This window comes from Mobula birostris, chromosome 5 (genome assembly GCF_030028105.1).
Source record: "Mobula birostris isolate sMobBir1 chromosome 5, sMobBir1.hap1, whole genome shotgun sequence".
NCBI classification, from domain to species: Eukaryota; Metazoa; Chordata; class Chondrichthyes; order Myliobatiformes; family Myliobatidae; genus Mobula; species Mobula birostris.
In genome coordinates, this window is record NC_092374.1 from 202083890 (window position 1) to 202228068 (window position 144179).

General features: G+C 45.1%; 2 protein-coding genes and 1 long non-coding RNA gene across 5 annotated transcripts in view; all 3 read left to right on the forward strand.

The window, feature by feature from the left end:
* LOC140198280 (V-type proton ATPase subunit G 2-like) overlaps nucleotides 1–8344 on the forward strand; it is an 18420-nt gene extending 10076 nt beyond the window's left edge. Inside the window, exon 3 of the mRNA XM_072259338.1 lies at nucleotides 7601–8344. Coding sequence (XP_072115439.1) covers nucleotides 7601–7774 — 174 coding nt within the window. The 3' untranslated portion in view covers nucleotides 7775–8344. The remainder of the gene's footprint in view (nucleotides 1–7600) is intronic.
* Nucleotides 8345–11905: 3561 nt separating this feature from the next.
* Nucleotides 11906–93890, forward strand: tmem268 (transmembrane protein 268). Of its 3 annotated transcripts, XM_072259341.1 has the most exons (11): nucleotides 11906–12017; nucleotides 16723–16908; nucleotides 25368–25526; nucleotides 31334–31411; nucleotides 46553–46662; nucleotides 54404–54511; nucleotides 72523–72684; nucleotides 80746–80856; nucleotides 83124–83213; nucleotides 90782–90982; nucleotides 91747–93890. In XM_072259341.1, the coding sequence occupies exons 3-11, from the start codon at nucleotides 25427–25429 to the stop codon at nucleotides 91915–91917; spliced, it is 1131 nt and encodes a 376-aa protein (XP_072115442.1). In that variant the 5' UTR covers nucleotides 11906–12017; nucleotides 16723–16908; nucleotides 25368–25426; the 3' UTR covers nucleotides 91918–93890. The 3 variants fall into 3 exon arrangements, with proteins under 3 accessions (XP_072115442.1, XP_072115440.1, XP_072115441.1); XM_072259339.1 differs by lacking the exon at nucleotides 16723–16908; XM_072259340.1 differs by lacking the exons at nucleotides 11906–12017; nucleotides 16723–16908 and adding an exon at nucleotides 21213–21395.
* Nucleotides 93891–100185: 6295 nt separating this feature from the next.
* On the forward strand, nucleotides 100186–108243 carry LOC140197445 (uncharacterized). The gene is made up of 3 exons (XR_011885955.1): nucleotides 100186–100340; nucleotides 104889–104969; nucleotides 107955–108243. It is a non-coding gene; the product is annotated as an uncharacterized lncRNA (long non-coding RNA).
* Nucleotides 108244–144179: the final 35936 nt, after the last annotated feature.

The following is a 144179-nucleotide window of genomic DNA, read 5'->3' on the forward strand; positions in this document are numbered from 1 at the left end:
TGACGGCAGTGTACGTTGGAGATGACATGTTAGAACATGGAACAGAACAGCACAAGGACAGGTCATTCATCCCACAACGTTGTGCTGGACCAAATAAATTAGTAATCAAATGGCCAACTAAACTAATCCCTTCTGCCTACACAATGTTAATATCCGTCCATCTTACTGACATTCCTGTGCCGACCTAAGTGTCTCTTAGAAGTTTCCGGTGTACCTGCCTCTACCCCATCCCAGGCAGTGCATTCCACCACTCTCCGTGTTAAACAAATGCCCCTCACATGGCTTTCGAACTGAACTCCTTTCACCTTAATTGTCCTTACAGGAAGGAATTGATGTGGTAAGGAGCAGTTGGAAGTTATCCAACAAGGCAACACACCTTTCAGGAATAAAGTTATGAAACACTCAAGAGGTTCCATTGGTAGAATTTATAATTTATTTTTACTACAAAAAGATAACTTCTCACTAAAGATTAAACAAGATTGGGAGAGAGAACTTAATATGACCTTTGTTAATGAAGATTGGTTGCAAGTTTTGAAAATGATTAATTCTTCTTCGATATGTGCCAATGGCTGTTTAATTCAATTTAAAATTGTTCACTGTTATTATTTAACAAAGGAGCGATTATCTAAAATATTTCCTAACATAGACAATTATTATGATAGGTGTAAAACTGAAGTAGCCACTTCGTCACATGTGTTCTAGTCATGTTCTTCATTAAAATCTTTTTGGAAATCTTTATTTTCTACAATTTCTAAAGCCCTGAAAATTAATTTACAACCTAATACATTGACTGCCTTATTTGGAATAGTTCCGCATAACATTCAGGGTATTTCATCTTCAGACCAACATGTAACTGCATTTGTCACATTGTTGGCAAGAAGGGCTATTTTATTGAAATGGAAAAATAACTCTATCCCTACATTAATTCAATGGTTTTCTCAAGTAATGTCATGTCTTAGCTTGGAAAAAATTAGAAGTAGAACTTTTGGTCCTCGATTTGATTTTGAGAGAAGATGGGGCTCTTTTGCCAAATATTATCATTTAATTTGAATTAATTTATATGGTTTCCCTCCAATCTTATTTTATATAAATATGAATTGGTGGTTGATGATTTTTCTTCTTTATTTATATAGATGATTGTAAGTCGTGTTGCTCCGAGAGTTGGTTCTTAATGGGTTTTTTCTTTCTCTCTTTTTTTCCTATTCTTTCTCTTGTAGTTACTGGGTTTTTTTCTCTCTTTTAGTAGTTGGGGTTCTCTTTCTCCTTCTTTATAAAAAATATTTTTTTCATTATCATGTTATTCTTTTAGATAAGTTGTTTTCAGCTTTATTAACTGTATATATATTAATTTGCTGTAATCTTGTACCATTTTAAAGCTGTAGAAGATTATATATCAATAAAAAGATTTTAAAAATGAAAAAAAAACACTCAATACACAAAAGGTGGCAGAAATTTGGAACTATGTGGCCGAATGAAGGACAGAATGTAAAAGCAGGGATATGACGCTGGTGTTTTATTAGGCACTTGGAGTATTGTGAACGGTTGTCGGCCACCGCAAAGAAAAGGTGAGCAGACATGGGGGGGGGGGGGTTGCGGATCCGGAGGAGAATGATCAGAATCAGGTTTAATATCACTGGCGTAAGTTGTGAGATTTGTTGCTTAGTGGTAGCTGTACACTGCAATACATAATACTAAAAGCTCTCAATTACAAAAAGAGATATTATATAAATTAAAATAAATAAGTAGAGCAAAAAGGAAGCAAGGCAAGTGAGGTAGTGGTTAACACAGGAGAAACGTTTGATGGCTCTGGGCCTGTACTTGATGAAGTTTAAAAGAATAATGGGGGATTCTCAATGAAACCTATCAAATATTGAAAGGACTGGAATGAGTGGTTGTGGAGAGGACATTTCTGGGGAGTCCAGGCCCAGAGGGCACAACCTCAGAATAAGACCATAAGACATAGGAGCAGAATTAGGCCATTCAGCCCATCGAGTCTGCTCCGCCATTCCATCATCGCTGATCCCCAATCCCACTCAATCCCAGACACCTGCCTGCTTGCCATATCCTTTGATGCCCTGACAGATCAGGAAACTATCAACTTCTGCCTTAAATATACTCACAGACCTGGCCTCCATCACAGTCTGTGGCAGAGCATTCCACAGATTCAATATTCTCTGGCTAAAAAAATTCCTTCTTACCTCTGTTCTAAAAGTTCGCCCCTCAATTTTGAGGCTGTACCTTCTAGTTCTGGATTTGGAATTGAATTGAATTGACTTTATTTCTTACATCCTTCACATACATGAGGAGTAAAAATCTTTACATTATGTCTCCATCTAAATGTGCGATGTGCAATCATAGTAATTTATAATAAATAGAACAGTCAATGTAACACAGTGTACACTGAAGTCAGCGTGAGTTCATCAGTCTGATGGCCTGGTGGAAGAAGCTGTCCCGGAGCCTGTTGGTCCTGCTGCGGTACCGCTTCCCGGATGGTAGCAGCTGGAATAGATTGTGGTTGGGATGGCTTGGGTCCCCAATGATCCTACGGGCCCTTTTTACACACCTGTCCTTGTAAATGTCCTGAATCATGGGAAGTTCACAACTACAGATGCGCTGAGCTGTCCACACCATAGGAAACATCCTCTCCACAACCACCCTATCTGGTCATTTCAACATTCAGTAGGTTTCAATTAGATCCCCATGGACTCTTCTAAATTCCAATGAGTACAGGCCTAAAGCTGCCAAATGCTCCTCATATGTTACCCCCTTCATTCCTGGAATCATCCTTGTGAATCTCCTCTGGACTCTCTCCAAAGGCAGCACATCCTTTCTGAGATATGGGGTCCAAAACTGTTGACAATATTCCAAGTGTGGCCTGACTAGTGTCTTATAAAGGCTCAACATTATCTCCTTGCTTTTATATTCTATTGCTCTTGAAATAAATGCCAACATTGCATTTGCCTTCTTTACCACAGACTCAATCTGTAAATTAACCTTCTGGGAGTCTTGTATGAGGACTCCCAAATCCCTCTGCACATCTTCTCCCCATTCAGATAATAGTCTGCACTATTGTTCCTTTTACCAAAATGTATTATCGTACATTTAGTACATTTCGCAACACTGTATTCCACTTGCTACTCTTTTGCTCATTCTTCTAATTTGTCTAAGTTCTGCTGCAATTGCATTGCTTTCTCAGCACTACCTACCCCTTCACCTATATTTGTATCATCCACAAACTTTGCCACAAAGTCATCAATTCCATTATCTAAATCATAGACAATGTGAAAAGTAGTGGTCCCAATACTGACCCCTGATGAACACCATGAGTCACTGGCAGCCAATCAGAAAAGGTTTTATTCCTTCTCCCTGCCTTCTGCCTGACAGCCAATCTTCTATCAATGCCAGTATCTTTCCTGTTATGCCATAGGATTTTATCTTGCTAAGCAGCCACGTGTGTGGCACCTTATCAAATGCCTTCTGCAAATCCAAGTAAATGACATCCACTGTCTCTCCTTTGTCCACCCTGCTTGTTATTTACCTTGACAGAAACCATGCTGACTTTGACTTATTTTATCATTAGTCTCCTTAATCTCATCCTTAATAATAGACTCCAACACTTTCCCAACCCATGAGGTTTAGCTAACTGACCTATAATTTCCGCAAACAACAGGAATTCTGCAGATGCTGGAAATTCAAGCAACACACCCTCGGCCTGAAATGTCGACTGTACCTCTTCCTAGAAATGCTGCCTGGCCTGCTGCATTCACCAGCAACTTTGATGTGTGTGACCTATAATTTCCTTTTTTTTTTAACCTTGCTCCCTTCCACTCCTCTGGGACCATGCCAGAATCAAGTGATTCTTGAAAGATCATGAGCAATGCATCCATTATTTCTTCAGCAACCTCTGTCAAGACTCTGGGATGTAGTCCATCTGGTCCAGGTGACTTATCCACCTTAAGACCTCTGAGGTTCCCTAGCACTTTTTCCATTGTAATAGTAATGGCTCCCTGACAGTCGCAGACCTCTGGCACAACAGAGGAAAGTCCACTTAAAAAACAGAGATGAGGAGGAATTTCTTTCAGCAGAGGGTGGTGAATCTGTAGAATTCAGTACCACAGATGGTTGTGGGTATATTGGTCACACAGGAGTATTTGTTTGGCACGGGCTCATTGGGCCAGAGGGCCTGTTACTGCACTATATCTCTAAATAAATAAACAAACAAACAAACACATCGAAAGTTTGAAACTGGAAGAGGGGACCGAAGCGTATCTAAGTTTGCTAATGACAATAAATTGAGTGGAAAAGCAAATTGTGCAGAGGATACGGAGAGTCTGCAGAGAGATATAGATAGGTTATATGAGTGGGCAAGGGTCTGGGAGATGGAGTACAATGTTGGTAAATGCGAGATCATCCACTTTGGAAGGGAAAATGGAAGATCAGATTATTATTTAACTGGTGAAAGATTGCAGCGTGCTGCTGTGCAGAAGGACTTGGGAGTGCTTGTGCATGAATCACAAAAGGCTGGTTTCTGGGCGCAGCAGACTGTCAAGAAAGCAAATGGAGTGTTGGCCTTCATTGCTGGAGGGATTGAATCTAAGAGCAGGGAGATTATGCTGCAACTGTAAAGGGAACTGGTGAGGCCGCACCTGGAGTACTGTGTGCAGTTCTGGTCTCTGTACATGAGGAAGGATATACTGGCTTTGGAGGTGGTGCAGAGGAGGTTCACCAAGGCAGGTAGGTGGAGATGAGCCCATGGTCAGATCAGCCATGATCTTATTGAATGGCAGAGCAGGTTTGATATACCAGGCGGCCTTCTCCTGCTCCTGTTTCTTAGTTCTTATATTCTTATGAATCACTCAGGTTTTACACATAGTTATGTCAAAGTCAGAGTAAACTTATTATCAAGGAACATATACAATACTATACATCAGCTTGAGATTCATTTTCTTGCAGGCATTCACAGGAAAATAAATTTATATAAAAACTATAATGCGATAATGTGCACAAGAAGTAAAAATGTTCAAATAAAATAAGTAATTCTGAGCACGTGAGCTGCAGAGGCCTTGTCAGTAAGTCTGCTGGTGATGGAATCAGTTTAGAGTTGTGGTGAGGGAAGTTATCCATCCTGGTTCAAGAGCCTGATGGTTATAAGATTATAACTGTTCCAGAACGTGGTGGTGTGACACCTGAGGCTTCTGCAGACTGATGATTGTAGAGAAAGAACAATCCAACCTAATCCAATCTATGTTATTCTTCTGGACAAGAACAAATAATCCTGTTTGCTGTTTTCTGATCACAGTCCCGTGGTTTGTGAAGGTTAGTGAAGAAATATCTGATGTAAATACGATTGCTGCAAACACCAGACTTGTCTGCCTCTGAGGAAACATGTTCCCGATTTTTGGGGAGTCCAGAACCAGAGGCCACAGTTTAAGAATAAGGGATAGGCCATTTAGACCGGAGTTGAGGAAAAGGTTTTTCACCCAGAGAGTTGTGGATCTGTGGAATGCTCTGCCTCAGAAGGCAGTGGAGGCCAATCCTTTGGATGTTTTCAAGAAAGAGTTAGATAGAGCTCTTAAAGATAGCGGAGTCAAGGGATATGGGGAGAAGGCAGGGACGGGGCACTGATTGTGGATGCTCAGCCATGATCACAATGAATGGTGGTGCTGGCTCAAAGGGCCGAATAGCCTATTCCTGCATCTATTGTTTATTGAGGAAAGGGCAGTCGTGATATGCCATTCAGTTATTTGAGGGTGAAAAGCACTTGACAGTTCTGGTCAAAGGTCATGCTGAGATTGCCTGCCGGACTTGGCCTCAGGTTACAAACATTGAATAACAGGTATTCAGACATGATATCTCAGGGCAACATCCCAAGGCAAATGCAGTGCAAATGAAAAATTCCAAAAAAGTTGTGTCGCGAGCTATTTGTGGAGTTGACACTGTAGTATAGTGGCTAGCACAACGTTTCAAAGCACCAGTGATCGGGGTTCAGTTTGTCCTGCTCTTCGTGACCATGTGGATTTCCTCCAGGTACTCTGGTTTCCTCCCACAATCCAAAAGCATACAGGTTAGGGTTAGTAAGATGTGGGCATACCATGTTGGTGCTGGAAGCCTGGCAACATGCCCCAAACATATACTCGGACTTCGTTGGTCGTTGAGATAAATAACAGCGTATGGCAAACCAGGAAAGGATTGCATTTTCGCTGTAGCTTTCAATGTTTCAGAGTACAACTGTCAAATAAAGCTTGAACGGAAGAGATTCTGCAGATACTGGAAATCCGGAGTAACATTCACACATATCGTTGGAGGAACACAACAGGTCAGGGAGCATCTGTGGATGAGGACTCCTGATGTGGATCTCGTGTGTCTTGGCCCAAATCATTGGCTGCTTATTCCTCTCCATTGATACCGCCTGATCTGCTGGTTAGAATATAGAACAGCATAGCACAGCCCTTCAGCTCAGGATGTTATGCTGATTTTTTTAGTCAACTTGCAGATCAATGTAACCCTTCCCTCCCACATGGCCTTCCATTTTTCTATCACCCATGTGTTCGTCTAAGACTTTCCTAAACGTCTCTAATATATCTGCCTCTACCACCAACCCTGGCAGGGCATTCCACACACCCACCACACTATATAAAAAACAAAATACCTCCAATATCTCCCCTTTCCACCAATCACCTTAAAATCCTGGCCCATTCGCATTAGCCATTTCTGCCCTGGGATAACAAGTCCACGGCTGTCCATTCATCTCATACATCTCTCGTCCTTCTCACTCCAAAGAGAAAAGTCTTAGCTGACTCAAGTTCCCTAATTAGAATTAGAAATGTTCACTAGCATCCTGGTAGATCTCCTCTGCACCCTCTCTAAAGCCTCCACATCCTTCCTATAGCAAGGCGATCAGAACGGAACACAATCCTGCACTCCAAGTGTGGTCTAACCAGGGCTTTACAGAGCTGGGAGGTACGGTAGCATAATGTTCTACAGCGGCAGTGACCCGACTTTCATTTCCCACGACTGCCTGTAACCAATTTGTATGTTCTCGCCATGACTGCATGGGCTTCCCCTGGGTACTGCAGTTGCCTCCCACGTCCTACAGGCGTACTGGTTAGGGTTATTAGGTTAATTGGACGCATGGGGTTATTTGTCAACACGAGCACGTTGGGCTGGAAATACCTGTTAATGCATTGTATCTCCAAATAAATGTAAAATAATTTTAACATAACACTTCTTGATACGCCTTCTTAACTACCCTATCAACTTGCACAGCAAATGGGTAAGTGGGCCAAGGAACGGCAAATGGAGTTTAATTCGGATAGAGTGAGATGTTGTATTTTGGGAGGGCAAATCAGATTAGGACTTTCACAATCAATGGTAGTGTCGTAGTACAGGGAGTAAATGTACATGGTTCCTTGAAAGTAATGTCGCAAGTAGATAGGGCCGTGAAGAAGGCTTTTTGCAAGAGGGATCTATGGATTTTGAAAAGGTTTGAATGTTGAAACAAAAGTCAAGGAGAACATAGTTTTACGTGATGAGAGTTTACACTTTCTGATCCCCTCTGCTGTCCTGAATCTGATCTTTGCCTCTGCTCTTTCCGGACAAGGTCATGGGGTCGCAGGGTAACCTGGCAGCTGAGGTCGAGCAGCTGACATGCCAGAAGATCCAGGCGATGCAGGCCAGTCACCACCGCAACAAGGAGAAGGTCCTGCGCCGACTGCTGACGCTGGTGTGTGACATCAAGCCCGAAATCCATCACAATTACCGCATCAACATGTAGGCGGGCTTCACGTGTGGCCCCTCATCACCAGGGCCAGAATGGAATCAGCCTCTCTGTGGACTATATTGTGATCAACTCAAATATTTATTCTTTGGCTTGTTCTTGTGCAGTGTACATTACAGTTTGTTGTAAAAATTATGTGGTAAAAATTATAGAAAGTATGCTTTGTGCGGACAGCCAGTATTGAAGTAAATAGAATATTTCACCACTGTTCATTCCAGCATTTAGATTATAGAACAATGCAGGCCCTTTAGCCTACAATATTGTGCTGACCTCATAACCTACTCTGAGATCAATCGAACCCTTCCCTCTCACGTAGCCGTCCATTTTTCTATCATCCATGTGTCTATCTAAGAGGCTCTTAAAAATGTCTGTGATATATCTGTGATTACCATCACCCTCGGCAGTGCCTTCCACGCACCACCATTCTTAATATTTGTTCATCTATTTGTGGTAACATTACCCTTGTGTTGTGTGTGAGTTATACGTACTGTGCTGTGCAACTTGGTCCAGAGGAACATTGTTTCGTTTGGAAGTATATATGTATAAGGTTGTATGACAATAAATTTGAACTTGAAAACTTACATCTGACATCCTTTCTGAAATCCCTACTCACTTCTGACTCCCAACAACCAGCGGACTGCCTAACTGACAGATTCTTGCTAAATTACAGACACTTTATTTGTATTTTGCACAGGAATATAGAATTTGTCAAGGTTAATTTGTATTTAAATTGTTTTTAATTATGTTCTTCTCTGTTCACAAAACCTAAATATCTTCATTTGATGCTTGCCACTGTCCATACCCATTCTTACTAACATATGTCCATGTTTTTTTCCCTTTCCTCTCTGGGTTAGCATGGCCAGTCTTCCCCTATATTCCACAGTCCTTTCTCCCTACAACATGGTTTAGATTAACAGCTCAACATGTTAAATATCCAGATGTGGAATTATATTATCTGAACAATCCTGTTCAACAGGATTTCAAGGATCAACTTTATTTCCCATATACATTTACATGTAGTCAGAATTTGCTGTGGTGTGTTGGTCATTGTGACATGCAAGAGGAAACAGCAACGTAGGGAATAATGAATTGTTGAAAGTTAGAGCTGAAAGGACGGATATGGAATAAAATGTGCATAAGTACCTAAAAAACACGTACTTGCAATAAGCCAGTTCTCACTGGGGGATCAGAGTCGGAGAGGGTCAGCAGCTTTAAATTCCTCGGTGTTATCATTTCAGAAGGTCTGTCTTGGGTGCAAATAAGAAGAGAGCACAGCAGCACCTCTACTTCCTCAGAAGTTTCTGAAGATTCAGCATGACATCTAAAGCTTCGTCAAACTTCTATAGAATTGTGGTGGAGGATATATTCACTATTTGCATCACGGCCTGGTATGGAAACACCAATGCCCTTGAATGGAAAATCTTACCGTCCATCATCTGTAAAACGCTTTCCATCATTGAGCACATCCATGCAGAGTGCTGCCACAGAAAGGTAGCATCGCACGTCAAGAACCCCCACCATCCAGGTCATGTTTTCTTCTCACTGCTGCCATCAGAAAGAAAGTACAGAGGCCTCAGGACTCACACCGCCAGGTTCAGGAACAGTTATTACCCCTCAACCATCAGGCTCTTGAACCAGAGGGGATAATTTCACTCGCCCCGTGACTGAACTGTTAACACAACCTATGGACTCTTCAGCTCACGTTCTTGATATATATTGCTTATTTGCTTATTATTATTTCTTTTTTTCTTTTGTGTTTGCACAGTTTGTTGTCTTTTGCATGTTGGTTGTTTGCTGTCCTGTTGGATGTGGTCTTTCATTGATTCTATCATGTTTCTTTAATTTACTATGAATGCCTGCAAGAAAACAAATCTGAGGGTTCTATACTTTGATAACAAATTTACATTGTACTGTGTACTTTTGTACATCAATTTTGTCTGCCGGCCTGAACTCAAGTCACAATGGTGCAAATAACTTAGCTATGTTGCCTGGGTTGATGCAAGCCAATTAACACAACCCCATTGTCTTAACGTTTGGTGGTTGCATATGCAACCTCATCATCTGTGAGCCAGTTTAATTTTGATTCATTGATTCCAATTTATAATAAGAACTGAAAGCTAATTGCAAGCTTTCTGAACTTAATTACATTTACATTACAACTGAGGAGTGGATCGTGTTTGAATTAGTATCCGATATTGTGTATCCACATAACTCCAGCGTATTCTCTAACACATCACAGAACTTTCTTATTTGGAATTGGTCTCTGATTAGCAAATTACTTGCAGAGCCTTCATTATGCCCACTTTTACCTTTCATTCAGAAAACGATGCCCTCCATGTTTTCCACCACCTGGCCAGAACTAACACATTTGTTTTGCCTTCTATTCCACAGTCCTCTGTTCCATAGATTTCTAATTGCTTCAGGCCAAAAATAAAACTCTCTGCCATGATTCTGTGGCCGCACTCTTTCCTCTGAATCAAAAGAGTGGTGATTTTGAGTCCCACTCTGGAACTCAAGGAAGCATCTAAGCTTGGCTGTCTGCCAGAGAGCTGAGAGGGGGACTGACAATCGAGCGGCCATCATTCCTACCAAATATTCAACTAAGATCTGGGTCTGCACGAAAAGTCCCATGGCCATCGTTTTGTAGGTATTTATTTGGAGGTCTGTGCAAAGCTGGAAGTTGAGGCCCGATGGTCAGACCCTTGATTGGCATCCTAAGGTGGAGTCCAAAGCTGAAGGCCAACGTCTGAGAGTCAAGGATAAGGTCTGGAGGATCGAAGGTAGTCGGGTGGGGGGGGGGCGGTGGTGAAGTAAAGATCTGGGGAGTTCATTGGCGAAAGAGATACGGGGCTGGAGAAGGGCGTCCGATAGGAGAGAACAGAAGACCATGGAAGAAAGAAAAGGGGGGAGGAAAACCAGAGGGAGGTGATGGGCAGGGAAGGAGATAAGGTGAGAGAGGGAAAAGGGGACAGGGAATGGTGGGGGGGGACATTACTAAAACTCTGAGAAATAGATGTTCATGCCATCAGGTTGGAGGCTACCCAAACGGAATATAAGGTGTTGTGCCTCCAATCTGAGCGTGGCCTCATTGCGACAGTAGAGAAGGCCATGGACTGACATGTTGGAATGGGAAGTGGAATTAAAATGGGTGGCCACTGGGAGAGCCCGTTTCTTCTGGCAGACGGAGCATAGGTGCTCGGCGAAGCAGTCTCCCAGTCAACGTCAGGTCCCACCAATGTGCAGGAGGCCACACTGAGAGCATCGGACACAGCATGTATAACCTCAACAGACTCACAGTTGAAGGACTGTCTCACCTGGGAGGACTGGTAGTGAGGGAGGAGATGCAGGAACACCTGTTCGGCTTGCCAAAGAGGTTACAACAGATTAAGTGGCTACTGATGCAAAATACCCGAAACGTCGACTGTATTTATTTCTACAGTGTCCACCTGACCTGAGTTCCTCCAGCATTTTGTGTGTATTTCCAGCATCTGCAGAACTGCTTGTGTTTAACTGGCAACACACATCAAAGTTGCTAGTGAACGCAACAGGCCAGGCAGCATCTCTAGGAAGAGGTACAGTCGACGTTTCAGGCCGAGACCCCTCGTCAGTACCTCTTCCTAGAGATGCTGCCTGGCCTGCTGCGTTCATCAGCAACTTCGATGTGTGTTGCTTGAATTTCCAGCATCTGCAGAATTCCTGTTGTTTGTGTTTAACTGGCCTCTGATTCTGGGAACATATTTCTGCTTGCAAAAATGACTTCACACCCTTTGAAATATATCCTGTTTGGAAACCGCATAGACCGTCCCAAATCAACTCATTCCTAAATATTGCACGAGAACAATACAACATGTACTCACACAGAGACCTGTCGCCACGCATTCGACTGACACCATGTTCAGCCAATCAAATGGCAAAATGCCCTGCTGATCCCCCTGCCCGCGAGGCTAACAACCAATAAACGCAGAAGAATTGGCGGCCTCTCCACCTCCCCGTTAGTCTGCCCATTCACCCTGGCTTCAACCAAGCTTGGCGTCCTGTGAATTGACATGCAATTGAGCCAATCGAGAGCCGTTTCTGCATGTCAATCCATGGAGGCTCCGCCTTGACAACCCAGTAGCGTGAAGGACGTGCGGGAAGGGAGGCGGGTTCATTGGGCATGATGAAGTTCGGCTGCGCCGCGCCGCTTCTTCAATGTCCGAGGGAAGTAATCTGTACGAAGTGACGATCAGCCGCGATGGGGGTGAGTGGTCTTGTAATCTATGGAGTTCAGGAGGGGATGAAGCATAGCCAATGATGACCATTAACTGCTCTCTCTAAATGGCCGTGAGTTTGCACCTTATAGTGGTTGTTACACAGCTGCCGGGATTTCCCCAGTAAAGCAGTGAACCGCTTGCAGGATGTAACTATCATCATGTCGTAAAGACTCTCGTAGGCCTATTAAGTGAAATTTCTAGGGTCTTCCTTAACCCCTAGTTGGCTGGCAGAGTGCAAATCGTGTCATACTTTTTAAATGAACATGGTTGAGAGCTTAGCTTGTGGTATCTTCGCGTTAATTTTTTGTAGTTGTATACAAAGGACGTGATTAAATCTTGTGCCAAGATCAATTACTACGTCCTGACGAAGGGTCTCGGCCTGAAACGTCGACTGCACCTCTTCCTAGAGATGCTGCCTGGCCTGCTGCGTTCACCAGCAACTTTGATGTGTGTTGCTCCAAGGTCAATTACCTGTTACTGAACACCAATCTCTCTCCATTTCAAATAAAAAATCACCTTTCTACTATTTTTTCTGGAAAAATAAATACCTTACGTGTTATCTGGCATGCTCTTGCCCATTCATTTCATCTACTTTATATTTCTTGGCTTTCTTGGAAATCGCCGGCACTCAACTTAGAATCGACAGAAAAATTGGGTATAATACAGTTGATCCCTTCATGAATTTCAAAATTCTGCTTTCTACCCTCAACGTGGTACGATAACCATGCATAATAACACTCTCTGCAGATGTTGGAGATCAAAGCAACGCACAAAATGCTGGAGGAAGTCAGCAGGCCAGGCAGCATCTATGGAAAAGAGTACAGTCGGCATTTTGGGGAAGACCCTTCACCAGGACTGGGCGGGGGGAAGGGAGGAAAAACGATGAGGAGCCAGAGTAAGAAAGTGGGGAGAGGGAAGGAAGAAGACAAGGTGATAGGTGAAACCGGGAGGGTGGAGGGGTGAAGTAAAGAGCTGGGAAGTTGATTTGTGAAAGAGATACAGGGCTGGAGAAGGGGGAAATCTGATAGGAGAGGACAGAGGGCCATGGAAGAAAGAAAAACGGGGGAGAACCACCAGAGGGAGGTGATAGGCAGGCAAGGAGATAAGGTGAGAGAGGGAAAAGGAGACAGGGAATGGTGAGGGGGGGGCATTACTAGAACTTTGAGAATTCGATGTTCATGCCATCACGTTGGAGGCTACCCTCATCGTGACAGTGGAGGAGGCTGTGGATTGACATATCAGAATGGGAAGTGGAATTAAAATGGGTGGCCACTGGGGAGATCCTGCTTTTTCTGGAGTTTGAGTGTAGGTGCTCAGTGAAGCAGTCTCTCATTCTACTCTGGGTCTCACCGATATACAGGGGGCCCCACTGGGAGCACCAAGTGCAGTATATGACCCCAACAGACTCACAGGTGAATTGTCGCCTCACCTGGAAGGACTTTTTGGGGCCCTGAATGGTCGTGAGGGAGGAGGTGTATGGGACAGGTGTAGCACTTGTTCTGCTTGCAAGGATAAATGTTAGTAAAATGTTAATAGCACCTTAACTATCATTGAATTTATTGCATATTACACATGAAAACTAGTAGGCATATGAGACCATTTCACTGAACACCTACGCTCTGTCTGCCAGAGAAAGCAGGATCTCCCAGTGGCCACACATTTTAATTCCACATCCCATTCCCATTCTGACATGTCTATCCACGGCCTCCTCTACTGTCAAGATGAAGCCACACTCACGTTGGAGGAACAGCACCTTATATTCCGTCTGGGTAGCCTCCAACCTGATGGCATGAACATTGACTTCTCAAACTTCCGATAATGCCTCACCTCCCCCTCATACCCCATCCGTTATTTATTTATATACACACATTCTTTTTCTCTCTCTCCTTTTTCTCCCTCTGTCCCTCTGACTATACCCCTTGCCCATCCTCTAGGCTTCCCCCCTCCCCCTTTCTTTTTCCCCGGGCCTCCTGTCCCATGATCCTCTCATATCCCCTTTGCCAATCACCTGCCCAGCTCTTGGCTCCATCCCTCCCCCTCCTGTCTTCTCCTATCATTTTGGATCTCCCCCTCCCCCTCCCACTTCCAAATCTCTTACTATCTCTTCTTTCAGTTAGTCCTGACGAAGGGTCTCGGCCCGAAACGTCGACTGTACCTCTTCCTAGAGATGATGCTGCCCGGCCTGCTGCGTTCACCAGCAATTTTTATGTGTTAGGCACGTTGGAAAATAGAAAAGGGGGAAATGTAATTCTCCGGGCATTCTCTTGGGGTGTGGATCAGAATCAAGTTTATTTTCACTATATATGTCATGACGTTTGTTTTGCAGCAATAGTACAATGCGATACATCATTAATTACAATAACAAATATATTAAAAACTAAATTAAATAAGTAGGGAAAAAAAAGAGCAAAAATAGTGAGGTAATGTGTAAGAGTTCATAGTCCATTTGGAAATGTACTGGCAACACGTAAGAAGCTGTTCCTGAAACGTTGAGTGTGAGTCTCCTCTCTGATGGTAATAATGAGAAGAGAGCATGTCCTGGGTGATGGGGGTCCTTAATGGTAGATGCTACCTTTTTGAGGCTTTGCCTTTTGAAGATGTGCTCGATGATGCGGAGGCTAGTGGCCATCATGGAGCTGGCTGAATTCACAACTCTCTGTAGGTTTTTCCAGTTCTGTGCAGTGACTGCTCCATACCAGATGGTGATATAGTTCCTGTTCATCTTTTCCTTTTTGCACACCTACAGTTTAACAAGATTTTTGCAAGCTGTTTTCATGTTACCTTTCCCAGGTCAGATTACTGGTCCTCCTTTCTGCTTCTGTGTGGCGTGTGGCTAAGTGATTAAGGCATTGGACTAGCGATCTGAAGGTTGTGAGTTCGAGCCCCAGCTGAGGCAGTATGTTGTGTCCTTGAGCAAGGCACTTAACCACACACTGCTCCAGTCCACCCAGCTGAAAATGAGTACTGGTGAAATGCTGGGGGTTAACTTCATGATAGACTGTCCTCCTATCCAGGGAGGAGTCTTGTACTCTCAGTCACTTCACACCACGGAAACTGGCATAAGCAATGGTCTGATGAGCCTATAAGGCTCGGGACAGACTTTAACTTTAACTTTCTGCTTATGGACTCTCATTCCTGATCCACTGGCTTCCTGCTCTGTTTAACAAAACAGCAATGGCAGCTCACCACAGCAGAACCACTTTTCCTTCCAGGTTTCGTGTGTTAGTTGTAAACTGATATATGCCCATGTTCAAGGGTTGGTTCATTGCCATCTATGAAAAGGTGCCATTTCATTGACTTGGACAGTTACTCATATGGCTGATTTGTCATGCACGATAACGTCGATGTAAACTACACCATGGTACTTGGTGTACTGTGACTGGGTACCTCGCAGAAGTGTTATCAAATTGTTGGTTATCCATCTACCCAACAATGACCCAACAGTGCAGGAGAGTTTTTCAAGTGGAAAAGCTGTTGCACTAAGACAGTTCCACTCTCTCAACCTTGGAAGTCCGGCTCCAGTGGGTCGAGTATTTGTCGCAAACGGGAGTCTTCCTTGGTTCCAGTGGATGATCATGACTTCTTTCATGCCTTCTCAAGCCCTTCGCTGTCCACGGAGCATTGCAGAACTACCTTCAAAGTTCAAAGTACAAAGTTCAAATTAAAATTTATTATCCAAGTACACGTATGTCACTACACACAACCCTGAGATTCTTTTTCGTGTGGGCATACTCACTCAGCAAATTGATAGAACAGTAACTAGAAACAGGATCAATGAAAGATCAAGTCGAGCATAAAAGACAACAAATTGTGTAAATGCAAATATCAATAAATAGAAAGAAATAATGAGAGCATGAAATATAAGATAAAGAGTCCTTAAAATGAGATCATTGGTTGTGGGAACATCTCTATTGATGAGTGTAGTGATCCTCTCTTGTCCAACAGCCTGAATCTTGAGGGGCAGTAACTGCTCTTGATCCTGGTGGTGTGGGTCCTGAGGCTTTTGTTCCTTCTACCTGATGGCAGCACAAGAAAAGGGCATGACCTGGGTGGTGAGGATATTTGATGATGGATGCTGCTTTCCTAGGAGAGCGTTTCATGTGGAAGTGTTCAATGGTTGGGAGGGTCTTACCTGTGACGTATTGGGCCGAACCCACTACCCTTTGTAGGACTTTCTGTTCGAAGACATTAGTGTTCATGGCCATTGGATCTCACCGTTGATCTCATTCACCGTGTTGGCCAGAGTTGATTTCACGTGCTAGGGCAAGCATGTTGCTCTCTCACTGGGGTATGAGACCCTCAGTTGGTTTAGCCTGGCTGTTGAAGTTTTACACCAGGGTGTAGCCGCTGTCACATGCAAACAACTACTTGGAGCCACAGTTGAGAGCAGAGTGTCTAGTGAGGTCCCAAAGGTGAGCGAGCTGCCCCAGAATGGACAGAGCAAGCCCTTTACCAGAGGTGCTACCCTTCAATGGACACCCCACACACTCCATTGTCAAAATTACTTGATGGGGAAATACATGAAAATACCAGGGCAAGAGACTCTCAGTTGGGTATTATAATGAAGCTGGAAATAAGTGGTCTAGATGAAGGGTGAAGATTGTCAGTTTGATGGCAAGATTGTAAACGCTCAAAGAAGCGTAAGAAATGTCCTGACTTCAGTAACACCAAGTATTTGATTGTGGACTTTAGGAAGGGAAATTCCAGGAAACAAGAAGTATTTGATTGTGGACTTCAGGAAGGAGAATTCCAGGAAACACACATCAGCCATCATCAAGGAATCAGCAGGAGAAAGAGTGAGCAGTTTTCAAGTTCCTGGGTGTCAACATCTCTGAACCTCTACCCTAAGACCAATCTATTCATGCAAGTACAAAGAAGGTACAACTGTTGGCTGTATTTCGTTGGGAATTGGGGAAACTTGGTACTGCACCGCATTTCTACAGATGTACTGTGGAGAGCATTCTAACTGGATACACCACTGTCTGGTATGGAGGGGCCACTGCACAGGATCAGACTCAGCCACTTCCATCATGGGCACAGACCTCCCAACCATTGAGGACATTTCCAAAAGCTGATGCCTCAGCGAGGTGATATTCATCATTAAGGACCACCATCACACACAAAATGCTGGAGGAACTCTGCAGGCCAGGCAGCATCTATGGAAAAGAAGTCGACGTTTCGGGCTGAAGCCCTTCGGCAGGACTGGAGAAAAAACGCTGAGGAGTCGACTTAAAAGGTGGGGGGAGGGGAGAGAAAAGCACAAGGTGATAGACGAAACCTAGAGGGGGAGGGAGGAAGAAAGGAGCTGGGAGATTGATTGGTGAAGGAGACAGAAGGTCATGAAGAAAGAAAAGGGGGCGGGGGGAGGTAGGAGCACCAGAGGGAGGCTTCTAAGCTTCCCAATCAATTTCCCAGTTTCTTGCTTCATCCCTTCCCCTCCAGGTTTCACCTATCACCTGGTGATTCTCTCTCCAGGGCCTGCTGAGTTCCTTCAGCATTTTGCGTGTGCTGCTCGGATTTCCAGTACCTGCGGATTTTCTCTTCTTTGTGGTCACCCAGGACGTGCCCTTTTCTTACTGCTGCCATTAGGGCCTGAAGACACACGCTCTCATGTTTTAGGAACAGCTTCTTCCCCTCTGCCTTCAGACTTCTGAACGGACAATGAACTAAACTATGAACACTGCCTCACTCTTTTTGATCTCTTCCACTACTTCATTAATTTTTAAAAATGTATTTCTTCTTGTAATTAATAGTGTTTTATGTACTGCCTCCACAAAACAACAAACTTCATGATATTTGAGAGTGATGTTAAACCTGATTCTGATTCTGCTGATTTCCTCCAGCTCCCTTGTGTGTTGTTTCAGATTTCCATCAGCTGCAGTCTCTTGCAGCTCAGGATTGTAAACAGACTTTGTTGGTTTTGGTTAAGTGATGATGCCCTTAGCTGGAGACTGGAGTTTTGCCTTGAAACTTCCCAGGATTTAATTGGCAAAATGCTTTGGGATATCAGGTGGCAGATACTATCATCATCAGTACGTACGTTTGTACATTGACAATTGATGTAGATAGTCTTCCAACTTTCTTTAATCTGAGAAACTCTAATAAGCTCTTCAAAACTTTTGCCTGTCCTTCCCTTTATGTAACTCATGAATACCGTATGCTGTCGACTGCGACTTTTCCTTCCATTAATTTTTCCCGTCACTGCAAGGTGCTCTTCCTCCTTCATTACATATACCAGAAGTTCCAGCTTTTCACAACTTTTTTATCATTACTTAATTATTTTAGCTATTTTTGTTCATATACTGTAATTCACATTTTCCCCTATATTATCTTGTATTGCATTGTACTGTTGCCACAAAGTTAGCAAATTTCACGACATATGCCAGTGATATTAAATCTGATTCAGATTCTGATTCACTTCCTCATTTGTTACTCTGTCCTTCTACAATATTTTCATCATTCTTTTCAAAAACCTCATTCCAGCAGCTTCAAGCCTTCCCTCGTTGTGCTTTGATATTGCCCAACATTCACTTCCGTGTGTGAGTGTGGAATGAACGTAGCCCCACAGCACTCTGAGTTCTGTACCCAGAGAAATTATTATTCTTTAGTACCTTGCTCAAATGTGCATTTCCTAATCCCAATCCTTTTTCTAATTTCATCCTCAGCCCTGCCATCGGATGTTATCATGCTCGAAAGCGACCCCTACCACTGTTCTGTCGAGGGTGAGGGGTGACATGTAGGAAATGGAGGAGGTAGGGTTGAGAGTTACGTTAATAGCAGGGGAAAGCCCGTTTTCTGGGAAAGGAGGACATCTCAGATGTCCTGGAATGGAAAGCCTCATCATGAGAATGGTTGAGGCAGCAATGCAGGAACTAAGAGAAGAGAGTAGCATCCTTGTGATGATAGGGTAAGAAGAGGCATAGTCAAGTTAAATATGAGAATCAGTGGCTACATAAAAGATAGATAATCTGACTCTTAACATCTGGTAAGCACCATTCTCTGTTTCTTCCCCCAACACTCCAATGTTTTCCCTATCTCTGTGGTTCCTCTTTTCTTTCCCCTCACCTGCCCATCATCTTCACCGTTCTTCCTCCAGTTCCTCATCTTCTTCCCATTCTTCCATGGTCTACTGCACCGATCACTTGTACAATGAGAGAAACTCCCAGCTTCACATTCTACAGTACAGTGCAAAAGTCTGAGGCATATGCAAAAGAATTCCGCAAAGCAAAGATGCTTTCAAAATAAGGAAATGAGTTTCTGTAATCAAGAACAATGACTATAAAGAGCATTAAACACTAACAAAAATCAATATTTGGTGTGTGAAACTGCAACAATTCTCTGAAGTACACTGTCGTGTAGTTAGATAAGAAAATCAGCTGATACGTTGTTCCAAGCATCTTGAAGAACTTGTCACAGTTCTTCAGCAGACCTTGGCTGTCTTGCTTGCTTCTGTCTCTCCAGGTAACCTCAGGTAGCCTTGAAGATGCTGAGTTCAGGGCCCTGTGGAGGCCACACCATCTGAAACCATATAAAATAGCCAAGCTGCCTAAGACTTCTGCACCTCATTATAAATTAGCACCTTAGCGTTTACCTGCACCGCTCATCGTCAGTATCTTTTACACTTTATTCTGTGTAGTATTACCTCATTCTACCTCAACTTGTTGTGCAATGACTTGATTCGTATGACCATTTTGGAAGGCTGGGTGAGTCTTTGTGCAAAATGTCAACTGTTTATTCCTCTACATAGGTGCTACCTGGCCTGCTGATTTCCTCTCGTGTTTTGTGCGTGTTAACCATATAACAATTACTGCACGGAAACAGGCCATCTCAGCCCTTCTAGTCCGTGCCAAACTCCTACTCTCACCTAGTCCCACCGACCTGCACTCGGTCCATAACCCTCCATTCCCTTCCTGTCCATATATCTATCCAATTTAACTTTAAACATCAACATCGAACCTGCCTCAACCACTTCAGCTACCACTCTCTGAGTAAAAAAGTTCCCCCTCATGTTACCCCTAAACTTTTGCCCTTTAACACTCAACTCATGTCCTCTTGTTTGAATCTCCCCCACTCTCAATGGAAAAAGCCTATCCACGTCAACTCTATCAATCCCCCTCATAATTTTAAACACCTCTATCAAGTCCCATCTCAACCTTCTATGCTCCAAAGAATAAAGACGTAACTTGTTCAACCTTTCTCTAACTTAGGAGATGAAACCCAGGCAACATTTTAGTAAACCTCCTCTGTACTCTCTCAATTTTATTGACATCGTTCCTGTAATTCGGTGACCAGAACTGCACACAATACTCCAAATTTGGCCTTACCAATGCCTTATACAATTTCAACATTACATCCCAACTCCTATACTCAATGCTCCGATTAATAAAGGCCAGCAATCACCCTATCCACATGAGATTTCACCTTCAGCGAACTATGCACCATTATTCCTAGATCTCTCTGTTCTACAGCATTCCTCAATGCCCTACCATTTACCATGTATGTCCTATTTTGATTAGTCCCACCAAAATGTAGCACCTCACATTTTTCAGCATTAAACTCTATCTGCCATCTTCAACCCACTCTTCTAACTGGCCTAAATCTCTCTGCAAGCTTTGAAAACCTACAAACGTACTTTATTGTCCCATTGTCCAGAACGCCACCTATCTTAGTATCATCTGCATACTTACTAAACCAATTTACCACCCCATCATCTGGATCATTTGCTCTAGTGTTGCTCTAGATTCCCAGCCTTTATAGAACCTCTTGTGTTTATAGGTTCAGCAGTTAGTGTAATGCTTTACAATGCAAGTGATTTCGGCTCAGTTCCTGTAAGGAGTCTGTACATTCCCTGCGTCACCGCATAGCTTCCTCCAAATTCCCCTATTTCCTCTCGCATCCCAAAGACACACGGGTTAGGATTAGTGAGTTGTGGGCATGCCACACTGAAGCTGGAAGCATGGTGAGACTTGTGGATGCCCAGCACATTCTCAATGCAAAAGAAGCATTTCACTGTCAGTTTGGATGTAACTGTAACAAATAAAGCTAATCCTTAACATGCCCAGTTGCAATTCCTGATTGGTTGGCTGTTCTAGAAAGAGAGTGGTATGAGAGGTTAACTCAGTAGTGAAAGGAATTGGGAAAGAGCTGAGATTCAAATGCAAGGGCTGTCAACCGGAAAAGTTTCCTGTCAGTCACAATTTTAGCTGATGCATGCATTGGCCCCTGAGGAAGTGAATTCGAAGAAGCAGAGAGTACGGTGAAGCTTTGGCCTCCTGGTCTGTAGGGAGCTGAGCGGTCGATCACTAACTCCAGTTCTCAGGAGCGAGTGGACAAAACTCATAAAAGAGCAACCAAGGTGTCAACAGGTGACTGAAAGCATGAAATGCCACGCCATCCATTTTAATTTTCCTGCTCATTTTTTGCTTGAGTTTCTGCTTAGAAATGCCAGTTTTAATAAGATGTTGAAGGTTACAAAGCTTTACTGCAGTTGGGGTGCTGTGATTGTTTTCCTGCTTCATCAGTATAGTATATGATTTGTGGATGGTTGGAGGCGGATGGCTGAGAGTCTGGGGCCAGCAGCTGGAGGCCTGGTGGTGGCCTGCCTGTGTGTGAGAGAGGCTGGGCAAGTGGTAGCGAACTAAAGGGACTAGTTTTGCTGTTGTTGTCTTCTTTCATGGAACATAGAACATTGAATAGTACAGCACAGTACAGGCCCTTCGGCCCACAATGTTGTGCCGACCCTCGAACCCTACCTCCCAGATAACCCCCAACCTTAAATTCCTCCATATACCTGTCTAGTAGTCTCTTAAATTTCACTGGTGAATCTTCCTCCACCACTGACTCAGGCAGTGCATTCCACACACCAAACACTCTCTGAGTAAAAAACCTTCCTCTAATATCCCCCTTGAACTTCCCACCCCTTACCTTAAAGCCATGTCCTCTTGTATTGAGCAGTGGTGCCCTGGGAAAGAGGCACTGGCTATCCACTCTATCTATTCCTCTTATTATCTTGTACACCTCTATCATGTCTCCTCTCATCCTCCTTCTCTCCAAAGAGTAAAGCCCTAGCTCCCTTAATCTCTAATAATCATGCATACTCTCTAAACCAGGCAGCATCCTGGTAAATCTCCTCTGTACCCTTTCCAATGCTTCCACATCCTTCCTATAGTGAGGTGACCAGAACTGGACACAATACTCCAAGTGTGGCCTAACCAGAGTTTTACAGAGCTGCATCATTACATCGTGACTCTTAAACTCTATCCCTCGACTTATGAAGGCTAACACCCCATAAGCTTTCTTAACTACTTGTATTTCAGAATATATAACAGAACATAGAGCATTATAGCTCAATACTGGTCCTTCAGTCCATGATGTTGTGCTGACCTTTTAATATCATAAGATGTAGGATCAGAATGGGGCCATTTGGCCTATTGAGTCGTCTCCGCACTCTAACCTCATCTAAGATCAATCTAACCCTTCTCTCCCACATTGCCTTCCATTTTTCTATTATCCAAGACTTATTTAAGTGGCCCTGATGTATTTGCCTGTGTCAGCAATTCCTGTGAATAATCTTGACAGACAGGCAACTCAAGACTGATGAATTTCACACAATTAATGCTTCACTTTGTGTTGTTAATACACAGTTATCTTGTGACCAGCCTAAAGGCTGTTGAAAGTTGGTGATTAGAGATCTGTATTAAGCAGTGCACTTCCTTTGCTGTTTGCTTCTCTGTAAGTCGGGGTATGATTTCATAAAGAGGAAGTCTCTTTGCATACTTGAAATATTTGTTCTATCTTTATCAGTTTCATGTTTAAACAAGAAGTGCTGTTTAAGAAGAAAACTGTGGCTGAGAAATTTCCCCATATGGCGTGACAATTTATGCACAGCTCGTGATTTTTCGCTCAAACTTGAACGCATCCTGAAACTCAGTCTGCTGTATCGGTGCTCATGATGAGAGTGGAGAAGCAGACTTTTGTGAATTAGACACTGATTCACTGGAGCAATATGATGTAATTTTTAACCCTGCTTATGTGATTCATGAGAATACTTTAAAGGCCATGAGCATACTGCTGAACCTCTCATCACAGCGCTAAGCAGTATTGCATCCGTATTGTACTGTCTCAGTACTTTTATATCTGTGCGCTGTAGCACTTTTTTTATTCGCAGTTATTTTGTAAATAACACTGTTCTTTGCATGTCTGGTCAGATGCTAGATGCATTTCGTTGGCTTTGTATCTGTACTCGGCACAATGACTTTAAAGTTGAATCTAATCTAATCTAATCTAATATTCCAAAGATGTTCCATTCCACATTCCAAGAGCCTCTGTAAATGAATTGGATTTGGGAATCTAAAGATAAAGATTAAAGTTTAACTTTATTTAAATATACTGTGAAATTCGTTGTTTGTCTCAACAACCAACACGGTCTGAGGATGTGCTGGGGGCAGTCGGCAAGTGACACTATGGGACCAATGTAGCATGCCAACAGCTTATAACATGTTCATCTTTGGACTGGTTTGACCGACTCCAATATTATCTTTGTGTCAAAGACATCAATAGTGTTGCAACACCAGGTAGTAACCCGTCCACAGATCCAGATGCCTCGTGGTCCAAGAAGATAACGAGGTACAAAGAATCAGCTGGACAAGCTCAGTGGCAAAGCAGCATCTTGAGGGGAATGGACTGGATGAAGGGTCTTGGCCCAAAACGTTAACTGTTTATTCCCCTCTATAGAAGTTGCTGGACCTGCTGAGGTCCTCCAGCATTTTCCGTGTTACTCTGGGTTTCCAGTATCTGCAGCATCTCTTAATGTTTCTATTATCTGTATGGTTTAAGTCCTAAGTTCGGGTAGATGGAGCTCGTCGGCCTGGGAAGGCAGTCCATCTAAGAGAGGGAAAACTCTGCTTTCAAACCTCCTCTGCCTTGAGGCCATACCCACTTACGGGAAAGGCTTTGGGAGTAAACCCTGAGGACAAATCCAGAGCTGGAGTCCCTAAGGCAGTCCGACGTTACCTTCAACCTCGCTCTGGCAACTCCTGTGATGACACTGGTGCCAAGCTGTATTGAAACCTTGCCCTTCCCTTGGACAACATCGGTGTCATGGAGAGGGGAGACTTGCTGCTTGGGCAACTGCCGGTCTTCCATACAACCTTGCCCAGGCCTGCGCCCTGGAGAGACTGAAGCAAGACTTTCCAGGTGCAGATCCATGGTCTCGCGAGGTTAATGGATGCCATCCAAGTCCTTAAGCAAGTTTCATAACTTCTCACTGCTGCCTTCAGGAAGAGAAGGTACAGGAGCCTCAGGACGCACACCACCAGGTTTAGGAACAGTTATTACCACTCAACCATCAGGCTCATGAATCAAAGGGGATAACATCACTCAAATTCACATGCCCTCTCATTGAAATGTTCCTGCCAACCTATGGACGGGTATTCAAGGACCCTTCATCTCATGTTCTCAGTATTTTTTGCTTAGTTGCATATTATTATGATTTCTCTGTTTGCACTTGCGCAGTTTGTTTCTTCTGCTCTCTGGTTGAACGCCCAAGTTCAGCAGTCTTCCATTGATTCAAAGGTTATGGGGAGAAGGCAGGAACGGGGTACTGATTGTGGATGATCAGCCATGATCACAGTGAATGGCGGTGCTGGCTCGAAGGGCTGAATGGCCTACTCCTGCACCTATTGTATTGTCTATTGTCTATTGATTCTGTTGTAGTTATTATTCTATAGACATATTGAGTATGCTCACAGGAAATGAATCTCAGGGTTGTATGTGGTGACATATATGTACATTGTAATAAATTTGCTTTGAACTTTAAAATAAGATGAAACTACCGAACCAGAATGACCTTCCGTGTGTTGAAAATGCCTCCTGCCCATGTCACGGGTGCCCCCAGCCCATCCAAAGGTTGTGTTAGTCATTGATGCAAACGACACATTTCACAGGATGTCTTGATGTACATGTGATAAATTAATGAATCTGAATTGGCCCGGTGATCCAACTTCACTAGGTGCATTTCAGTTTTAAAGAAAAATTGAAGATTTGTTTTATTTGTCACGGAAACATGCAGTGAAATGTGTTGCTTGAATGAAATCAAATCAGTGATGTTTGTGCCAGGCAGACTACAAGTGCCACCACGTTTCCTTTACCAGCATAGCATTCCCACAGCTCACTCACCCTAACTTGTACAACTTTGGACTGTGGGAGGAAACTGGAGCACCCGGAGGAAACTCACGCGGTCACAGGCAGGAAGTACAAACTCCCTACAGACCGCGTCGGGAATCGAACCGTGGTGGGTTTGCCATGTTATGATCTAATTGTGATTTATTTTACTGTAGCTCAGCCTTGATCATGCCCGAGGTATACCCCTGATGAAACATTGACAGAGAACTGTGTAATGGCACATAATGATGACGGGGATAGGATATCGCCGGTTCCAACCTCCTTGACATCGTTCGAAGCAGTGGAAGAAGCAGACATTATTCACTGGATAAATGGTAGGGAGCAAAGATCTTGAATTGACTTTATTACTTACATCCTTCACATACACAGGGAGTAAAAATCTTTACGCTACATCTCCATCTAAATGTGCACGTGCAAGTTATAGTAATTTATAGTAAATATTATGTACAACAGTCAATATAACAGAAATATAGATGCGTCAGCATGAATTAACCAGTCTGATGGTCTGGTGGAAGAAGCTGTCCCGGAGCCTGTTGGTCCTGGCTTTTATGCTGTGGTACCATTTCTCGGATGGTAGCAGCTGGAACAGTTTGTTGTTGGGGTGACTCGGGTCCCCAATGATCCTTTGGGCCCTTTTTACACGCCTGCCTTTGTAAATATCCTGAATAGTGGGAAGTTCACATCTACAGATGCGCTGGGCTGTCCACACCACTCTCTGCAGAGTCCTGCGATTGAGGGAATTACAGTTCCCGTACCAGGCAGTGATGCAGCCAGTCAGGATGCTCTCAATTGTGCCCCTGTAGAAAGTTCTTAGGATCTGGGGGCCCATACCAAACTTCTTCAACTGTCTGAGGTGAAGGAGGCACTGTTGTGCCTTTTTCACACACAGCTGGTACATACAGACCACATGAGATCCTCAGTGATGTGTATACTGAGGAACTTGAAGCTGTTTACCCTCGCAACCCCAAATCCATTGATGTCAAATGGGGTTAGCCTGTCTCCATTCCTCCTGTAATCCACAACCAGCTCCTTTGTTTTTGCAACATTGAGGAAGAGGTGGTTTTCTTGACACCACTGTGTCAGGGTGATGACTTCTACTCTGTAGGCTGCCTCATTATTATTTGAGATTAGGCCAATCAGTGTTGTGTCATTGGCAAATTTAATTAGCAGATTGGAGCTGTGGTTGGTGACACAGTCATGGGTATAAAAAGAGTAAAGGAGGGGGCTTAGAACACAGCCCTGAGGGACTCCCGTGTTGAGGGGCAGAGGTGAGGGAGCCCACTCTTACCACCTGCTGGTGATCTGACAAGAAGTCCAGGATCCAGCTGCACAAGGCAGGGTGAAGGCTGATGTCTCTGAGCTTCTTGTCGAGCCTGGACGGAAATATGGTGTTGAATGCTGAACTGTAGTCCAAGAACAGCATTCTCACATAAGCATCCCTCCTCTCCAGACCGGGTGAGGACGGTGTGTAAGGCAGTGGCTATTGCGTTGTCTGTCGATCGGTTGTGTCAGTAGGCGAATTGTAGGGGGTCCAGTGTGGTGGTAGTATGCTGCAGATGTAATCCTTGACCAGCCTCTCAAAGCAATCGAAGTAAGACAGTGTTTGCATTCATCCACGCACACAAACACAATTGATCCTGTGGGGGAGGATCCTTGAGTTTTCATAGATCTAGCAGAACATCATGGGCCACTACTGTGCTGTATTCAAAGCTGTGGGAATGGCTTCATCCCCCCAACAATCAGATTTCGCACCCCACCCGCCCACCAACTCCGCCACTCCACTGTCACGTACCCCGTGACAGGGTAAAGAACCATCAGAAATAGAAAACACTTTGGAGTCTTGTATTGCTATAAACTACTAATATTTATTAGTAACTACACAATACAGTAATATCAAAATAAATAAATCACACAGGTTAGCAATGAGTATATATAAAAGTAAGTGTGGAATATAGATGTATGAAAAAAACAAGCTTTTTAAAGTCTAGGGGTAAAAAGATACAGTCTTACGATGTTGAGTAAAGTACAGTTCAGTTCAGTTCGTGGTATTTAGTTGAGTAGTGATGGAGAGAGAGAGAGAGAGAGAGAGAGAGAGAGAGAGAGTGAGTTGAGTCTTCAGGTGAGCTGATTCCGTCGATCTTCTCGTCGTCCTCCGAAATCCTTTACAAGTCACCGACTGCGACTTTAACCAGGGGGACCGGTTTTCCTGTGGTGAAGCTATCACCCAGGCGAGGGTGGACACAGAGACAACTCCCCACCAGTCAACCCCTTCTTCACCACTGGAAAAGCAATTTGGATCGATCCGCCTGATCGATCCTCCAAAACCCACTTTCTCTGCGGGCACAACAATGCTCATTCAGTATCCAGATCATGTGTCTGATGTCTGTATCATCTGACCTCCCATTTATTTCTCTGTGCTGAGCATCACCTGTCATTCAAAGAGTCCCTCCCTCCTTTGTCGATAAAGGAGTGCAAGCAGGCAACAACAACCAGCCTTTGGTCACCATAGTAACCTTCGAGCTGCTCGGTGCTGTCTCCACCTCCAAACTCAGTAGAAATCCAAAGTTACTTCCAGTGCCTTAAAGTGACAGTCCAACCGTTAATCTTGGTCTCTCTCTCTCTTTTCAAAAGCAACATATCGGTGGTAAATAACTCTGTCTCTCTGTCCTTTACAAACAACCCATCAATGATGAATGTCTCTCTCTATCTCTCTTCAATCAGTTAATAGGGGCACTCCTGGATCCCCTCACACCACACACACACACACACACACACACACACACACACACACACACATACACCCCATCTCCACAACCCCCACCCTTCCCCTCTCCACGTACACACACCCTCTTACCCACTCTCGTCACTCTCCCCCAGTTACCTACAATATACACTGTATGTATTGACCAACGTACAGCACGGGCCTTTGAGTTGCACTACCCAATAACACCCCCCCAGTAACCCAATAACAACCCCCCCCCCATTTTAATCTCAGCCCAGTCACTGGACAATTTAGATTGACCGTACATCTTTGGACTGTGAGAGGAAACCAGGGCATTCGGAGGAAACCCATGGGGTCAACGTGCAGCACTGGACATTGAACCGGGTCCTCGGTACTGTAAAGCATTTTGCTAACCACTACGCTACCTTGCCGTCTCCTATTTATGTACAGTAGATTCTAGTTAATTAGCCCATTAGTTAATTGTGGCTGCCACTTTCTTGGGAGAACTCTTAAAGAATGCAAAAGTGATTGATAAAATTTGCAGGATTCTATTTGTTTCTTTGGGAGTCTATGCCACTTTGTGTGGGGTAGGGGACTTGCCAAACAGGCACGTATGTGGCAGTTTGACACTACACTGTGCTTAGAGAGGACAGTTTTTAAATAGCGTCAGTTGTGTGTGTTTGTGTTCAAAGAACAGTGGTTATTGTCAATGATTTTTGGTGAGAAATATGCAGTAAGGCTATTTCAAATCTGCGGTTTCAAGCACTCAGACTTGGACGTGCCAGAAACAGCTGGGAACGAAAATGAAAAGATTTCACTACTTCAACAAGTTGGGAACTGTGAAGAATTTCAAGGTCTCGTCATCTTGAAAGTGAAAACTTGGAGGATGCAGTTATCAATAGCACTGTATAGTATCAATCACCCATAGCATTGTCTGAAGGCAGTCCGTTTCCTACACGAGGTCTCTGCGCTGATTTTACTTATTGCGTACACTGGGTTGATTCTACTGTTGATAACTATTTGGAACTAATACAGAGTTTGATAGTACTGTAGTGTTCTAATCTGTTCTGTATTTCATTTAAATACATAATTTGTCACTCAGTTTGTCTTTGTTTCACCTTTTGAACTGTTTCCATGAAATTACAGCTAATTGGGGCAGCCACTTAATTGGGCCAAAATGTACTGGTCCCAATGTGTCCAATTAACTGAAATCCACTGCGTATTCTCGTAGATGTACATACACTACAAATACCGATGGATTAATCAGTTAACTGTTTAACTGAGTTAACTGATCATCGGAAATGGTCTGGCAAATGTGGAATGGGACAGGCTGTTTTCTGTCAAAGGTGTACTTGGTAAGTGGGAGGCCTTCAAAAGTGAAATTTTGGGAGTACAAAGTTTGTATGTGCCTGTCAGAATAAAAGGTAATGATGACAGGTGTAGAGAACCTTGGTTTTTAAGAGATATTGAGCCCCTGGTTAAATAATAAAAGGAGGTGCATAGAAGGTACAGGCAGGCAGGTGCAATTGAGGTGCTTATAGAGTATAAGAAATGCAAGAGAACACTTAAAAAAGAGATCATGAGGGCTAAAAGAAGGCATGAGGTTGCCCTAGCAGACAAGGCAAAGGAGAATGTTTTGATATGTTATGAGCAAAAGGATTGAGATTGGTCCTCTGGAAGATCAGATTGGTAATCTATGTGTAGACCCAAAAGAGACTGCAGAGATCTTAAATGAATTTTTTGCATCTGTATTTACTCAGGAAGTGGGCACAGAGACTATAGAAGTGAGGCAAAGCAGCATCAACTTCACGGACTCTGTACACATTACAGAGGAGGATTGCTGTCTTTAGGCAAGTCAGTGTGGGTAATTTCCCAGGACCTGACAAGGTGCTCTCTTGGACCCTCTGGGAGGCAAGTGCAGAAATTGCCGGGGCCCTAGCAGAGATATTTTAATCATCTGTAGCAACAGGAGAGGTACCAGAGGATTGGAGGATAGTCTATGTTGTTCTGCTGCTTAAGGAAGGCTGTAAATAGAACCAGAAAGCTATAGGTGAGTGAGTCTGACATCAGTAATGGGAAAGTTATTGGAAGGTATTCTGAGGGACCAGATATATAAGTATTTGGATAGAGATGGACTTATTAGGGATTGTCAGCATGGCTTCGTGCATGTTAGGGCATGTCTAACCAAACTTATAGAGTTTTCTGAAGATGTTACCAGCAAAGTGCATGAAGGCAAGGCAGTGGATGTTGTCTACAGGGATTTCAGCAAGGCATTCGTCAAGGTCCTGGATGGAAGGTTGGTCAAAAAGGTTCAGTTACTCAGCATTCAAGATGAGATAGTAAATTTGACAAAAATTGAAGCCAGAGAGTGGTAGTAGATGGTTGCCTCTCTGACTGGAGCCCGTGACTAGTGGTGTGCCGCAGGGATTGGTGCTGGGCCCTTTGTTGTTTGTCACCTGTATCATTGATCTGGATAATAATTGACTAACCGGATCATCAGATTTGTGGATGACACCAAGACTGGAGGTATTGTGGAAGGCTACCATGGCTTGCAGAGGGATCTGGAAAAATGGGCTGAAAATGGCAGATGGAATTTAACACAGACAAGTGTGAGATGTTCACCTTCAGTAGGACCAACCAGAGTAGGTCTTACATAGTGAACTGTAGGGTATTGAGTAGTGCAGTAGAACAAAGGAATCTGGAAATACAGGTCCATAATTCATTGAAAGTGCTGTCACAGCTATGTAAGGTCGTAAAGAAAGCCTTTGACAATTGGCTTTCATATATCAATGTATTGAGTACAGGAGATGGGATGGTATGTTGAAGTTGTATAAGATGTTGGTGAGGCCTAATTTGGAGGATTGTGTACAGTTTTGGTCACCTACCAACAGGGAAGGTGTAAATAAGGTTGAAAGAGTACCGAGAAAATTTACAAGTGTGTTGCCGGGTCTGGAAGACCTGAGTGAGAAGGAAAGATTGAATAGGTTAGGACTTTCTTCCTTAAACGTGGAAGATTAAGAGATTTGATAAAGGTATACAAAGTTAATGCCGGCAGGCTTTTTCAACTAAGGTTTGGGAGGACCACAACCAGAGGTCATGGGTTAAGGATAATAGGTCAAAAGTTTAAGGGGAGCATGTGGGGAAACCTCTTCACTCAGAGGGTCGTGAGAGCATGGAATAAGCTGCCAGTACAAGCAGTACATGCGAGTTCGATTTCAAAGCTTAAAGAGAAGTTTGGATAGGAGTATGGAGATCCGTGGTCCTGGTGCAGGTTGATGCTTTGGGTTTGCAGCTCCTGCTGATTTTCTCGCGTTTCAGATTTCACAGCATAAATCATTGATAATGTACCTGATCCTGATCCTGTCCTATATTCTGTGTCCCTGATTTCTCTCCTCCCAGAACCAAATGGACTAGGCCACCTCAGTCGCAGCAGCAGCACCAACGACCCAGAGCTGTGTTCTGTGTCCGAGACCCCAGGTGAGTTCTCACATCCATCGAGGGAGAATTGTGGAGGTAACTGCCGCGTTGACGAAGTCAGCGTGTGCTAAGTCCGTGCCAGGCAACTGGTGAACTTAAGGGCATGAAATTGGGCCCTGCAGCCCTGGGGAAGGATGGTGGATGAAAATCAGCCAGTTTATGTTCTCCACAAATTTGCTATAATGGGGAATGGTCCATCCAGATCAGGTTCTCCCCGTGACCATGTGGGTGTCTTTCCGCATTCCAAAGGTGCACGGGTTAGGTCTAGTGAGGTTTTGGCACGCTATATTGATGTCAGAAGCCTGTGTTCATCATTGAAGCAAATTACACATTTCACTGTGTGTTTTAATGTATGTGTGACACATAAAGGTAATCTTTTTTTTAAAAAAAAATCTCTAACCCTTTGAGCTGATAATCAGCAAAAAAGTATCAAAAGTCTCATGAAGAAAGAGGAAACAATGAAGTGAAGAGAACCAGATTGTTTGTGAACACGGCACGGTAGTGAGGCCTTAGTGCTATTACAGTGCCGGTAATGCAGGTTCAATTCCCGCGGCTGTCTCTAAGGAATTCATACGTTCTCCTTGTGACTGCATGGGCTTCCTTTGGATGCTCCAGTTTCTTCCCACATTCTAAAAACATATGGGTTAGACCATTAGATATAGGAGCAGAATAAGGCCATTTGGCCCATTGAGTCTGCTCCGCCATTTCATCATGGCTGATCCAATTTTCCCCTCAGCCCCAATCCCTTGCTGCCTCCCCGTATCCCTTCATGCCCTGACCAGTCATGAACCTCCACCTTCAATATACATAAAGACTTGGCCTCCACAGCTGCCTGTGGCAAGATTCACCAGCCTCTGGCTGAAGAAATTCCTCCTCTTCTCCATTCTAAAATGACGCCTGTATTCTGAGGCTCTGTCATCTGTTCTTAGACTCTCCCACCACAGGAAACATCCTCTCCACATCCACTCTATCATGGTCTTTCACCATTTGATAGATTTCAATTAGGTCACCTATCGTTCTTCTAAATTCCAGTAAATACAGGCCCAGAGCCATCTAATGCTCTTCATCTGACAGGCCATTTAATCCTGGAATCATTTTCTCGAACCTCCTTTGAACCCTCTCCAGTTTCAGCACATCCTTTCTGAGATACGGGGCCCAAAACTGCTCACAATACTCCACGTGAGGCCCCACCAGTGATAAATAAATTCTCAATGTTACATCCTTGCTTTTATATTCTAGTCCGCTTGCAATGAATGCCAACGTTGCACTCCACTTTTCAAGAAGGGAGAAAGACAAAAGAAAGGAAACGATAGACCATAAGACCATAAGGTATAGGAGCAGAAGTAGGCCATTCAGCCCATCGAGTCTGCTCCGCCATTCAATCATGGGCTGATCCAATTCTTCCAGTTATTCCCACTCCCCTACCCTCACCGCATACCCTTTGATGCCCTGGCTAATCAAGAACCTATCGATCGCTGCCTTAAATGCACCCAATGACTTGGCTTCCACAGCTGCTCATGGCAGCAATTTCCAAGATTTACCACCATCTCACTAAAGTAATTTCTCCGCATCTCAGTTCTAAATGGACGTCCTTCAATCCTGAAGTCATGCCCTCTTGTCCTAGAATCCCCTACCATGGGAAATAACTTTGCCATATCTAATCTGTTCAGGCCTTTTAATATTTGGAATGTTTCTATGAGATCCCCCCTCATTCTCCTGAACTCCAGGGAATACAGCCCAAGTGCTGCCAGACATTCTTCATACGGGAACCCTTTCATTCCTGGAAACATTCTCATGAATCTTCTCTGAACTCTTTCCAATGTCAGTACATCCTTTCTAAAATAAGGAACCCAAAACTGCACACAGTACTCCAAGTGTGGTCTCACAAGTGCTTTATGGAGCCTCAACATCACATCCCTGCTCTTATATTCTATACCTCTAGTATAGCTCAGTTAGTCTGACCTCAGTGGTTGAGAAGATGTTGGAGTCAATTATTAAGGATGAGGCCGCAGGGATCTTGGAGGCACATAATAAAATAGGCCGTAGTCAGCATGGTTTCCTCAAGGGAAAATCTTGGCTGACAAATCTGTAGGAATTCTTTGAAGATATAACAAGCAGGATAGACAAAGGAGAACTGATTGATGTTGCGTTCTTAGAACTTCAGAAGACATTTGACAAGGTGCCACACGTGAGACTGCTTAACACGCTACGAGCCCGTGGTATTACAGGGAAGATTCTAGCATGGATAAAGCAGTGTCTGACTGGCAGGAGGCAAAGAGTGGGAATAAAGGGAGCCTTTCCTGGCCGGCTGATGGTGACTAGTGGTGTTCCACAGGGGTCTTGAAAAGTGGTTAGTAGGTTAATTGGTCACATGAAAGCAATTAGGAAGCATGGACTCATTGGGCCAGAAGGGCCTGTTAACCTGCTATATCTCTAAATAAAATAAAAACATTTCTGGCCCAATGTTAACCGAAAAGTACCTGAAGCTGATGGGATGGGGCACAAGCTGGTTTGACCCACTGCTGAATATTTATTCTCTACTAAAGAGAACGGACTGACAAGCTGTGCATTGTGGGAAAACTGGTCCTGTGAATTGGATTCATCAGATCTTTCTTTCAAGAGAGAGGATTTTTTGGAGAATTCAGAATCAGGTTTCGTATCACTGGCATATAAGAGCATATGATATAGAAGCAGAATTAGGCCATTTGGCCCATCAAGTCTGCTCCACCAGTTTACCATGACTGTTCTATATTTCCTCTCTGCTCCAATCTCCTGCCTCTTCCCCCTGCCCCCGCTTTGTGCCGACCAATCAAAAATCTATCAGCCTCTGCCTTAAATATAAAGACAGTCTCTATAGCTGCCTGTGGCAAAGAATTCCACAGATTCACCATTCTCTGTCTAAAGAATTTCCTCCTCATCTCTGTTCTAAAAGGATGCCCCTCTATTTTGAGGCTGTACCATTTCTTCTTACACCCTCCCACCATAGGAAACATCCTCTCCATGAAGGTCCTTTACCATTCAATAGGTTTCAGTTAGGCCACCGCTTGTTCTTTGCCTTCCTCACCATGGGCTCACCTTGCAAGTTAACCTCTAGGGAATCCTGCACAAGGACTCCCAAATCCCTTTGTGCCTCAGATTTTTGTAATTTTCTCCTCATTTAGAAAATAGTCAGCCCTTTCATTTCTTCTACCAAAGTGCATGACCGTACACTTCCTGACACTGTATTCCATCTGCCACTTCTTTGCCCATTTTCCTAATCTGTCTAACTCCTTCTGTAGCCTCCCCATTTCCTCAAAACTGCCTGCGTGTCCACCTATCCTCAGATTGTCCGTAAACTTGGCAACAAAGCGATCAATTCTATCATCAAAATCATTGACATAGAACGTAAGAAGAATGGGTACCAACACTGACTTCTGTGAAACACCGCTAGTCACTGGTAGCCAGCGAGAAAAGGTTCCACTGATTCCCACTCTTTGCATCCTGCCAGTCAGACACTGCTCTATCCACGCTAGAATCTTCCCTGTAGTACCTCAGATAAGCAACCTTGTGTGGCACCTTGTTAAAGGCCTTCGGAAAATCTCCTTTGTGTATCCTGCTTACTATTTCTCCAAAGAATTCCAACAGATTCATCAGGCACAATTTTCCCTTGAGAAAACCATGTTGATTTTGACTTCCAAGTACCCCAGAACCACGTCCTTAATAATTGACTGCAACATCTTCCCAACCACTGAGGTCAGACTAACTGGCCTACAACTTCCTTTCTTCTGCTTCGCTCCCTTCTTGAAGGGTGGAGTGGCATTTGCAATTTTCTAACCTTTTGAACCATTCCAGAATCTAGCAGTTCCTGAAAGGTCATTAATAATGCCTCCACAATCTCTTCAGACACCTCTTTCAGAACCCTGTGGTGTACACCATCTGGTCCAGGTGACTTATCTAACTTCAGATCTTTCAGTTTCACACATATCATGATCCTGACAGCTGGAACATTCACCATGCTGCTAGAGTCTTCCACAGTGAAGACTGATGCAACATACTTATTCAGTTCATCTGCTACTTCCTTGTCCTCCCCTTTACTACCTCTCCAAGCAACACACATCAAAGTTGCTGGTGAACGCAGCAGGCCAGGTAGCATCTCTAGGAAGAGGTACAGTTGACGTTTTGGGCCGAGACCCTTCGTCAGGACCTCTTCCTAGAGATGCTGCCTGGCCTGCTGCGTTCACCAGCAACTTGGATGTGTGTGGCTTGAATTTCCAGCATCTACAGAATTCCTCGTGTTTGCGTTTTTAAATTCATTACCTCTCCAACTTTGTTTCCCTGCAGTCCGATATCAACTCTTACCTCTCTTTTACACTTTATATATCTGAAGAAACTTTTGGTATCCTCTTCAACATTATTGGCTAGCTTACTGTTGTGTTCCATCTTTACCTTCTTAATGACTTTTAGTTGCCTTCTGTTGGTATTTAAAAGCTTACTTATCCTCTTAACTTCCCATTAATTTTTGCTCTGTTATTTGCCCTCTCTTTGGCTTTTATGTTGGCTTTGACTTCCCTTGTTACCATGGTTGTATCATCTCGCTTTTAGATTACTTCTTCCTCCTTGGGATGTATATAACCTGTGCCTTCTGAGTTGCTTCCAGAAATTCCAGCCATTGCTGCTCTGTCATCATTCCTGCCAATTTTCTTTTCCAATCAATTCTGGCCAACTCCTCTCATGCCTCCTGTAACTTCACCGTAATACTGATATATCTGACTTTAGCTTCTCTTTCTCAAATTTCAGGGTGGATTCGATCACCTGCCCCTAAGAGCTCTTTTCTCTTAAGCTCTCTAGTCAACTGCCAGTCCAGGAAAGCTGATCCTCTAGTGGGATCAACCATGAGCTGCTCTAAAATGCCACCTTGTAGACATTCTATAAATTCCCCCCCTCCTGCTCCAACCTGATTTTCCCACTCTACCTGCATATTGAAATCCCCCATGACTATTGTAACATTGCCCTTTTGGCATGCATTTTCTAGCTCCCATTGTAACTTGTAGACAACATCCTTGCTATTGTCTGTATATAACACCCACCATGGTCTTTTTATCCTTGCAGTTCCTTACCTGTATGATGATTCAACACCTTCTGACCCTGTTTCACCTCTTTCTAATGATTTAATTTCATTTTTTACCTACAAAGCCATGCCACCCCCTCTGCCTTCCTTTCAATATATGTGTATTCTTGGACATTAAGCTCTAAGCTATAATCTTTTAACCATGATTCAGTGATGCCTGCAACATCCTGCTTACCAATCTGTACTATGCTGTAAGTTAAACAACCTTATCCCATGTACTGTGCAATTCAAATATAACACCTCCAGTCCTCTATTCACCCTTTTCAATTTTGTCCACATTTTTACGTTGCAACTCATCCTGTTGACCGATCGTCAGCCTCTCCGTACTAGAAGTCTCAGTACAGATTGTGTCTGTTTGTCAACCAACTACCTTATCTTTAGCACTATTACTCTGGTTCCCATCCCCCTGCCAAATTAGTTTAAACCGCCTGAACATCTCTAGACAGCCAGCCAGCCTGCCTGCAAGGATATTGTACCCCGTTGGGTTCAGGTGTAACCTCTCCTTTGGTACAGGTTATACCTTCCCCAATAATCCATAAATCTGAACTCCTGCCCCCTGCACCAGTTGCTCAGCCACGCATTCACCTGCCAGATCACCCTATTCTTACCTTCACTGGCATATGGCACCGGCAGCAATCCAGAGATTTTTTTCCTTCCCTGGGGGTCTTGTTTCTCAGCTTTTCACCTGGCTGCGTAAAACCTCTCTTCAGACCTCCTCACTTTGTCCACCTATATCACTGGTGCCAGTGTGCCTTGGGAATGCCATGGACCCGATGCGAGACATCCCTGATTCTGGCGCCAGGGGGACAACAGGGTCTCTCTATCACGCCCACCGAATCTTGTCTCTGTTCTTCAGACTACAGAACCTATCAACACTGTAGTCATCTTCACCTCTCTTCTCTTCTGAGCCACGTCAGTAGGCCCAGTGCCAGAGATCCGGTCACTGTGGCTCCCCTCTGGTAGTTTGTCCCCCTCAATATTATCTAAAGTTGTATACATATTATTGAGGGGAAACGGCTACAACTGTACTCCGCACTGGCTGTGCATTTCCCCTCTTTCTCCTGACAGCCACCCAGTAACTACCTCCCTGCAGCTCCTGTCTATCATCTCCTCATTCTCCCCTATGAGTCGAAGGTCATCGAGCTGTAGCTCCAGTTCCTTAATCTGTTCTCTCGGAAGCAGCAGGTCAGTGCACCTGGTACAGGTGTGGTTATCTGGGATACTGGAGGTGTCCCAGACTTCTGACATCCCACACAAAGCACAGAACACTGGAACCATTCTCACTTATAAAATGTCGTTAAATTTGTTGTTTTGTGGCAGTAGTACATTGCAATACATAATAATATTAAAAACTCAGAATATGAAATATTATTTAAAAATTAAATTAAATAAATAGTTAAAAATGAGAAAAAAAGAAAAAAAAATTGAGGTGGTGTACAGCCCTTTCAGAAATCTGATAATGGTGAAGAAGCTGTTCATGAAACATTGACTGTGTGTCTTCAGGCTCCTGTACCATGTCTTTGATGGTAGCAATGAGAAAAGGGCACATCCTGGGTGACAGGGGACCTTGATGATGGATGTGCCTTTCTGACGTATCCTTGAAGATGTGCTCAACGCTGGTGGGTCTAGTGCCTTTGATGGAGCTGGGCTGAGCTGGCAAGTTCCTGCAGCATTTCCTGACCCTGTGTAGATGCCCCTCCATACGACACAGTGACGCAACCAGTTAGGATGCTGTCCAGGATGCGTCTGTAAAAATCTACCAGAGTCTTTGGTGTCATCCCACGTCTGAAATGTAGCCGCTGTCGTGCCTTCTCTGTAATTACGTCAGCACGTTGGACCCAGAACAGATCTTCAGTGATGTTGACAATTACGAGCTCGAAACTGCTCACCAATTCCCACTTTTGATCCCCTGGGCAGATCTGTGGACAGATGAAGTCGATAACGTGACCAAGGCATCTTAGCGGGTGAGCCAGGAGCCGTTGTCTATGGATGATGGGGGTCCTTGATAATGGATGCTGCTGTTGTGTTGCAATGTTTACACACAGCGGATGCTTGCAGTGTGGATAAATGAAGATGTGTTTATTTTTCAGTGTTTCCAACTGTTTATGATCATCCAAACACAGCTGCCTGATACAGAACCGGCCTTTCAGCTCATGATGTTGTGCAAACTAATTAAACTATAAGTAAACTATTAACACGGTGAGCAGTTTGGGGCCCCTTATCTGAGAAAGGATTTATCGGCACTGGAGAGGATCCAGAGGAATTTCACAAGAATGACCCCGGGAGTGAAGGGTTAAAGTATGAGAAGTGTTTGATGGCTCTGGGCCTGTCCTCACTGGAGTTTAGAAGAATGAGGGGGTTCTCATTGAAACTGATTGAATATTGAAAGGCCTAGATACGGTGGACGTGGAAAGGATGTTTCCTGTAGTGAGAGAGTCTTGGACCAGAGGACACAGCCTCAGAGTACAAGAACTTCCCTTTAGAACAAAGATTAGGAGGAATTCACCCAGAGGGTGGTGAATGTGTGGAATTAATTGTCACAGATGGCTGTGGAAGCAAGGCACTGGGTACATTTAAAGGGAAGGTTGATCGTTTCTTGGTTAGTAAGGATGTCAAAGGTTATGGGGAGAAGGTAGGAGAATGTGATTGAGAGGGATAATAAATTAGCCAAGATGGAATGGTGGAGCAGACTCGATGGGCCAAATGGCCTAATTCTGCTCCTATGTCTTATGGTGTTAATTTGACAATTAGATGGCTCCCTTCTGCCCATATCCCTTCATTTCTCTGCACTTACATGGGCCTTTTGAGGATCCTCCTAAATGCCCCTCTCATATTAAAGATTAATGGTTAGCTTTTTTGTCACATGTACGCTGAAACATACAGTGAAGTGCGTTGTTGGCACCAATAGCCAACACATCTAGGTGTGCTGGTGCAGCCCACAAGAGTTGCTGTGTTTCTGTCGCATGTTTGCCTCCACCAGCATTCCTGGCAGTGCAGTCCAGGCTTTGTGTGTGTATAAAAACAAAAATAACTTGTCCTGCACATCTCCTTTAAACTTTCTCCCTATCACGTTAAATGTGTGCCCTCTGGAATCAGACATTTCAACAGTGGGGAGAGAGGACAGCTGTCTATCTGTGCCTTGCTTGGGAGCCTCTATCCGAGGGCTTCTCAGCCTTTCTTATGCCATGGACCCCTACCGTTAACTGAGGGGGCTGTGGACCCCAGGTTGGGAGCCCCTGCTCTATCAGGTCTCCACCTTAGCTCCAGAGAAAGCAACCCAAGTTTGTCCAATTCCTCCTCCTCGCACATCCCCTCCAATCCGGGCAGCGTCCTGGTAAGCCTCGTTTAGACCCCCTTCAAAACACCCCCCCACACATCCTTCCTAAAAAGGGGCTGTTGTCCACCGATGAACTGGACTCTGAAAACTCACCCTCGTTCCTCAGTCATACTTTACAAAAATGGTGGACGCAGCCCGACCCATCGCAGGTAAAGCCTTCCCCACCACTGAGCACGTATGCAAGGAATGCTGGCGTGGGAAAGCAGCATCCAGGCCACGCTCTCTTCTCACTGTTGCCAGCGGGAAGGAAGTACAGAGGCCTGAAGTCCCACGCCAGCATCATTATCACCCCTCAACCATCAGGCTCTTGAACCAGAGGGTATAACTTTACTCACACCAATACTGAACTGATTCCGCAGCCTATGGATTTACTTTTAAGGAATCAACAACTGATGTTCTTGATATTTATTGCTATTTATCATTATTATTCTTTCCTTTTCTTTTTCTGTTGCACAGTTTACACATTGTTTGTTTGTCTGGCTGTTGTGTGCAGTTTTTCATTGATATTTACTGTGAATGCCCGCAAGAAAACGAATCTCAGGGTTGTATATGGTGACAAATGTACTTTGATGATAAATCTGCTTTGAATTTTATTTACTTGTGGACAAGGAGAACGGACAAGGACAAGGGTGTCATTGAACAGTTCTGAGGTTTGAACAACGAAATGTTGTTTTTATGCAGAAATTGGCTGGATGGGTACTGATATCGACCAATTGGTAACCTGGTGTATGTTCAGAATTCTTATTCGTATAATCAATTACCAATCACACTACAGTATTACTGGTATTAATAGCCAGTGGAATTTGCACGTTAATGCTTCAGAGTATTACACTTCAGAGTATTAATACTTCAGAGTATTACTTCAGAAGTATTACACCAGTAATACTTCAGAATTTGTAGAGTAACTGACCGATAGTAAATGTCACCCGAGAATCCTTCATTTGCATCTTCCTGCGTATGCCAGGTGGCTCTGGTCCCCTGCTGTGCTGTGGTTGAGTGTGAATTATCCTGACCTGGGCATCATCAAAACCATATTGCTCTACAGAATGTAATAGAAGACTACTTAACGCATTGTCTCTGAGTGTAAGAATGAAATGGTATAGCACGGTTTATTCTTGTACATGAAAAATAAAATGATCAAAAATCACCTCTTTTTCAGTTGGTGACCATCGGCCCGATTGGATAACATAACACAAGCAGACACAACTGACACTATTTAAAAACTGTGCTGACCAAGCACAGCGCAAAAGCCACACAAGTACACATGAGTGACACGAGTTAGAATCTGTTCAGCAACAGTCTCCTGTCCAATTAAGCGACATACTGTCATAACTAAATGTAGGGTTTTAGTTATGCTGCTGTTTTTGCAATCAGTTTTTGTTCTTTAAGAATTGACCCCACATAAAGCAACTGCTCTGATTAATCAATGGCCAAATTCAAAGTTTAAAGTAAGTTTACTTGCAATGTAAATATATTTCACCATATACAACCCTGAGATTCGTTTTCTTGGGCATACTCAATAAATCCATAACAGAGTGATAACCATAATAGAATCAATGAGAGACTGAACCAACTTGGGCATTCAACCAGTTGGCAAAAGACAAAAAAAATGCAAATACAAAAATAAAGAAATAGCAATAATAAATAACTAAACAATAAATATTGAGAACATGAGATGAAAAGTCCTTGAAAGTGAGTCCATATGTTGTGGGATTATTTCAAAGATTGGGCAACTGAAGTTAAGTGAAGCTGTCCCCTTTGATTCAAGAGCCTGATGGTTGAGGGGTAATATTCCCTTGTAACAGAATCCATTGTAATTTTTAATAATAATGTTTATTCTGCTATTTTAAAAAAATTATCTTAACTCTTGCTGTGCTGTAACTTGCACAGGGCAACCAGAGTTAGAGTCAGAGCTATAAAAACTACAGCACAGAAACAGGCCTTTTGGCCCATCTAATATGTGCTGAACCATTTAAGCCACCTAGTCCCATCACCCTGCCGCAGGACCATAGCCCTCCATGCCCCTCTCATCCACCCACGTACCTACCCAAGCTTCACTGAGGCATCGGAATTGAGCTTGCATGCATTACTGGTGCTGGCAGCTCCTTTCACACTCTCACCACCCATGAAGAGGGAAGAAGTTTCCCCGCATGTTCCCCTTCAACATTTCACCTTTCACCCATGACCTCTAAGTTGTTGTCCCACCAAATTCAGTGGATGCCTACACCGAAGAAGTTTAGATCCCCTCTTCGACGGGAGTTCAGTGAAACCATCTCTCACTGCTCCCCATCTGTAATTTCTTCGGCTCTTCAACTTTTCGACCACACTTTGACTCAGACTCGCTATCACAGCCATATATCCTTTCTTGGAACGTGCCTCCGTCGCCAACTTACTCCAGTTGGCTTTAGGATTCGTTTCCAAGCCTCTCAATTTGGACCTTCTGAGGATCCCAGGTACTCACATTTTATTGACTCTGCCTCTCGCCGCTTCTCCCGTCAAGCTCTGAAGGCGACTCTCTCCGCCATGAGGAGGTACTTGGTGTCCCTATCCCAGACCCTTCCACACCTTCGGGACACTTTCTTCGCCGTCTGTAATGGTCCTACCCGTTATTTCATCCTCCGTCGGATTCACGCCTGCAATCGCCGTTTCTTTGACTTTGTCATGTTAGGCAAAGATCGCAAGATCCTACATCCTACGGACCCCAGAGCCTGCCGGCCCCGACGCTAGCAGGCATGAACTTCAGATTGCCTCTGCCATTGATCTCGGCGGCTCCAACACCTCAGGGCATATTCAAAACCCGGACTCCAGCAACGGCCATGGACACCTTCACAGCGATTGCGCAATCACCAACTGCGACGCCAGCCTTGAACTCCAGGCCAGGTCTTTATGTGCTGCTATTGTGACTCCCATCTCCCCTTCCCCCACCAATACCCTGCAATCCTGTCTCCCTCAGATCCCATCGTCAGCTCCTGGGCCCTCAGAGGCTCCATCTTCCTCTCACCCCAACCATCCCCTCTCCATTGACACCCCCAGCCTCCCCCCTCCCCCCTCTGATCCCAGCTCTCATCCGTGCCGGGTCTTTACCATCCCCTCCGACCTTCAACTGTCGGAGGCAGAACGCTCGGTCCTCAGTAAGGGCCTCACCTTTGTCCCCCTTCGCCCACACCTCAGCGAGTTCCGTGTTCGCCACGATGCGGAACTTTTCTTCCACCGTCTCCGTCTCCGAGCCTACTTCTTCGGCAAGGACTCTTCCACCCCCACCGATGACCCCTTCTCCCGTCTTCAACCCTCCTCTTCTTCATGGACACCCCGCTCTGGTCTTCTGCCTGCTCTGGATCTCTTTATCGCTAATTGCCGATGCGACATCAACCATCTCGACTTCACCGCACCTTGTCCCCATTCCAACCTCACTCCTTCCGAACGCTCAGCTCCCCACTCCCTCCGCACTAATCCTAACCTTATTATTAAACCTGCCGATAAGGGGGGTGCTGTTGTAGTCTGGCGTACTGACCTCTACCTTGCCGAGGCACAGCGACAACTCGCGGATACCTCCTCTTATTTACCCCTCGATCGTGACCCCACTAAGGAGCACCAGGCCATTGTCTCCCACACCATCACCAACTTTATCCGCTCAGGGGCTCTCCCATCCACTGCTACCAACCTTATAGTTCCCACACCCCGCACTTCCCGTTTCTACCTCCTACCCAAGATCCACAAACCTGCCTGTCCTGGCCGACCTATTGTCTCAGTTTGCTCCTGCCCCACCGAACTCATTTCTGCATACCTCGACACTGTTTTATCACCCCTTGTTCAATCCCTTCCGACCTATGTTCGTGACACTTATCACGCTCTTAAACTTTTCGATGATTTTAAGTTCCCTGGCCCTCACTGCTTTATTTTCACCATGGATATCCAGTCCTTATATACTTCCATCCCCCATCAGGAAGGTCTCAAAGCTCTACGCTTTTTGGATTCCAGACCTAATCAGTTCCCCTCTACCACCACTCTGCTCCGTCTAGCGGAATTAGTCCTTACTCTTAATAATTTCTCCTTTGGCTCCTCCCACTTCCTCCAAACTAAAGGTGTAGCTATGGGCACCCGTATGGGTCCTAGCTATGCCTGCCTTTTTGTTGGGTTTGTGGAACAATCTATGTTCCGTGCCTATTCTGGTATCTGTCCCTCACTTTTCCTTCGCTACATCGACGACTGCATTGGCGCTGCTTCCTGCACGCATGCAGAACTCGTTGACTTTATTAACTTTGCCTCCAACTTTTACCCTGCCCTCAAGTTTACCTGGTCCATTTCCGACATCTCCCTCCCCTTTCTAGATCTTTCCGTCTCTGTCTCTGGAGACAGCTTATCCACTGATGTCTACTATAAGCCTACTGACTCTCACAGCTATCTGGACTATTCCTCTTCTCACCCTGTCTCTTGCAAAAATGCCATCCCCTTCTCGCAATTCCTCCGTCTCCGCCACATCTGCTCTCAGGATGAGGCTTTTCATTCTAGGACGAGGGAGATGTCTTCATTTTTTAAAGAAAGGGGCTTCCCTTCCTCCACTATCAACTCTGCTCTTAAACACATCTCCCCCATTTCACGTACATCTGCTCTCACTCCATCCTCCCGCCACCCCACTAGGAATAGGGTTCCCCTGGTCCTCACCTACCACCCCACCAACCTCCGGGTCCAACATATTATTCTCCGTAACTTCCGCCACCTCCAACGGGATCCCACCACTAAGCACATCTTCCCTCCCCCCCTCTCTCTGCATTCCGCAGGGATCACTCCCTACACAACTCCCTTGTCCATTCGTCCCCCCCATCCCTCCCCACTGATCTCCCTCCTGGCACTTACCCGTGTAAGCGGAACAAGTGCTACACATGCCCTTACACTTCCTCCCTTACCACCATTCAGGGCCCCAAACAGTCCTTCCAGGTGAAGCAACACTTCACCTGTGAGTCGACTGGGGCGATATACTGCATCCGGTGCTCCCGATGTGGCCTTTTATATATTGGCGAGACCCGACGCAGACTGGGAGACCGCTTTGCTGAACATCTACGCTCTGTCCACCAGAGAAAGCAGGATCTCCCAGTGGCCACACATTTTAATTCCACATCCCATTCCCATTCTGACATGTCTATCCACAGCCTCCTCTACTGTAAAGATGAAGCCACACTCAGGTTGGAGGAACAACACCTTATATTCCGTCTGGGTAGCCTCCAACCTGATGGCATGAACATCGACTTCTCTAACTTCCGCTAATGCCCCACCTCCCCCTCGTACCCCATCTGTTACTTATTTTTATGCACACATTCTTTCTCTCACTCTCCTTTTTCTCCCTCTGTCCCTCTGAATATACCTCTTGCCCATCCTCTGGGTCCCTCCCCCTTGTCTTTCTTCCCGGACCTCCTGTCCCATGATCCTCTCGTATCCCCTTTTGCCAATCACCTGTCCAGCTCTTGGCTCCATCCCTCCCCCTCCTGTCTTCTCCTATCATTTTGGACCTCCCCCTCCCCCTCCAACTTCCAAATCCCTTACTCACTCTTCCTTCAGTTAGTCCTGACGAAGGGTCTCGGCCTGAAACGTCGACTGTACCTCTTCCTACAGATGCTGCCTGGCCTGCTGCGTTCACCAGCAACTTTGATGTGTGTTGCTTGAATTTCCAGCATCTGCAGAATTCCTGTTGTTTCAGTGGAAAAAGCCTGCTTGCATTTACCTATCCATAATTTTGTACACTTCCATCAATCTCCCCTCAATTTTCTACGTTCCAAGGAATAAACTCAGACCCTCCAGTCCTGGCAACATCCTGGTAATTTTTCTGTACTTTTTCAACCTTATTTACATCCTTCCTTTAGATAGGTGACCAAAACTGCACACAGTGTTCCAAATTAGGTTTCACCAATCTCTTATAAAACTTCAACATAACATCCCATCTCCTGCATTCAATACTTTGATTTATAAAGGCCAACATGCCAAAAAGCTTCCTTTACAACTCTATCTACCTGTGCCACCACTTTCAATGAATTATGGACACGTATTTGTAGATCCTTGGTTCTACGGCACTCCTCAGTGCCCTGTTGTTCCCCTCTGCCACCTGATTCCTGAATGGACTTTGAAGCTTTGGACACTTCCTCACTTTTTTAATATATAGTATTTCTGTTTTTGCACATTTTTAAATAATCTATTCAATATGTGTAATTTACTTGTTTACTTATTATTGTGTTTTATTTTATATTACTTTTTTTTCCGTCTCTACTAGATTATGTATTGCATTGAACTGCTGCTGCTAAGTTAACAAGTTTCATGTCACATGCTGGTGATTCTGATGATTGGTTCTACTGAAGATAAGCATCTGACATTTGTCTGTTTTAAATTCCATCTGCCATTTTTCAGCCTATTTTTCCAGCTGGTCCAAATCCCTTTGCAAATTGAATGCAATGCTGCAGGTGTGGGCTAATCAGAGTTTTACAAAGCTGCAACGTAACTTCCTCATTTTTGATTTCAACTGTTATTGCAGACAAAACATTGAATATATTGTGGCGAAAACCTCAAAGGCAGTTCAAATGTTTACTGTAGTGTATTTTTAAGGCAACATTGTTTCTCATCAACAAACCACTGCAGAGTGACAGGAGCTTTCTTGGACTTTCCGTGCTAACTTCCTTCATGACAACCAATGCTTTCACAATTTGTGTTACAGAATTGTATAATGGCCGCACTTTATCAGTCCTCACTTCCAGTGCCAATTGGTGGTCTCGGGGATTCGATCTCGACTCATGTGAGGATAATCTTGCCCGATTTGGAATCCAGGTATCACTAAACGTGTGTTGAGAGATGGTTCCTCCTTTATAGGTTCGCCAAGTTGAGTGCCTGGGTTTCTGGTTCTATTATAGACCTAGCCCTCCTGTTAAGCATTGTTCTGTGGCAGGCAGAATTTTGCGGTGAGGTAGTTTCTTGGCAGCCATGGTGAGTCTGCGAGCAGACTTCCTAGGACCACCATTAAAACTCCAGCTTGGGGCTTGGGTCCTTATTCAGGGTCTCCATTCATCATCATTGGCAACTCTAGGGGTTGATGCCGAGGATCGTAGACTGAAGGTCGATTGATATTCTAAAGGTTAAGGCCCCGTGGTCGAAGGCCTGGCTCTGAGAGTCCAGTGGGGAAATTGAAGGCCTGATGTCTGTGTTCACGTCTACTGGAGGCCCAGAGATGATTTGTCCTGGGGGTGGGAGGTGGGGACCTTCTGTGTGTGTGTGTGTGTGTGTGTGTGTGGATGTGTGGCTGAGAGACTCAGAGACACCCTGTCCTGCGGGGTCACAGGTCTATCTGTATGTGTGTGTAGCGCGGAAGTCCCGAGATGACTGTGCGGGGGCGGGGGATGGGTGTTACAGGACTGTCTGTGTGTTTGCGTGGGTGGATGGCTGGGGGCGGTTAGAGGACCATCAGTGTGTGGCTGGGAGACCCCGAGATGACCTGTCCTGGGGGTGTGTGTGAGGACCATCGATGTGTGACTGGGGTTCCCCGAGATGACCTGTCCTGGGGGGAGGGGTTATAGGACCATCGGTGTGTGGCTGGGAGACCCCGAGATGACCTGTCCTGGGGTGGGGGGTTATAGGACCATCAGTGTGTGACTGGAAGACCCCTGAGATGACCTGTCCTGCGGGGAGGGGTTATAGGACCATCGGTGTGTGGCTGGGGGTCTCCGAGATGACCTGTCCTGGGGGTGGGGGGGGGGCAGGTTAGAGGACCGTCAGTGTTTGGCTGGGAGGACGGCAAGCAGCTTGTTTTGCTGTTGTTCATGTTTTGCTGACACAACAGGGGTGCTCTGTTGCTGCTGGAATATGTGGAGACATTTGTGGGCTGCCGTCAGCACAGTTATTTATGAATTCAGAGATGCCCTTTGAGCATCCCGGACTTAATCCTAGCCTCATCAAGGGACAATTTACAATGACCAATTAGCCTGCTAGCCGGTACATCTTTAGACTGTGGGAGAAAATTGAAACCCATGCATTCCGCAGGAAGGTCGTACAAACTCCTTACAAATGACCCCAGAATACAGCTCTAAACTCTGGTGTCCAGCACATCCTTGGGGTGTGTTGGTTGTTAATGCAAATGCTGCTTTTCACCGAATGTTTCGATGTTCACGTGATAAATACAGGAGCCTGAGTGTTCTCAGTACCTGTAATAACGCATGTTCTCAGTATTATTTCTACAATGTGTCTTTTTACATGTTGGTTGTTTGTCAGTCTTCATTTATGTATGAATTTTTGTAGATTCTATTGTATTCCATTATTTTCCTTTAAATGCCTGCAAACACTGAATCTCAAGGACATATATGGTGATGTATATGTAATTGGATGATAAATTTTACTTTGACCCTGTTCTCTCGAGACAAGTGAAGTGACAGTTAACTTGTTTACTCCTGCACGAATCTCAGATGAATTTGCTACAGCCAGCTGGTAAATATTTTTCAGGCATGCAGTGTAGCGGTCGGATGTCAAATGTCGTAATATACAGAGTCATGGCACAGTGCAGCCTTCCTGCTGAGGCCTTAAGTGAGTCAGTCACCAGGCGTTACGGTAACATGCTGGATTTCCCACTGAAATCTTCCATTCATTTAACCATAACGAATACAGCCAAATGAGACCAATATATTCTATATATAGTCCAGACCCTGGCCCACCAATCTATTCTATATATAGACCAGACCCTGGCCCATCAATATATTCTATATATAGTCCAGACCCCAGACCACCAATATATTCTATATATAGTCCAGACCCCAGACAACCAATATATTCTATATATAGTCCAGACCCCAGACCACCAATATATTCTATATATAGTCCTGACCCCAGACCACCAATATATTCTGTATATAATCCAGACCCCAGCCCACCAATATATTCTATATATAGTCCAGACCCTGGCCCACCAATATATTCTATATATAGACCAGACCCCAGACCACCAATATATTCTGTATATAATCCAGACCCCAGCCCACCAATATATTCTGTATATAGTCCAGACCCCAGACCACCAATATATTCTATATATAGTCCAGACCCCAGACCACCAATATATTCTATATATAGTCCAGACCCCCAGACCACCAATATATTCTATATATAGTCCAGACCCTGGCCCACCAATATATTCTATATATAGACCAGACCCTGGCCCATCAATATATTCTATATATAGTCCAGACCCCAGACCACCAATATATTCTATATATATTCCAGACCCCAGACCACCAATATATTCTGTATATAGTCCAGACCCCAGCCCACCAATATATTCTATATATAGTCTGGACCCCCAGACCACCAATATATTCTATATATAGTCCAGACCCCAGACCACCAATATATTCTATATATAGTCCAGACCCCCAGACCACCAATATATTCTATATATAGTCCAGACCCTGGCCCACCAATATATTCTATATATAGTCCAGACCCCAGACCACCAATATATTCTGTATATAGTCCAGACCCCAGCCCACCAATATATTCTATATATAGTCCAGACCCCCAGACCACCAATATATTCTATATATAGTTCAGACCCCAGACCACCAATACATTCTATATATAGTCCAGACCCCCAGCCCACCAATATATTCTATATATTGTAAAGACTCCCAGACCACCAATATACACCAATACATTCTATATATTGTCCTGACCCCCAGACCACCAATATATTCTATATATAGTCCAGACCCCTAGACCCTCAATATATTTTGTATTGGGCATTCTGGACACCGGCCCACTCCGTTCTGGACACCAGACCACTCCGTTCTGGACACCGGCCCACTCCATTCCAGACACCGGCCCACTCCGTTCCGGACACCGGCCCACTCCGTTCTGGACACCAGACCACTCCGTTCTGGACACCAGACCACTCCGTTCTGGACACTGGCCCACTCACTCCATTCTGGACACCGGCCCACTCCGTTCTGGACACCGGCCCACTCCGTTCTGGACACCGGCCCACTCCGTTCTGGACACCGGCCCACTCCGTTCTGGACACTGTTCGATATTGGGCATCTCCGACTCTGTTCTGGACACCAGGCCACTCCATTCTGGACACCGGGCCACTCTGTTCTGGGCACTGGGCCACTCCGACCCCGGTGAAGCACAACAGCCTCGTCCCCTCACTCTGGGCAGCTGCAAACAGGAAACACCATGGCTTCAGGCCTGGTTCCCGCTACGACCAAGGACTCGCCCCCCTCCAGCCGCCCCTGCTCGCATCCAATACATCAGTGAATCGAACTTGCAGCATCACAGATTAATAACGTCCAAAGGGGGTCTTGCGATCACAAGAAAAGCAACCACGACGGCCACTCGCTACGTGACCGTAAGCCTGCATCGACTCGGGCACCAGCACGTTGCGCAGCTCCTGCGTTGTCTCCCCCACCGAGCAACTCGCTGACAGCGGAGACCTGCAGTGCTTTAAGCTGTTGATGTACAGCAGGATCTTGTGAACATTAGACGTGTGTTTAAGTAGAATGGTGGCACCTCCTTTGTCCCCGTAGGAGCCGCTGCGAACAGTTGCTCTGCCTTCGTCCCGGAATTTCTTTTCAGAGATGGTTTGATAAATTCTGCCGTGAGATGAGAACAAAAATTAGACATAAAGTAAGAAGTGACAAGGAAACCTAATCCACTATATTTTTACTGTACTGTCAGTGTGTAATCAGAATCGCTGAAATACGTCGTGAAATCTGTAGTTTTGCGGCAGCAGTACAGGGCAATAAATAAAAATTACTACCAGTTACAATAAGAAATATTGTAACTTGTAACATTGTTGCAGATGTGTGTGTGTGTGTATATATATATATATATATATATATATATTATATAGGCATCCGTTAGTCTCATGAGACCATGGATTTGGGCCTTGGAAGGTTTCCAGGGCGCAGGCCTGGGCAAGGTTGTATGGAAGACCGGCAGTTGCCCATGCTGCAAGTCTTCCCTCTCCAAGCCACCGATGTTGTCCAAGGGAAGGGCATTAGGACCCATACAGCTTGGCACCGGTGTCGTAGCAGAGCAATGGGTGGATAAGTGCCTTGCTCAAGGACACAACACGCTACCTCAGCCAAGGCTCGAACTAGCGACCTTCAAATCACTAGACGAAAGCCTTAACCACTTGGCACACACACACACACAATTAAATGATACAAATAGTGCAAAATGAGAGCAAAAATAGTGAGATAATGTTCATGGGTTGATAGCTATTGAAAAATATTTGACTTAAAATAATAACCTTGAATATTTCCCTCTTGATACAAAGCACCAGAACAAGCATCAAACTCAGGTTTATTTTCAGTAACATATGTTGTGAAATTTCATGTTTTATGGCAGCAGTACATTAAATCTCAGTTAAAATGAACATGCATAAAGAGATAAACACGAGGAATTCTGCAGATGCTGGAAATTCAAGCAACACACATCAAAGTTGCTGGTGAACGCAGCAGGCCAGGCAGCATCTCTAGGAAGAGGTACAGTCGACATTATAAAGAGAGTAAGCAGTGAGGGAGTGTTCATGGTTCAGTCAGCAATCTGATGGCAGAGGGGACGAAGCTAATCCTGAATCATTGCGTGTGTGTCTTCAGGCTCCTGGACTTCCTGCCTGACAGTAACAATGAGAAGAGGGCATGTCTTGGATGGTGAAGGGTCATGATGATGGATTACTTAATGCCCATTACGCTGCTGGCGTTTAGGGCAACAGTAAAAGTCCTCCAACTTTGTCTGTACAGAAGGATTCTTCATTGCTGTTTCCATAATAGTTTTGTTTTACCAGTCAGGACTGTCGGCCCTGAGCTGAATCTCCAAACTTGGTGAACCATTCATAGTCTGACCTCTACCCTTTGACCTGTTTGGCATGACTGCAAGGGGCAAAGCACAAGGCCTTGACTCCAGCCGACATAGCTCTCCAGGTCACTGAGGCATGCAAGTCTCCAAACTCTACGACAGGGTTGTGGTCCCCTTGGAGGATAATGATTTCTTAAGCTTAGAACATCCCAAACTGATTTGTAATGCCATCTGAAACGTTTTTTCCCAAAGTCAGTTAATCTGATCAAGCATCCTAGTTAGCCCCTCCCACCGCCTCTATCTATTGTCCCCAAAACTGTACTGTAAACTGTTTATAATGCTGTTTACAGTGTAAATACGTGCTGGTATTTATGTAATTATGCACATTTATTCATATTTGTACTTTAACCACTAATTTTATCGTCTATATAATTCTTTATTCTTTATATTTGTTGAAAGTTGTTTTTTTTTGTCCCATGTCACGCCAGCACGCCATGGCAACTTCCTAATACCCGTATATGAATATGGCCAATAAATAATACAGCTGAACTCGAACTGGGATGCATGTGGATATGGTGGTGGTGAGGACAGAGGAATGATATGTAATGAAACTCTGCAAGGAGCTTTCACCAGAGGCCAGGCTCCTTTTCAGCTGTGACTCTCCAAACCTTGTTATCATGACAATGCTAAATATAACCCGATCCTCGCCTGTCTGCCTGCACAGGGGATCAGTGAAATGTTGCGTGACAATATGTTTCTGAGTTTAGCTTCTGCCGCGTGATCTGTATCTAATTTCCTTTCTCCTTATCAATTGATCTCGCAGTCTCTAGTGTAAGGTGGCATTCATCTGTAACGTGGTAAAGCATGATCGATCACGAGTGGTGCGGTAACACAGCGACTGACGTAACTCTTTACAGTGATCAGAGTTAAATTCCCGCTGCTGCTTGTAAGGAGTTTGCACACTTTGTCAGTGACCACACGATTTTTCTCCGAGTTCTCCAGTTATCCCCCACATTCCAAAGTAGCTCTGTTGGCACTGGAAACACGGCGAGTTTTGCATGCTGTCCACCAGCACGTTCTCCTCGGACTGCGTCAGTCGTTGCTACAGATGACACACTTCACTCTATGTGCGTACTACAAATAAACTATTTTTTTAATACTTAACCCAAGAACTATTACGGGGGCTTCATGAAGCTTAATTTAATATCAGCATGTAAGGTAACCATTAGAACAGATACTGAATTATTTGGACAGCATTTAAGGTCTTGAGATCAGTGGATGTGGTGAGAGAGAAAGAAGTGGATTTAGAAATGGATTTGCGCGACATGTGGCACAAGAGGTTCAAAATTCAAAGTAAATTTATTATGAAAATGTGTACGTACGCTCATTGGCCACTTTATTAGGTACACCTGTACACCTGCTCATTAATGCAAATATCTAATCAGCCAATCATGTGCCAGCAACTCAATGCAAAACAGCATGTAGACATGGTCAAGGGGTTCAGTTGTTGTTCAGACCAAACATCAGAATGGGGAAGAAATGTGATCTCAGTGACTTTGACTATGGAATGATTGTTGGTGCCAGATGAGGTGGTTTGAGTATCTCAGAAACTGCTGATCTCCTGGAATTTCACACACAACAATCCAGAGTTGACAGAGAATGGTGTGAAAAATGAAAAAACATCCAGTGAGTGTCAGTTCTGTGGGCAAAATAAACCTTGTTAATGGCAGAGGTTGGAGGAGAATGGGTAGGCTGGTTCAAGCTGACAGGAAAGTGACAGTAACTCAAATAATCATACTTTATAACAGTGGTGTACAGAAGAGCATCTCTGAACACACAACACGTTGAACCTTGAAGAGAATGGGCAAGAGCAGAGGAAGACCATGATCGTAGACTCGGTGGCCACTTTATTAGGGACTGGATGTACCTAATAAAGTGGCCACTGAGTGTGTGTACTGACATTCATTTTCTTGCAGGCATTTGCAGGAAAATAAAGAATTACAATGGAGTTTTTGAGCATCTATCAGTAGACAAAGACTGACAAGCAACTACTGTGGAAAAGACAACTGGTGCAAATTTAAAAAAAATTAAAAAAAGGCTGAGAATGAGTTGTAAAGACACCTTGAAAAGGGGTCAGACAGAATCGATGGAGGTGGGGCTGGACCCTTCATAGTGCAGGGCTGCAGTGTGGTCATTGCTGGAGTGGACTTTGGGCCGGAATACAATGGTGGGACCTGGGTACAGGAGTGGAAACCGAACCAATCTTTAGCCAATTTAAGCGCCAAGCCAGATTGAAAAAGGTTGAAGTATCGAGCCTGAGGGCGAAGGACGAACAGTGAGCTGGCGTGCAACTCACTCGCCTCAGCGCGGGAGAGACACCGTTCTCGGACTCTGCAGCCGTCGGGCTTCGGGACTGGCTCCGTGGCTGAGGACTCACTTTTTGGGCATGTTCTGCGTGGCATTTGGTCACTTTTTATTGTTTGCACAATTTTTCATGCAGTGGATGTTTGACAGTCTTTGTTCTGTGTTTTTACTGTGGATTCTATTGTGTTTCTTTGCGGCTGCCTGCAAGAAGATGAATCTCAAAGTTGTATATGTATTGTGTATGTACTTTGATAATAAATGTGCTTTGAACCTTTGGTGGATGAACAAGAGATTGCATATTTAGGGAAACTCATGGTCAAGTGGAAAGCTTGATTCACATTACTGTTATTTTCACACTGCACAGATACCACCGGAAGATTACAAGCTGCCCATTGAAGCATCCCTGATGACCTCTGAAGTCAGAAGATACATGTACTTCAGTTCCAGTGGCTTCCTGATGCTCTTCACCCCCGTAAGTAATTTCATTTCCGGTCCGTTGTGGACGTTGCCACAAGGTAAGGGTTAAAGATAATGCCCAGGAGAGGATAGCCACTCGCAACGTGTGGACGACCCAGTGAGACCTCTGAAGAAAGGATCTTAAAAAGCATAGCTTCCTTAGTTCCTCATTTCCTTAATGAACTAAGTACTTCATTTTTTCTGCCTATCGATCATTGCAAACAATAGATTGCAACTTCCCTGTCGGAGTTGAGCTCCTGAACCACAGGTATGACCTGGCAAGTTTTGGTGTGGGAGCTGAACTCTCGAAGATGCAGGTTAGCTGCGGCGTGGTGAGTACGGGTTGAATCGAGGAGGTGGGGTCCGGGCCGGAGAGCGGGCAACAAGCCACTGTTTGGCTGTTCCTGGAGTGAACTCGGAAGCAATTCAGTTCAGCAGAACCGAGGCGAGGTGAGTGGAGGCGACGCAGGGTCGAGGCAGCGAGGCCCAGACTGGGTTTGATTGCTATAAACGCCGAGTCTAGTTGGAAAAATTGGGTATGAGCGAATTGAGGTGGTGGAGCACTGGCCCAAGAGTGTATTTGCGGCTGAGTCTGGGTCCAGGAGCAAGGTCTGGACGATTTAAGCGCCGGGCAAGATTGAAAAGGACAGGGTGTCGGGGCCAGAGGCAAGGCACCGGCCGATCCAACTCGCTGGTCCCCGATTTTTACTCGTCTCCATGCTTAACTTCAACTCATTACTCCGCAAGGTTTACTCGTCTGTGCTCTGAACTGTGGCTGTGGCCTGCAGCTATCACAGTGAGACTCACTTTTGTGAACTTCTGTTCTGAATGCTACTTTCTCACTTCTATTGTTTGCATGTATTCTTCTTTTATTCTCTGCATGTTGGGTCTTCTTTTAGTGGGCTCTTTTGGGTTTCTTTGTTTTGTAGCTGCCTGTATGAAGACAGATCTCAAGGTTGTATCAAGTATACATACTTAGATAATAAATGTACTTTGACTTTTACACATGAAGGGAGCCGGAGGCATTTTGCTTACTGGAGAGGAGATAAGAATGTAACAGAAGAATACAAGGCACACACGCCAACTAAGGGACAATTACTTTACTAACTTCAAAGTATCATCCATTGTTAGCTTGTAGTCTGTACAAGAGTGGCCAAGTGGTTAAGGCGTCGGTCTAGTGATCTGAAGGTTGCTAGTTCGAGCCTCAGCTGAGGCAGCGTGTTGTGTCCTTGAGCAAGGCACTTAACCACACATTGCTCTGTGACGGCACTGGTTCCAAGCTGTATGGGTCCTAATGCCCGTCCCTTGGACAACATCGGTGGCGTGGAGACGGGAGACTTGCAGCATGGGCAGCTGCCGGTCTTCCATACAACCTTGCCCAGGCCTGCGCCCTGGAAACCTTCCAAGGCGCAAATCCATGGTCTCATGAGACTAATGGATGCCTAAAAGTTTCTATTGACTTTTAACACCTGCTTTGGGAATGACGACTGATCTTGCAAGTAATGAATTGAAACATACACAATTCACCAAATGGTCGATATCCCAGAACAGCTAGTGCAGCAGTCCCCAACCACCGGGCCGCAAAGCATATGCTACCGGGCCGCGAGGAAATGATATGATTTGGTGATATGAGTCAGCTGCACCTTTCCTCATTCCCGGTCACGCACTGTTGAGCCATTACGCATGCGAGGTCATTACCCGCGCATCATGCGTGTCAGCGTGGGAAGGAGATCAACTCCTCGAGCTTGCCGCGGGCTGAAAAGTATGTTCCACATAACATCTCTGCCGGCATTCTGGATCAAAGTCAAGGCTGAATATCCTGAGATAGCCACGAAAGCACTGAAAACGTTGCTTCCATTTCCAACATATCTCTGCAAAGAATGCAACGAAAACTAAATTGCGGAATAGACTGGAGATAAGGAACCCCCTTCGAGTATCGCTGCCTCCCATCACCCCTCGATGGGACCGTCTTGTTGCAGGAAAACAAGCCCAGGGCTCCCACCGATTCAGCGATATTGGTGTGTTGCAATGATTATATATGTTCATACGGGGAAAATATGTGCTGTGTGTTTAATATCCAAACATTACTTAAAATGTTATGATGCTATTGACTTAATTATATAACCATATAACCATTACAGCACGGGAACAGGCTATCCCTGCCTTTCTAGTCCGTGCCGAACTCTTACTCTCACCTAGTCCCACCGACCTGCACTCAGCCCATAACCCTCCATTCCTTTCCTGTCCATATACCTATCCAACTTTTCTTTAAATGATAATATCGAACCTGCTTCTGCCACTTCTGCTGGAAGTTCGTTCAACACTTACTCCAAGCTCCCCTGTCCTCCCCTGATAATTGACTTATCACTATATTCATGCAAGGGAAATATGCGCTGTGTGTTTAATATTAAATTCGTTAGATAAACCCTTTTAGAAACGAAATTGAGTGTATTAGCCATTTATCACCTATATTCCGGTCGTGATTAACAACCCACCCCCACCCCCACCCCCGAACAGAATCGCCAAAAAGGATTTGCCAGGAAAAAAACAATCGGCAGGTCACGATGCACATGCGCACTGATGCCCGCGCAAGGCTTCATGGTCATCGTAGTCTTTCTCTGGGTAAACACAACGTACTTATGCTACTCTTGTCCGTTGGCAATCCTACTGCCCACCCACCCCCCTCACCGGATTGGCCGGTCCGCAAGAATATTGTCAATATTAAACCGATCCGCAGTGCAAAAAAGGTTGGGGACCCCTGAGCTAGTGTATATAATGGCATTTTTCTGTTTAGTCTTCAGAAGAGTGTTGCACCAGGGGCCGGGCTGTTCCCCTTGGGCACAACTTAATAAAGTGTGTTTGAGGAATGAGTCCGAGTTTTCAGGGTTCAATCAGTCAGCACTATGAGTTTAAATCATTCCAGAACAGGATAATTTCTACATTACCAAAACCAGGTGGAGCATTTCAACAAGCTGAGGGGCAGGACCAGTTACATTCCTAGGGTGTGACCAACACTGCACTGAATCATAAGAAGAATGTTTTTCACTAACCTCATTGAGGTTCTTCTTGTGGGTAGACAGGGAGGGGGACTTAGGGGCGCTCTCTCAGAATCAAATTACTGCCACCAGAGGGCTCAGCACAGTCAACGCTACTGTGCTGGATTTGGGTTCGATAGCAACACTTTACAGAACATGAATGAGAAGGGTTTGGTGCATTATGCTCCACAGGGGAACTAGGCAGAAAAACAGGTAGGCATGGACTGGAAGGGCCTGTGATACCACCATCCCTATTAATGTCTGCTGGTGAGCAGATTAATCAAAACTAAATCAATCCTTTCTGCATACACACTGTCCATATTCACGTGCATATCCAAGAGTCTCTTGAACACTTCTGTTGCTACTGTAATGCCCTCTGCTCAATCAGCTTCTGCTAGTGAGTCTAGAATAATCAGAATGTTTGCTGAGATACAGCCTGGATTAGAGAGCATCTGCTGCAAAGACAGGTTGGACAGTTTTCTCTAGAGCGAAAAGGCTGAGGGGAGATCTGCCCTCAGATTGTAAAACTATTCTATAATCTTGTTAAAAGATGTTATAAGAGGTATATAATATATTATAAGATTATTGTAAGAGATTTATATGATTATAATATAAGATTAAAGATTCTGGTTGGCGGCCAGTGACTAGTGGTTCTATGCAGTGGTTGGTATTGGGATCGTTTCTCTTCACATTACTGTCAACGATTTGACAAAGCTGATGGCTTTGTGGCCAAATTTGCCGACAATGTGAAAATGAGTAAAGGGGCAGGCAATGTTCAGGAAACAGAGAATCTGCGGAAGGATTTAGACAGTCTGGAAGAATGGCCAAGGAAGTGTCAGATGGAATACTGTGTAGGGAAGTGTATGGTTATGCATTTTGGTAAAAAGAATAAAGGCAGAGACTATTTTTCAAAATTGGGAAAATATTCAAAAAGCAAAGGTGCAAAGGAACTTGGGGAGTCCTTGTGCAGGATTCTCTAAAGGCAAATGCAATGTTAGCACTCATTTTGAGAGGACTAGAATACGGAAGCAAAGATGTAATGCTGAGGTTTTGTAAGACATTGGTCAGATCGTATTTGAAGTATAGGGAGCAGTTTTGGGCCTCTTATCAAAGAAAAGATGTGTTGGCATATTGAAACATATTGAATATTGGAAGGTCAAGATAGAGTACGTGTGGAGAGGATGTTTCCATTAGTAGGGAAGTCTAGGAAGCCACAGCCTCAGAACAGAGGACCACCCATATAGAACAGAGATAAGGAAAACATTCTTCAGCCAGAGGGTGATAAATCTGTGGAGTGCGGCCAACACCGCACTGAATCATAAGAAGAATGTTTTTCACTAACCTCATTGAGGTTCTTCTTCTTGTGGGTAGACGGGGAGGGAGATTTAGGGGCGGATTCTCAAAATCAAATTACCACAGACAACATCTTCTGTAAGCTCTGCCTATATTTAAGGCGGAGGTTGATAGGTACTTGATTAGTGAGGGTGTCAAAGATTACAGGGAGAAGTCATAAGGACGGGCTTGACAGGGAAAATACATCGGCCATGATGGAATAGCAGTGCAGACACAGTGGGCTGATTCTGCTCCAGTCGCTTATAGAAAGAAAAAGCATAGAAAGCCTACAGCACAATACAGACCCTTCGGCCCACAATACTGTGTGGAACATGTACGTCCTTCAGAAATTACCTAGGGATTTCCAGAGCCCTCTATTTTTCTAAGCTCCATGAACCTATCCAGGAGTCTTTTACAGTGGTCCCCAACCTCCAGGCCACAGGCCGATACCGGGCCGCGAAACATGCAGAGGTGCAGCGGTAGCCGGAGCGCACCCAGCACATCTTTAAGAAAAAAGCCGAAATAAACAAGCTAATTAATTAGGTGCCGCCCAGAAGCCAGTCTCCATTAGAGGAACTGAGATGGAGAGGGTCAATAACTTTAAATTCTTCGGCATTAAGGATCGACGTTTCTCTCTCTGAAAAGTGTCAGAGGATCTGCCCTGGGACCAGCACGTAACTGTCATTACAAAGAAAGCAGTGCCTGTACTTTATTAGAAGTTTGTGCAGATTCAACATGTCATCTCAATCCTGACAGCCCTGTCTTTTCAGCCTGTCTGGCCTGGCGTTTAAATTGACCAAACAATGGAACAGCTAAAGGCTCCAGCGCCCTGGAAAGAGGAGTGAACATCGCGTAGAGCAAGTGAAATCGACAATCGCCTCTGATCTAGGCGGACATTCACATGCCGCTGCACCCCTGCATGCTTCGCGGCCCGGAGGTTGGGGACCACTGTCTTAAAAGACCCTATCATATCTACCTTCAGCACTGATGCTGGCAGCCCACTCTCTGTGTAAACAAGTTACCCCTGACATCTCCTCTGTACCTACTTCCAAGCACCTTAAACTGTGCCCTCTCGTGTTAGCCATTTCAACCCTGGGGAAAAGCCTCTGACTATCCACAGGATCAATGCCTCTCATCATCTTATACACTCTATCCGGTCACCTCTCATCCTCCATCGCTCCAAGGAAAAAAGGCCGAGTTCACTCAACCTATTCTCATAAGGCATGCTCCCCAATCTAGGCAACATCCTTGTAAATTTCCTCTGCATCCGTTCTATAGTTTCCACATCCTTCCTGTAGTGAGGCGACCAGAACTGAGCACAGTTCCCAAGTGGGGTCTAACCAGAGTCCTATATAGCTGCAACATTACCTCTCAGCTCCTAAACTCAATCCCATGATTGATGAAGGCTAATGCACTATATGCCTTCTTAACCACAGAGTCATCCTGCGCAGCAGCCTTGAGTGTCCTATGGACTCAGATCCCAAGAACCCTCTGATCCTCCACACTGCCAAGAGTCTTACCATTAATACTATACTCTGCCATCTTATTTGACCTACCAAAATGAACCACCTCACACTTATCTGGGTTGAACTCCATCTGCCACCTCTCAGCCCAGTTTTGCATCATATCGCTGTCACGCTGCAACATCTGACAGCCCTCCACACCATCCACAACACCTCCAACCTTTGTGTCCTCAGCAAACTTACTAACCCATCTCTCCACGTCCTCATCCAGGTCACTTATAAAAATCATGAAGAGTAGGGGTCCCAGAGCAGGTCCCTGAGACACCCCACTGGTCAGAATATGACCCATCTACAACCTCTCTTTGCCTTCAGTGGGCAGGCCAGTTCTGTATCCACAAAGCTATGTCCTCTTGGATCCCATGCCTCCTTACTTTCTCAATAAGCCTGGCATGGGGTACCTTATCAAATGCCTTGCTGAAATCCGTATACACTACATCTACTGCTCTTTCTTCAGCAATGTGTTTAGTCACATCCTCAAAAAAAATTCAATCAGGCTCGTAAGGCACGACCTGCATTTGACAAAGCCATGCTGACTATTCCTAATCATATTATGCCTCTCCAAATGTTCATAAATCCTCTCTCTCAGGATCTTTTCCATCAACTTACCAACCACTAATGTAAGGCTCACTGGTCTATAATTTCCTGGGCTATCGCTACACCCTTTCTTGAATAAGGGAACAACATCTGTAACCCTCCAATCCTCTGGAACCTCTCCTGTCCCCATTGATGTTGCAGAATCTATCTCCCTATCTGCCCCTCGATGTTCCTGGTACTGTTGTCTGTACAAAACACCCAGTAGAGTTATTGACCCCTTCCTGTTTCTAACTTCCACCCACAGAGACTCAGTTGACAATCTCCTCCTTTTCTGCAGCCGTGACACTATCTCTGTCCAACAGTGCCACACCCCCACCTCTTTTGCCTCCCTCCCTGTCCTTTCTGAAACATCTAAAGCCTGGCCCTCAAAGTAACCATTCCTGCCCCTGAGCCATCCAAGGCTCTGTAATGGCCACAATATCATAGCTCCAAGTACTAATCCATGCTCTAAGCTCATCCGCTTTGTTCATGATGCTTCTTGGATTAAAATAGACACATCGGTCTGAGCGTATCCCTTCTCTATCACCTGCCTCTCCTTCCTCTTGCGCTGTCTCCAAGCTTCCTCTATTTGTGAACCAACAGCCCCTTCCTCCGGCTCTTCAGTTCAGTTCCCACCCCCCAACAATTCTAGTTTAAACTCACCCCAACAGCTTTAGCAAACCTGCCCGCCAGGATATTGGTCCCCCTGTGATTCAAGTGCAACCCATCCTTTTTGTACAGGTCACGCCCGCCCCAAAAGAGTCGCAATGATCCAGAAACCTGAATCCCTGTCCCCTGCTCCAATCCCTTAGCCACGCATTTATCCTCCACCTCACTCTGTTCCTGTACTCACTGTCTCGTGGCACAGGGAGTAATCCTGAGATTACTACCTTTGAGGTCCTGCTTCTCAACTTCCTCCCTAACTCCCTGTAGTCTGTTTTCAGGATCTCCTCCCTTTTCGTGCATATGTCATTGGTACCAATATGTACCACAACCCCTGGCTGTTCGCCTTCCCACTTCAGGGTATCATGGACACGATCAGAAACATCCCGGACCCAGAAACCTGGGGGGCAAACAACCATCTGTGTTTCTTTCTTATTTCCATGTTTATGGTCTTGTAATCTTATTATTAGATGTATAGATGCTAGTAGGAAGCTGGTATCTTTCAGTCAGTAGTGAAATGTCTAATAGTGGAAGGGATATGTTTAAGGCCGGTTCTAAGGAGATATGCAGGGCAGGTATTTTACACCGAGCGTGGTGGCCACTTGGAACGTGTTGCCTGTGGGAGGTGCTGGAGACCAATATGAGAGGGGCTCTTAGATAGGCACATGAATGTGCGGGGATATGCACATTGCAAACACAGGAGATTCTGCAGGAAGAAGTGCTGCTTCCTGCACGCATGCTGAGCTCATTGTCTTCATTAACTTTGCCTCCAACTGTCACCCTGCCCTCAAGTTTACCTGGTCCATTTCCGACACCTCCCTCCCCTTTCTAGATCTTTCTGTCTCTACCTCTGGAGTCAGCTTATCTACTGATGTCTGCTATAAGCCTACTGACTCTCACAGCTATCTGGTCTATTCCTCTTCTCACCCTGTCTCTTGCAAAACCACCATCCCCTTCTCGCAATTCTCCGTCTCTGCCGCATCTGCTCTCAGGATGAGGCTTTTCATTCCAGGACGAGGGATATGTCCTCTTTTTTTAAAGAAAGGGGCTTCCCTTCCTCCACCTTCAACTCTGCTCTCAAACACATATTCCCCATTTCACGCACATCTGCTCTCACTCCATCCTCCCGTCATCCCACTAGGAATAGGGTTCCCCTTGTCCTCACCTACCACCCCAACAGCCTCAGGGTCCAACATATTATTCTCCGTAACTTCCACCACCTGCAACGGGATCCCACCACTAAGCACATCTTTCCCTCCCCCCCTCTCTCTGCATTCCGCAGGGATCGCTCCCTACGCAACTCCCTTGTCCATTCATCCCCCCCATCCCTCCCCACTGATCTCCCTCCTGGCACTTATCCTTGTAAGCGGAACAAGTGCTACACATGCCCTTACACTTCCTCCCTTACCACCATTCAGGGCCCCAGACAGTTCTTCCAGGTGAGGCAACACTTCACCTGTGAGTCGGCTGGGGTGATATACTGCGTCCGGTGCTCCCGATGTGGCCTTCTATATATTGACAAGACCCGACGCAGACTGGGAGATCGTTTTGCTGGACACCTATGTTCTGTCCGCCAGAGAAAGCAGGATCTCCCAGTGGCCACACATTTTAATTCCACATCCCATTCCCATTCTGACATGTCTATCCACGGCCTCCTCTACTGTAAAGATGAAGCCACACTCAGGTTGAAGAAACAACACCTTATATTCCGTCTGGGTAGCCTCCAACCTGATGGCATGAACATTGACTTCTCTAACTTCTGCTAATGCCCCACCTCCCCCTCGTACCCCATCCGTTATTTATTTTTATACCACATTCTTTCTCTCACACTCCTTTTTCTCCCTCTGTCCCTCTGCCCATCCTCTGGGTTTTTTCCCTCTCCCCCTTTTCTTTCTCCCTGGGCCTCCTGTCCCATGGTCCTCTCATATCCCTTTTGCCAATCACCTGTCCAGCTCTTGGCTCCATCCCTCCCCCTCCTGTCTTCACCTATCATTTTGGATCTCCCCTCCCCTGCCATTTTCAAATCTCTTACTAGCTCTTCCTTCAGTTAGTCCTGACGAAGGGTCTCGGCCTGAAACGTCGACTGTACCTCTTCCTAGAGATGCTGCCTGGCCTGCTGCGTTCACCAGCAACTTTGATGTGTGTTGCTTGAATTTCCAGCATCTGTAGAATTCCTCGTGTTTAAGATTCTGCAGTTGCTGGAAATCCAGAGTAACACACACAAAATGCTGGAAGAACTTAGACAGCAACTATGGAGAGGAATAAACAGTTGCAGGCTGAGACCCTTCATCAGGACTGGAAAGGAAGGGGAAAGAATCCAGAATAAGTCATAGTCATACTTTATTAATCCTGGGGGAAATTGGTTTTCGTTACAGTTGAGGGAAGGAGGGGAGGAGTAAAAAAGCAAAAAGGTCTGCATGGTCAAAGAGTTGGAGGGCAGCAGGGATCACAGAGGGGGACCAGTGAGAGGGTCTGTCACTGAACTCCTGCTGACGAGTACATTTAAACATCTTCAGGGTAGGCATACCACGAGGACGGTTCGCAGTGGGGCAGCATAGAGATTCTGCAGATGCTGGAAATCCAGAGTAACGTGAGTTGATATAGATGTTGTGTAGGCAGAAGGGATTGATTTAGTTGGGCGTTTGATTACTAATTTTAATTATTTTGGGACAACGTACGTGGGCCACAGGGCGTGTTCTTGTGCTGCGCTGTTTAATATTCTGAAGGTGAAACTGAAAGTGGGCTGTTAAGGAGCCTCGTGTTGTTGAGTAATCCTTTGTACCTCTGCAGTAATTAGTCCAAGCTCCAGTTCCTTTGTTCCCGGGGCAAGCACAAGGAGGTGAAGCAGAGAAACAGTGTTCCAGGGTGTCTCACTCAATCATTATTATACCCGAAGCATCCTCCGGTTCTAAGATTACACAGCATAGGGAAGCATCATATTATCTATTAGATAAACATTTAACGATTAATTTGTGATCAGGCAGACATAAGACCCCTGGACTTATGAGTCAGAATCAGCGTTATGGTATTTGTTGTTCTCAGCAGTGGTACGATGCAATATGTAAAAAAAAATGCAATAAGTTAGAAATGTTTTAAAAAGAGAGCAAACTAGTGAGGTACGATCATGGACCATTCCGAGGTGTGATGGTGGAGGGGAAGAGGCTATTCAGGATCCTGTACCTCAGGGGCTCCGAACCTGGGGTCCACATGCCCCTTGTTTGTTGGTATTGGTCCATGGTATAGAAAAAGTTGGGAAGCTCTGCTTGTACCTTCTCCCTGATGGTCGTAATGAGAAGAAGGCATGTCTTGTGTGATCAGGGTCCATACTGATGGATGCCACCTTTCTGAGGAATCGCTTGTTAGGGATATCCTCGATGTTGGGGAGGATTGCACCCATGATGGAGCTGGCTGAGTTCACAACTTCCTTCAGCAAATTTCAATCCTGTGCCGTGACCTGTCCATGCCAGGCGGTGATGCAACTAGTTAGAATGCTCTCCATGGTACACCTGGAGAAATATCCTGGAGTGTCTGGTGACATACCCAATCTCCTCAAACTCCTAATAATATATAGCCACTGGCTTGCCCTTTTCATGATTGCATCAATATGTTGGGCCCAAGAAAGATCCTCAGTGATGTTGACACCCAGGAACTTGAACCAGCTCACCCTTTTCACTGCTGATCCCTCGGTGAGGATGTACATGTGTGAGTGTGTGTGTGTATTCAAATTATCCCTCTGACTCAACCAATCAATCAGTATCAAATCCCATCAAAACTCATTTGTACTCAATAGTTCTATTATTAGAAGTGACAATTTCTCCATTGATAATATGTATTCAGAAAACTACCACTTCTCTCTGTATTCCTACAGGGTCAGTGGCCTCTTTATGACTTTATATAGTATCTATACTATAATTTGGAGATGTTCCAGCCTATGGTCAGGCACACTTAGATCCCCTCCAGTTTGCCTACCAGCCCCGACTAGGAGTTGAGGATGCCATCGTCTACCTGCTGAACCATGTCTACGCCCACCTGGACAAGCCAGCGAGCACTATGAGGGTCACGTTTTTTGACTTCTCCAGTGCGTTCAACACCATCCGCCCTGCTCTGCTGGGGGAGAAGCTGACAGCAATGCAGGTGGATGCTTTCCTGGTGTCATGGATTCTTGATTACCTGACTGGCAGACCACAGTACGTGTGCTTGCAACACTGTGTGTCTGACAGAGTGATCAGCAGCACTGGGGCTCCACAGGGGACTGTCTTGTCTCCCTTTCTCTTCACCATTTACACCTCGAACTTCAACTACTGCACAGACTCTTGTCATCTTCAGAAGTTTTCGGATGACTCTGCCATAGTTGGATGCATCAGCAAGGGAGATGAGGCTGAGTACAGGGCTACAGTAGGAAACTTTGTCACATGGTGTGAGCAGAATTATCTGCAGCTTAATGTGAAAAAGACTAAGGAGCTGGTGGTAGACCTGAGGAGAGCTAAGGTACCGGTGACCCCTGTTTCCATCCAGGGTGTCAGTGTGGACATGGTGGAGGATTACAAATACCAGGGGATACGAATTGACAATAAACTGGACTGGTCAAAGAACACTGAGGCTGTCTACAAGAAAGGTCAGAGCCGTCTCTATTTCCTGAGGAGACTGAGGTCCTTTAACATCTGCCGGACGATGCTGAGGATGTTCTACAAGTCTGTGGTGGCCAGTGCGATCATGTTTGCTGTTGTGTGCTGGGGCAGCAGGCTGAGGGTAGCAGACACCAACAGGATCGACAGACTCATTCGTAAGGCCAGTGATGTTGCGGGGATGGAACTGGACTCTCTGACGGTGGTGTCTGAAAAGAGGATGCTGTCCAAGTTGCATGTCATCTTGGACAATGTCTTCCATCTGCTACATAATGTACTGGGTGGGCACAGGAGTACATTCAGCCAGAAACTCATTCCACCGAGATGCAACACAGAGTGTCATAGGAAGTCATTCCTGCCTGTGGCCATCAAATTTTACAACTCCTTCCTTGGAGGGTCAGACACCCTGAGCCAATAGGCTGGTCCTGGACTTATTTCCTGGCATAATTTACATATTACTATTTAACTATTTATGGTGTTGTTACTATTTATTATTTATGGTGCAACTGTAACGAAAACCAAGTTTCCTCCGGGATCAATAAAGTATGACTATGACTATGATTATGATTTGTTCATTTGGAAACGAGGGGTCAAATTCATCTCCATCAGACATAGGAGCAGAATTAGGCCATTCAGCCCATCATGTCTGCTCTGCCATTCCATCATGGCTTATTTATCCCCCTCCCTCAACCCATTCTACTGCTTCTCCCTGTAACCTTTGACGCCCTGACTACTATGACGTTTCCCACAGATTTACCAGCCTCTGCCTAGAGAAATTGCTTTCTGTTATAAAGGAACATACTTGTGTTCTGATTGGTTCTGCTACTGTTCATGTTCTGTGCACGTTATTGTCATGCAAAGGCAGTTACGGCATCTAAGGTACCTCTGGTGTTGCATCATCTATAGGCTAACTTGACTCTTGGGGTAAGTTTATCCTAACTTGTTGGATCAGATTTCAACACCCCCCCCACGGGTACAGTGGCATGCAGAAGTCTGGGCACCCCTGGTCAAAATTTCTGTTACTGTGAATAGCTAAGCGAGTAAAAGATGAACTGATTTCCAAAAGGCATAAAGTTAAAGATGACACATTTCTTTAATATTTTAATCAAGAAAACTTTTTTATTTCCATCTTTTACAGTTTAAATAACAAAAAAGGAAAAGGGCCTGAAGCAAAGGTTTGGGCACCCTGCATGGCAGTACTTAGAAATGCCCTCTATTCAAAGTAACATCTAAAAAAGCCTGAAGCATTTTGGAAACAAGTCCTGTGGACTGATGAAGTTAAAATAGAACTCTTTGGCCGCAATGAGCAAAGGTATGTTTGGAGGAAAAAGGGTGCAGAATTTCATGAAAAGAACCCCTCTCCAACTGTTAAGCACAGGGGTGGATCGATCATGCTTTGGGTTTGTGTTGCAGCCAGTGACACGGGGGACATTTATTGGTAGAAAGAAGAATGAATTCAATTAAATACCAGCAAATTCTGGAAGCAAACATCACACTGTCTGTAAAAAAACCGAAGATGAAAAGAGATAGCTTCTACAACAGGATAATGATCCTAAACACACCTCAAAATCCACATTGGAGTAGCTCAAGAGGCGCAAGCTGAAGGTTTTGCCATGGCCCTCACAGTCCGCTGACCTAAACATCATTGAGAATCTGTGGATAGACCTCAAAAGAGCAGTGCGTGCAAGACGGCCCAAGAATCTCACAGAACTAGAAGCCTTTTGCAAGGAAGAATGGGCGAAAACCCCCAAACAAGAATTGAAAGACTCTTAGCTGGCTACAAAAAGCGTTTACAAGCTGTGATACTTGCCAAAGGGGGTGTTACTAAGTACCGCCATGCAGGGTGCCCAAACTTTTGTTTCAGGCCCTTTTCCTTTTTTGTTATTTTGAAACTATAAAAGATGGAAATAAAAAAGTTTTCTTGATTAAAATATTAAAGAGATGTGTCATCTTTAACTTTATGCCTTTTGGAAATCAGTTCATCTTTTACTCGCTTAGCTATTCACAGTAACAGGATTTTGACCAGGGGTGCCCAAACTTTTGCATACCACTGTACTTGTGACTAGATACAAATATTGTGTTAACGTAGTAAAGATATAGAAAATATTAGGGAGTAACAAGGTAAGATATTTTCCATTTATAAAATTACAAATCTTTTTCAACATCTTTTTTTTAAATTGAGGTGGAGGATAAAAATTAGCTTTATTTGTCACATGTACCTCAAAACATACAGTGAAATGCATCATTTGTGTCAAATCAAATCAGTGAGGATTGCACTGGGCAGCCCACAAGTGTTGGCATGCTTCCTGCACCAACTCGTTAGCCTAACCCTCTTTGGAATGTGGGAGGAAACGGGCCGAAACCCACGTGGTCACGGGAAAATGTACAAACGCCTTTAGACAGCGGTGGGAACTGAACCTCGATCTTACAGCCAGTGTTGTAATAGCATTGCCACTGTGCAGAAGTACAGTTGTATAACCAAAGACGATGATGAGATGCTTGGGAATAAATGCATCAGCCTTCCAACATCTGCAAGAACCCTGCAATAAAAGTTAACCGTAACTAATCCATATGCTGCTTCTTGTCGAAGTTCAAAGTAAATTTATTATCAAAGTACATATAGGTCACCGTATGCGACCTTGAGATTAATTTTCTTCTGCGCATACTCAGTAATTCCACAAGAGAATAATAATCATAACAGAATCATAATAAATATAATATAAAATTCCTCCTTACCTCTCTTCTAAAGGGTTGCCCCTCAATTTTGAGAACTAGAGGGCACAGCCTCAAAATTGAGGGGTGACTCTTTAGAACAGAGGTTAAGGAGGAATTTTTTTAGCCAGAGAGTAGTAAATCTGTGGAATGCTCTGCCACAGACTGTGGTGGAGGCCAAGTCCATGTGTATATTTAAGGTAGAAGTTGATCTTTTGCTGATTGGTCAGGACATCAAAGGATATGGCGATTCGGCAGGCTTATGGGGGTGAGTGGGATCCAGGATCAGCCATGATGGAATGGCGGAGCAGACTCGATGGGTGGATATGTCTTATGGTCTAATCAAAGACTGCACCAACTTGGCATTCAACCAATGTGCAAAAGGTAACAAATTATGCAAATACAAAAAAGAAAGTAATAATAATGAATAAATAAACAATAAATATCGAGAGCATGAAATGAAGAGTCCTTGAAACTGACTCCATAGGCTGACCATAAGACCATAAGATATCGGAGCAGACGTAGGCCATTCAGCCCATCAGTCTGTTCTGGCATTCAATCATGGACCGATCCAATTCTTCCAGTCATCCCCACTCCCCTGCTTTCACCCCATACCCTTTGATGCCCTGGCTAATCAAGAACCTATCTATCTCTGCCTTAAGTACACCCAATGACTTGGCTTCCACAGCCACTCATGACAACAAATTGCACAGATTTACCACCCTCTGACTAAAGTAATTTCTTTGCAACTCTGTTCTAATTGGATGTCCTTCAATCCTGAATTTGTGCCCTCTTGTCCCAGACTCCCCTACCATGGGAAATAACTTTGCCATATCTAATCTTGTTCTGGTCTTTTAACATTTAGAATGTTTCTATGAGATCCCCCCTCATTCTCCTGAACTCTAGGGAATACAGCCCAAGAGCTGCTAAATATTTCTCATACGGTAACCCTTTCATTCCTGGAAACATTCACATGAATCTTCTCTGAACCCTCTCCAATGCCAGTATATCCTTTCTAAAATAAGGAGCCCAAAACTGCTCACAGTACTACATGTGTGGTTTCACGAGTCTCAACATCACATCCCTGCTCTTATATTCTATACCTCTAGAAATGAATGCCAACATTGCATTCACCTTCTTCACCACCAACTCAACCTGGAGGTTAACCTTCAGGGTATCCTGCACAAGGACTCCCAAGTCCCTTTGCATCTCTGCATTTTGCATTCTCTCCCTATCTAAATAATAGTCTGCCCATTTATTTCTTTCACCAAAGTGTAAGACCATACACATTCCAATTTTGTATTTCATTTGCCACTTCTTTGCCCATTCCCCTAAACTATCTAAGCCTCTCTGCAGGCTCTCTGTTTCCTCAACACTACCCACTCCTCCACCTATCTGTGTATCATCAGCAAATTTAGCCATAAATCCATTAATCCCATAGTCCAAATCATTGACATACATCGTAAAAAGCAGCGGTCCCAACACCGACCCCTGTGGAACTCCACTGGTAACCGGCAGGCAGACAGAATAGGATCCCTTTATTCCCACTCTCTGTTTTCTGCCAATCAGCCAATGCTCCACCCAAGCTAGTAACTTGTAGGAACATTTCAATGATGGGGTGAGTTAAGGTGGCCCCTTTGGTTCAAGACTCTGATTGTTGAGGGGTAATAACTGTTCTTGAACCTGGTGGTGTGAGTCATGAGGCTCCTGTACCTGGGTGGTAGGGGTCCCAGATGATGGATGCTGCTACAACAATGCTTTGTGCGGATGTGCTCGGTGCTAAGGAGGGCTTTACCTGTGATGGAGAGGGCCCTATTCATTACCTTATGTAGGATTTTCCATTCAAGGACGTTGGTGTTTCCATCCCAGGCTGTGATGCAGCCAGTCAATATGCTCTCCACCGCACATCTGTAGAAGTTTGTCAAAGTTTCAGATGTCATGCTGAATCTTCATAAACTCCTATGGAAGTAGAGGCACTGCCATGCTTTCCAAATGCTGGGCACAGAGCAGATCCTCTGAAATGATAGCATCAAGGAACTGAAACTTGCTGACCCTCCGATGAGGACTGGTTCATGGTCCTCCGGTTTCCTCAACCTGAAGTCTATGAGTTCCTTGGTCTTACTGCCCAGGTAGTTGTTATGGTGCCACTCACTAGGTTTTCAATCTCTCTCCTGTACGCTGATTCATCACCACCTTTAGTTTGGCCTGTGACAGTGGTGTCGTCAGCAAACTTGAATATGGCACTGGAGCTGTGCTCAGCCGCACAGTCATAAGTGTAAAGTGAGTAGAGCAGGGGGCTAAGCACACAGCCTCGTCCCACTTCACATAAAATTTGTCAGGTCGTGTTGATTGTTATGTGTAAGGCCGTGGTGGGGTACGGGTACAATGCAGCAGGCCAGGGAACACACAGAACGTGAATTATACAAGACAAAAAAAGCAAAAGGACAAGTCGTTCGTGCAGAAAAATTAATAATCTGAGACGAGTCCGCGGTAGCTCACAAGCTGTTCTGTTGCTGAGTTAGGTTTAGGGGTTGTGCAGGTCAGTTCGAGAACCTGATAGCTGAAGGGAAATGGCTTGCAGTGTGGGACTTTACACTTTGGTGCCTACTACCCTCTGGTAGCAGCGAGAAGAGGGCGTGACCCAGATGGTGGGGGTCCTTGAGGATAGATGCCCAGCGCCTCGTGTAGGTATTGTCAGCGGTGGGGAGGGACATCCCTATGTTACGCCAGTGGTGTGTCCACTACTCTCTGCAGGCTTCTGCTCTCCTGTGCATTGGAATCTGCAGACCGACCTGTGACACAGCCAGTCAGGGTACTTTCAATGGTGCTCCTGTACAAGTTGCCGAGAGGTTCTGGAATGACATTCGGATTTCAGAGTATTCATTCAAAGAGGTGGGCTTTAAAGAGTTTCATGAAAGAGGAGAGAGGTAGGGCGAAAGAGAGGAAGGGGGAAGGAGAAGGGGAGAAGAGGGAGGGAGAGAGGGGGAAGAGGAGAGTGAGATAGTTGGGTGTTCGTTTATCCCTTGGCTGCGTGGGTTTCAATTCATGAAAGGGGAGAGAGGTAGGGCAAAAGAGAGGAAGGGGGAAGGAGAAGGGGAGAAGACGGAGGGGGGAGAGGAGAGGCAGGTAGATAGTTGGATGTTCGTTTTTCCCTTGGCTGCGTGGGTTTCGAATTGTACTCTGATTAGGCTGGAATTGAATCAGGGGATTGCTGGGTGGCATGGCTTGAAGGCCCTATCTCATGCTGTATCTCAATAAATAAATAATTTAATCGTGCTGCCTCATTCTCTCTGCCATTGGTGGGGTAATGAAAAGCAGGGGATGCACAAGAGATGCTGAAGTCAGTCACAGGAAGTGTGCCCTTTCAAAAGTAAAAGTAACTTCATTTTCAAAGTCTACGTCATCGTACGTGATCTTGAAGTGCATTTTCAGTAAAAGATTAAGAAATATGATGGAACTTAATTGTACATAAACAAAAACTGACAAACAACCAATGTGCAAATGATGATGAATTGTGCAAAAATATAAATATATTTAATACAGTGTCTTCTGTTGATCAATTAGGTTTTCTATATCGCCACGTGGTGCTGCCTGTTCTCCACCTTCCATGTCTATGTGAGCCAGTATCTGAAGAGTTTCTTCTGGGCTTTCTGCCTGCTGGTCAGTGCCGTCGCCGTGCTGCTCACCACAGCCCTGCTTCTCATTCTGCGCTCACACTACAGCAGGGTAAGAAGGTCTGCCTCGGGATTAATAAAGTATATCTATCTATCTATCTCTCGCACACCTAACATCTAATGCTCACACTGCGGTTACTGCGGAGTACCTGAATCTTCCCTCGGTGATTTGGTTCAAGTTCAAGTGTATTGTCATTCAACCTCAGGCGTGTATACAGCTAAATGAAACATGGTTCCTCTGGGACCCCGTGTATAACACCGTACTTATGTCAGTTACTTAAAGCCGTCAGCTGTGCTATTGCTTAGGGTGCCGACAGCAGCTTGGCAAAGTCCTCCGCCCTGGGCCAGTCATTCAAAGGTAGACCATCTTCGAGGATCCTTTCTCCTCCAGGGATGAGCTCTATTGGTGTTTCAGTAACACTGAGATTTTACAGGGTGGGGTTCCTAGCCCCATGCCCAGTCCTCGTCCTTCCGCAGCCGAGCTTGGGGCGGTCCATAACGGAGATGCATACAGTATACCACTTACATCACATAAAATAACATTAACAGATAATAAAATATTTTATAGATAAGTTGACATAAAGACAGTATACAACATATAGTCGAATATACGACAGTATAGTGCCACTGGCACTGTCGTTAATAATGTGAACTCGGTGGAAGTGGAGTGCTCCAAAGTCTAACAGACTGGGAACGAAGCTGTTCCTCATTCTAATGGTCCTTGTCCTTATACTGCGGTACCTTCTGCCTGATGGTAGGACTTCAAAGCAATTGCGGGACACATGGGTGGTGTCCTTCATAATGCTGAGGGCTTTGCCAGTGTAGTGTATGTCCTGGATGGGGAGGGAGACCCCGGTGATTCAAGGTTTAATATCTTCATTAACAGAAAGGCTCAGCAGAGGATGCACTTCTTGCGGCACTTGGTAAAATTCCATCTTTGCCGGAACATACTGATGTGATTCTACACCTCCATCATAGAGAGCATCCTCACGTCAGCCATTACTGTCTGGTTTGGGTGCAATATCCTCTCATAATCTATGAAAACTACAGTAGATTGATAACAGCCACTGTCCCTGTGCTAATCATCCCAGCTGTACTCGAGTGTATTATCACACATGTTGTGTGGTGTGAAGGATTTTTCCCACAGGGAGTGTTGGAGGAAATTGCTTGTAAATGTTGATAATCTGAAACCAAAATTTGCGTTAGCTGATGAGGTAGCGGGGTGTTTAGCATAGTGTTATTACAGCACCAGGGACCCGGGTTCAATCCGCTCCGCTGTCTGTAAGGAGTTTGTACATTCTCTCCGTGACCGTGTGGGTTTCTCCTGGGCGCTCCGGTCTCCAAAGACGGGGGTGATAGGGTCAGTAAGTTGTGGGTGTGCTACGTATGCACCAGACGCGTGGCAACACATGCGGGCTGGCCTCCTGCGCATCCTCGCACTGCGATGGTCGTTGACACAAACGATGCATTTCACTGTGTGTAATGCTTCCGTGGTAAATAGCTGCTCCACCTGACTCTGCGTTGGACACTTTTAACTTGCACTGGACACTTATAACTTGATTTTAACTGACATGTGGCTGTTGTGTTTTACTATTTATTGTTATGTTTATTATTTAGTGTTGCGTTTGTTATGTTATGATTGCACTGCCCCTGGAAAACGCTGTCTCATTCTGCCCTGCAGAGCTGATGTACGGTTAGAATGACAATAAAGTTTTTTGAATCTTGAAACTTGAAAATAAAGCCAGTCTTGGTGCACTCAATAATATCTGTCGTGGCTGAGATGGAAAATGTTTAATACTCCTCCAGTTTTGCTTCACTGATCAAGACGGCATGCTCATGTAGGGAAGTGCAACAGCAGTTTGAATCAATAGTTAAAAAAGTGTGGGATAATAATAGAAATATTGACACCATGGAAGTGTGTCATTATAGTTCCTCTGTGTACTTGTGTGCACTAGCAAAATGCAGGTGAGTGACCTTGGCATTTTTTTGTTATGTAAGTACACATTGGTCTGCTCAGGCTTGTCCCTGCATGTGCAGTACTGCGCAAAAGGCTGAGGCACATGTGAAACTATTCTGTAAAGGGAACACACACAAAATGCTGGTGGAACACAGCTGGCCAGGCAGCATCTCTAGGAAGAGGTACAGTCGACGTTTCAGGCCGAGACCCTTCGTCAGGACTAACTGAAGGAGAGCTAGTAAGAGATTTGAAAGTGAGAGGGGGAGGGGAGATGCGAAATGATAGGAGAAGACAGGAGGGGGAGGAATGGAGCCAAGAGCCGGACAGGTGATTGGCAAAAGGGGATACGAGGCTGGAGAAGGGAGAGGATCATGGGACGGGAGGCCTAGGGAGAAAGAAAGGGGGAGGGGAGCTCAGAGGATGGAGAGCAGGCAAGGAGTGATAGTGAGAGGGACAGAGGGGGAAAAAGAGGAAAAAATGGGGAAATTTAAATAAATAAATAAATAAATAAATAAGGGATGGGGTACGAAGGGGAGGAGGAGTATTAACAGAAGTTAGAGAGGTCAATGTTCATGCCCATCACTTATTTATTTATTTATTCCTTTTTTTCTCTTTTTTTCTCCCTCTGTTCCTTTTAATTTTATCGTTTGTTTTTTGCTTTTGGTTGTTTGCATGATTTGCTTTTTTCTTGCTTGACCGTCTTCTTTTTCTTAATGGGATCTATTGTGTTTCCTTGTTTTGTGGCTGCCTATAAGGAGATGAATTGGTTGTTTATAGTCCGCATACTTTGATAATAAATGTACTTTGAACTTTTTAATTCAGTTGCAGCTCAGACATTATTTTAAATGTAGTCATTGTGTTTTAGTAATTGAATTGCCAGTGTGCAGCTTTGCTCTGAACGGAGTAACACTGCAATCTCGTTAACCTCAGCAGTGACAATAAAGCTCTAATTAACCAACTGATAAGGGCTTTGTGAGGCCATAGCAAACCTTATAACACAGACCAGTACAGCACAGGAGCAGGCCATTCGGCCCACAATGTTGTGCCAAACCCGCTAAAAAGCAAATCAAAAACTCCCAAACACCCTCATACCTACGTATCCCTCCTTCCTTACATCGATGTGCCTATCCAAATACCCCTTAAAAGCCTGTACCACCAGACCAGGCAGCACTTCCCAGGCGTCCACAACTCTCTGAGTAGAAAAACTTGCTCCCCTACATATCCCTCCTTCCTTACAGCGATGTACCTATCCAAATGTCCCTTAAAATCCTGTACCACCAGACCAGGCAGCACTTCCCAGGCGTCCACAACTCTCTGAGTAGAAAAACTTGCCCCTCACGCCCCGCTAAATGCTAACCTCCTTGGAGCGATGGAGGATGAGAGGTTAACTGATAGAGGTGTGCAAGATAATGAGAGGCGTTGATCATGTGGATAGTCAGAGGCTTTTCCCCAGGGCTGAAATTGCTACCACAAGAGGGCACAGTTTTAAGGTGCTTGGAAGTAGGTACAAGAGGAGACGTCAGTGTTAAGTTTTTTTACGCAGAGAGTGGTGAGTGCGTGGAATGGGCGGCCGGCAGCAGCGGTGGAGGCGGAAACGATAGGGTCTTTTAAGAGACTCTGGATGGCTACATGGAGCTTAGAAAAATAGAGGGCTATGGGTGAAGCCTAGGTAGTTCTAAGGTAGGGACATGTTCAGCACAGCTTTGTGGGCTGAAGGGCCTGTATTGTACTGTAGGTTTTCTATGTTTCTAAAACCTACCCCCTCTCACTGTCAATGCATGCCCTCTGGTATTAGACATTTCAACCCTGGGAAACAGATGCTCTCTATCCACTCTATCTGTGGCTCTCATAATCCTGTAAACCTCTATCAGATCTCCCCTCAGCTTCCAACACAGCAGAGAAAACAACCCAAGTTTTTCCAGCCTCTCGTGATAGCACGTTCCCTCTCATCCAGGCAGCATCAAGGTAAGCCCCTTCTGCACCCCCTCCAAAGCCTCAAAACCTTCCTTTAGTGGAGCAACCAGAACTGTATGCAATACTCCAGATGTGGTCTAACCAGAGTGTTATAAAGTTGCAACATAACATCCTGACTTTTGAACGCAATGCCTCGACTAATAAAAACAGGCATTCCATAAGCCATCTTAACCACCCTATCAGCCTGTGCAGTCACTTTCAAGGAGCTATGAACTTAGATCCCAAGATCTCTCTGCTCTACTCTGCAACACTTAAGGATCTTGCCCTTAACATTGTACCGTCTCCTTGCATTTGCCCTATCAAGGTGCAACATCTCACACTTATCTTGGCTAAATCCATTTGCCATTTCTCAGTCCATATCTGCAACTGATCTATATTGTGCTGTATTCTTTGCTAGTCTTCTATGCTATCCACAACTCCACCAATCTTGGTATCATGTGCAAATTTACTAACCCACTCATCTACATTTTCATCCAGGTCATTTAGACACATCACAAACAGCAGAGATCCCAGCACAGATCCCTGTGGAACTCCACTAATCACAGACCTCCAGCTCGAATAAGTTCCTTCAACCACTACCCTCTGTACAAGCCAGTTCTGAATTGAAACAGCCAACTCACTGTCGACCCCACGCATCTTAATCTTTTAGATTAGCCTTCCATGAGGGACTTTGTCAAACACCTTACTAAAGTCCATGTGGACAACATCCACTGCCCTACCCTCATCAATCTCTCTTGACACCTTGTCAAAAATCTCAATGAAGTTGGTAAAGGCATGACCTGCCACACTGGTTTAGGCTATAAGCTTCCAAATGCTTATATATCCTATACTGAAGAATTTTCTCCAGCAAGTTCCCCACAACCAACGTGAGTCTCACCAGTCTACAATTCCCAGGATTTTCCCTTGTTCCCTTCTTAAACAGAGGTACATTGTTAACCACTCAATAGTGATTCAACTGTGGCTAGAGAGCTGCTGGTCAAGGGACTTAGCCCCAGAAAAAGAAAGGGGTCTCAACTGTGGTCCTTCCCCACAGAACTTCTGCATCAGCTGCGCTCAGCTTCAGTGCGTCCCTCAGCCTGACCTCCTGCGACCTGGATTGTGCCAGGCAGCGACCTTCCCTTTCAGACATCTCGATGTGTTGGAAGACCAGTGGACTTCAGGCAGAGCAAAGAGCATCTTTCACTGAGCAGCGGCACCGGATGTCCATCTCCGTGTGTGCACGGGAACAGACCATAGATCAGAGAGTCCTTGGTTATAAAGCGGCTGGCGATGAACCTCAACGCAGACCTTACATCCGTCCCCACGCCCTCCGAGCACTTAGAACATAGAACATAGAATAGTACAGCACAGTACAGGCCCTTCGGCCCACAATGTTGTGCTGACCCTCAAACCCTGCCTCCCATATAAGCCCCCACCTTAGATTCCTCCATATACCTGTCTAGTAGTCTCTTAAACTTCACTAGTGTATCTGCCTCCACCACTGACTCAGGCAGTGCATTCCACGCACCAACCACTCTCTGAGTAAAAAACCTTCCTCTAATATCCCCCTTGGACTTCCCACCCCTTACCTTAAAGCCATGTCCTCTTGTATTGAGCAGTGGTGCCCTGGGGAAGAGGCGCTGGCCATCCACTCTATTCCTCTTATGATCTTGTACACCTCTATCATGTCTCCTCTCATCCTCCTTCTCTCCAAAGAGTAAAGCCCCAGCTCCCTTAATCTCTGATCATAATGCATACTTTCTAAACCAGGCAGCATCCTGGTAAATCTCCTCTGTACCCTTTCCAATGCTTCCACATCCTTCCTATAGTGAGGTGACCAGAACTGGACACAGTACTCCAAGTGTGGCCTAACCAGAGTTTTATAGAGCTGCATCATTACCCCGTGACTATTAAACTCTATCCCTCGAATTATGAAAGCTAACACCCCATAAGCTTTCTTAACTACCCTATCAACCTGTGAGGCAACTTTCAGGGATCTGTGGACATGTACCCTGAGATCCCTCTGCTCCTCCACACTACCATTTACTTTGTACTCTGCCTTGAAGTTTGTCCTTCCAAAGTGTACCACCTCACACTTCTCCGGGTTGAACTCCCTCTGCCACTTCTCAGCCCACTTCTGCATCCTATCAATGTCTCTCTGCAATCTTTGGCAATCCTCTACACTATCTACAACACCACCAACCTTTGTGTCGTCTGCAAACTTGCCAACCCACCCTTCTACCCCCACATCCAGGTCGTTAATAAAAATCACGAAAAGTAGAGGTCCCAGAACAGATCCTTGTGGGACACCACAAGTCACAATCCTCCAATCTGAATATACTCCCTCCACTACCACCCTCTGCCTTCTGCAGGCAAGCCAATTCTGAATCCACCTGACCAATCTTCCCTGGATCCCATGCCTTCTAACTTTCTGAAAAAGCATACCGTGTGGAACCTTGTCAAGTGCCTTACTAAAATCCATATAGATCACATCCACTGCACTACCCTCATCTATATGCCTGGTCACCTCCTCAAAGAACTCTATCAGGCTTGTTAGACACAATCTGCCCTTCACAAAGCCATGCTGACTGTCCCTGATCAGACCATGATTCTCTAAATGCCTATAGATCCTATCTCTAAGAATCTTTTCCAACAGCTTTCCCACCACAGATGTAAGGCTCACTGGTCTATAATTACCCGAACTATCCCTACTACCTTTTTTGAACAAGGGAACAACATTCGCCTCCCTCCAATCCTCCGGTACCATTCCCGTGGACAACGAGGACATAAAGATCCTAGCCAGAGGCTCAGCAATCTCTTCGCTCACGACATGGAGCAGCCTGGGGAATATTCCGTCAGGCCCCAGGGACTTACCTGTCCTAATGTATTTTAACAACTCCAACACCTCCTCTCCCTTAATATCAGCATGCTCCAGAACATCAACCTCACTCATATTGTCCTCACCATCATCAAGTTCCCTCTCATTGGTGAATACCGAAGAGAAGTATTCATTGAGGACCTCACTCACTTCCACAGCCTCCAGGCACATCTTCCCACCTTTATCTCTAATCGGTCCTACCTTCACTACTGTCATTCTTTTTTCTTCACATAATTGAAGAATGCCTTGGGGTTTTCCTTTACCCTACTCGCCAAGGCCTTCTCATGCCCCCTTCTTGCTCTTCTCAACCCCTTCTTAAGCTCCTTTCTTGCTTCCCTATGTTCCTCAATAGACCCATCTGATCCTTGCTTCCTAAGCCTCATGTATGCTGCCTTCTTCCTCCTGACACTTCTTAAATTCAAAAATAGGTTTTACTCAAAATAAATAATAGACCTCAGCATTGTCAAAGACTCCTCCCATCCACCCCACAATCTCTTTGACCTCCTCCCGTCAGGCAGAAGGTTCTGCAGAATAGGAACAAGGACTGTTAGGTTGGGTAACAGCTTCTCCTGCCAGGCTGTGAGACATCTGAACACCCCACTACCACCTGATACATATTGTTTAAGACAGCAGCAGTAGCATTGTACTGCTGTACAAATAACTATAAATTGCATATGCACATTATGTCAACTTGTACATCTACAGAATAACTTTCCTTTTATCTGTTAATAATATAGTGTGAATATTATTTTATGTGTTGTACACCTAGGTCCCAGAGGAAGATTGTTCCATTTGACTTTTATATATTATAGGCATCCATTTGTCTCGTGAGACCATGGATTTGCGCCTTGGAAAGTTGTATGGAAGACCGGCAGTTGCCCATGCTGCAAGTCTCCCCTCTCCACGCCACCGATGTTGTCCAAGGGAAGGGCATTAGGACCCATACAGCTTGGCACCGGTGTCGTCGCAGAGCAATGTGTGGTTAAGTGCCTTGCTCAAGGACACAACACACTGCCTCAGCCAAGGCTCGAACTAGCGACCTTCAGATCGCTAGACAAACGCCTTAACCACTTGGCCACGTGCCAACACTTGGCTATATGGTTGAATGACAATGAACTTGAGCTTGTACTTGAACCTCCCTCCCTCCCCTCTCTTTGCACATGTCAGTCCTGTTTGTGTGTAGCTTTTCAATGATTCTATTGGATTTGTCTGTTCTGTGAATGCCTGCAAGAAAATAAATCTCAAGCTAGTGTTTGGTGACATATACGTATATCTGGATAATACATTTTCTTTGAACTGTGACTGAACTGTAATCTGTTTTAAAGATTAACGTGAACACAGATGTGCGTCTCATGTGGGCCAACGAGAGCCTGGCAAAGCACAACATCTTGGTCGGAGCACTGGATGTGACAAGATACTGCACAAGTGTACTACATGTATCCTTCCCTAGTGACAGGGCGACCTCTGAGGATTCGATGTTTAACCCCATAATGGCTGTCGAGGAACATGACTGTTACGCAATACCAGTGATGAAGGCTTTTGGTTACCAGAGAAGTTTTGCTTAGAATTGGGTGGAGGGGTGTGGGGAGGAAGAGGAGGTTTTGTGATGTTTAATTACTTGATGGAATTAGACCATAACTTAGACCAAAAGATGTCAGAGCAGAATTATGCCATTCAGCCCATCGAGTCTGCTCTGCCATTTGATTATGGCTGAATTTACCCTTGCTTCCTTACCCCTGCTTCCTTTTTCTTCTTGAATAAATTCACCACCTCTCTTATCGTCCATACTTTGTCACTCCTGTTCTTCCTTTTAACTCTATGTACTCTATGTAAGTCTCCTATACTCTATGCATTTGATCTTCAAACACCCTCTCCATATTTCAGATGTGGACTTGCCCCCCCCCCCCAAAAAAAGCAGCTGGTCCCAATGAATTCTCCCTAGATCCGGCTCAGAGTTCTGCTAATTTTCCCTGCTCCAGTTTAATGCTCTCCTGCAAGGTCAATCTTAAAAGTTCAGGGCTTTCGGTCCGTCAGGGACTGGTGATCACTGTTTCATCACAGTTTTCTCACTGAAAGGTCAGTCACCTGACCAGGCTCATTACCTGTCGAAGCGGCAGCAAGGCGCGGGTTAAAAATACTGACGGAGACATAGCGCAGTCACCCAGGCTGCACATGGCACTTGAAAGCTGGCCTCTCCTTTGCACAGCCTTTCTCTTTAAGCCTGGGGACCACGCTTACCAACAAGATCCTCGGGCACCGCTTACGATTGGACAGTTATCTTACCAATTCTCAAATATTATTGGCCTTTAACACGCAAATTTGATTGGCTGTTAACACTTGATGGGTACTTATTTATTTAAAGATACGGCACAGAATAGGTGTCTCTGGCTGTTGGGGCCATTCCAGCGGCAGCCCACCAGTGTAACCTGAGCCTAATCTTGGGACAATTTACAAAGACAAGTTAACCCACTAGTTGTCCATCTTTGGACTGTGGGAGGAAACTGGAGCACCTGGAGGAAACCCAAGCGGTCCACGGGGAGGGTGTAAAAACTCCTTATGGAGGCCGCCAGCAATGAACTCGGATCTCCAGTGCCCCGATCCGCAGTAGTGTTCCGCTGACTGCTGTGACACTGTGGAGCCCCAGGTGCAGCGGAGGTAGATAGTGCACGTCAGAAAGGGGAGATGGGGCAGGTCAAATACTGACATTTAAAAGGAACTGCTTTTTAAGTTGTAAAGCCAAAGTTTGCAAGAGAACGAGGAAAGATTGTGATCAGTCTGGACTGATTGTATGTCTGTCTCTGTGATAGAGATGTTGTCTGCCTGTTCAGTTAGATATTCTAGAGCCATAGTGAGTCGCATCATGGCTGATTTCATTTCCCTCTCAGTCCCGTTCTCCTGCCTTCTCCCCACGTCCTTTGATGCCCTTACTCATCAAGAAACTATCAAACTCTGCTTTAATGAATTAATACCCAATGAATTAGCCTCCACGGCTGTCTGTGGCAAAGAATTCCAGAGATTTGCTACGCTCTGGCTGAAGAAATCTCCCCTCATCTCCGTTTTGAAGGGACATTCTTCTATTCTGAGCCCGGGCCCTCGGTGCTAGACTCCCCCACAGTAGGAAACATCCTCTCCACGTCCACGCTGTCTAGGCCTTTCAATATTCGAGAGGTTTCAATGAGTGAAGGCCCAGAGCCATCCATTCTTCATATGTTAACCCTTTCATTCCCAGGATCATTCTCAGAAACCTCTGGACCCTCTCCAATACCAGCACACCCTTCCTTAGGTATGTGGACACAAACTGCTCACAACAGTACAACTGCGATTCGGCTAATCCCTTATAGACCTCAGCATGACGTCCTTGCTCTTATATGTGTCCTCTTGAAATGAGTGCTAACATTGCATTTATCTTCCAGTACATATGTTAATAAAGCAAATGCATATCGATGCTCTACATCTTAAACATCATGATGGATTTGACTGGGTGCTTATAGTGCTTACATAGTACATTTGTAATTCCAATATTTGTTAGTGAGGATGAGGCAGAATCTCGGTTGTCAATGAGAAGTAACGCTCAATACTCCAAATGACTAACGCCTTCTGAAGACAGCCTCTTTCTCTGAAATTGACGTTGTATGCTGACGTCCCCCTCGGTTAACAGATGCAACCCAGCTGATGGGTTTGCTTTTCCTTGACCAACGCACAGCTTTGTTTCATTTACTTCAACCTTGGGGAGTGCAAGGCAAGGCTCGCTGCTCTGCTGGAAGCAAGACGTCTCTCAGGCCCTGGGCTCCAGGTAGCTTATGTGTTTGCTGCCCACTTGCAAATAAAGACATTTGGAGAACAAAGTGTGGGAGCGAAAGTACCCCTCGATACGTCCCACCGCATGTGGTTGCCGCGGGCAGTTAACTGATTAACTATTTCATAGAACGTAGAATAGCACAGGCCCTTCAGCCCAACCTTTTCACCAACTCTAAAATCAGTTTCGCCCTTCCTTCCCACTCTAGTCCTTGACTCTGCTGTCGTCCATGTGCCAAGGTGTTTTTTAAATGCCCCGAATGTAACTGCCACCAGCACCATTTCTGCAAAGCATTCCACCCACCCACCACTCTCTGTAAAATAACTTACCTGTGACATCCTTCCCCCGCACACTTTCCTCCAATCACCTTAAAGTTTAAACCCTTAAAGTTATGCCCACTTTATTTAGCCACTTCCACCAGGGAACAAGTCTCTGGCTGTCCTGCCAAAGATAAGATCTTTGCCTCTTATCACCTTGTCGTCGTTGTTAGGTCGCATCTGGAAATTCCAGTTGGCGAATAATTTCCCTCCACGCCACTCTGACATATTGGGAGATCACGTACTCGGCAGGTTACGGCAGTGGTTTACCTTTGCCTACTGCCAGGTGAGCATAAGGAGATCACCACCTCTTGCAGTGGATGACCAGGACGTCTAATTGCCTTCTTGACTGTTGGACCATTAATTGGTCTCTTCTGCTCTGTCCGCCACGGCCAGACTTCACAGGCAGGTCCCCTACCCCACCAAGGGTCAAAGACCCATCGGCTACCCTCACCTGGTTTGGCCCGTCTGCCGAGACAGTTTACCGGGGTGTGGCCGCTGTGCGTGTTACAGCTACTTGAAGCCACAGGTGAGAGCTGAGCGCCAGGTGGGGACCAAAGGTGGGGAGCTGCCCTGAAAAAGGGCACGGCAGCCCCCCACCAGAGGTGATACCCCTCCCTAGACACCCCATACACCCCTATCATCTTGTACACCTCTAATAAGTGAACTCTCACCCTCCTTTGCTCCAGAGAGAAAAGCTGTCCCTCATTAACCTCAGCAACGTTGTGGTACATCTCTGCATCTGACCACGTGTGCCTCCCTTGGCCTGATGACTGAATTAGTGGTTCATCTCCCTGTCTATCCTTTTGTGTTCAAGTCCATCATTGCTCAGAATCAGAATCATGCTTATTATTAACACAAGAAAGTCTGCGGACGTTGGAAGTCCAAAGCAACGCACACAAAATGCTGGAGGAACTCAGCAGGTCAGGCAGCGTCCGTGGAAATGAATAAACAGTTGACGTTTCAGGCTGAGACCCTTCATCAGGACTGAAAAGGAAGGGGGAAGATGCCAGAAAGAAAAGGTGGGGGCAGGGGAAAGAGGCTAGCTGGAAGGTGATGGGTGAAGTCAAGTGGGTAGGGAAAGGTCAAGGTGGAGAGGAAGGAATCTGATGGGAGAGGAGAGTGGATGACAGGAGTTATTATCATGGCAGCAGTAGAGTGCAATACATAAAAATTACTATAAGTTAAAATAAGAAATGTAAAATAAAAGAGAGCAAACAAAGCTGAGGTTCACAGGTTCACGGTCCACGCAGGAATCTGATGACAGAGGGGAAGAAGCTGTTTCTGAAATGTTGAGTGGCTGTCCTGGAGATTCAATGATTAAAGTCATTTCCAGTACACAGTGTAAAGGAAAAAAATTAGTCTACAACCAAAGGCCATAGGTTAAGAGTGAAAAGCAAAATGTTTGAGGGGAGCTTTTACAGGTATATTAAGAGCAAAAGGATTGTAAGGGATAAAATTGGTCCTCTTGAAGATCAGAGTGGTCGGCCATGTGCGGAACCAAAGGAAATGGGGGAGATCTTAAATAGGTTTTTTGCGTCTGTATTTTCTAAGGAAACTGGCATGAAGTCTATGGAATTGAGGGAATCAAGTAGTGAGATCATGGAAACTGTACAGATTGAAAAGGAGGAGGTGCTTGCTGTCTTGAGGAAAATTAAAGTGGATAAATCCCCGGGACCTGACAGGGTGTTCCCTCAGACCTTGAAGGAGACTAGTGTTGAAATTGCAGGGGCCCTGGCAGAAATATTTAAAATGTCGCTGTCTACGGGTGAGGTGCTGGAGGATTGGAGAGTGGCTCATGTTGTTCCGTTGTTTAAAAAAGGATCGAAAAGTAATCCAGGAAATTATAAGCCGGTGAGTTTAACGTCAGTAGTAGGTACGTTATTGGAGGGAGTACTAAGAGACAGAATCTACAAGCATTTGGATAGACAGGGACTTATTAGGGAGAGTCAACATGGCTTTGTGTGTGGTAGGTCATGTTTGACCAATCTATTGGAGTTTTTCGAGGAAGTTACCAGGAAAGAGGATGAAGGGAAGGCAGTGGATATTGTCTACATGGATTTCAGTAAGGCCTTTGTCAAGGTCCCGCATAGGAGGTTAGTTAGGAAAATTCAGTCGCTAGGTATACATGAAGAGGTGGTAAATTGGATTAGACATTGGCTCAATGGAAGAAGCCAAAGAGTGGTGGTAGAGAATTGCTTCTTTGAGTGGAGGCCTGTGACTAGTGGTGTGCCACAGGGATCAGTGCTGGGTCCATTGCTAGTTGTCACCTGTATCAATGATCTGGATGATAAAGTGGTAAATTGGATCAGCAAATTTGCTGATGATACAAAGATTGGAGGTGTAGTAGACAGTGAGGAAGGTTTTCAGAGCCTGCAGAAGGACTTGGACCAGCTGGAAGAATGGGCTGAAAAATGGCAGATGGAGTTTAATACAGACAAGTGTGAGGTATTGCACATTGGAAGGACAAGATACAGGGTTAATGGTAAGGCACTGAGGAGTGCAGTAGAACAGAGGGATCCGGGAATACAGATACAAAATTCCCTAAAAGTGGCATCACAAGTAGATAGGGTCGTAAAGAGAGCTTTTGGTACATTGGCCTTTATTACTCAAAATATTGAGTATAAGAGCTGGAATGTTATGATGAGGTTGTATAAGGCATTGGTGAGGCCGAATCTGGAGTATTGTGTCCAGTTTTGGTCACCAAATTACAGGAAGGATATAAATAAGGTTGAAAGAGTGCAGAGAAGGTTTACAAGGATGTTGCCAGGACTTGAGAAACTCAGTTACAGAGAAAGGTTGAATAGGTTAGGACTTTATTCCCTGGAGCGTAGAAGAATGAGGGGAGATTTGATAGAGGTATATAAAATTATGATGGGTATAGATAGAGTGAATGCAAGCAGGCTTTTTCCACTGAGGCAAGGGGAGAAAAAAACCAGAGGACATGGGTTAAGGGTGAGGGGGGAAAAGTTTAAAGGGAACATTAGTGGGGGCTTCTTCACACAGAGAGTGGTGGGAGTATGGAATGAGCTGCCAGATGAGGTGGTTAATGCGGGTTCTTTTTTAACATTTAAGAATAAATTGGACAGATACATGGATGGGAGGTGTATGGAGGGATATGGTCCGTGTGCAGGTCAGTGGGACTAGGCAGAAAATGGTTCGGCACGGCCAAGAAGGTCCAAAAGGCCTGTTTCTGTGCTGTAGTTTCTATGGTTTCTATGGGACACTGAGGGGGAATTTCTTCACTCAGAGGGCCGTGAGAATGTGGAACGAGCTGCCAGGGGAATTGGTAGACATGATTTCAACATTAAAGAGATTTTAGTTACTTGGCTGCGGTCCAGGTGAGGGTCAATGAGCCTGGGCAGAGTAACAGTTCGCACTGACTAGATGGGCTGAAGGGCCAGTTTCTGTGCTGTAGTGCTCTATGAAACCAGACCACTTGGGTTGCTGAAACCAGCAACTAGATCAGTATTGAGTGGGTCTACCACGACCAACATTTAATCTCCAAAAGTTTAATCATGCTGCGCTGGTGGTTTCCTTTTATTAGACCAGCGTACAATCGAGAAACAGGCCCAGTCGAATCCCCATCCACTAATTCCGCTCGCAGTTTGTTACTCACTCACACCATGCTTCGAGTGAAGAAGTTCCCACTCAGGTTCACCTTTCACCTTTAACCCATGACATAGAGTTCTCGTCTCTCCCAACCTGTGGAAAAAGCCTGCTTGCATTCACCATATCTCAAACTCTCATAATTTTGTACACTTCTATCAAATCTCCCCTGGTTGTCCTGGGCTCCAGGGAATGAGGTCCTAACCGTACAACCTTTTCCTATAACTCAGGTCCTCACGTCCCGGCAGCATCTTGATAAGTAGCTAAAGAAAAACTCAACGTCAACATTCCCTCTAATATTTTCTCACAGCTGCATGGATCGACCATTGCTCTGAGAAGGAAATTTTTGCACAGCCTGAAACTGTGCGGCAGTTTAAATTTTTTTTTGTGATATGTATACTGTGAATATTTAGAATGAAAATTGAAAAATTACAAATTTGTTTATTTATTAATTGAAGGGTATATTGCAATACAGTCCAACAAACTCAGCCTTTTTTCCTTGGAGCGACGGAGGATGAGAGGTGACCTGACAGAGGTGTATAAGATGATGAGAGGCACTGATCGTGTGGATAGTCAGAGGCTTTTTCCCAGGGCTGAAATGGTTGCAACAAGAGGACACATGTTTAAGGTGCTAGGGGTAGGTACAGAGGAGATGTCAGGGATAAGTTTTCTTATGCAGAGAGTGGTGAGTGCGTGGAATGGGCTGCCAGTGGTGCTGGTGGAGGCGGATATGACGGGTCATTTAAGAGACTTTTGGACAGGTACATGGAGCATAGAAAAATAGAGGGCTATGGGTAACCCTAGTAATTTCTAAGGTAGGGACATGTTTGGCACAACTTTGTGGGCCGAAGGGCCTGTATTGTGCTGTAGGTTTTCTATGTTTCTAAAGAGAATCTCTTCACTATTTGTAAACTTTTTCTAGCTGCGTCCAGTTCCAGCAGCGTGGTAACAAAGGCTATGTGCATGGGAGCATTTCAGTTACTGAGCAACCACACACCTGTGCAGCTTAGAGGGAACAGTGGTCAAAGTAGAGTTTATTGTCCTGTGCGTAGGTCCATGGATACACGGGTCGAATGACAACGTACCGACCACCTACCACCCCAGTAGCCTCCACATCCAGCACATGATTCTCCACAACCTCTGCATTTTCAACGGGATCCTACTACCAAGCACATCTTTCCCTCTCCCCCACTTTCTGCTTTCCGCAGGGATCACTTCCTTTGTGACTCCCTTGTCCATTTGTCCCTCCCCACAGATCTCCTTCCTGGAACAAGTGCCACACCTGCCCCTACCTACACCTCCTCCCTCACTACCATTCAGGACCCAAACTGTCCTTCCAGGTGAGGCAACACTTCACCTGTGAGTCTCTTGGGGTCATATACCATGTCTGGTGCTCCCAGTGGGGCCTCCTGTGTATCGGTGAGACCTGATGTAGATTGGGAGACCGCTTTGCCAAGCACCTACCAGAAAAAAGTGGGAACTCCTGGTAGCCACCCATTGCAATTCTACTTCCCATTCCCATTCCGACACGTCAGTCCATGGCTGCCTCTGCTGCTGCGATGAGACCACACTCAGGTTGGAGGAGCAATACCTTGTATTCCATCTGGGTAGCCTCCAACCTGATGTCATGAACATAGATCTCTTGAACATTTGGTAACTGCCCCGCACCTTCACCATTCCCATTCTTGTTTCCCTCTCCCATATTCCCTTCCTTCCTGCCCATCACCTCCCCTTCCCTTTCTTCCATGGTCTTCCATCGTCTCCTAGCAGATTCCCTCTTCTCCAGTCCTTTGTCTCTTTCACCAACCGACTTCCCAGCTCTTTACTTCAGCCCCTCCCCCCCTCCCGGTCTCACCTATCTCCCACCACTTTGAGCTCCTTCCTCCCCGGCCCCAACTTCTTCCTCTTGTTTGTCTCTTTCCTCTCTGATTAAAGGTCTCGGCCCGAAATGTCAAATGTTGATTCTTTTCCAGAGGTGCTGCCTGGCCTGCTGTGTGTGTTGTTACTTGCAGCATCGTCACAGGCACACAGCATCAGATAAGTAGCATTCACATATAAAACATAAATTACGTCCAATTTTTACAAGAAAGAACACAATTGGAACAAAACCAAAAGCAAGTCCATTTTAGTGCAGTGTGATCACCTTGTTGCTGAACTGTGGTGATTAGGGTTGTGTCGGCTGCTTCAGGTTGGTTCAATGTATATGTGCGTGACTGTATATTTACCAACTATCTTATATGTGCTATATGGCCTTGTGTGGGGCGTGACTATACTATGTTTTGCCCCTTGGCCCCAGAGTAACACTGTTTTGTTTAGCTGTGCTTACGGGTGTCCATGTATGGCTGAATGATAATTAAACTTGAACTTGAAGACCAATTTTCTGAAGGGAAGTAGCTGTTCCTGCACCTGGTGGTGTGGAGACCTCGGGTTTCTGTACCTCCTGCCCGATGGAAGCTGTGACAAGATGGCATGGCCCAGACGGTGGGGGTCTTTGATGATGAAGTTTGGCCCAGATACTGGGGTTCTTTGATGATGGAGTTTGGCTTGCTGGTGTCAGTCTTTGATGAAGTTTGGCCCGGATGGTGGGGGTCTTTTGATAATAGAGTTTGACCTGCATGGTGGGGGTCTTTGATGATGGAGTTTGGCCTGCATGGTGGGGGTCTTTGATGATGGAGTTTGGCCGGACGGTGGGGGTCTTTGATGATGAAGTTTGGCTGGATGGTGGGGACTTTGATGTTAGAGTTTGGCCTGGCTGGTGGGGGTCTTTGATGATGGAGTTTGCCTCCCCCTTTTTGGGGTTGCTGGAACAAAGTGCTTTAAATGTAAAGCTAAATTTTAGCTGAGTGTAAAAGCAGGAAGCGATGAAATTCTGTTCTACCCGAAGCTGTTAGATGCTTGTGGGTAAATTGGATTTCCATTCTGGTCACTTTATTATGTACTCCTGCTCATTAATACAAATATCTAATCAGCCAATCATATGGCAGCAACTCAGTGCATAAAAGCATGCAGACATGGTCAAGAGGGTCAGTTGCTGTTCACACCAAACATTAGAATGGGGAGGAAATGTGATCTAAGTGCGTGCCCGTGAAATGATTGTTGGTGCCAGGTAGGGTGGCTTGAGTATCTCTGAAACTGCTGATCTCCTGGGATTTTCATGCACAAAAGTCTCTAGAGTTTACAGAGAATGGGTGAAAAAACAAAAAACATCCAGTGAGCAGCAGTTCTGTGGCTGAAACACTTTGTTAGTGAGAGAGGTCAGAGGAGAATGGCCAGACTGGTTCAAGCTGACAGGAAGGCAACAGTGACTCAAATAACCACACGTTACAACAGTGGTGTGCAGCACAGCATCTCTGAATGCACAACACAACAAATCCTGAAGTGGTTAGTCTACAGCAGCAGAACGCCACAAACACGCAGTCGGTGTCCACTTTATTCGTTACAGGAAGTACATAATGAAGTGGCAACTGAGTGTGTGTTAAATATGAAGGAATGTGCAGCAACGATCCGCCATGATATAATTAAACAGCAAACAGTCTCTCGGAGTTTGAGCAATGACCTCCTGCTTCTACCTAACTAGATAACTGCATTCTTTATTCTTGCGTAATGCGTCCGCTTACAAGTTTGCGTTTCAATCAACAGTCCCTTCTGCGTCAGAAGCTGGGACACCTCTACATCGTGGTGGAAACGAGCCAAGTGAGTCCTCTGATTGAGGTGGATGCAGGGTCTGAAGAGGCTCCACTGTTACCCGGGAACGGTGATGGGGCTCTCATTAACGGCAATCAGCAACCACAGCACGTTTTTAACACATTGACATGCCTGGTCCCCGAAGGTACATCTGAGGTAACGTACTTCCCTTATTAGAGTAACGTGCCATGTGCCTAACGTATGAGAAGTGTTTGATGGCTCCAGTCCTATACTCAGTGGAGTTGGTGGGGACATCTCCTGTAACATCTGCCGTACGGTGCTGAGGATGTTCTACGAGTCTGTGGTGGCCAGTGCGATCATGTTTGCTGTTGTGTGCTGGGGCAGCAGGCTGAGGGTAGCAGACACCAACAGAATCAACAAACTCATTCGTAAGGCCAGTGATGTTGTGGGGATGGAACTGGACTCTCTGACGGTGGTGTCTGAAAAGAGGATGCTGTCCAAGTTGCATGCCATCTTGGACAATGTCTCCCATCCACTACATAATGTACTGGTTGGGCACAGGAGTACATTCAGCCAGAGACTCATTCCACCGAGATGCAGCACAGAGCGTCATAGGAAGTCATTCCTGCCTGTGGCTATCAAACTTTACAACTCCTCCCTTGGAGGGTCAGACACCCTGAGCCAATAGGCTGGTCCTGGACTTATTTCCTGGCATAATGTACTTTTTACTATTTAACTATTTATGGTTTATTACTATTTATTATTTATGGTGCAACTGTAACGAAAACCAATTTCCCCCGGGATCAATAAAGTATGACTATGAAAGGCTGGATAGAGTGGATGTGGAGAGGAGGATGCACATTTCCAGAGTACTCAGTTGGCAAGAAATACTTTGTCTTTGAATGACTCTGGCCCGTTTTCTGTATTAAAAAATGCTCCATTTTATTTTGCCGTTGCAGGAGATCGCCTACCAGCTGCTGCTCACATTCAGTGGACTTTATGTAAAGCTACACGTTATGAAACAGCTGCCTCGCACCAGGGCTTCCATTCACACAGACGTGGCGCATGTCCCTTGTCTTTGCCAGTACGTCGAGACTTCAGTATTGAACCTATCAGGTGGCGAGCCGTAGGCATCAACTTAACTGTGAACTTCAACTGTGAACGCAGGTAGCAATGTCAGACTTTGAACAGCAACCGTGTTACAACAGCGATCTGCTAGGCCGAGTGCAATTGAATCTGGAAATTATAAGGACGCTTCTGGTAATGGCCTCCAACTTCTCTCAGCATTTCCTGTTCCCTTTCCCTCTATCATCTCGTCTCCTTGCCTGCCCATCACCTCCCTCTGGTGCTCCTCCCCCTTCCCTTTCTTCCATGGCCTTCTGTCCTCTTCTATCAGATTCTCCCTTCTCCAACCCTTTATCTCTTTCAGCTATCGACTTCCCAGCTCTTCACTTCACCCCTCCCCTTCTCCCAGTTTCACCTATCACCTACTACCTTGTACTTCTTCCTCTCCCCCCGCCCCCCACCTTCTTACTCTGACTTTACATCGCTTCTTCTCCAGTCCTGATGAAGGGTCTCGGCCCAGAACATCGACTGTTTACTGTTTTCCAGAGGCGGTGCCTGGCCTGCTGAGTTCCTCCAGCATTTTGTGTGTGTTGCTTACAAGGACACTTGTATGTCTGTTGATCAGCCGCCCATCTGCTGATGCCAGTGACTTTGGCATCTCATCATGGAGTGTGAACACAGAACAGTACAGGCTCTTTGGGCCACGGTGTGCTGACCTATTAACCGACGCTAAAATCAATCCAACCCTTCCCTCCCAATAACCCTCCATATTTCTATCATCCATGTGTCTGCCTCCACCACCACCACCCATGGCAGAGCGTTCCACGTATTCACCGCTCTCTGTAAAAAAACAGTCATTACCTAGTAAAACCTAGGAGCAGAATTAGGCCATTCAGCCCATCAGTCTGTTCTGCCATTCCATCATTTATTTTCCCTCTCAACCCCATTCTCCTGCCTTCTCCCCTTAAACTTTAATGCTGTTACTAACCAATAAGCTGTTAATATCTGCCTTAAATATATCCCATGACTTGGTCTCGGTAGCCATCTGTGGCAATGAGTTCCACAGATTCACCTCCCTCTGGCTGAAGAAATTCCTCCTCATCTCACAGCTGACATCCACCCTCGCGTCTGGAGTTTACTCAGTCTTTTGCACTTTGTCTTGTTTATCCACAGCTGTTCCACGCCCACTAGGTGGGGCAGTTGGAATTTCCCACATCTTTCTGTCTTTTCTTCCTCCCCTTTCCCCCACCAAATATTTTTTTAACTCTGCACCCTGGTAGCCACACCCAGCAGGAGAATCATGGGGCATTGCCCAGTTTCCAACCCATTTGACATTGGTGGAAAGCTGCAGGTTGAACTGTGAGTGACTGTGACGGAATTCGTTGCAGTTCACTGTGGTAGGAGTGTTATACAACTGTAACTGGTAAGTAGGCTAGAGGGGAGGTGAGTGTGTCCCAGAATGTGCTGCCTGCAAGGGCGGTGGCAAACAGAAATTTAATGAAAGAAAAGCTTTATTTGTCACATACGTGTCGAAACATACGGAGAAATGTGTCATTTGCGTTAAATAACGTGAGTGAGGATTACGCAGGGGCAGCCCGCAGGAGTCGCCACCGTTCTGGCACCACCGTTGGATGCCCGCAACTTACTCGGCCTTACCAGCCTGTATGTCTTTGGACTGTGCGAGGAAACTGGAGCAGCTGGAGCAAACCCGGACGGTCACAGGGAGAACGTACCAACCCGTTCTGGGCAGCAGTGGGAATTGAACCCGGAGCACTGGCATTGAACCTGAAAATTTAGTGACTCTCCTTACTGAGGTCATTTACTGTGCAGTTTACATTTCTAGACCAAAAAAAATAGACTTTTCAAAGTGTAAAGATTTTTAAAAAGATATCAACTGCTGTAAAAATTTAGTTTTAATTTGTTAATTGATTATTTAATGATATGCGGAAGACAATTCATTAACTCCGTTGTGAATATCAAGCTTTCAGGAGGGGTGGTGTGCTTCCAGCAAAGTAGAGTGGATTTAAGTCTGAAATAAAGAGCTTTCTATTTTAAGAGAGATTCATTTATTTATCGCAACATGAAATGTGCCCTTTACGTCAACCACCAACAGGACCTAATGGGGTGCTGGGGTCAACCCTCAAGTGTTGCCACACGTCCTGACACCGCCACGCCATACCCAGAATGCTCAGCAAGACAACAGGGACAAGTTCAAGTTCAACTTTAATTGTCATTCAACCATACACGTGAATAGGGCCAAATGGAACAGTGTTCTCCTGGGGCCAACAGTCACACACAGCACACCTAGCACATATAACGATAGCAGAAAAATATACACACAAAACAAAATTTAAATATAGCCCGAGTCCCTGAGTGTCACGGCTCATAGATTAATGGTGCACAGAGCCACATTTCTACAGAACAAGCCCATAGCAGTTACTCATAATCTAGCTTGCCTTGCACCGAGTGACCACTGCAGGGCAGCACTGACAGAAGGGGGCAGCTCACCACTGGCTCTGGTATCTACAACAAGCCACCCCAAGGCTTGAGGGCCTTGTCCACACACCAGGCAAAGCAGATGCAGCTCCTCAATGAACCAGTGACCTGGATTCTCAGTGTTCTGCATTACCATTGTGCAACAAAAATGTCCAAGACAATCACCCGCTGTCAGCCGCACACTGCCCCGATGCCTTTTTCCCCAGGTGGCTGAAGCTGGCTGCAGTATGGTGTAGAACATATCCAGCTCCACCGCTAGTTCTCGTAGGTTGCTGGATAAAAAATAAGAGCAGCTAAATACGACTGTTTCCTCCCTCCCACATACACCAGACTTCCAAGCTCAGGACAGGCTACCTCCAGGCTTTCAGTGGACCTGCAGACATCAGGCCTCAGTGAAATTGCAAACCGTCAGGCCTCATCTACTGGACTTGCCAATTTTGGTTGTCAGTATTGACCCCAGGGGTCGCTGATGACTGGACCCTGAACTCCAGACCTCAAACTCTGGATTTGGATGGACCTCTGGCCCTGAGGGCGGGGAGAGGGGTCACCAGCACTCGTGATTCCAATCCAGGATCCACTGAATTGTGGGATCACTAGTCCTCATCCTTGCTTTTCTTCATCAGCAGTGCATTGACATTATTTTTAGTTGTGCTACCAGAATATCTGAGTTTGGGTGTGTGCATTGTTTTATCTTGCGGCATTCTGTGGCTGGGTGTGCCGATGTCCCATATAAGTGACACACAGGGCAAAAAGTGAACTGTTGATGTCACGAGACCATTGATTCAGGATGATAAATTAATCTCTTTCAAAGTTCAAAGTAAAGTTATATGACACTATACGCAACCCTGGATTCATTTTCTTGCGGGCATTCAGAAACACTTAATTGCCAGTATGTGAAATGTACCAGAATTGGTTGTGGTTCAGAATCAGGTTTATTATCACCAGCATGTGTGGTGAAATTTGTTAACACTATGGCAGCAGTACATTGCAATACATGATAAATAAATGAATGACAGTAAGTTAGGCAAAAGGAATTTTTTACAAAGTAGTGAGGTAGTGTTCATGGCATTCAGAAATTCAGGGTCCAGTCATCAGCGAGCCTGGGGTCAATACTGACAACCGAAGTTGGCAAGTCCAGTAGATGAGGCCTGACGGTTTGTGATTTCACTGAGGTCTGATGTCTGCAGGTCCACTGAAATGCAGGTTCAGAAATGGGATGGCAGAAGGAAAGAAGCTGTTCCTGAATCATTGAGTGTGTGCCTTAAGGCTCCCGCACCTCCTTCCTGACTGACAGTGAGAAGAGGGCATGCCTGGGTGTGGGGGGCCTCGGTGATGGAAGCCACTTTTCTGAGGCATCAGTCCTTGGAGATGCCTTGGATACCACGGAGGCTGGTACCCATCATGCAACTGACTAATTTTATAACTCTCTGCAGCTTACTACCTTCCTCTGTAATAGTCCCCTCCCCCATACGAGGTGGTGATGCAGCCAGTCAGAATGCTCTCCACAACCCATCTGTAGAAGTTCAGGTGACAAACCAAATCTCTTCAAACTGCTGATGAAATATAGCTGCTGTCTTTCCTTCTTTGTAACTGCATCGAAACGTTGGGGCCAGGTTAGATCCTCAGGGATCTTGACACCCAGGAACTTGAAATTGCTCACTCTCTCCACTTCTGATCAATGTTGATGCATAAAACGCAGGACAATACCATAACAGGCAACACAATAGCAACCAACAGTTTACAAGACAATAGTCATGGGCAATCAACAATTAGCAGAACGGTCCCCTATACAAAGTTAATAATCAAACTGAAACAAATGTGAACATATGAACAGAATCAATAATTATCAACAGAACAAGGAGAGCAGGACAGGCTATCTAACGGACGTTGTGCAGGGACGGTGAGGGTGTTACACCTGAGTGAGTTTTGTTGGGGATGCTGGAGAGCTACAGGAAAGACGCTTTGGAGGTGATGTGTGGTCCCGGTGGTGATGGACTTGTACCATCTCCCTGATGGCACATTTGCTGACTGAGAGGGTGGGTGAGACAGCAGTAATACTTTCAGCTCTATTCTTCGCTCTGGTGATGAACAGGTCTTTTAATGTTGGTAGCTGACAGCCAGTGATCTTCTCGGCTGAGTGGGCCACCCACTGCAACCTGGACTTGGAGAGGGAGGGGACGGCAAGAAACCAAGTGATGATAGAGGTGGTCACAACACAGTAGAACGGAGAAATGCAATAGAATGAATGGAAAAACTACTCGCAAAGAATCAATGTGCAAAATAAAACAATTGTACAAATATAAAAAAGGAAATAATGATAAATAGAGAGACAGATAAATAAGTAATGCTGAGAACATGAGTTGTATGGCCCTTAATGTAAGTCTATAGTTTGTGGAAACAGTTCAGAGTAAAGAACCAGTGAGTGAAGAGATCCACACTGGTTTAGGAGCCTGATGGCTGTAGGGTAATAACTTTGTGATCCTGGTGGCGTGGCACCCGGGGCTCCTGTTTTCTCCCGCTTGATGGCAACAGCAAGAAGAGAGCATGGCCCAGATCCTCGTCAGCATCAAGCAACATGGGGCTTTTGTCCATTTCTGTGGTAGTGCCAAGCAGAAACTGTACCAAAATAGCTCGAAACAGATTCGGATTTCTGAGTTTGCACAACGTTCATCCCAATTGATACTTTCTATTTACAGAGAGTTTCAATCGTGAAAGGAGGGGTGGATTTCCCAGCATGTCTTTGTATTAAGACACAAGTAGGATAATTGTGAGGTTTTATTTAGAGGACACAAAGTCAGTATTTATTGATCATCTGTAGTTGTCCAAGATAACGGTGACCCATGCTTTAATTTTCGTTCAGAGATATTAGGGTAACAGACCTTTCCAGCCAAGCAAGCCTGCACTGCCCAGTTACACCCATGTGAAAATAAACCTGCACGTCTTTGGAGGAGAGCGGAGCACGGAGACGGGGAGAAGATAGGTGAATTTGAACCTGGGTCGATGGTGCTACAATAACGTTACACAAAATGCTACAGAACTACCGGTGTGTGTGGTGAACATTCTTCCACTATGGTTTTGAGAAGCAATTTCCAGAACCTATAGGGAGAAATTAAGGAATGGCAATGGATCACCGCATCAGGATAATGTGGATCTGGACAAAAGCATGCAGCTAGTGTTGCAAATCATCTGTCTTGCCATTAATGATAGAGGAGCTCATGATGTTAACACCAGAGAAAACTAAAATTGCACGTTAACACCATGTAGATTCAACTGCAAGGAAGAGCTGCAAATTCTGCTGTGGTTGTTCGTTTCAATCATTTGCACGGCTTGTGTTTTTCTCCCCTTTCTCTTGCACATTGGTTTTTTAAATGTTTTTTCTTTAATTGGATTCTTTCGGGTTTCTTACTTTCTGGCTGCCTGTCAGTAAATAAATCTCAAGGTTGTATAATTTATAGGTTCTTTGATAATAAATGTACTTTGAATCTTGAATCATGCTGTGAACTTGTTTTAAATGTTATTAGCTTATCAATAAATCTTGGCTTTGGGCACAGTGAGAGGGCTCCTCCTCTGCAATGGGGCTGTGGAAACCTTTCAACCTGTACTGGGCTCAGATGCTTCATCCTAAAACATAACTTCATTGACTTGAACTGGAAACACTGACTGTTGGGCCCACGGCATTGCAACTAAGTGCCAGTGTGGGATCAGTGAAGAAACAGTTCACAACACGTACCAGGATATCCGTAAAATTATAATCAAGACCCCGAATTCCTCAGCAGGACTTAGTCTCAGTCACTAACACCAATATCAAATTCAGCCGAACAACTACTTCCTAGCTTCAGAAATATTTACAGAAAAGCTTCCTTGTCACACGTAATCATCGAAACATACAGTGAAATGTAGTCGTTGTGTCAACAACCAACGCAGTCCGAGCATGTGCTTCCGGGTGAGGCAACAATTCATTTCTTGGGAACATCTACTGTATCCGGTGCTGCCTCCTCTGCTTTTGTGAGACTCAGTGCAAATTGGAGATGGCTTTGCTGAGCACCTTCACTCCATCTGCCGCAAAAGGCAGGACCTCTCGGATGCTACCCATTTGACTTCCCATTCTCAATTTTGTCTTGCAAGCCTGATAGAGTTCTTTGAGAAGGTGACCAGGCACATAGATGAGGGTAGTGCAGTGGATGTGATCTATATGGATTTTAGTAAGGCATTTGACAAGGTTCCACATGGTAGGCTTATTCAGAAAGTCAGAAGGCATGGGATCCAGGGAAGTTTGGCCAGGTGGGTTCAGAATTGGCTTGCCTGCAGAAGACAGAGGGTCATGGTGGAGGGAGTACATTCAGATTGGAGGGTTGTGACTAGTGGTGTCCACAAGGATCGGTTCTGGGACCTCTACATTTCATGATTTTTATTAATGACCTGGCTGTGGGGGTAGAAGTGTGGGTTGGCAAATTTGCAGACAACACAAAGGTTGGTGGTGTTGTGGATAGTGTAGAGGATTGTCAAAGATTGCAGAGAGACATTGATAGGATGCAGAAGTGGGCTGAGAAGTGGCAGATGGAGTTCAACCCGAAGTGTGAGGTGGTACACTTTGGAAGGACAAACTCTAAGGCAGAGTACAAAGTAAATGGCAGGATACTTGGTAGTGTGGAGGAGCAGAGGGATCTGGGGGTAAATGTCCACAGATCCCTGAAAGTTGCCTCGCAGGTGGATAGGGTAGTTAAGAAAGCTTATGGGGTGTTAGCTTTCATAAGTCGAGGGATAGAGTTTAAGAGTCACGATGTAATGATGCAGCTCTATAAAACTCTGGTTCGCCCACACTTGGAGTACTGTGTCCAATTCTGTTCACCTCACTATAGGAAGGATGTGGAAGCATTGGAAAGGGTACAGCGGAGAATTACCAGGATGCTACCTGGTTTAGAGAGTATGCATTATGATCAGAGATTAAGGGAGCTAGGGCTTTACTCTTTGGAGAGAAGGAGGATGAGAGGAGACATGATAGAGGTGTACAAGATAATAAGAGGAATAGATAGAGTGGATAGCCAGCGGCTCTTCCCCAGGGCACCACTGCTCAATACAAGAGGACATGGCTTTAAGGTAAGGGGTGGGAAGTTCAAGGGGGATATTAGAGGAAGGTTCTTTACTCAGAGAGTGGTTGGTGCGTGGAATGCACTGCCTGAGTCAGTGGTGGAGACAGATACACTAGTGAAGTTTAAGAGACTACTAGACAGGTATATGGAGGAATTTAAGGTGGGGGGTTATATGGGAGGCAGGGTTTAAGAGTCGACACAACATTGTGGGCCGAAGGGCCTGTACTGTGCTGTACTATTCTATGTTCTATTTGACAGGTCTGTCCATGGTCACCTCTATTACTACGATGAGTCCACTCTCAGATGGAAGGGAAACACCTCATTGCTCTCCTGGGTGGCTTCCTGCCTGATGGCATGAACATCGATTTCTCACCCCTCCCTCCTCTCTTTTTCCATTCCCCACTCTGGCTCCCCTCTCTTCATCGCCCAAAAGAAAAATCGGAGATGAGGATGAGAACTCTGACCGAATTTATTCCCCCATGACCAGGCTCTGTGATTATTGCTTAATGCTTATCTGCTCGGAATGTGAACTGACATCTCCCTGCGGCTGCAGGCTGCGTTCTGATTATTTGGAACACTTCACTCGTAAGTTTGTTTATGGATGAATTGCGTGAATCAGAATTGCAAATGAGACAGATTTGTCGGAGCCTACTATTGAGCCAATGAGGAACCGCGCCCGCGGATGACTGGCGGCTGGGCTAGTCGGACTGGTGTATATTGTATTGTAGGTCCCTCCTACGCCTCAAAGGTCGGTCTTTATTTGGACGCATCGCGTTACAGTACCTGTGGCAGTTCAAGGCGGAAGTGTCCGACTGAGCGAAGGCATTCATTGACTGGTTTTTCTTTCTGGAGAGAAAGAACCTAAAAGCAGGAACAAAAGATGGCCTGACTAATCATAGAAGGTGAGTAAGAGCGGTTACAGCTTATGTATATATTTAAAACAAGAGAGTTTAACTTTAAAAAAGAAAACAGGTGTCGGGCGTTTCCATTTCGCCACCAAACTGGTTGGTTTAAAATATATACTCGGTTAAAAATTACCCAGAGGTAATTCCATTTCTGGGGCCAGATTAAAACCTGTATTAGGAAGTCATATCAATGGAATATTGAATATTAAAGGTTAGTAACTGGGTTGAGATAGCTGTTCTTGCATTCTCCAATGTGCAAGTTAATTGAGTTTATATATAATATTACCAAAACTAGGTTAATAATCTGTAGGTGTATAAAAGTTCCATCCACACATGTAGGGTCTGCCAGTTTATGTTTTCGTTCTGCTTTGCAGCTTGTTCTAATTTGAAAGGGGCGGAAACGTTGTGTAACGCTATGAACGAGTTATGTAAAAAATACGGATTGGGGTTTATCTTTTGCGAAGACTGACGAACCACATTCCTTTCCAACAGCTCACTCATGCCAGATATTGCTTCTTTATAATGACTGGCAAATATTTCAAGAACTAAGACTGTCATTCTTAAGATTTGGTTATGATATCATTTGTATATATGAATCTGCATGTATACTTACAACACTAGAACAAATCCACGTATATCCTATTAAAAAGTATTCACCCCCCCCCCCTTTAATCTGATACATCATATCATCACTGGTAAACACAAAATAATCTGCGGATGTTCACCACCTTCTTTATAGGGTCTCTGACCCTTCCCTCTACAGTCCTGACGAAGGGTTCCGGCTCGAAACGTCGACCGACCTTTTCCACAGATGCTACCCGACCTGCTGAATTCCTCCAACGTCCTGTGAATATCATCACTGGTGCAGCCAACTGGTTTTAGAAGTCACATGATTAGTTAATTGGAGACCTGTGTGTAGTCAAGATGTTTCAATTGATTGTGGTAAAAATGCAGCTGTATCTGGAAGGGGCAACGCTGGTAAGTCAGCATCCTGGCAAAAAAAAACTACACCATGAAGACAAAAGAACACTCCAAGCAACTCTGAGAAAAGTTTATTGAAATGCACAGTCAGGGTATGGATACAAGGATATTTCCAAGTCACTGAATATCCCCTGGAGTGCAGTTAAGTCAATCATCAAGAAATGGAAAGAATTTAAGAGACTACTAGACAGGTATATGGAGGAATTTAAGGTGGAGGAGTTATATGGGAGGCAGGGTTTGAGGGTCAGCACAACAATGTGGGCTGAAGGGCCCGTACTGTGCTGTACTATTCTATGTTCTATAATATTCATAGTCATACTTTATTGATCCTGGGGGAAATTGGTTTTCATTACAGTTGCACCTTAAATAATAGTCATAAAACCATAAATAATTAAATAGTAATATGTAAATTATGCCAGTAAATTATGAAATATGTCCAGGACCAGCCTATTGGCTCAGGGTGTCTGACCCTCCAAGGGAGGAGTTGTAAAGTTTGATGGCCACAGGCAGGAATGACATCCTGTGACGCTCTGTGTTGCATCTCGGTGGAATGAGTCTCTGGCTGAAAGTGTACCTGTGCCCATCCAGTACATTATGTAGTGGATGGGAGACATTGTCCAAGATGGCATGCAACTTGGACAGCATCCTCTTTTTGGACACCACCATCAGAGAGTCCAGTTCCATCCCCACAACATCACTGGCCTTACGGATGAGTTTGTTGATTCTGTTGGTGTCTGCCACCCTCAGCCTACTGTCCCAGCACACAACAGCAAACATGATCGCACTGGCCACCAGACTCGTAGAACATCCTCAGCATCATCCGGCAGATGTTAAAGGACCTCAGTCTCCTCAGAAAATAGAGATGGCTCTGACCCTTCTTGTAGACAGCCTCAGTGTTCTTTGACCAGTCCAGTTTATTGTCAATTCGTATCCCCAGGTATTTCTAATCCTCCACCATCTCCACACCGACCCCCTGGATGGAAACGGGTCACAGCTGTACATCTGCCTTGAGCAGGCCATCCTCAAAAACTGAATGTCTGTGCAAGAAGGGGACTAGTGAGCGAGGCCACTAAGAAACATATAACTCTGGAGGAGTTACAAGCTTCATTGGCTGAGATGGGAGAGACTGCACACACAACTGTTGCCCGGGTACGTCACCAGTCGCAGCTTCATGGGAGAGTGGCAAAGAGAAAGCCTCTGTTGAAAAAACTCACATGAAATCTCAGCTAGAGTTTACCAGAAGTAATCTGTCAGAAGGTCCTATGGTCTGATGAAACCAAAATTAAGCTTTTCACCCATCAGACTAAAAGCTATGTTTGGCATAAGCCAAACACCGCACACCGTCAAAATCGACACCATCCCTATTGTGAAACATGGTGGTGGCTGCATCATGAAGTGGGGATGCTTCACCGCTTGTAAGGTAGAGGGTAAAATGAATGCAGCAATATACAGGGAAATCTTGGAGGGAAACCTGGTGCAGTCCGCAACAGAACTGCGACTTGGGAGAAGATTTGTTTCTCAGCAAGGCAATGACCCCAAGCATAAAGCCAAAGTTACAAAGGAATGGCTTAAAAACAACAAAGTTAACGTCCTGGAGTCGAGACAGACTGAAGGTTGTAATCGCTGCCAAAGATACAGCTACTAGGTACTGACTTGACGGGGATGAATACTTGTGCAATCAATTATTTTGTGTTTTGTATGTAAAACCTAATGCCGTGCAATAAACACAAAAAAGATTCTATGGGTTCAAAGTCAAATTTATCAGAGTACATACACAAGACCATTCAGTCTATCGAGTCTGCTCTGCTATTCCATCATCGCTGATCCCCAATCCCACTCAACCCCATACACCAGCCTTCCCACCATATCCCTTGATGTCCTGACCATTCTGAGAGGCTGCATCACTGTCTGGTATGGAGGGGGAGGGACTACTGCATGGGACCGAAAGAAGCTGCAGAAGGTTGTAAATCTAGTCAGCTCCATCTTGGGTACTCGTCTACAAAATACCCAGGACATCTTCAGGGAGCAGTGTCTCAGAAAGACAGTGTCCATTATTAAGGACCTCCAGCACCCAAGACATGCCCTTTTCTCACTGTTACCATCAGGTAGGAGATATAGAAGCCTGAAGGCACACACTCAGCGATTCAGGAACAGTTTCTTCCCCTCTGCCATCTGATTCCTGAATGGACTTTGAATCTTTGGACATTACCTCATACAGTATTTCTGTTTTTGCAGGTTTTTTTAAAAATCCTTTCAATATACGTAATTGATTTACTTTGTTTATTTTAATTTTTTAAAAAAATCTACTAAATTACATTGCATCCAACTGCTGCTGCAGTTTCACGTCACATGCCGGTGATAATAAACCTGATTCTGATGAGGAAACAATCAACTTCTGCCTTCAATATACACACGGACGTGGCCTCCACCAGAGTCTGTGGCAGAGCATTCCACAAATTTACTACTCCCTGACTAAAAAAATTTCTCCTGACCTCTGTTCCAAAGGGTCGCTCTTCAATTTTGAGGCTGTGCCCTCTAGTTCTGGATATCCCCACCATTGGAAACGTCCTCTCCACATCCACCTTATCCAGTCCTTTCAACATTCAGTAGGTTTCAGAGATCTTCATGCATTCTTCTAAATTCCAGTGAGTACAGGCCCAGAGCTCCTCATATGTTTACCCCTTCACTCCTCGAATAGTCACCACATACATCCCTGAGGTTCTATTTCCTGCAAGCATACTCAGCAGAACTATAGAGCAGTAACTGTAAACAGGACCAATGCAAATATAATAGCAATAAATAATGAGCTCATGAAATAACAAGATAGAGTCCTTAAAGTGAGATCATTGGTTATGGGAACACCAGAAATGGAATGAGTGTAGTTGTCCTCTTTTGTTCAAGAGCCTGATGGTTGAGGGGTAGAAACTGTTCTTGAACTTAGTGTTAGGCGCCACGAGGCACTTGTACCTTCTACCTGATGGCAGCAGCAAGGACAGAGCATGACCTGGGTGGTGAGGATTTTTAATGATGTATGCTGCTTTCCCACGGCAATGTTTCATGTAGAAAAGCTGGAAATCTCGAGCAACACACATACATAATTCTGGAGGAACCCAGCAAGTTGGGCAGCATCTATAGAGGGGAATACACAGGAGACATTATTCCCCTTTGTAGATGCTGCCTTGCTTGCTGAGTTCCTCTGATGTTTTGTGTACATTGCAGTAGAATAAAAGTTATTTACCTGGACACAGCGGCTCCTAGCATACACTCAATAATTCTATCTTCTGGACAAGTTTAGTTAACTGGCAACCATCCTCTCTCCTTTCTCTGCCATTTGCCCTTAAGAACCAACAAACCTGATAGAAGTAATCCAAACTCAGTTCTGTGGTACGATGTGCCGACAGCTTCCAAAGTCATTTACTTGGCCAAAAATTTTCTGATCTTCTGAAAGTTCCTTATATGGTGTAGAACTTTAATAAAACATTCCTGTGACCACCTCTTTGGAATGGTTTAAATGTGAACCATTAAATATAGTACAATACTTTGAATTTTATTTTTTTTTTACAGGCTGCCGCTATCTGGCAGAAAAGATTGGCAGTGCTTTAAGCTCCTCCAGTAAGACCAAGGCTCAAAGCAGCCAAGTCAAAGGTTAGTTCCTCCACTTTAATAGATGGGTGCATGCAGGTTTGTTTTTTATAATCCAGTTTGCATACTAAATAACGTCATCCGTAAATTCAAATTAGCACAATCATATCACCACCTTCAACAATTCCACATGGCACCGAGAGAGGGCGTGCAGCGGTCAGCGAGGAAGACTGTTAAGAGTTTGCAGTGAGATCTGGACCATCTGGAAAAATGGGCTGAAAAATGGCAGATGGAATTAAATGCAGACAAGACTGACGTACCGCAATGTGGGAGGACAAGCCAGAGTGGTACCTGTACTGTGAGCAGCAGGGCACAGAGGAGTGCAGTGGAACAAAGGGATCAGGGAATACACATCCATAATTTCTTTACAGTAGTTAGGGTTGTAAACAGAGCTCAGAATCGGGTTTAATATCACTGGTATATGTCGTGACATTTATGTGGCTGCAGTATAGTGCAGTACATAATACAAACTGTAGATTACAGTAAGGTATATGTATTTTTATAAAAGTTGAATTAGTGTAAGAGGAAAAAGCAGTGAGGCAGTGTTCATGGGTTCAATGTCATTCAGAAACCTGATGGCTTTCAGGACACTGGCCTCCACTGAGTACAGGGTAAATACAAGACATTCTGCAGATACTGGAAATCCAAAGCAACACACACAAAATGCTGGAGGAACTCAGCAGGTCAGGCAGCATCCATGAAAACCAATAAGCTGTCGACATTTCAGGTGCAGACCCTTCATCGGTACTGTAAAGAAAGGGGGAAGATGCCAGAATAAAAAGGTGGGTGGAGGGGAAGGAGGACTAGCTGGAAGGTGATGCTGAATCAAGCAACACGCATCAAAGTTACTGATGAACGCAGCAGGCCAGGCAGCATCTCTAGGAAGAGGTGCAGTCGACGTTTCGGGCCGAGACCCTTCGTCAGGACTAACTGAAGGAAGAGCTAGTAAGAGATTTGAAAGTGGGAGGAGGAGATCTAAAATGATCGGAGAAGACAGGAGGCGGAGGGATGGAGCCAAGAGCTGGACAGTTGATTGGCAAAAGGGATATGAGAGGATCATGGGACAGGAGGCCCAGGGAGAAGGAAAAGGGGGTGGGGGGGGAACCCAGAGAGTGGGAAAGGAGTATAGTGAGAAGGACAGAGGGAGAAAAAGGAGAGAGAGAAAAAGTATGTGTGTATATAAATAAATAACGGATGGGGTGTGAGGGTGAGGTGGAGCATTAGCAGAAGTTTGAGAAGTCAATGTTCATGCCATTAGGTTGGAGGCTACTATCCCTCGATACTACGATATTGGCTCCATCTCTCTCTCCCCCCCCCGTCCCCAGTCTTCTCCAATCCAATCAACTATCCAGCTCTTGGCTTCATCTCTCCAACTCCTGTCTTCTCCGATCATTTTGGATCTCCCCCTCCCCTCCCACTTTCAAATCTCCTGCTATCTCTTTCAATTAGCGCTGACAAAGGGTCTGGGCCCGAAACGTCGACTGTACCTCTTCCTAGAGATGCTGCCTGACCTGCTGTGTTCACCAGCAAATTTTATGTGTGTTGCTTGAAATTCCAGCATCTGCAGATTTCCTCGTGATGCTGAATCAAGTTGGGTGGGAAACAAAGGGCGGAGAGGAAGGAATCTGATAGGAGAGGGGATTGGACCATGGGAGGGGAAGAAGAGGTAAGAGGCCAGAGAGGGGGAGAGAATACTGGGAGGAGAAATCGATGTTCATGCCATCTGCTTGGAGGCTACCTAGAAGGAATATGAAGTGTTGTTCCTCCAACCTAACTAAGAGTGGCCACATCATGGCACAAGAGGAGGCAATGGACCAACGTGTTGGGATGGGGATTGAAATTAAAATGTTTGGCCACTGGGAAATTCTGCTTTTGGAGAATGGAGTCAAGTCGTATTGAAGTTGTATAAGACATTGGTGAAGCCAAATTGAGAGTAAGTATTGTGTGCATTTCTGGTCGCCTACCTACAGGAAAGATGTTGATAAGTTTGAACGGAGTGGAGACAAGGCAAACCTGCAACAACTAATAAAATACATCTTAATTAGAACAAGCAACTTCAGATCTGTAGTTCTCTCTTTTTTGGTTCTGAAACAGTTTGGCCCAAAATAACAGTACTGATTCTACCCCCACAGATGCTGCTTGGTTTACTGAGTTCTTCCAGCATTTTCACTTTTCATTCTGGTTTCCAGAGGAGCTTGTTCGAACTCAGATGTACATTGCTGTGTGTGTGTGCCTCATGACTGCATACCATTAGTGATTTTTAAAATTAACCACCCCAGCATGGTAGTTTAATGGTTAGTTTAACACTTTACAGTGCCAGAAACCGAAGTTGAATTCACACTGCTGTCTAAAAGCAGTTTGTACATTCTCCCCATGATCGCATGTGTTTTCCCCTAGGTGCTCTGGTGCAAAAACTTAAAGGTTACAATAGGTTGTGGGCATGTAATGTTGGTGCCAGAAGCTTGGCGACACTTGCAAGCTACCCCACCCCCCAGCTATTCCCAAACTCCTATCTTAGACCATAAGACATAGAAGCAGAATTCGGTCACTCAGCCCGTTGAATCTGCTCCTCCATTCATTCCTTGCTGATTTACTTCATCTTAACCCCATTCCTTTGGAACAAAGGAGGATGAGAGCTGACCTGATAGAGGAGTACATGATGATAAGAGGCATAAAGAATGGACAGCCAGTGGCATTTTTCTCAAGGCAGAAATGGCTAATACAAGGGGGGGGGCAAGAGTGGAGTGTAATTTTTATCGTGATTGGAGGAAAGTATGGAGAATGTCAGAAGTAAGATTTTTATACAGAGTGGTGGGTATGTGGAACGCCCTGCCAGGGGTTGTAGTAGAGGCAGATATATTAGGGGCATTTAAAAGACTCTTACAGTTAGATAGTAAAACTGTTGGAGGGAAGGGTTGCGTTGATCAAATCTCAGCACAACATCATGGCTGTAATGTTCATGTTCTACTTTAAAACTGATTCTTGCAGGTGCAAAGTATGATCTGGCAAACACATCACAGAATGATGATTTGCTCCCAACACTGCTGAAATCCGGACCTGTGGTCAAGCAGTGTGGGTCCTGAGGGTAAAGGCTGCACTGGTCTCGCTCCTGGCGACGCAGATCAGTGCATTATGGTGGCTTCCTGACAAGACTACATACTGTACGTGCATCATGGCAAAGAATGACGATTTGCTCAGTAACTCCCTGCCCAGGGAGATGAGCACTTCTGAAAATACGTGCTGTGTTTTTAAAGTTTTCCAATTAAAAATCACTTGTACTTAATTCAAATGAAGGGTGTCTTAATTATGCATGCACACAAAATGCTGGAGGAACTCAACAGTCAGGAACATCTATGGAAGTGAATAAACAGTTGACATTTTGGGCTGAGACCCTTCGTAAGGATAGGACAGGAAAGGGACAGAAGCCAGAAACAGTGGTGGACGGGGACGGGACAAGTAAAAGGTGACAGGTGAGATCAGGTGGCTGGGTGGGGGAGGTGAGAACTTTGTGGCAATGAATTCACCTACTCACCACCCACTGGCTAAAGAAATCCCTCCTCATCTCTGTTCTAAAGGGATGTCCCTCCATCCTCAGGTTGTGCCCTCTGGTCCTAGAAACCCCCACTGTAGGAAAGCGTCTGTCAATATTTGACGGGCCTCAATGAGGTCACCCCCTCATTCTTCTGAGTTCGAGTGAATACAAACCCAGAGCCATCAAACACTCTTCATATGACAGGCCGTTCGATCTTGGAATCATTTTTATGAACCCTCTCCAGTTTCAGCAGATCCTCAGCCACTTACTCATCTGTACTGTCATCCTATTTCTGCCTTGCCCTGCCGAGTACATGGCACTGGGAGTAATCCAGAGATCACTAGCTGGGAGACCCTGATCTTCACTCTCTTTGCTAACTCCTGATACACATTGTGTGGTACCATGACCTTTGACCCCCTGCCCTCACTCTCAGAATATTCTGCGTGTTGCTGCATTGCAGCCTAGAATGCAGGCTCCAGTGCACAGGATTATTATTGGGCCAGTTTTTATTCATTTTGATGCTTATAGTAATTTTAAGTAACATAATATTTCTAGTAATTTCTGGCAAATGAAAAGTTTCATGACATAATTAGTGATAATAAACCTGGTTCTGATCATCTACGAGTACTTCACGCACTGTACTATAAGGTTTGAATCATTATCACTACTGTAGGAAAGGCCATGGATATGTGAGAAGAATTAGGCCATTTGGCCCATTGAGTTTTCTCCTCCATTCAATCACGGCTGTCAGCCCCATTCTCCCCGTAACCTTTCACGCCCTCACATGCGCACCACACTCCGCTTGAAGAATTCCCCCACCCCGCCAAGTTTCTTAAGTACTTGACCTTTCATCATCTTACCTGTGACCACTTGTTCCAGTCCATCTAACCATCTGTGGAAAAAGCCTGCTTGCAGTTACCCTATCTAGACCCTCATAGACCTCCATCCCTCATTCTCCTACACTCCAAGGAATAATGCTCTAACCTAGTCAACCTTTCTCTATTAATCAGATCTTCAAGTCCTGGCCACATCCTTGCAAATTGAAACGTTGACTGGAAAGACAGGGTGTCCAGGATCATAGGCTAGAGCCGATTTTGGTCACTCTCTGTGATGTTCACTTCTCTCTCCATGGCACTGATGCTATGAAGACTGTGCCAGCTGCTGTGCTCTGTGCCCTGTGCCAGCTAATATCATAAATTGATACTGAGGCTTTGGGCCTACTCCAGGCTTCTCTGGGGTTTGGATCTAAGGGCTCAATTGGTTTGCATAATTTGTGTGTATGTGTGTTTTGTTTCCCTTTTTCTCCTCTGTATTGGGTGTTGGTCTTTATTTTATTCATGAAATGTTTTGAGAGACTCATACTGTCTTATATTGTCTGCCATGCCTGATGACCTTGATAAATACCAGTTGCGTATCGTGCAAACAGATCGACAGAGGATGCAGTCATCACAGCTCTCCACACAGCCCTTACAAACCTGGATCAGGATAACACCTATGTAAGAATGCTGTTTGTGGACTACAGCTCAGCTTTTAATACAGTCATCCCCTACAAACTGGTGCAGAAATTGAGCAACCTGGGCCTTGGCAGTTCACTGTGCTCATGAATACTGGATTTTCTGAGTAACAGACTCCAAAGTGTCAGGATGGGAGAACACACATCATCTACTGTCATCCTGAACACTGGTACACCACAGGGATGTGTTCTCAGCCCCATCCTCTATTCTCTTTTCACCCATGACTGCTCTACCATTCACTCCACCAACACCATTGTCAAATTTGCTGACGATACCACCCTAATAGGTATCATATCAGACTGTGATGAGACAGCCTATAGGGAGGAGGTACAGCATTTGACAGAATGGTGTTGTCATAATAACCTGAACATCACAAAAACCAAGGAGCTGATAGTAGACTTCAGGAAATCAAAGCGCGTCGAGCACTTGGCTCTGCACGCATACGGGAAAGAGGTGGAGAGAGTAGAGAGTTTCAAGTTCCTCGGCGTCCACATCTCAGCTGACCTCACCCGGACTGCCTGTATCTCTTATCAGGTGGGGAAGGCCCAACAGAGGCTTTACTTCCTAAGGAAGCTAAAGCACGCTCTCCTCCCTCATCACCTGCTGATCAACTTCTATCGGACAACTATAGAGAGCCTCCTGACGTATTGCTGTGCAGTGTGGTTTGTCAGCTGCACAGAACAGAACAGGAAGGACTTGCAGCGGGTGGTGAAGGTAGCAGAGCGGGTTATTGGCACAACATTACCCTCCCTCAGAGACATTTATACTGCCAGACTTCAAAAGAAGGCTACTTGTATTTCAAAGGATCCCACTCATCCTGGACATCACCTGTTTTCCCCTCTACCTTCTGGGAAGAGATACAGAGCATTAAGAACGAAAACAGAGAGACTCCTTAACAGCTTCTACCCACAAGCAGTGAAATGTATAACACCTCCTTCCCTTCTCCTGCCCCCCTCCTAAGACGGCGGCAGCTAAATGCATCACACTTCCAGTAATGGCAGGTGTGCAATAGTCCTACCCCCCCTCCCATCCATATATTATTAATTTTGGACTGCACTCCTGATGTTTTAGAGTTTATTTTATGTATATATTCTTTGTCATGCTGCAAAACGTTGAGCTGCTAAACTGTTTCATTGCTCCACAACAATGACAATAAAGATATCCTTCTTCTTCTGATTCTTCTTCAAAATCAAGTTCTTTTGGGTTTCTTGCTTTGTGGGTGTCTGTCAGCAAACAAATCTCAGGGCTGTATAATTTATACATTCTTTGATAATGAATGTTCTTTTGAAACATTGAAAGTTTGAAATTTTCACTGCACTCTTTCAATCTGTATGCAAATGCAAAAATATAAATACTGTTTTTTTACCCAGGACCCAGAGCCGTAGTGCAGAGTATTGTGTCCCACAGTGTCTGTGCCTGACACAACATGATGCCAAATCAAACAACACTCATCAGCCTGCACAAGCTCCATATGACTGTTCATCTGCCTCTCTAAAAGCCTCTTAAACATTAAGACCATACGATATAGGAGCAGAATTATGTCATTTGGCCCATCAAGTCTGCTCTGCCATTTCATCATGACTGATCCAATTTTCCTCTCTGCCCCAGTCTCCTGCCATCTCATGCCCTGACTAAACAAGAATCTGTCAACCTCTGCTCTAAGGAAACATAGTCTTTCACTGGAAAGTGGTGCAGATGCAGCAGAAGTGTTCCCACACAGGTGCGGAGCGGAGTTTGAAAAAGCAGCCAGTTTTTAGCGGGAGTCTTTGATTGGACAGCAGTGCAGACACAGTAGAAGTGTGCCCGTGCAGGTCTGGAATGGAGCTTGGAGAGCCCAGTCTCCGTAAAAGAGAGGTACTGTCCAGTGGGTGGTCATTATCCGAGTAGTCGGAGTGGTAAGGCTTCGGCTCAACAGACTATGGCGGGACCAGCCGGAGACAAGGTAAGCAGTTAAGTTCAGTGCTTATTTCTTTTTCTTATTTAACTCTTGAAGGAATAGGGGTCAGTGTTCTGCTCTGGGTGTCGGATGTGGGATTTCCAGGAGACTCCCAACTTCCCCGATGGCCACATCTGCACCAGGTACATCAAGGTGCAGCTCCTTAGAGACCGTGTTAGGTAACTGGAGCTGCAGCTCGATGACCTTTGGTTTGTTATGGAAAGTGAATCCATGACAGACAGGAGCTACAGGGAGGTAGTCACCTCCAGGCTACAGGAGACAGATAGATGGGTGACTGTCAGGAGAGGGAATGGAAAACATCAGATAATGGAGAACATCCTTCATCCCTGTGGCTGTCTCCCTCACTAATACGTACTCCTGTTTGAGTACTGCTGGGGGGAATGGCCTACATGCCGCGCCTCTGGCACTGAGTCTGGCCCTGTGGCTCAGAAGGGTAGGGGACTGAAGAGGATGGCAGCTGTAATAGGGAACAGACAGGCGATTCTGTGGACATAGAAAAGAAACAAGGATGGTAGTTTGCCTCCTGGTTGCCAGGGTCCACAATGTTTCTGAACGCGTCCCCAATATCCTGGAAAGGGAGGGTGAGCAGGCAGAAGTCGTGGTACATATCGGTACCAACGACATAGGTAGAAAAAGGGAGGAGAAAACTGGGAGTTAGGAAAGAAGTTGAGAAGCAGGACCTCAAAGGTATTAATCTGGAGATCGCTACCTGTGCCATGCGATAGTGAGAATAGGAATAGAACAAGCTGGCAGATAGATATGTGGCTGAAGAATTGGGGCAATACAGATTTCTGGATAATTGGGACCTCTTCTGGGGCAGGTGGGACCTGTACAAAAGGGATCCAGGCCGGGGTGGGGGGGGACCTTGGGGTTAGTTTTATTAGAACTGTTGGGAGTGGTTTGTGGCAGGGGGATGGGAACCAGTATCGTAGAGCTGAGGATGAGCCAGCAGGTTTACAAGTAGATGATGGGTGTAACGTGAATGCAAGGAAAGACAAGCCAATGATTAGACACAAATGTAGACAGAGTAAAGAGTTAAATTCTACCACAGATGTAAAATTCAGACTGAAGGTGCTATATTTAAATACATGTAGCTTTTGGAATAAGGTGGTGCAATTAGAGATTGGTTGGTATGACGTTGTGAGTGTGGCTGAAAGAATGTTGGGAGCTGGGAACTTAATATCAAAGGATATACTTTGCATCAAAAGGACAAGCAGGAAGGCATAATCGATAGTGTGGCTCTGTTGATAAGAGGTGGAATTACATCTTTAGAAAGTGGTGACATAGGGTCAGAGAATGCTGAATCTTTGTGGGTGAAGTTAAGCAACTGTGAGGATAGAAAGACCATCATGGGAATCATTTAGAGTATAGGCCTCCAAATAGTAGCCAAGTTGTGGGGTTGGGATTGCAAAGGGAGCGGGAATAAGGGTAATGATACAATTGTCATGGGGGACTTCAATATGCAAAGGGATGGGGAAAATCAGGTTGGTGTCCGATCGCAAGAGAGGGAATTTGTTGAATGCCTATAAGATGGCTTTTTAGAGCAGCTTGTGCTTGAGCCTACTCAGGGAAAGGCTATCTGAGATTGGATGTTGTGTAATATCTCAGATTTTATCAGGGAGCTTAATGTAAAGGAACCCTTAGGAGGCAGTGATCATAATATGATTGAATTCATACTGCAATTTGAGGGGGGAGAAGCATAACTCACATGTGCCATTATCACAACAGAATAAAGGGAATTACAGAGGCATGAGGGAGGAGCTTGCTCAGGTGGACTGGAGGAGGATACTGGTAGGGATGACGGCAGAGCAGACATGGCTGAGGTTTCTGGAAATAGTTCACAAGGTGCAGGATAGATATGTCTCACAGAAGAAGTTGTTCTCAAATGGCAGGTGTAGGGAATTGTGGTTGACAAAGGAAGTTAAGGACTGCATTAAAACCAGGGAAAGGGCATATAAGGTAGCAAAAGTGAATGGGAAGTTGGATGATTGGGAAGCTTTTAAAAGTCAACTAAAAAGCTATAAGAAGGGGAAAAGATAAAGTTTGAGAGCAGACTAGCCAACATTTATAAAGCAGGGTACCAAAAGATTTTTCAGTTATATAAAGAGTAAAAGGAAGGTGAGAGTTGATATTGGACTGCTGGAAGATGACGCTGGTGAGGTAGTAATGGGGGATGAACAACTGACAGATGAACTTAATGGGTACTTTGCATCAGTCTTCACTGTGGAAGACACTAGCAGTCCAGAGGTCCGTGAGTGTCAGGCAGCAGGAGTGAGTACCATTGCTACTACAAAGGAAAAAGTATGTGGCAAAGTGAAAGGTCTTAAGGTGGATAAGTCACCTGGATCAGATGGACTACATCCCACAGTCCTGAAAGAGGTCTCTGAAAGATAGCAGATGCATTTGTCATGATCTTTCAAGAATCACTTGATTCTGGCATGGTTCCGGAGAAATGGGAAATTGCAAATGTTACTGCACTGTTTCAAAGAGATGAAGGCAAAAGAAAGGAAATTATGGGCCAGTTAACCTAACCTCAGTGGTTGGGAAAGTGTTGGAGTCTATTATTAAGGATGAGGTTTCAGGGTACTTGGAGACTAATGATAAAATAAGTTAAAGTTAGCATGGTTTCTTTGAAGGGAAATCTTGCCTCACAAATCTGTTAGAGCTCTTCAAGGAAGTAACAAGCAGGGTGGACAAAGGAGAGGCAGTGGATGTCGCTTACTTTGATTTTCAGAAGGCGTTTGATAAGGTGCCAAGAGTTAATACTGTACGTGAGGAGCTTTTGGCAGCTTTGGGCCTGTCCTCACTGGAATTTAGAAGAATGCAGGGGAATCTCATTGAAACCTACCAAATGTTGAAAGCACTGGATAAGGTGGATGTGGAGAGAATGCTTCCTATGGTGGGTGTCAAGAACTAGAGGGTGCAGCCTCAAAATAAAGGGGTATCCCTCTAAATCAGAAGTAAGGAGGAATCTTATTAGCCAGACAGTGGTGAATCTGGGATTGCTCTGGAGGTTAAGACTGTGGTATATTTAAAGTGAAAATTGATAGTCTCCTGATTGGTCATTGCATCAAAGGTTATGACAAGAAGGCAGGTGTATGGGGTTGAATTGGATTCAGGATCAGCCATGATGAAATGGCAGAGCAGACTCGTTGGGCTGAATGGCCTAATTCTGCTCCCATGTCTTATGGTCTTATAAAGACTTGGCCTCCACAGCTGCTCGTAGCAAAGAATTCCACAGACTCACCACTCTCTGTCTAAAGAAATTCCTTCTCATCTCCATTCCAAGAGGACGCCTCTCTATTCTGAGGTTGTGTCTTCTGGTCTTAGACTCTAAGGCTCCCCACATCCACTCTGTCGAGACCTTTCACCATGCGATAGGTTTCAATGAGGTCACCCCTCATTCTTCTGAATTTCAGTGAATACAGGCCCAGAGCCATCAAACACTCTTTGAAAGACAAGACATTCAACCCTGGAATCATTTTCGTTAACTTTCTTTGAACCCTCTCCAGTTTCAGCACCTTCTTTCTAAGATAAGGGGCCCAATCTGCTCAGATGAGGCTGGTGCTTTATAAAGTTCCCACATTACATTCTTTCTTTAATACTCTAGTCCTCTTGAATTGAACACCAACATTGCATTTGCCTTCCTCATCACAGACTTAATCTGCAAATTAATCTTCAGGGAATCCTGCACAAGGACTCCCAAGTCCCTTTGCATCTCAGTTTTTTGTATTTTCTCTCCATTTCGAAAATAGTCAACCCATTCATATCACCTGCAAACTTTGCAACAAAGCCATCAGTTCGATCGTAAATCATTAACATATAATGCAATAGAAGTCCTGACACAGACCCCTGTGGAACAACATTAATCACTGGCAGCCAGTCAGAAAAGGCTCCCTTTATTCCCACTCTTTGCCTCCTGCCAACCAGCCTCTGCTTTATCGATGCTAGACTCCTTCCTGTAACACCATGGGCTTCCAGCTTGTTAAGCAGCCTCACATGTGGCACCTTGTCAACGTTCTTCGGAAAATCCAAGTACACGACATCTCCTTTGCTTGAAGGGCCTCAGTCTGATATGTCTCATGCATCTTTTCCATAGATGCTGCCTGGCCTGTTGAGTTCCTACAGCATTTTTTTGTGTGTTGCTCCTTTGTCCTTCCTGCTTGTTACTTCCTCAAAGAATTTCAACAGATTTGTCGGGCAAGATGTCCCTTGAGGAAAACATGTTGACTATGACCTATTTTATCAGGTGCCTCCAAGTACCCAGAGACCTCATCCTTAATAATCAACTCAACATCTTCCCAACCACTGAGACCAGACTAACTGGCCTAAAGTTTCCTTTCTTCTGCTCCTCTCCCTTCTTGAAGCGTGGAGGTGACATTTACAATTTTCCAGGCCTTCAGAACCATTCCAGAGTCTAGTGATTCTTGAAAGATCATTACTAATGCCTCCGCAATCTCTTCAGCCATCTTTTTCAGATCTCTGGGGCGTACACCACTTGGCCCAGGTGACTTACCTACTTTCAGACCTTTCAGTTTCCTAAGCGCCTTCTCTCTAGTTACGGTAACTTCAATACCATCATGTCAGATTTCACCACCTCCGTTGGCAGCCCTTTCCAGGCACCTACCACTCACTGCGTAAAAAGAAAAAGTACCTTCAATTTTGCCCCATCACCTTAAAGTCAAATTTTCTAATATTAGACATTTCTACCCTGGATGGTGTGGTGGAGATATGTCTCTACTGAAGGAGGTACAAGGCATTCCTTCTTTCCAGTAGTCTGCAGGTCACCCTTGGGCAAGGTGTAGCACCCGTTTAGACCCCCCCACTCCCCCTGATCAGGGTCACGTGGGAGCAGGTGGTGGATGGTCGTATGAGCAGCTAATGCTCACACCACGTCCTGGTTATGCAACCACTGACGCCAGGCAGACGATCTCTGAGAAGAGTACTGATAGTGGCTGGGGCCGCCCATCTTGTAAACGCGCTGCACAGAAGGAGCCAATGGCAAACAACTTTTGTGGAATAATTTGCTAAGAACAATCATGGTCATGGAAAGACTTTGATCACCCACATCATACGACGTGGCTCAAAATGTACAAACATACCCTGTGAGCAAGACTCTGACTGTCTACCATTTCTCACCTCCTACAATTTTAAGTCACTCCTCAGCGTCTGATGCTCCAGACAATACAACGTATTATTTATTATTAAGGCACATATATGTCACAACATACAACCCTGCAATTCATTTTCAGGTGGGACATACTCAATAAATCCAATACTCGTAATAGTATCAATGGAAGACTGCAACAACAGAGTGGAAAAACTCTGTGTAAAACACAAACTGCAAATACAGAAAGAAACTTAAAAAAGAAATAATAATAATAATAAACTGGTATCATCTCAAAGTCATTTCACAACAGATTCTCTGGATCATCTTCTATGCCAGCACATCCTTTCTTAGATGGGGGGCTCATTCTTTTGAATTCCAGTGAATACAGGCCCAGAGCCATCAAATGCTCTTCGTAAGACAGGACATTCAATCCTGGAATCATTTTCATGAACCTTCTTTGAACCCTCTCCAGTTTCAGCACATCCTTTCTAAGATAAGGGGCCCAAACCTGCTCATAATACTCCAAGCATGTTCTGACCAATGCCTTATAAAGCCTCAGCATTACATCTTTGCTCTTATATTCTAGTCATCTTGACATGAATGCTTACATTGCATTTTCCTTCCTCACTACCTACTTGAGGAGGGAGGAGAAGATGGCGCGCGGCCATTCCGAGTGATATCGATATGTGTTAACTAGGGGACCGTGCACAATCCTGATTTGATGGAGACAGCTGTGAGAAGCACAGAGGAACACCTGGAGAAACTTCTGAAATGCGCGCTTCGCTGCTGCTGCTACTGTGCAATCAAGAATCTCCGGAGGGGAAGGCCCCAAATCCTCAGCTTTGCCGGGGCCAGGGTCGAAGCGCTCAGCAGAGATGGTGCTCGGTGTCAGAGGGCTGGTCGGAGGCTCAGAGTTTTCCGACAGACTCGGAGTCGGACTGTGGTCGGATGCTTCCAGGATGCTGCATCGGCAGGTTTGCAGCGCTGGAGGTTCACCATCTGCGTGAGATGATGGGACTTTCGAGAGACTTTGAGGCTTTTTACCGTGCCCATGGTCTGTTCTTATCAAATTGCAGTATTGCTTTGCACTGTTGTAACTATATGTTATAATTATGTGTTTTTTGTCAGTTTTTCAGTCGGTTTGTCATGTGTTTCTGTGATATCATTTTGGAGAAACATTGTATTATTTCTTAATGCACGCATTATTAAATGACAATAAAAGAGGACTGCATGTCTTCATAATCTAACCTAATCTAACTCAACCTGTAAGATAATTTTGGGGAATCCTGCACGAGGACTCTCAAGTCCGTTGGCAGTTTGGATTTTTGAATTTTCTCTCCATTTACAAAATAGTCCAAGTCTTTGTTCATTCTGCCAAAGTGCATGACCATGTGCTTCCCTACTTTATATTCCATCTGCCCCTTCTTTGCCCATTCCCCCAATCCAAGCCACATTCAGTCCTTTGACCACACTCAGGTTGAAGAAGCATATTTCGTCTGGGCAGCTTACAACCTGATAACATGGATATTGATTTCTCTAAATTCTACTAATTTCTCTCTCTCCCTCCATCTCTCTTTTTCCATTTTTTTCATTCCGGTTCCCCTCTCACCCCTTCTCTTCTGACCTGCTAATCGCCTCCCTCTGGTGCCCCTCCACCTTCCTGTTCTCCCATTGTCCACTCTCCTCACTTATCAGATTTTTACTTTTTCAGCCATTTACCTCTTCCTTCACCGCCCCCCCCCAGTTTCTTAATTCAACCCCCTCCCTCATTCACCGATCTTCCCCTCTCCTGGTCACACCGATCTCCTGCCAGCTTGTGCTTCTCCCCTTTCCAGTCTTGATGAAGAGACTCTGTGCAAAGCGTCAACTGGTTATTCCCCTCCACTGCTGCCAAACGATCTGTTGAGTTCCTCCAGCATTTTCTATTTGTAGCTCAAGATTTTCAGCAACTGCAGAGTATCTTGTGTTTGCAACATCTTGGTAAACCTTGTATGCGCCCTTTCCAAAGCCTCCACATCCTTCCTATAATGGCATGACGAAAATACTGTATACATATTTACAACTTTAACGCGCGGAATGCTGCAGTACCTCGGTTCTCCAGTGGATGGCGGTGTTGTGTTGAAAATTACGTTTTCATGTCTTGGTGCAAGTTTTGCTGATGAGCAGTTTATTCTGATGAAAGGCCTCGGCCCGAAATGTCGCCTGTTCGTTCAAAGTTCAAAGTAAGTTTATTATCAAATTACTTAAATGTCACAACATATAACACTGAGAGTCACTTTCTTGCGAACATACTCAATAAATCTAAAATAGAATTATAACCATAATAGGATCAACGGAAGACCATGTTCGAAAAGCATGCAAAGGACAACAGACTATGCATGTATGAAAATAAAGAAATAATAATAATAATAATAAATAAATAAATAAGCAATAAATATTGAGAATATGAGATGAAAAGTCCTTGAAAATGAGTTCATAGGTTGTGGGAACATTTCAATGACAGGACAAGTGAAGTTGAGTGAAGTTATCCCCTTCGACAGCCTGATGGTTGAGGGGTGATAGCTGTTCCTGAACCTGATGGTCTGCATCCTGAAGCTCCTGTACCTTTTCCCTGATGGCAGCGGCAAGAAGAGAGCATGTCCTGGGTGACAATGGATGATGCTTTCCTGCGACAAGGTAGGAAACCTGGGGGAAAGAGATTCCCCTCCGCTGATGAGAGGAATCTCCAGACCTGCTGAGGTCCTCCAGCATTTTAGGTCTGTTGTTCAAGATTTCCAGCATCTGCAGAAACCAGGAAAACATAAGTGAAAAAAGTTTGTCCCCTGCAGTGGTAATGAATGATTATCCGCAAAGACAAGGATTTAGAGGAGATGTTTATTGCCTGGCTTGTGCTTGGGCAAGTTCAACAAATTTGCAGACCACAGAATGACAGCACATAGAATGAGGTCAGAACCAAAAGCAGAAAGTATTTGGAAACACAAGGGATTCTGCAGATGCTAGAAATCCAGAGCAACACAGGGAAAATGCAGGTGGAAGTCTGCAGGTCAGGCAGCACCTATGGAAAAGGATTTCAGGGGGAAACTCCTCATCAAGACTGGGAGAGAGGGGAAGGGAAGGGAAGCAAAAGCCGGAATTAAGGTGGGGCATGGGAAGGAGTACAAGGTGAGAGCAGGTGAGGGGAAAGGTGGGTGGGTGGGGGAGGGAGGGATGAAGTAAGATGCTGGGAGGTGATAGGTGGAAGAAGAGAAGGGCTGAAGAAGAAGGATTCTGATTGGAGCAGACAGTGGACCGCGGCAGGAAAGGAAGGTGGAGGGACACCGGGGGAGCTGAAAAGCAGGTGAACAGGAGAGAACTGGAATCAGGAATGGAAAAGGGGAGAAGTAGCGAGAGGGGAAAGATTACCCGGTGGTTGGTGAAATCAATGTTCATGCCATCAGGTCATATCATGTCAGGAAATATCTGTGGAATGAAAAGTAGAATTGGCCAGCCAGTGCATTGCGCCTTTTTTGCTTACCACCCCCTTGTATGTTTCTCACCAAATTATAGATCCATAGAGTAATTCAGCTCAGAAACAGGCCTTTTAGCCCCTTATCTTCAACAGGCAATGCCTCAAAAAGGTGGCATCTATTAGTATGGACCCCCATCACCCAGGACACACCCTCCTCTTGTTGCAACCGTCAAGCAGGAAGGAAAGACACACACCAAATGTTTTAGAAACAGCTTCTTCCCCTCCACTATCAAATCTCTGAATGGAAAAATGAATCCACTATTTTTTTCTCGCAAACACGAGGAAATCTGCAGATGCTGGAAATTCAAGCAACACACATAAAAAGCACCGGTGAACGCAGCAGGCCAGGCAGCATCTATAGGAAGAGGTACAGTCGACGTTTCGGGCCAAGACCCTTTGTCAGATCTCCCCCTCCCCCTCCCACTTTCAAACTTTCAAATCTCTTACCTTCTTTCAGTTAGTCCTGATGAAGGGTCTCGGCCCGAAACATCGACTGTACCTCTTCCTAGAGATGCTGCCTGGCCTGCTGCGTTCCACCAGCAACTTTGGTGAGTGTTGCCACTATTCTTTTCTCTCTTTTTACAATACTTATTTAATTTAATGTTTTATATATATATATATATATATATATATATATAAATAAATATATATATCTTGTTGTAATTGATAGTTTCTTTAAATTATGTATTTATGGAAAACAACAAATTTCATGGCAAATGCTGTGATATTAAACCTGGTTCTGATTCTGGTTCGATTCTGATTCTCGTTTTGATTTTAGTTCTGATTCTAGTTTTGATCCTGATCCTGATTCTGATTCTGATTCCGATCCTGATCCTGATTCCGATTCTGATTCCGATTCTGCCTGTTGTATTAACCTACACTCTCATATTTCACCCCATTGCCAGCTTCTAATACCTTCCATTCCCTCAATTATCCAGTCCTCTGTTCCATCTGCCACCTCTACCCTTTCACCCAGCCACTGCAGCACACTGGGTGAATTCTGACATCTCGGCTTCCTGTAATTAGTCTCCTTAAAACTGTCATTCCTGACATTTAAAGATTTTAAAAATTAACTTAATGAGTTACATGTACTTTGAAACAACAACACATACAGTGAAATACATAAACACAAGAGATTCTGCAGATGCTGGAAATCCAGAGTATCACACACACAATATGATGGAGGAACTCAGCAGGTCAGGCAGCATCCCTGGAGCGGAATAAACAGTCGACGTTTTGGGTGGAGATCCTTCATCAGGACTGGAAAGATGCCAGAATAAGAAGGTAGGGGAGGGGAAGGTGTACAGACTAGAAGGTGATAGGCGAAGCCAGGTGGGTGGGGGAGGGGGATAAAGTAAGGAGCTGGGTGGTGATGTGTGAAAAAGTTAAAGGGCTGAAGAAGGGCAGGATGTTACAGTGAAATGCACCGTTTGCATGAACAACCCACACAGTCTGAGGATGTGTTGGAGGCAAGTGGCAAGATTTCGCCACCAACATGCCAAAATAGAGTTTTATTTGTCATATATACATCGAAACATACAGTGAAATGCAACGTTTACATTAACAACCAACACAGTTTGAAGATGTGATGGGGCCAGCCATGCTTCCAGCACCAAAATTACTTGCCGACAGCTCACTACCCCGTGTAACTTTGGAATGCGGGAGGAGAACCCAATTCCTCACAGGTAGTGGCGGGAATCGAAGTCTGAGTGGTGAATGCTCGCGCTATAAAACGCTTGCGCTATCTGCTATGCTACTGGGACCCTCGACCGGTAAAGCATTACAGACACAAGGTAGGAGACTAGGGTTGAAAAAAAATTCAGCCATGATTGAATGGTGGAATAGACTTGATGGGCTGAATGGCCCAATTCAACTTCTGGAGCATATCTTATGGCCTTATTTGAAGGGTGACTAAATTACGTGGGCAACTCGGCTGGTATTCCTCCAGGAGGACCACTATAGGGTCTGGAGGCTTGCGTGCCTCAACAACCCGGAGAGCTATGTTGGCTGGAGCAGGGTCACCCATGCCGAACAGGTCAAAGGGCAGAGGCCAGACGGACAGCGGTCCACCGGTCCTCCAGGTTCGGGGGTTCAGCTCAGGGCTAACAAGCCTGACTGGTAAAACTAAACTTGTTATGGAAACAGCAATGAAGAATCCTTCTACTTCTGAGTGTGACGGTATTCCTGAGTCTCCAGCTAGACTTGTATGACTGGCCGTCGTGAAAACCGAGAGGAAGCTACTGACATGATGAAGAAATCTGTGAAATTGAGGACCAGGACCAGAGATGGAGGATCTTCGGTGCTTCCCTAAAAACCAGCAGCGTAACGGGCCGCAGGTAAGTCAGTTAGATGGTAAGTATTAACTAGTTGGGCCGAAGGGCCTGTATCTGTGCTGTATTATCCTATAACTCTATGAGTCTATCTCTGGTCATGTCTCTGGTGAATGAACCTGGTGCTAAACCCTAAAAGTGTGATACAAGGGGAAGGGTTTATATTAGACTAAATATGGGACAGATGGTCACAGTGGCATATTTCCATCCTCCTGTGTCAAACCCTGTTCTTGTCTTCCAACCTGATAAATGCTGGGATATCACGTATCCGCTAAACGCTCCATCTGGTGAGATCACTCCCCTGCTAAACTAACACCTGGACAAAGAAACCATGCACAGCAGAGAAGGTTCTTCCACAATACATGCTTTGATTTAAGCACCTCGCTTAAAAATTCTCGTCCTTTCATCCAAATCTTATCCCTGACCTCACCTTCCCCAGTTCGGTAATCCCCTCCAGTGCCCTCAGGTAACTGAACTCCTTTTCTTGAACGTAGAGTATAGATTACAGAAAATTACTGCGCAGTACGTGCTCTTCGGCCCACAATATAGTGCTGAACTCGAACCTAGTCTAGGATCAATCTAACCCTTTCTCCCACATAGCCCTTCATGTTTCTGTTATTCATACGTCTATCTAAGCATCTTTTAAACATCCCTAGTGTACCTGCCTGAAGCTTCACCCCTGGCAGCACATTCCATGCACTCACCACTCTCTGTGTTAAGAAACATCAGATATCCCCACTATACTTTCCTCCAATAACCTTAAAGCTATGGCCCCCTTGCATTAGCCATTTCCGCCCGCGGGAGAAACCTTTGGCTGTTAACCAACCCTTTTGTTCCCAGGATCATAAGCCCGTAAGACCATAAGACATAGGAACACAATTGGGCCATTCAGCCCATCAAGTCTGCCGCTAATCCCGGATCCCACTCAACCCCATACACCTGTCTTCTCCCCATATCCTTTGATGCCCTGACCAATCAGGAAATGATCAACTTCTGCATTAAATATCCCCACGGACTCGACCTCCACCGCAGAGCATTCCACAGATTCACTTCTCTCTGGCTAAAAATATTCTTCCTTACCTCTGTTCTAAAAGGTCGTTTCTCAAAAACCATTCTGACTTTGACTTATTTTATCATTATTCTCCAAGTGCCCCGAAAACTCGTCCTCAATAATAAACTCCAAAATTTTCCCAACCATTGAGGTTAAGCCAACTGGCCTATAATTTCCTTTCCATTGCCTTCCTCCCTTCTTAAAGAGTGGAGTGACATTTGCAATCTTCCAGTCTTCTGGAATCATACCAGAATCAAGTGATTCTTGAAAGATAGTGACCAATGCATCTATTATCTCTTCAGCAACCTCTGGGATGTAGTCCATCTGATCCAGGTGACTTACCTACCTTACGACCTTTGAGTTTGCCTCGCACTTTTTCCTTTGTAGTAGCAATGGCACTCACTCCTGCTCCCTGACCCTCACTGCTAGTGTCTTGCACAGTGAAGAGTGATGCAAAGTACCCATTAAGTTCATCTGCCATTTCTTAGCCCCCATTACTACCTCCAGCATCACTTTCCAGTGGTCCAATATCAACTTCTCACCACCATTTTACTCTTTATATAACTAAAAATATTTTTAGTATCTTGCTTTATATTATTGGCTAGTTTGCCTTCATATTTCATCTTTTCCGTTCTTATAACGTATTCGTTGCCTTTTGTTGGATTTCAAAATCTTCCACCTTCCCACTCACTTTTGCTACCTTATATGCCCTTTCCTTGGCTTTCATGCAGTACTTAACTTCCTTTGTCAGCCAAGCTTTGCCTACCCCTGCCATTTGAGAACTTCTTCAATTCAGTAGCTTTCAATAGGCCCAAAGAATGAATGACAGTTAAACGTTAAAATCCCAAAGCCCCGCAGCTCCCCCCTCCCACGCACAAGCAACGGCAAGGCAACGACCCCCCCCTCCCCCACCAGCAAAAAGCATCAGCACCCTCCACAAGCACTCAAGCATGCAGCAAAGCATCAATAAAGACACAGACTTGCAGTACCCCAATATCTACTCGTTCACCCAGTCATTCGACATACCACAGGCTCTCTCTCTCCCTAATAAGGGAGAAAGAGGTGTCCCCGTTTCACAGCGAGAGGGGAGACATAACAAACAACTCTCTGATTTACAATATTAAAAGTCTGTTGTGTCAATTTTTCCGAGCCCTGTGCCCAGAGGGTCGGCCCCAGAAAGACCCAGCTCTCCAGACAGGTAACCCACTGCTCCAGATGTTCTGTGTTCTCTCATGATGCCTCAGACAGGGAAACCGGTCTTGAACCAGCCCAGCTCCAGAGCCCCGAAAATCCGGAACCCTGGTGGCTCCTTGGGATATCAAAAAGCGGCTGTTCGTGAGGCCCTGAGAGCGGGTCCCATCTCGGCAAAGAACTGAAGTCGGAGTGTAACTCCAGGTCAGGGTCTACAGAGGAACCTCGAAAAGGGAAGAATAGATATCTGAAATAGAAATAAAGCTGTTTCTGAAGATGCAAGCAAAGGAAACGCCATTTAGCGCCATCGTAACTTCACTCCACTCCTCCGTTGTGTCCATATTTATGTCCAGACACAGTCGAGCAATCCCACAGCCCCATTCTCTGGCGTCTGTGACCCCGCAACTTAGGCTCTCTCTTGGACTATTTGGAAAGAATGTCCCCACCTCACCCCAGCTTCAGATGTGCTGTGAATGTTACGCTCACCATTTTGCTACCATGCAGCCCCGCTCTGTGACTCCGAACAGCCTTCAAGGTCAGTGTTACATGCAGGCCCTGGATCTGTAAGGCAGCGGCACTGATAGCTGGGCCCCAGCAACGCTGGTGTGTTTTCCCCTGTTACTGATCCCTTTGGGTAATTATCCCTCCACAGCTAATTGGCAGGTCATAGACTGTGGAACTCATTACCAAAACCTGTAGGGGATGCAGACTCAGGTGAATGCCATCTCAAAACCACTTTATTTAAACTTGTTTTTAACTAACATCTTTTTATTCATCATCTTCATTTTCATTTTTATTTTCATGTTTGCAGTTTATCTCATTGTGACGCCCTCTGAACAACATTGTCTGTATGGAAAGTGCTCTATAGATAAGTTATTATTAAATGACAGTCTGCTCACCCTACAATACTGAAGTGACTAGATTTTAACCCTGCTGCCGAAACGGCTTTCGGGCTCATTCACAGACAGAAATTTTACTTTGTCACATTCGGAGGGACAGCGTAGAACAGACCCTTCTGAACCAATGAACCAGACCACCTAGCGAACCACCGATTTAACCCCGGCGTAACCACAGGACAATGACCAAGTAACCTACTAACCCCTATGTCTCTGGACTCTGGGAGGAAACCAGAGCACCCAGGGGAAACCCATGTGGTGAAAGGGAGAACAGAAGGTGCCAGAACTGAACTTCAAACTCCGACGCTCTGAACTGTGATGGTGTCGGCCTGTCTGCTAATGTACCATGGACTGTGGGTGCAGACTAAATACTGTTGGGACCAGTTCCCTGATACGCCACTTCCTCAACCAGAAGGCGGTCAATCTGTGGAAGTCACTGCCACAGACGGCTGTGGGGGCCAAGTCGTTAGGTATATTTAAAGTGGAGGTTGATTGTTTCTTGGTTAGTCAGGGCATCAAAGGTGAGAAAGGTAGGAGAAGGCAGGAGAATGGGGTCAAGAGGGAAAATAAATCAGCCTTGATGGAATGGCAGAGCAGACTCGATTGGCTGAATGGCTGAAGCCTTCTGGAATAGCTGTATTACCTTGTGCACTGAAGCTCAGAGCAGCCTCCACAGTGGCTCGGCGGAGAAGGACCAGTGGAGGAGGGTCCTTCTGCTGCTGGGCAGGGAGGTGCCCGGCTGGGTGAGGAAGCCCCTCAGTTATTGCGGTAGTGAACCACTCCAGGGCCACATGAGCTGCAACAGTCCGTTGCCAAACGGTTTTAACAAATGTAATAGGGCACTACCTAACGTATTGTCTTTGAGTGTGAAACCGAAAAGGTTTATTCCTGTCAATATATATTTTTCATTACTATTCTGAGACTTTAATTTGATGAACTGATCTCAAGTTCTCATGGTTTCTGGTAAGATGGGAGTGTGCTCGGACAGTGCCTTCTACGGGACCAAACAAAATTCAAAGTTCAAGGTATATTTATTACCAAAGGCATTATTGTCATTTTTTAAATGTATTTTTTATGATCACAAGACCCTGCTGGACATAGAAACTTCTAGTACCGCAGGACTATCCCATTGCTTGTTGGCAGAGAAACTGAAGGAGCTGGACTTTCTGCAGACCGTGTTGCTGCCTGCGTCAGAGAGGCATCGGAGTCAGTCATGAAGGCGGCGTGCAGTCCAGCAGTGAGCCTCAGTCGCTTTTCTCGTGATTGCAAGACCCTGTTGGACGTTGATAATGCAGAATGCCGCAACCCCGGCTCACTGGTTACCGGCAGTCCCGACGGCAGGGAAGCTGCATGACCTCGGTCGTAATGAGGACCAGACCTCATGCCAGAGTGTCTACGCTTTGTAGCCATCCAGGAGAGAGGCATCAGCGTTGCTGCTCTCTGCCAGAGGCTCTGTCCAGTACCCGCTCAGTGGAACCCAAGTTGTATTGTGTTTGAATGCAGACTGCTGCAGCATTCCTGAACTCAGGGACTTGGACTGTAATATTTTGTGTGACTGTATTTTACTTATATGTGCTACGTGCCTTGTGCTGTGTGTGACTGTTGGCACCTTGGGCCCTGAATGACGCCGTTTCTTTTGTTGTATTCACAGGTATTCATGTGTGGTTGAATATCAGTGAAACCTGAGCTTAAACTTTAATGAAGCCGCCAGTTCCTGATCGGATCGGCGCAGACAACAGAGGGTGTTTCACACGCTTAAAAGCTGCCTTAATCAAACATGATGAAACTAGGGCAGGGAAGCAAGACTTACACAGTGACAGAAGCTATGTTTGGTTAACAGTCGAATATCCAGCAGTGCAGCATTCAACAGAGCAGAGTGCAAGAGGGATTTGGGGCCTTTTGTTGCCATGGTAACAGAGACTGACCCGGTCCCTGTGCCAATGGTCCTTGGTGCGGGTCCGCTGGAAGCTGAGATGGGGTGGGGGAAGTGTGTAAGTGCAGCAGGGAATGTGGTTGCCATGGCAATCTCAATCCAGTAGAACCTGATTAGAATCCAAAAACTGAGGTTAAAGATTAAAAGGCAGTGCAGTGACCTACAGTCCTTCAGTGAGTGCTGAATTAATGTCAGTGAGCCCTGAAATCCTGACTTCCTTTAAAGAAGTTTCATCTTAGAGCACAGTACAAGCACAGTACAGGCCCTTCAGCCCATGATAATGTGCTGACCTTTTAACCTACTCGAAAATCAATCTAATCCTTCCCTTCCCTTAACAGAGCAGTTACTCTACTGGGGGTATTCTATAGGACCCCTGGTAGCAGCAGAGATACAGAGGAGCAGATTGGGAGGCAGATTTTGGAAAGGTGCAAAAATAACAGGGTTGTTAGCATGGGTGACTTTAACTTCCCTAATATTGATTGGCACCTGATTAGTTCCAAGGGTTTAGATGGGGCAGAGTTCGTTAAGTGTGTCCAGGACGGATTCCTGTCACAGTATGTGGACAGGCTGACTAGGGGGAATGCCATACTAGATCTAGTATTAGGTAATGAACCGGCTCAGGTCACAGATCTCTCAGTGGGTGAGCATCTGGGGAACAGTGACCACCGCTCCCTGGCCTTTAGCATTATCATGGAAAAGGATAGAATCAGAGAGGACAGGAAAATTTTTAATTGGGGAAGGGCAAATTATGAGGCTATAAGGCTAGAACTTGCGGGTGTGAATTGGGATGATGTTTTTGCAGGGAAATGTACTATGGACATGTGGTCGATGTTTAGAGATCTCTTGCAGGATGTTAGGGTCCGGGTGAGGAAGATAAAGAATGGTAGGGTGAAGGAACCATGGGTGACAAGTGAGGTGGAAAATCTAGTCAGGTGGAAGAAGGCAGCATACATGAGGCTTTGGAAGCAAGGATCAGGTGGGTCTATTGAGGAATATAGGGAAGCAAGAAAGGAGCTTAAGAAGGGGCTGAGAAGAGTAAGAAGGGGACATGAGAAGGCCTTGGTGAGTAGGGTAAAGGAAAACCCTAAGGCACTCTTCAATTATATGAAGAAAAAAAGGATGACAGGAGTGAAGGTAGGACCAATTAGAGATAAAGGTGGGAAGATGTGCCTTGAGGCTGTGGAAGTGAGCGAGGTCCTCAATGAATACTTCCCTTCGGTATTCACCAATCAGAGGGAACTTGATGACAGTGAGGACAATATGAGTGAGGTTGATGTTCTGGAGCATGCTGATATTAAGGGAGAGGAGGTGTTGGAGTTGTTAAAATACATTAGGACGGATAAGTCCCCAGGGCCTGGTTAACAACTGATGGTGCAATCCGGGTCATATTACGATCGAGGAACGGGTCCGTAGACTGGATATTGAACTTATTGCTGTTGGACTCCGGCCATATTCCACCGAGATACAACACTGGGTGTCACGGGAGGTTGTTCCTGCCTGTGGCCATCGAATTTTGCAGCTCCTCCCGTGGAGGGTCAGACACCCTGAGCCAATAGGCTGGTCCTGGACTTATTTCCATCTGGCATAGTTTGCATTTTGTTGTTTGATTGTTTGTGGTTTTTGTATTGCTATATTTATGCTCTATTCTTGGTTGGTGCGGCTGTAATGAAACCCAATTTCCCTCAGGATCAGTAAAGTATATCTATCTATCTATCTGACAGAATATTCCGCAGGCTGCTCCACGAGGTGAGGGAAAAGATTGCTGAGCCTCTGGCTAGGATTTGTATGTCCTCGTTGTCAACAGAACTGGTTCTGGAGGATTGGAGGCAGGCAAATGTTGTCCCCTTGTTCAAAAAAGGTAGTAGGGATAGTCCGGGTAATTATAGACCAGTGAGCCTTACGTCTGTGGTGGGAAAGCTGTTGGAAAAGATTCTTAAGAGATAGGATCTATAGGCATTTAGAGAATCATGGTCTGATCAGGGACAGTCAGCATGGCTTTGTAAAGGACAGATCGTGTCTAACAAGCCTAATAGAGTTCTTTGAAGAGGTGACCAGGCATATAGATGAGGGTAGTGTAGTGGATGTGATCTATATGGATTTTAGTAAGGCACTTGACAAGGTTCCACACAGTAGGCTTATTCAGAAAGTCAGAAAGCATGGGATCCAGGGAAGTTTGGCCAGGTGGATTCAGAATTGGCTTGCCTGCAGAAGGCAGAGGGTGGTGGTGGAGGGAGTACATTCAGATTGGAGGATTGTGACTAGTGGTGTCCCACAAGGATCTGTTCTGGGACCTCTACTTTTCGTGATTTTTATTAACGACCTGGATGTGGGGGTAGAAGGGTGGGTTGGCAAGTTTGCAGACGACACAAAGGTTGGTGGTGTTGTAGATAGTGTAGAGGATTGTCAAAGATTGCAGAGAGACATCAATAGGATGCAGAAGTAGGCTGAGAAGTGGCAAATGGAGTTCAACCCGGAGAAGTGTGAGGTGGTACACTTTGGAAGGACAAACTCCAAGACAGAGTACAAAGTAAATGGTAGTGTGGAGGAGCAGAGGGATCTCGGGGTACATTTCCACAGATCCCTGAAAGTTGCCTCACAGGTGGATAGGGTAGTTAAGAAAGCTTATGGGGTGTTAGCTTTCATAAGTCGAGGGATAGAGTTTAAGAGTCGTGATGTAATGATGCAGCTCTATAAAACTCTGGTTAGGCCACAGTTGGAGTACTGTGTCCAGTTCTGGTCGCCTCACTATAGGAAGGATGTGGAAGCATTGGAAAGGGTACAGAGGAGATTTACCAGGATGCTGCCTGGTTTAGAGAGTATGCATTATGATCAGAGATTAAGGGAGCGAGGGCTTTACTCTTTGGAGAGAAGGAGGATGAGAGGAGAAGTGATAGAGGTGTACAAGATAATAAGAGGAATAGATAGAGTGGACAGCCAGCACCTCTTCCCCAGGGCACCACTGCTCAATACGAGAGGACATGGCTTTAAGGTAAGGGGTGGGAAGTTCAAGGGGGATATTAGAGGAAGGTTTTTTACTCAGAGAGTGGTTGGTGCGTTGAATGCACTGCCTGAGTCAGTGGTGGAGGCAGATTCACTAGTGAAGTTTAAGAGACTGCTAGACAGGTACATGGAGGAATGTAAGTTGGGGGCTTATATGGGAGGCAGGGTTTGAGGGTCGGCTGTGCTGTACTATTCTATGTTCTATGTTCCACATAACCCTCCATTACCTATCGTCCGTGTGCCTATCCAATAGCACTCAGATGTTCCTAATGTATCTGCCTCTACCACCAACCCTGGCAGGCCGATCCACACATACATCAATCTCTTACCTCTGGTATCTCCATTATACTATCCTCCATTCACAAATTATGTCCCCATGTGTTACCCATTTCCAGCCTGGGAAAAAGTCTCTGGCTGTCCACCCTGATCTGTGCCTCTTATCATTCTGTACACTTCTCATCCTCCTTCACTCCAAACAGAAAAGCTCTAGATCACTCAGCCTATCCGCATAAGGCATGCTCTCTAATCCAGACAATATCCTGATAAATATTCTCTGCACCCTCTCTAAAGCTTCAATATCCTTATAATGAGGCCACCACAAATAAGCACAATACTCCAAGTGTGGTCTAACCAGATTCAGGATTGTTTAATTTCTCATGTACACAAGTGTAAAGAGAATGAAATAATTGTTACTCCAGATCTGATGCATCACACAGAAGCTACGAAAGATAAAGGATACAATAATAATAAAAACACAGTAATTATAAGTACATAAGATGACTTGTATGCATAGATTGCCTGTATGTCCATAAAATGACGTTAGACTGCATATAAGGTGGCTAATGGGAAATAATAAAGTAGTGGTGGAGTTAGTAGGCGGAGGTGATGTCAGTCTCACTACTTGGGGAAAGTAACTGTTTTTGAGTCTGGTGGTCCTGGTGTGGATGCTACGTAGCCTCCTCCCTGATGGGAGTGGGACAAACAGTCCGTGAGCAGGGTGGGTGGTCATCCAGCTAGTGAAAGCCAACTCACTATATGACTTCTTAACCTCTTAGCCTCTGAACTTGCACTATCAGAAACCAGTCTTCCAAAATTCAGTGTCATCTCTGAGGTCCTGTTCCATGCAGCTAGTAATACTGGGCTTAACTCCCGCTATGACCAGTTATCATCTCTTCAAGAGCAATACTGAAATTTCAAATCAGTACACACAAACGCTGGAGGCACTCAGCAGGTCAGGCAGCATCTATGAAGATGAATGTTTTGGGCCAAAGCATCAGGACTGGAACAGAAGGGGACAGAAGCCATAATAAGAAGGTAGAGGAAGGAAGGGAAATATCATTATTTATTTCTCTCCATTGTTGCTGCCTGACTTACTGAGTTCCTCCAGAATTACGTGTGTTGCTCTGGATTTCCAGCAATTTGCCAAATCTCTTATGTTTCTGTTATCTATACTGTTTAAGTTCTTAAGCAAGTTTCATGGCTGTAAAATAATACCAGACTACAAACCGAAATGATCTACCATGCGTAGTGAACTGCTGTTGCCCTCACAGTGATTAGCCTCCCTCCCTCCACCCCCCGCACATCCGCAGGTTGTGCTGGTTGTTAACACAAATGACACATCTCACTCGAGGTTTCGATGTCCGTCTGATAAATAAGTGAACCCGAATTTACTCAACTAGTTCAAATGGATTAGCTGCTGCAAATTGCCAAAGACAGACCAAAATTCAACTTGCCTTGAGGACAGAAAAGTAAACTTTGAACGTGCATGGCTGTCTATTGGTGCCCGTGATTGCACCTTTGTTTAGAGAGTCAGTGGCTCCAGTGGCTGTGAACTCAAGTCTGTTTCTCAGCTCTTGGGGTATTTGGAAAAACACTTTTCAATGCCTGGTGTAATACAGCATCCAATTCCAATATTCAGAGCTACCCTTTTCCACATGAGCCATAAGAGATAGGGGCAGAATTAGCACATTCAGCCCATTAATTCTGCTTGCCATTCTACCATGGCTGATTCCTCAGCCCCATTCTCCTGCCTTCTCCCTGCAACTTTTGATGTCCTTACTTATTAAGAACCTGTCAACCTCCGCTTTAAACATGCCTAATCATTTGGCCTCCACAGCTGTTTGTGACATTGAATTCCACAGTTTCTCCACTCTCTGGCTAAAACTCTGTTCCAAAGAAACGTCCTTCTACTCTGAGGCTGTGCCCTCTGGTCTTAGATACAGTACCCCGCTATAGGAAACATCCTCTCCACATCCCCTCTCTGTAGACCCTTCGATCTTTGATAGGTTTCAACGAGTTCTCCTGACATTCTTCTAAGCTCCAGCGAGTGCGGGCCCGGAGCTGTCTAATGCTCCTCACACGTTAACCCTTCCATTCCCAGACCATTCTCATGAGTCATTTACTTTTCCATGCAAGGCAGTAAGCAGCCCAGCAGGGTCAATTCCACGTTGCTGTTTACGAGATCATATGGTGTTACAACAGTGATTAGGCTCTGAAGAAACCTGATGAACTGTAAAACCCCAGGGAAAGTTTAATGTGTAAACTTCCTCACCACATATTAGGCCCCTCAACAAGTCCAACATTGCACCTCTAATTCTCAGACATGTCAGGTCTATTATTACTGACATATATTGTGAAGTTTGTTCTGTGGCAGCTGTACATAAAAATTATTCTAAGTTCAAAGTACATTTATTATCGAAGTATCTATACTGTCTCCAACCTTGGGACTCGTCTCCTTACACGCAGCTACAAAACAAAGAAAGACAATAGAATCCATTTTTTAAAAAAACCCACACAGCAAAGGCCATCAAATATCCAACATAGGGGGAAAGAAATCAAACTGTGTGAACAACAAAAAATAATTAAGCAGCACACAGAACATGAACCGCAGAGTCTCTGATAGTGAGTCCACAGCCACAGAGCCGGTTCAGCGCTGAGGGAGTGAAGATGGTTCAGGACTCCGATGGCTATAGACCACAGACGTGGAGCCAGTTCAGCACTGAGGGAGTGAAGCTGATTTGGGAGCACAATGGCTGCAGATTCACTACACCCTGGCTAAAGAAATTCCTCCTCATCTCTGTTCTAAAGGGGCATCCTTCTATTCTCAACAATTCAGGAACAGCTTCTTCCCCTCTGTCATCAGATTTCTGAATGGACGTTGAACCCATGAATACTTCCTCACTGCTCTTTTTTCTCTTTGTGCACTACGTAATTAATTTAACTTTTTAAACACATTCATATACTTCTTACTGTAGTTTACAGTTCTTTATTATTCTGTATTGCAACGTACTGCTGCTGCATAACAACACATTTCACAACATCTGCCAGTGATGTTAAACTTGATCCTGATTCTGACACTGTGCCTTCAGGTCCTGGTCTCTCCCACTACTGGAAACATCCTCTCCACATGCACTCTCTCCAGGCCTTTCCAGATTTGATATTTCATTGGGATCACTTCTTATTCTTCTGAACTACGGGCCCAAAGCCATCAACTGCTCCTCATACATTGACCCATTCATTCTCGGGAATTATTCTTGTGAACCATCTCTAGACACTTTGCAATGCCAGCACATCCTTTCTGCAGCACAACTTATCTCATGGCCCATGCTGCACAGAACATCACATATCATTTGTGAAAGAAGGCTTCAAGTCAAGGGTGTACAGAGCAAGCCTGCGATCAAGCAGACTTTCTTCAGCCGATGATTGGTGTGTCAAGGCCGACCAGGACGGGAAAGGCAGTTTTCTGGAGCAAATAGCTTTTACAACATTGCGTCCAGATGTAATCGTATGGTCTGACACCAGTAGAGAAGTGGTTATTGGTGAGCTCACAGTCCCCTGGGAAGACAACATCGATGAAGCCCATGAGTGCAAGTTAACCAAGTATGCAGAATTAAGATCAGAGTGCAGAGACAGAGGGTGGAAGGTCTCATGCTATCCTTTCGAAGTAGGCTGCAGTGGATTTATTGCATTCACTTTGCAGAAGTGGCTGTGAGACCTTGGCTTCACTAGAAGAGAGATCAAGTCAACCAGCAGGGCTGTAGCTGAGGCAGCAGAGAAAGGATCAGCATGGGTGTGGACCAGGTATGTCTAGAGGGGCAGATAGTCAGACAGTGTATGTATATCTTGCAAACCCTTCAGTAGTTGCATAGACACCTGAAGAGCAGACTATCTGTTGGATGGAAGTGACCAACAACTCTGATAGAGGCAGATGCCAAGTTTTTAAGCTCACCATTGGGAGGTGGTGTTCTAGCACTGCTGGCCCACCACCTCGAGGGAGTCTTGATCATAAGCGGGCCGAAACTCCTGAAGACAGGTGGCAGATCAACTGATGATCCCACTGGTGATAGCACAGAACAGTTAACATTTTAATCCACGTGTATTTTCAATTCTTAGATATGGAGCCCAAACACTTGCCCTATGCGCAAGGGTTGTGTGAACTAGAGCTTTTTCTGCAAGCACCTTCAACAACATTGTACGTCTCTAGAGGTTTGTTCAGTGACAATCCCAACCTCCTTAACTTCCTATGAAAGTAAAACCGCTGACATGTATCCCTGAGGGTTGCATTTGTGTGCTAGTCCCAGGACAGGTCATCTGATATCACAGCCCGTCCTCGAGGTTGCATGCTGCAGTCCCCAGCCTGTATCTCCATGCTCAGGTCAGGCTGGTGGAACAGGCAGATGCTTTAGGGACACTGAAGCAGTGTTCAGATGAACACATGGATACAAGGAAAATGGAAGGATATGGGCATTGAGCAGGCAGAGGGATTTGGTTAGTCTGCCCATTTGATTACTAATTTAATTGTGCTGTCGGGCGAGTTGGGATATCTGCTGTGTGCCTGGAGACCCGGGATCTTTGTGAACTTCAGGCACAGAGCTCGAGAAAAGCGACATAATGGACTTTTAATATTGTAAACCAGCGAGTTGTTTGTTATGCCTCCCTGCTTGCTGGGAAAGTGGAGATTCCTCTTTCTCCCTTCTTAGAGAGAGAGAGAACCTGCGGTATGTTGAATACCGGGTGAAACGCGAAGTCTTTGGGGTAACTGCCAGTTTGTGTCTTTGCTATTGCTTTGCTCACGCTTGAGTGCTCTGTGGCGGGTGCCGATGCATTTTTTTGCCAGTGGGGGGAGGGGGATCGTTGTTCACTGCCGCTTACATGCGGGAGGGGGAGCTGGGGGTTCTTACGTTTAACTGTTGTTCATTCTTTAGGGCACTCCTCTGTTTTTGTGGATGGTTGTGAAGAAAAAGCATTTCAGGATGTGTATTCTATACATTTCTCTGACATTAAATGTACCTTTGAAACCTTTGAACCTTTGGATTGGCACAACATTGTGGGATGAAGGGTCTATTCTATGTTTTAAGTCCCCTGTTTGAGACTTGAATCAGAATTTGCAATTACTGTTGATTTCTGTTCTAAAAGGTAATTGCCAGCAGGGCACAGCTCCCGAGAGACGTGTGCGGAGAGAATTTTGTTTTCCTTGGATCTTCTGTGAGCGATGTCGCGCACATCAGTGTAATTAGGCATCTCAGTGAGATTTGCAAGGGGGACATTATCAGAAAATTCAATACCAATCAAAGCTGACATTTGTGTAACTAATCTTGTGTTGGTGCCATTTTTTAATCCTGAGAATAAGTAGGGATCAGGAGTAAATGCTGTAAGTAAATAGGGAATTGAAGTCTTCCTCCTGCCCTGCGCTCATAGTCCTCTCTGTCAGACTGGTCTGGAAAACTCATGAATATATTCCTACAGGAAATCGCAATAAAAGCATATACACCTTACCAACTTGGCGAAGTCAAAATGTGTCCTTAAAATGAAACAGTCTGGTGTGTAAAGGACAAGGGTGACTTTGTAAATGGGGTCTGCTCGGTGGCAGGTCCGTCAGGCAAATTCACCAGGCAGACAAGTGGCTGAAGAAAGGAGAAAGAGAGGGGAGGGGAGAAAGATGAGACTGGGACAAGGGGGTAGGTGGAGAGTGAAAGTGAGAGAGAGTGGGTGAAAGAGAGAGAATTAGGTTGAGAAAAAGAGAGAGAGAAGGAGAGTGGGGGAGGAGGGGGAACAGAGATAGGGAGAGTGTCATGATCCGGTCCGTGAAGTCTGCATTCTGGTTCACGGTCCGGTCCATGGACCCAGGACTCCGGGTCTTCCAGCTGTTCCTTGTTTGAGTTAATCATAGGCACCTGATTCCCATCTTTGGGCTTGCAATATAAGTAGCCTTGGGATGGAGTGTGGTCTGCTGGTTTGTTTCGTCAGTCCTCCTTGGAGCAACCTGCTGATGAAACCATTTGTGATCTCTAGGCCTGGTTGGAGGACCACTGCTTTGTGGATCCTTGTTGCCACTTGTTGGAGTAGTCTTTGCAGTATAGATTCGCCTGCTTCCCGGGCCAGCTGAGTGGCTGCCAGCCACTCCGAGCTAGGTAGGGATCTGGCTGTTTCTGTAGCCAGCTGAGGTTGCTGGCCGAACTGAGTCTTGGAGCTATCCTGGAGCAGAGATGGAACTGTCTGTTGTTCTTTGGTGTTTGTCTCTTCTTGTCCTTGCCTCTGTGGGGTAAGTCAGGCTGTCTTGCTGTTGCCCTGTGGGGAGTCATGCCTTGTCTTGTCTTGCCCTCACCTCTGTGGGGTAAGTTAGGCTGTCTTGCTGTTGCCCTATGGGGGGGGGGGAAGGGTCATGTCTTGTCTAGTCTTTGTCTCTGTTGGGTAAGTCTGGCTGTCCTGCCATTATGCAACAGATGGACCTGTCCCACCTTGGTGTGGAGACATTGAGTCCCGGCTTGCTGGGACTCATCCTTCGACTCTATGTTGATGTTTAGTTCCCAGTCTGTCTCTGAGCTCCAAGACCCCAAGCCTCGAGGGTCCCGCAGCCAAGCTCAGGACCCGAGACCCCAAGCCTCAAGCCATGTCATGTCCTTGCCTGGTTCTGGGGTCTGAGCCCAAGGCAAGACCCAGGTTCTGGGTCCTTGTCCAGTCTCGGGCTCGGAGTCCAAGCCTTGTCACCTAGTCCATGGTTTCTAGTTCTGATCCTGCTTTCCCTAGCCCACCTCTGCGTTCTTGTCCCTGCTCCTTGCCTGAATCCAATCACGTCCCAACTCTAGTCAAGTCCTGTTCCTTGTACTTCAGTGTCTGTGTCTTGCATTTGAGTCTGTTCCCAGCACCCCCATTGTGACAGCAAGTGGATGAAGGAGAGAGAGGGTTGGAATTAGGTTGAGAAGGAGGGAGAGAGGGAGATATATATACTTTTCTGTAGATGTTCACATCCCCTGCATATTGTAAAATGCTCTGAGGCTAATAAAGTAGTCTGTGAGTGTAGAAACTCCTCGTACATAGACAACATGACAGTCAGTATGCAGGGAGTATAGCCTGACAAACAGTAATGTGATGATGAACTTATACAGTTGCCGATGACTGACTGAGAAATGCAGAGGCACAAACCGTTCAGAAATATAATCTCATCCTCCACCACACCCCCCACCACCATTGACATGACAGAAGTATCCACCATGTTTCAGAATCAGAATCTGACTCAGTGGCCACTTTATTAGGTACTGCTCATTAATGCGAATGTATAATTGGCCAATCATGTGGCAGCAATTCATGTATAAAAGTATGTAGACATGGTCAAGAGGTTCAGTTATTATTCAGGCCAAGCATCAGAATGGGGGAGAAATGTGATCTAAGTGACTTTGACTGCGGAATGATTGTCGGTGCCAGACAGGGTGGCTTGAGTATTTCAGAAATTCCTGATTATCTCTCTCAACAGTCTCTAGTTTACAAGAATGTTCTGAAAAACAAACGAGAAGAGAAACAAGCAGTGAGCAGCAGTTCTGTGGGGAAAAACATATTGTTAATGAGAGAGGTCAGATGAGAATGGCCAGACTGGTTTAAGCTGACAGGAAGGCAACAGTAATTCAAATAACTATGCGTTAAAAGCAGTGGTGTGCAGAAGTGGTGTACAATAAGTTGAACCTTGAAATTAGAAACCTAGAAAACCTACATCACAATACAGGCCCTTCAGCCCACAATGCTGTGCCAAACATGTACTTACTTTAGAAATTATCCAGGGTTACCCTTAGCCCTCTATTTTTCTAAGCTCCATGTACTTATCCAGGAGTCTCCTAAAAGACCCTATCGTATCCGCCTCCACCACTATCGCCGGCAGCCCATTCCACACACTCGCCACTCTCTGCGTAAAAACTTACGCCTGACATCTCCTCTGTACCTACTTCCAAGCAGCTTAAAACTATGCCCTCTCGTGTTAGCCATTTCAGCCCTGGGAAAAAGCCTCTGACTATCCACACAATCAATGCCTCTCATCATCTTATACACCTCTATCAGGTCACCTCCCATTCTCTGCTGTTCCAAGGAAAAAAGGCTTGAGTTCACTCAACCTATTCTCATAAGGCATGCTCCCCAATCCAGGCAACATCCTTGTGAATATCCTCTGCACCCTTTCTATAGTTTCCACATCCTTCCTGTAGTGAGGCAACCAGAACTGAGCACAGTACTCCTAGTGGGGTCTGACCAGGGTCCTATATAGCTGCAACATTACCTCTCGGCTCCTAAATTCATTCCCATGGTTGATGAAGGCCAATGCGCTGTGTGCCTTCTTAACCATAGAGTTAACCTGCGTAGCAGCTTTGAGCGTCCTATGAACTGAGACACCAAGATCCCCCTGATCCTCCACACTGCCAAGAGTCTTTCCATTAATGACCTACCAAAATGAACCACCTCACACTTATCTGGGTTTCGGTATCGCCATCTGCCAATTCTCAGCCTAGTTTTGCATCCTATCGATGTCCTGCAGTAACTTCTGACAACACTCCACACTATCCACAATACCCCCAACCTTTGTGTCATCAGCAAACTTACTAACCCATTCCTCCCCTTCCTCATCCAGGTCATTTATAAAAATCACAAAGAGAAGGGGTCCCAGAACAGATCCCTGAGGCACACCACTGGTCATTGACCTCCATGCAGAATATGACCTGTCTACAACCACTCTTCGCCTTCTGTGGGCAAGCAAAGTTCTGGATCCAAAAAGCAATGTCCCCTTGGATCCCATGCCTACTTACTTTCTCAATAAGCCTTGCATGGGATACCTTGTCAAATGCCTTGCTGAAATCCATATACACTACATCCATGTTCTACCTTGATCAACGTGTTTAGTCACATCCTCAAAAAATTCAATCAGGCTTGTAAGGCATGACCTGCCCTTGACAAAGCCATGCTGACTATTCCTAATCATATTATGCCTCTCCAAATGTTCATAAATCCTGCCTCTCAGCATCTTCTCCATCAACTTACCAAATCACTGAAGTAAGCCTCATTGGTCTATAATTTCCTGGGCTATCTCTACTCCCTTTCTTGAATAAGGGAACAACATCTGCAACCCTCCAATCCTCTGGAACCTCTCCCGTCCCCATTGGTGATGCAAAGATCATCGCCAGAGGCTCAGCAATCTCCTCCCTCGCTGTCCACAGTAGCCTGGGGTACATCTTGTCTGGTCCCATTGACTTATCCAACTTGATGCTTTCCAAAAGCTCCAGCACATCCTCTTTCTTAATATCGACATGCTCAAGCTTTTCAGTCCACTGCCAATCATCCCTACAATCACCAAGGTCCTTTTCCGTAGTGAATACTGAAGCAAAGTATTCATTAAGTGCCTTTACTATCTCCTCCAGTTCCATACACACTTTTCCACTGTCACACTTGATTGGTCCTATTTTCTCTCTCATCTTATCCTCTTGCTCTTCACATACTTGTAGAATGCCTTGGAGTTTTCCTTAATGCTGTCTGCTAAGGCCTTCTCGTGGCCCCTTCTGGCTCTCATAATTTCATTCTTAAACTGCTTCCTGCTAGTCTTATAATCTTCTAAACCTCTATCATTACCTCATTTTCTGAACTTTTCATGAGCTTTTCTTTTCTTCTTGACTACAACAGCCTTTGTTCACCATGGTTCCTGCATCCTACCTTCATTTCCCTGTCTCATTGGAATGTACCTATGCAAAACACGACTTTTGCCACATTTCTGCCATACATTTTATTGAGAACATCTGTTCCCAATTTATGCATCCTAGTGTCCTGCCTGATATCCCCTAACTCCAATTAAACACTTTCCTATCATGTCTGTTCCTATCTCTCTCTAATGCTGTTGTAAAAGAGATAGAAGCTGATGGACTGCAGCAGCAGAGCACAACTCAGTAGTCACATCGCTCTTTGAGGACGTCCTGGATGCTGGAGAGGCTCGTGCCCTTGATGGAGCAGTTTTGGTTTACAACTTTCTGTAGCTTTTTCCTCTCCTGTGCAGTGGCCCCTCCAGACCAGACAGTGATGCAAACAGTCAGAATGTTCTCCACGGTACATCTGTAGAAATGTGCAAGAGTCTTTGGTGACATACCAAATCTCAGCATCAGAATCAGGTTTATTATCACTGGCATGTGACATGAAATTTGTTAACTTAGCAGCAGCGGTTCAATGCAATACATAATATAGCAGACAGAAAAAAATAAATAAAATAAAACACAATAATAATAAATAGACAAGTAAACCAATTAGGTATATTTAATAGATTTAAAAAATGTGAAAAAAACAGAAATACTGTATATTTTAAAAAAGTGAGGTAATGTCCAAAGCTTCAATGTCCATTTAGGAATTGGATGGCAGAGGGGAAGAAGCTGTTCCTGAATTGCTGAGTGTGTGCCTTCAGGCTTCTGTACTTCCTACCTGATGGTTAACAGTGAGAAAAGTGCATGTCCAGGGTGCTGGAGGTCCTTAATAATGAACTCTGCCTTTCTAAGACACTGCTCCCTGAAGATGTCCTGTGTACTTTGTGGGATGGTGCCCAAGATGGAGCTGACTAGATTTACAACCTTCTGCAGCTCCTTTCGGTTCTGTGCAGTAGCCACCCCACCCCTCCAATACCAGACAGTGATGCAGCCTCTCAGAATGCTCTCCACAGTACAACTATAGAAGTTTTTGAGTGCATTTGTTGACATGCTAAATCTCTTCACACTCCTAATAAAGTATAGCCGAGGCTTGTCTTCTTTATAACTACATCAATATGTTGGGACCAGGCTTGGTCCTCAGAGATCTTGACATCCAGGAACATGAAGCTGCTCACTCTGTCCATTTCTGATCCCTCTGAGGATTGGTATGTGCTCCTTCATCTTACCCTTCCTGAACTCCACAATCAGCTCGTTCATTTTACTGACGTTGAGTGCCAGGTTGTTGCTGTGGCACTGTTCCACTAGTTGGCATATCTCACTCCTGTACGCCCTTTTGTCACCAGATTCTACCAACAATAGTTGTATCATCAGCAAATTTATAGATGCTATTTGAGCTATGCCTAGCCACACAGTCATATGTATATGGAGAGTAGAGCAGTGGGCTAAGCACACACCCCTGAGGTGCGTCAGTGTTGATCGTCAGTGAGGAGGATATGTTATCACCAATCCGCACAGATTGTGGTCTTCAAGTTAGGAAGTTGAGGATCCAGTTGCAGAGGGAGGTACAGAGGCCCAGGTTCTGTAACTTCTCAATCAGGATTGTGGGAATGATGGTGTTAAATGCTGAGCTATAGCTGATGAACATCATCCTGACACGGGTGTTTGTGTTGTCCAGGTGGTCTAAAGCTGTGTGGAGAGCCATTGAGACTGCATCTGCTGTTGATCTATTGTGGCCATAGGCAAATTGCAATGGGTCCAGGTCCTTGCTGAGGCAGGAGTTCAGTCTAGTCATGACCAACCTCTCAAAGCATTGCATCACTGTTGATATGAGTGCTACCAGGCGATAGTCATTAAGGCAGCCCACATTATTCTTCTTAGGCACTGGTATAATTGTTGCCTTTTTGAAGCAAGTGGGAACTTCTGCCCTTAGCAGTGAGAGGTTGAAAATGTCCTTGAGTACTCCCGCTAATTGATTGGAACAGGTTTTCAGAGCCTTACCAGGTAATCCTTCAAGACCTTTCGCCTTGCGAGGGGTCACTGTCTTTAAAGACAGTCTAACATTGGCCTCTGAGTCAGGGATCATGGGGTCATCATGTGCAGCAGGGATCTTCTCAGCTGTAGTTGTGTTCTTCCTATCAAAGCATGCATAGGAGGCATTGAGTTCATCTGGTAGTGATACATTGCTGCCATTCATGCTATTGGGTTTCACTTTGTAGGAAGTAATGTCTTGCAGACCCTGCCAGAGCTGCCGTGCATCTGATGTTGCTTCCAGCCTTATTCAAAATTGTCTCTTCGCCCTTAAAAAGGCCCTCTGCAAATCATACCTAGTTTTCTCAAGCTCCTCAAGTATAGCCATTGTACAGTATTGTTAATAAATATAGACAGTACAGCACAGAAACAAACCCTACAGTCTACAGTCCCCCCCACCAATGATATGCAGACCAAGATGTCAGATTAAACTGAACCTGTCTGCCTCCGCAATATCCACACTCTTCCATTCCCTCATGTTCCCATCAGCGTCTAAATGCCCCTTAAATGCCAGTGTTGTGCCTGCTTGCTGCATTTTCCTGGGTCCTGATGTCTCTGTATGAGACTTATCCGACACAGAACTTTTAAACATTTCTTCTCTCACCTTAAAACTAAGATCCCATGATATCACTGAAGCCAACATACAGTCTTGGTAGCAGAATTTAGCTATCTCAATGAAATCTCTCAATGAGTGAAGTCCACGTTAGCGCAATTGATACTTCTGCACGTTGGTTCTTTGTCAGCCTTTGTGTATAGTTTTTCAATGACTCTCTTGTGTTTCTTTGTTCTACTGTGAATACCTACAGGAAAATAAATATGGTGACACTTGCACACTTTGAGGACAAAATTAACTTTGAACTTTGAAGTGAAAATTTTAATCATAAATTGAAGAACTTTATGTGAGAAAGATGTGCTGGTTGGAAGAGGGTTTTCTGCTGGGCGAGTTGTTTTCTTCTGGGTTGAAAGGATTTTCTGCTGGAGTGGAAGGGATTTCTGCTGGGGATAGGGCTTTATACTGGGGGAAAGTTTTTTTTAAACTGGGAAATGGTTTCTACTGGGGTGGGAATGGTTTACGGCACACCGGTGAAGCGGATCTTTTTTTGCTCTGAGCTGCAGCCTGTTTGAGGGTCTAAAGTCCAATGACCCTAGTTTCCAGAACTGCAGAGAGATTGGAATCTGTGCCTGTCAACATGTCACTGTATTTATGCTCAGGAATCGATATGAGCAA

What these genes read in the sequence shown, in the direction of transcription:
- tmem268 (XM_072259341.1), top strand. Translation starts at nt 25,427, where the DNA reads ATGGCACATAATGATGACGGGGATAGGATATCGCCGGTTCCAACCTCC. An exon ending in TTCTGTGTCCGAGACCCCAG is followed by an intron (nt 31,412 to 46,552) that starts GTGAGTTCTCAC and finishes TTTGTGTTACAG; the next exon opens with AATTGTATAATGGCCGCACT. An exon ending in TCCCCGAAGGTACATCTGAG is followed by an intron (nt 90,983 to 91,746) that starts GTAACGTACTTC and finishes TTGCCGTTGCAG; the next exon opens with GAGATCGCCTACCAGCTGCT.